This window comes from Panthera tigris, chromosome C1 (assembly GCF_018350195.1).
Source record: "Panthera tigris isolate Pti1 chromosome C1, P.tigris_Pti1_mat1.1, whole genome shotgun sequence".
NCBI lineage: Eukaryota > Metazoa > Chordata > Mammalia > Carnivora > Felidae > Panthera > Panthera tigris.
Window position 1 is genome coordinate 51,042,810 of NC_056667.1, and position 144,179 is coordinate 51,186,988.

At 36.2% G+C, this 144,179-nt stretch overlaps 1 protein-coding gene across 2 annotated transcripts; it reads left to right on the forward strand.

The window, feature by feature from the left end:
• Positions 1-10,430: 10,430 nt before the first annotated feature.
• On the forward strand, positions 10,431-106,289 carry ATG4C (autophagy related 4C cysteine peptidase). 2 transcript variants are annotated; one of them, XM_007089858.3, is made up of 12 exons: positions 10,432-10,592; positions 35,049-35,105; positions 35,653-35,791; positions 51,287-51,370; positions 62,980-63,213; positions 65,517-65,847; positions 67,783-67,853; positions 70,345-70,481; positions 76,125-76,203; positions 76,859-76,935; positions 85,025-85,144; positions 105,141-106,289. In XM_007089858.3, exons 3-12 carry the CDS (start codon positions 35,716-35,718, stop codon positions 105,306-105,308), a joined length of 1,377 nt encoding a protein of 458 aa, XP_007089920.1. In that variant the 5' UTR covers positions 10,432-10,592; positions 35,049-35,105; positions 35,653-35,715; the 3' UTR covers positions 105,309-106,289. The 2 variants fall into 2 exon arrangements, with proteins under 2 accessions (XP_042853372.1, XP_007089920.1); XM_042997438.1 differs by lacking the exon at positions 35,049-35,105 and having other exon boundaries at positions 10,431-10,592.
• The last annotated feature ends 37,890 nt before the right edge of the window (positions 106,290-144,179 follow it).

Sequence of the window (144,179 nt, forward strand, 5' to 3'; positions counted from 1 at the left end):
TGCTCTGTCTCTCTCTGTCTCAAAGATAAATAAACGTTAAAAAAAAAATTAAAAAAAAAAGACAATTAACTTGTTAAATACTTTCTCTCAGAAAGCATGAATGCAATAGATTTTTTTTTTTTTTGCAATAGATTCTTGAATAGCAAAGAACCATTTCACCATAAAGCTAGTCATTCATTTCCTTGCTTCAGTTCCTATTGCATTTTGTGGTTCCAAGGTACTTAAGAATTAGCATGATATTTGCAACAACTGTATAAGGTGACTATGTAGGTATTTTTATTTTTTATTAAAAAAATTTTTTTAACGTTATTTATTATTGAGGGGCAGAGACAGAGCATGAGAGGGGCAGACACAGAATCCGAAGCAGGCTCCAGGATCCAGCTGTCAGCACAGAGCCCAATGTGGGGCTCAAACTCACAAACCAAGAGATCATGACCTGACCCGAAGTCAGACGCTTAACTGACTGAGCCACCCAGGCATCCCTATGATGGTAGGTGTTTTTAAAATGCCCTCCAATGATCCCTGCTTCCTTGTGTGTATGCCCTTTTGTAATCGTCTCTCCTTGAGTGCGGGCTAGATGGAGTGGATTGTTTCTAACATGCAGAATACAACAACAGTGATGAGATGCTACCTGTATGACTTCCGCGGTGGCTCAGTCGGATAAGCGTCTGACTCTGGATTTCGGCTCAGGTCATGATCTCACGATTTTTGGGACTGAGCCCTGCATCAAGCCCTGCATCAGTCTCAGCACTGACAGTGGAGAGCTTGCTTGGCATTCTCTCTCTCTCTGTCCATCTCCCTTTGGTGCTCTCTCTCTCTCTCAAAATAAATAAATTAATTTAAAAAAAGATTCTCTCTCTCTCTCTGCCCCTCTCCCCTGCTCACACACACTCTTGATCTCAAATTAAAAAAAAAAGAAAAAGAAAAAAAAAAGACTATGACTTCTATTTTGCTAGCAAACTCTCTAGTGCTTCTTGGCTCACATGTTTTGAAGAAACAAGATGCTTTCTGGCAAAGAAATGAGAGTGACTATGACTAATAGCCAGTGAGGAACTAAGGCCCTTCGTCCAACAAAGAACTGAATCCTGTCAACAACCACTGAAATGAACTTGGAGGCACATTCTTCCCCAGTCATGCCTTCAGATGGGTCCATAGACCTTGGCCATCACCTTGATTACAACCTTGATGGACATCAGGAAGCAGAGAACCCAGCTAAATTATGCCCAGATTACTAATCCCCCCAAATTGTGAATTAATAACTGTTGTTCTTTAAAACCACCAAGAAATGGGTAATTTTTAATACAGAATACATAATTAACACAGTGGCTATTTAGCATTTTGTAATTTGAAACATTTTTTATTACTCTTAAGTGTGTGTGTATATGTATATATATCTATATATGTAGGTATAGACATAAAAATACATTTTAATTAGCATAAAATATGATTAGTGATGTTGAACATCTTTTCATGTGCTTATTGACTACCTGTACATATCCTTTGGAGAAGTGTCTATTCAATTTCCTTGCCTATCTTTTAACTGGGTTGTTGTCTTTTTATTCCTGATCTGTAAATTCTTTACATATTCTGGATACTAGACCTTTATCAGATATATGGCTTGCAAATATTTTTTCTATCCTGTGGACTGTCTTTTCACTTTCTTCAAAGGGTCCTTTGATGCATGAAAGGTTTTAATTTTGATGAAGTCCAATTTACTTATTTTTTTAATTAAAAAAATGTGTATTTATCTTTGAGAGAGACAGAGACAGAGCATGAGTGGGGAGGGACAGAGAGAGAGGGAGACACAGCATCTGAAGCAGGTTCTAGGCTCTGAGCACAGAGCCCGATGAGGGGCTCGAACTCACAGAGAGATCATGACCTGAGCTGAAGTCAGATACTTAACTGACTGAGCCACACAGGCACCCCTCAATTTCATACTTTTAAAGGCTGAATAATATTGCATTGTACCTATATTCATTTTGCTTATTCATTCACCTGTGTATGAACACTTGGGCTGCTTCCATCTTTTAGCTATTGTGAATAATACTGCTATGACCAGGGTGTACAGCATGAACTGTTTTTTGTTAGAGAGAAAACAAACTTTCCCCAGAAGCTCTCTAGCAAATTTTCCCTCACATCTCATTGCCTGGAATTGCGTCACATATTCATGCCTAAACCAAGAGAAATGGGCCACAATGTTTAATTAGGGTCTAAACTTTAGGCAAATCATAATTTATGTCTTGTAGGGTTTGAGGAGGGAGTAGAACTCCCCAGAAGCTCTGGGCTGTAAGGAGGATGGTGGATTCCATTATAAAAGAAGGATGTCGGGGCGCCTGGGTGGCTCAGTCGGTTAAGCGTCCGACTTCGGCTCAGGTCATGATCTCACGGTCCGTGAGTTCAAGCCCCGCATCGGGCTCTGTGCTGACTGCTCAGAGCCTGGAACCTGTTTCAGGTTCTGTGTCTCTCTCTTTCTCTGACCCTCCCCCGTTCATGCTCTGTCTCTCTGTGTCTCAAAAATAAATAAACGTTAAAAAAAAATTAAAAAAAAAAAAAAAGAAGGATGTCAGATGTACAGATGGCCAACAGGCACATGAAAAGATGCTCAACGTCGCTCCTCATCAGGGAAATACAAATCAAAACCACACTCAGATATCACCTCACGCCAGTCAGAGTGGCCAAAATGAACAAATCAGGAGACTATAGGTGCTGGAGAGGATGTGGAGAAACGGGAACCCTCTTGCACTGTTGGTGGGAATGCAAATTGGTGCAGCCGCTCTGGAAAACAGTGTGGAGTTTCCTCAAAAAATTAAAAATAGACCTACCCTATGACCCAGCAATAGCACTGCTAGAATTTACCCAAGGGATACAGGAGTACTGATGCATAGGGGCACTTGTACCCCAATGTTTATAGCAGCACTCTCAACAATAGCCAAATTATGGAAAGAGCCTAAATGTCCATCAACTGATGAATGGATAAAGAAGTTGTGGTTTATATACACAATGGAGTACTACTTGGCAATGAGAAAGAATGAAATCTGGCCTTTTGTAGCAACATGGATGGAACTGGAGAATGTTATTTTAAGTGAAATAAGTCTTACAGAGAAAGATAGATACCATATGTTTTCACTCATATGTGGATCCTGAGAAACTCAACAGAAGACCAGGGGGGAGGAAAAAAAGGGGAGGGGGAGTTATAGAGAGGGAAGGAGGCAAACCATAAGAGACTCTTAAATACTGAGAATAAACTGAGGGTTGATGGGGGGTGGTGGGGAGGGGAAAGTGGCTGACGGGCATTGAGGAGGGTACTTGTTAGGATGAGCACTGGGCGTTGTATGGAAACCAAATTGACAATGAATTTCATATTAAAAAAAAAATAAAAGAAGGATGTAAGCGTAAGCAAGTCAGTTACACTCTCCACTGCCAAGAGCAGTGAAAGTGACACACACAGGTTGAGGTGAATCTCAGATTTATATTGAATTTCTGTTTTGAAACTTTGAGGCTGGTGAACATACCTCATATTCCTGTCATCCTTGGTCATCATCTTCCTTTTTGTGTTCTCACCTGTGCTTCCTTTCCCCTAGCCCAATCCTCTACTTTTCTCCCTCTGAAATCTTTCCATTCCTTCTTTCATGCTCCAATTTGCTAAAACCTAGTTCTCCTCATAGAATTCTTATTTCACATCCTGGTTTTAATGAATGCTGACTTTTCTCTGAATTCGGTCTCCCTGAAACTTTCTTGAATTTATGTGGGTTGGTTTTTTTTTTTTTTTTTGGTCTTTTTGTTCTCACTTACTCATGCACACCAGGTCCAGAGATGAATTCAGCTTTCTTTTCATTCTGTAATCCTCTGCTCTTATGTAAAAATCCTATTCCCTGAAGAATTTTGAGACATTTGTATACACCATTCTCTACCCTACCTCACTTCTGGCTAGGAGCTTACATCTCTATCTGCCTAGCTCACAATCTTATCCATGCCCATGTTTTTTTTTTTTTTTCAATTGTTATTTAAAGTTAATTACTCCTAAAGCTCAAATCTTCCTCTTAAACTTCATATCTAACTATCTTCTGGACATAGCCATCTGACAACTCTTAAGCATTCCTTTTTTTTTTTAATTTTATTTATTTATTTATTTATTTATTTATTTATTTATTTATTTATATTTTGAGAGAGAGAGAGAGAGAGAGAGAGAGTGCAAGTGGGAGAAGGGCAGAGGAAGGAGAGAGAGAGAATCCCAAGCAGGCTCCACACTGTTAGCACACAGCTCGATGTGGGACTCAAACTCACTAACCGTGAGATCATGACCTGAGCTGAAATCTAGATCAGGACGCTCAACCAACTGAGCCACCCAGGTGCCCGTATTTTTAATTAATTTATTTATTTAAAAAAATTTTTTTAATTTATCTTTGAAGGAGAGAGAGAGAGACAGAGTATGAGCGGGGGAGGAGCAGAGAGAGAGGGAGACACAGAATTCGAAGCAGGCTCCAGGCTCTAAGCTGTCAGCACAGAGCCCGATGCGGGGCTCGAACTCACGGAGTGTGAGATCATGACCTGAGCTGAAGCTGAACGCTCAACCAACTGAACCGCTCAGGCGCCCCTATTTATTTTTTTATTTTTTAAGTAGGCTTCATGCCCAGTGTGGAGCCCAACACAGGCCTTAAACTTACTGCCCTGAGATCAAGACCTGAGCTGAGATCTCAGATGCTCAACTGACTGGGCCACCCAGGTGCCCCTTGAGATTTTATTTTTAAGTAATCTCTACACCCAATGCAGGGCTTGAACTCACAATCCTGAGATCGAGAGTAGTATGCTCTTCTGACTGAGCCAGCCAGGCGCCCTAAGCATTCGTAATTCAACATCTGGAAAATCAGAAAACCAGAAACTTAGAAATCTTTCTTGATTCCTTCTCCTCTTCACACCTCTTCTTGATTCTATTATCCTAATATCTCTGACCAATTCTTTTTGCTCTTTCCTTATCACTATTTACTTCAGACTTCCCATTTTTTAAACTGAATTATGAAAACAATCTCCTAACTGTTCTTTCCAGCCCAAATCATTCTCTGTAATACCACAACCAGCAGCCTAAAATGTCATTCCCTAAATGGCTACCTATATAACCAGGTTAAACTCCAAGATTCTTATCACAGTACACAAGACCCTTTTAAGGAAATAGCCCCCGTCTGTCTTTCCAGTCTTGTATTGGACCATTCCCTCCCTCTTGTGTTCCAACTATAATGAATTTATATTATTCCACATTGGTTGAGCCTCCCTTTTCTGCAGCTGGTTAATTTTTTTAAATTTATTTTTTAAAATTTACATCCAAGTTAGTTAGCATAGAGTGCAACAATGATTTCAGGAGTAGATTCCTTAATACCCCTTACCAATTTAGCCCATACCCCCTCCTACAACCCCTCCAGCAACCCTCAGTTTGTTGTCCATATTTATGAGTCTCTTATGTTTTGTACCCCTCCCTGTTTTTATATTATTTTTGTTTCCCTTCCCTTATGTTCATCTGTTTTGTCTCTTAAAGTCCTCATATGAGTGAAGTCATATGATATTTGTCTTTCTCTGACACTAATTTCACTTAGCATAATACCCTCCAGTTCCATCCACGTAGTTGCAAATGGCAAGATTTCATTCTTTTTGATTGCCGAGTAATACTCCATTGTGTATATATACCACATCTTCTTTATCCATTCATCCATCGATGGACATTTGGGCTCTTTCCATACTTTGGCTGTCATCGATAGTGTTGCTATAAACATTGGGTGCGTATGCCCCTTTGAAACAGCATACCTGTATCCCTTGGATAAATGCCTACTAGTGCAATTGCTGGGTTATAGGGTATTTCTATTTTTAATTTTTTGAGGAACCTGCATACAGTTTTCCAGAATGGCTGCACCAATTTGCATTCCCACCAGCAGTACAAAAGAGATCCTCTTTCTCTGCATCCTCACCAACATCTGTCGTTGCCTGAGTTGTTAATGTTAGCCATTCTGACAGGTGTGAGGTGGTATCTCACTGTGGTTTTGATTTGTATTTCCCTGATGATGAGTGATATTGAGCATTTTTTCACGTGTCGGTTGGCCATCTGGATGTCTTCTTTGGAGAAGTATCTATTCATGTCTTTTGCTCATTTCTTCACTGGATGTTTGTTTTTTGGGTGTTGAGATGTGTTGAGTAAGAAGTTGCTGCAGTGACGGTCAAAGAGGTTTTTGCTTGCTTTCTCCTCAAGGATTTTGATGGTTTCCTGCCTTACATTTAGGTCTTTCATCCATTTTGAGTTTATTTTGTGTATAGTGTAAGAAAGTGATCTAGGTTCATTTTTCTGCATGTCATTGTCCAGTTTTCTCAGCACCACTTGCTGAAGAGGCTGTCTTTATTCCATTGGATATTCTTTCCTGCTTTGTCAAAGATTAGTTGGCCATAGAGTTGTGGGTCCATTTCTGGGGTCTCTATTCCATTCCATTGATCTGAGTGTCTGTTTTTGTACTACTACCATACTGTCTTGATGATTACAGCTTTGTAATAAAGCTTGACGTCTGGGATTGCGATGCCTCCTGCTTTGGTTTTCTTTTTCAAGATCGCTTTGGCTGTTCGGGGCCTTTTCTGGTTCCATACAAATTTTAGGACAGTTTGTTCTAGCTCTGTGAAGACTGCTGGTGTTATTTTGATAGGGATTACATTGACTATGTAGCTTGCTTTGGGTAGTGTGGACATTTTAACAATATTTGTTGTTCTTATCCAGGAGCATGGAATCTTTTTCCATTTTTTTGTGTCTTCTTCAATTTCTTTCATAAGCTTTCTATAGGTTTCAGTGTATAGATTTTTCTAGTTAATTATTTTTATCATTTATCTCAGGAATTTCTCATCTAGGGTCCCTCAAATTGAGAGTAACTGACAATCCTTATTCTCTTAATACCTTGTTCATACCTCTATCATGTTTATCACACTGTATCATGGACCATAATTTTCTATCTGAATTCTCTTCATATTTCCAAAGTGCTGGGTATTTAGTATGTATAACCTGTGAATATAGATTCTGAGCTGCATTTTAAGATGAAGGTTTATTTTGCAGCACTTGCTGAATGTGGTTATGAAAGGAATAGGAAGATGGAATAATATTGCATTTAGGAGGGAAGCTGAGTTCACTGAAGTTGTTTCCAAAATTATGGGGATTCTGTGCATGTTTGCAGGTTGAGGTAAACGGGGCAGTGAAGAAAGAGAGGTTGAAGACGTAGGAGAAGTGACAGAAATAAGGTCATTTGGGAAGGAGAAAAGGTTTTAAGTTATCCTCAAAATAATTTTTTAGCTTTTAGAAGCACAAGTTATTTGTCTCATTAAGGGCTGAGTTCATTTTATCTAAAGATAATATCCTTGATCAGGGATTTATGTTACACATTTACTTATTAAACAGAACTTTCATCTTTACTTGGGTCCAGGAGGGAGATGGATAAAGAAGTACACTTGGTAGAAGTTAAGGATTAAAAGTTCACTAACAAAAATCTGGAGTTGTATCACAGTCAATGCTACTAGAATGGCTGGTATACTTTCAAAGGACAGTATATGCCTGGGATATGATGACATTTTATAAAGGTCTTGACACTTAAGATAAATGTTGTTATATATACCCATACACAGCAGTAAATGCTCTTTCATGATTTTTGAGTGTACCATTCTGATTAATCAAATATTATGGTTTTAATACTTATTATACAATCTGAATTACTAATGAAGAAAATGAAACACAGATGTTAAAAATAGCTTATATTAAAACTACACAGTATGAATAGAGAGGGAGTTTCAGGGCCTCAGATATCACAGTGAACTCCCACAACACTTATGGAGAGTAAGTTACTCTGAACAAAGTACTGTGTTAGAGCTAAGAGGGACACAGATGTTTAAGATGTGGCTCCTGCCTTTTAGAATGTGTATTAGCTCTTGCAGAGTTATGATTAACCGAATACATAAGTGATGTTTAGAAGACAACGTTACACATATTTTACTTCCCACTTTCCATTCTGATAAAGCTCTCTTATCTTATTTTCATTTCCCTTTTAAATCTTTCCTGTGCTTCAGAAATAGACATTAGTGGCTAAGCAGAGTGTTTTGTCCCTAGCAGCACTCACTGTGTATTTGTTGAACTCAGACGAATATCTTGTATGGTTTTGATTTTTGTGTGCTTGGCAATTGGCTGAATTGGAAACTCAAAGACACAGTTAAAAATGAGAAGGGAGGGGTACCTGGGTGGCTCAGTCAGTTAGGGGTCTGACTTCAGCTCAGGTCATGATATTACAGTTGAGCCCTGCATCAGGCTCTATGCTGACAGCTCAGAGCCTAGAGCCTGCTTCAGATTCTGTGTCCTGCTCACTCTCTGCCCCTTCCCTACTCCTGTTCTGTCTGTTTGTCTGTCTCTCTCAACAATGAATAAACATTAAAATTTTTTTTAAATGAGGACATTGCTGAGTACTGCAGCTCCAAGAATCTCTTTTAAAAACCTACAGTCTGTTACATAAATTATGCACTCTTTAAACTTTTTTCCACGTTCATTTACACAATTGATCATTGAAACTGCTTTAGGATATGTATATCAATTATTTAGCATATTTTAAAAGCTTCCTTAATAACATCTTTAATAAGTGGATGCAATTTTGTATTTACTGCAAACAGTTATGAATAACAGATAACCTAATTATAGTTTATCATTACCTCTAATCATTACAATGGAAATGTTTCTCTCATTGCATTCATATTGTTTTGGTGCATGAGTATGGAAAGCAGCAGATTGTTTTCTGTGATCATAGATTTTAAATATTTACTTGCTAGTGCTGCATAATTTAGCACACTGGAGTTGGGAAGCAGTTTGTATGGTAGTGGGTGCCATGTCCGTGTTACAGAATACAATTACCCTCTGTGACTTCTATGTGAGGTTATAAAAATGGTAAGTATTCTACTCCATTTTTCCAACCAATTAAAATCTGTTTTGCTGTAAATCCACAGAAAACCAATGTTAATGGTATATGTCAATTTTATTTTGTAAAATTACCACATTGTTTAAGGATTCAAGCATTGTTTCTCATGGCCTGTTAGTGCAAAATATAAAAAATAAAATACATTCATTCTTGGTAATCCAAATCTTTATGAAAGTAACAAAAAGGCATACAGACAGCTTGTTCAATGCATGCTATCTGCCCTAAGAAATCAAAACAAAGTTCTGTATTTTAAAATATGGAATCACAGACTAATGAGGCAAGATAAGTCAGTTTGTTAAATCTAATAAATGTTGCATTTATGATCTTGTGTAATTGGTTACTTGGTTGCCCTACCACATAACAGAAAATAAATAGTTCCAGTTATCTGTTTTTGTAAGAATAATGAAAATAATCCAAACCATTAACATGTTAAAAAAGTGAAAAACACTAAAAAAAGTTTATTTTTGAGAGAGCAAAAGGAGGGGAGGGCACAGAGAGAGGGGGACAGAAGATCCAAAGAGGGCTCTGCGCTGTCAGCAGAGATGTGGGGCTCGAACTCATGAACAGTGAGCTCAGGACCTGACCTCAAACGACTGAGCCACCCAACCACCCCAAAAGTGAAAAACATCTTAAAATTTAATTTTTAACTTTCAACCCTTCAATCTGAAAGGTTTCTTTTCCCTTGTAGGTACATAGTCCGGTAATACAGACTGTTAATTTTTTACTCCCAGGTCCTACTATAATTTCCTACGCAATTCAGAAGCATGCCTGGCAGACCTTGTTCCAACGCAGTCTTTCAGTACTGCAAAACGACCTAGGATTACACTTTGCAATACGTTAGTATTTCCCTCATACTCCTTATGAGTATGGATAAAAATTTCCATCTCATAAAAAGCCTTTATACCGTCCTGTGTTTCAATCCTTGAAAAATAAAAGGAATGTGGAAAATCAGCGCACACATTCCTTAATATTTTATAACTTTCTGTCTATCAGTCTCAACTACAGCTTGGCTTAGACAACCTTCACAACAGGATAGAAAGGAATATATGTATCTTTATCAAAGTGAGGCTTGGTAGGAAAGTCTACATTATTACAAGAAATTTAGTGACTCCTCTGAAAACACATCTGGGATCTCCGGGTGTCAGGTGAAAACTGAAAAAAGAGGGGCGCAGCGCATATTGGGTCTTGTAGTTCCGCGCTGAAGGAGGAGGCGTGGTGTGGCGTTGCATGCTGGGAGTTGAAGTCCAATTGTTCAGCGGGAACTCAAAGCAGACACAATGTGGCTTGTCTATTAGAGACATTGCTTACAGACACATACTTTCCCTTGGCTCTGCGCTTGCCGTATTGGTGACCTAGGGGTTGGGATGGCAAAGAGCGGGGGAAAAGGGATGGATGAAGTGAGTGGGTCATGGGCCTGTGGGCGGTTGATATTGCTACGGCCAATCAAAAGGATTTAATGCCCCGGAAGTGGCTGACATACTGGGTTCGAAAGGGAGGCCTTTCCTCTTACTACGGTGGCCGGGAAGCTCGGGATGCCTGTGGCTGCGGCGCTGAGGTCGGAGCGTCTGCGTGTGTGAGGGCTGCTTTTGGGGCGGCTGCTGCTAGAGCTGGAACACTTCCCGGGTTGGTGGCTCTTGCACATTTTTTACACCTTTCCAGTTCTGTTTCGGTGAGGGGCGACTTGAGCCTAGCGGAGTCAGGAGAAGGTTGGGACTTAGCGTCTCTGGTACCCAAATGACCGGGTTTTGGGGGGACCCACCTTCAGTGGAGATCCTGTGACCAACCGTTTACGCTCTCTGAGGGTTTTGGCACCTCCCTCATCTACTTTTTAGTGTAATTTGCCTTCTGACCTCTTGCCCTACCCGGGCTCCAAACCTAACTAACCATAAGCCTTCCTGTGGGCTGCTTGTTCCCCCCTCTCCTTGTGGCTTTTAGGTATTCCAGATACGACCTCTTGTCCACTAAGCTATCACATCCGTTTAACTTGTTTCCATTAAAAAAGAAAAGGCATGAAAAAAAAAATTAGATTCTCAAGATCTCAATCTTATCATTCCTAACACCTTATCTCCTTTTTGGCCTTTGTTACTGCTGCAGACCTTAACACTCGCCTGAATATCTTAATGCCTTTCCCTCCAGAAATTAACGTTCACTCTATTTGGTTCTTAGTCACCCTCAACTCTAACACCTTCATCTACGTCTAAGGGCTTCATAGGCTGGAGGTTCGAATACATTCTTATGATGACTGGTGAATGTGAGAGATTTCAGTGGTCATCTCAGCATGACTGCTTATTGAGTTTATATTTCTTAACATTTTTTGGCTTACATTTTCATTTTGTGTTATTTTCCAAGAGGTTTGATGCTACCTTACAGTTAAAGTAGAATACTTTGTCCTACAGCTTTTTGTATCTGAATTACTTAGGTGGGATTTTTTCCCCTCTATTCCTACTCAGAATATGTGTCCCTACTGGAATTTGCAATGATTTTGTGTCAGTTAATGGACACAACGGAGTGCTCGTTCCTTCTTGCTTGGTTGTGATTTGTAATTAGATTATGAGTCATTGAAAGTACCCAGAGGGATTGGAAAAGCTTTGAAAGGTAAAGTCTATGTATGTTCCAACTTACAAATTAATAAAGCCTGTTTGCTGAACAAGGAAGATTCTAATTCTAAGAGTTTCTAATTGGTCTAGTAATCTGATATTATATTCGATTATAAATTAATTCTCTGTAAAATTTGGGGAATTGTTTCAAGTTAATAAGTAGTCAGTATAAAGAATTGTATAGTTTAGTAAAAAAAAAAAGTTTAAAAACTATTTAACTGATATTCTTTCTGTAAAATAGAATGCAAATATGTTGAAAGTTTATTTGTTGTAATTGTTTATGGTGTATTTTTATATATTTTGATAAATCTGGTAAAACAGTACTGTATACGATTCATTAATGTTTTGTAGACAGAAATTTTTGTACTTCCTGGCTTTATGGGGACTGTGTAGCTCAAATAAGTCTGCAGCTTTTCTTCTATTCTGATTATTGCACTATGGAAATCCTAACAGTAAAACTTTTGTTCTTATTTAAGCATTTAAATACAATCTGTATATGTCAGTAAAATATAAATATTAATACTTGTACCCTGTCAAATGGGAATTATTCCTAATTAGAAATGGTTTCAGCCATGCTTACAATTTGGAGCTAAATATATAATATTTCATATGTAATTCACTCATAGAATTCTTGATTAGATAAATGTTAAGGGGCTAGACATTACTCAAACTTTATGTTTTTCTTGAGATTTTATTGATTTAGTAGGCATCCAGTGAATATGTCTTACTATTTAGCGATCATGACAAAATCATCAAAACATTTATTGAGAGCATCCTGTTGTTCTCAGCTCTGTAGTAGATGCTATTAAAGCATTACTGCACTTAATATAACAACTTCGTGAGCTGCTGAATAGTTACATTTAGCAGATTGAGAAACTGAACTCAAAGAGTTCAAGTCATTTAGTCCAGGTCATTTGACTCTTCCCACTCAACCACAGCTGCCAAGATGTATTCTCTACCCTGGAATATATAAGGAGCATTAATTCAGTAAGTATTTATTGAAGCAGCTGTTATGTACCACATACTCTTCTAGGTGCTGGAGATATAACAGTGAACAAAAGAGACAAAAGTAAGTTCTTGGGGAGCTTACACTATAGCAGAATGTATGGCATGTAAACCTTGCCTTCAAGAAGCTGCAAATATAGCCAATATGCATTAGATTTTATGTATTTTAGAATGTTAAAGTTGAAAAAAGAGATTAACTAGGAAAGATTTAATGAAGAAGATGGGATTTAATGTAGAACTAAAATAGTGTATATAGAATTGGTAGGTAGAAACTTGAAGAAAAGTGATTTTAGCTTGAGGCATAAAAATAACAAAATTCTGAATTGTAAGGGAGACAGGGGAGAGGGAGGGACAGATAACTGGACTGCTTTTCAGTAACTTGCACACACAAGTGCACAGTATTGGTTGAATTTGAAGCAAATGTTTAAATGAATGAAGCTATGACAAGAGTTCAGATATGAAGCAAAGAGGGATTAGATAGATCTACTGTTATTATAGTGGGACTGGAAGACAGGAATGCATTTGATAGCTGTTGATGAAAGAACCAGTAGGTTCTGTTAATTATTAAATATTGGGAGTAGGGTGGTGGCCAAAGGAGAAGGGAGGCTACATTACCAAGTTTGAACTGATTGGACCAGGTGTGTTGTAGATTTATTTACTTATTTCATCAAATCATGAGGTTTTAGAAAAAATTCCAAGATACACCTTTGTTTATGAATCACTATGAAAGAAGAAAATATTGCCAATTAAACAAAGATCGTCAACTATAAGTTGTATTCATTTTCAGAGTTAAAATGTGAAAATGTGTGATCTAGAAATGATGAAATAAAATACTCCTTATAATGGTTGGTGGACCTTATAACCATTTTCCCCCCTGTTTATAAATAAACTTGCAATCTTTGACATGCATTCAGTTATTTAGCATTTATTTATTAACTGGGCACTCTTCTTGGTCACAATGATGAAATGGTGAGCTTCATCACAGAACTACCCTCATAGAACTTACTGTGTAACAGGGGAGGCAGACATAAATCAAATGTTCAAAGATATTTAAAGTTCCAGCTATTGTAAGTGCTATAAGAGAGGACTTGATGTTATACAGAGGAAACACTGTTTACAAGAGGGACAGCAGTGTGGATGGGAAGAGGCCAGATTAGAGACGATTATATCTTGGGCCAGATGGTGGTGAAGATAGAAGTGATGGATTTAGAGATATTTAGGAGGTGGAACGAGGTGATGGATTGGACATGAGGAAAGAGGAAGAGGAAGGTGCTGCCACCACTAGGTTTTTGGCTTATGTAACTGGATGGATAGTGGTATAGTTCACTAAGCGAACACTGTAAGATGACCAGGTTTGGAGGGACATGGTTTATTTGTTAATATTTTTTATGGTGGCATTAGTTTTCAAGGTTAATTGCTTATTCTTTTTTTTTCTTTTATGTCATTGTTTTAATTAAGTATATTTGAGGAATGATGTACCTGAAATAAATTTTTTCAGTTTTTTTTTTTCTTGAGAGCAGGGATAAAGTTCTAGATGAAAGCATGTTGGTATTCGTTTTGAATTTATATGTAACATTCAGCCATATATATGAATAGGTAACTGAGTACAGTTATATATGATCTTTATTTTCACGTGGGATTTGGCAATACATTGGGCTTCTGGTTAAATTCTAGCTTTTTCATTCAGTTAGTGTATATGTAAATTTAAATGTGTATTTGGGAAGAAAGGCATGCTTTTGGTTTTTCCTTGAAATGGCTCCTTTGTGTAATTTTTCATAAATTTTGAATCAGTACAGTTTATTTTTAAAATTTTACATTTCATAGTAAAGCAGTGGAAGAGCAAAGAGCATGGGCTCTGGAGTCAGACTGCCTGGATTCAAGATGTGTTTTGCTATTTACTAGCAGTATGACCTTGTAGTAGTTATTTAGTCTTCCAAGCCTTTTTTCCTCTTAATCTGTAAGATGAGGATAATACTAGTATCTGTGTTACAGAGTTGTTAAAAGGATTAAATGATATGTAATATATGCATAGGTTAACAAAATTACTGGTACAGAGTTTGTGTTTATTTTTATTAGAGATATGTGGTCTGAAATTATCTGTGTATCTGTATTAACATTTTAATTTTAGAGATCCTTGTAACTAATAGATCCCAATTGGAGAAAGAATTTGGCTAGTCATATTTGGATTTGGAATAAATATTACTTAGCATAGTTCTGCTAATTTATAATTGTCCTAGATGACTTACCACATGTCATCTTTTAAGAATTTTCGTCAGAGATTATGTTTAGTCTACAGCTATCATAGGAAACTAATGGTGTCTTGGTTTGTAATTACTTATTATTTGTTAGAATTAGTACTTTTATTTTTAGCTAAACCTTTCTGAACTTCATACTTGATTTTAGCACTTATGGATAGGATGAATAAGTTAGACTTAATATAGCCTGATCAGCTGCATGAAAGTAAATTTAATTTCCACCCTACTTTTTCTTCCAACTTTTTTCTTTTGAAAGTTTCAAACCTACAAAAAAGCTGAAAGAATAGTACAGCAAATATCTGCACATCTTTTACTTAGATTCACTAGTTGTTAACATTATACCTCATTTGTTTTTTCTCTCTCTAAATACACACACATGCATGCTTTTTTTTTTCATGCTGAACCATTGGAAACTGAGGTTGGAGACATCATGACACTTCACTCCTAAATTCTTCGCCATACATCTCGTATGAATTAGGACATTTTCCTACATAGCTATAATGCTGTGGGCACACCCAAGTAACTTAACCCTGATTGATATTATTTAATGTATAGGCCATATTAAAAAATTTGAATTTATCCAAATGTTTATCAGTAACCTCCCTTATAGCTTAAAAAACATACTGAATCCAATCAGAGATTATGAATTTTCTTAGTTGTCATGTTTGTTTTATTCTTCCTCCTTCCTGTTTTTTTTTTTTTTTTGTCTTTTAAGACTGACATTTTTTTTAATTAAAAAAAATTTTTTTATTTTTGAGACAGAGTGACAGAGTATGAGTGGGGGAGGAACAGAGAGAGGGAGAATCCAAAGCTGGCTCCAGGCTCTGAGCTGTCATCGCACAGAGCCCAGCACAGGACTTGAACTCATGAGCTACGAGTTCATGACCTGAGCTGAAGTCAGATGCTTAACCGACTGAGCCACCCAGGCGCCCCTCAAGACTGATATTTTTGAAGACTCTAGGCTATTTTGTTTTGTAGATTTTTTTATTAAAATTTTTTTTCTTAATGTTTATTTATTTTTGAGAGAGAGATAGAGTGCTAGAGGGGGAGGGACAGAGACAGAGAGGGAGAGACAGAATCCGAAATAGGCTCCAGGCTCTGAGCTGTCAGCACAGATGCCAGCACAAAGCCCAATGAGGGGCTTAAACCCATGAACTGTGAGATCGTGATCTGTGCCAAAATGAAGAGTTGGATGCTCAACTGACTGAGCCACCCAAGTGTCCTCCCTCCCCCCCTTTTTTTTCTTTTTTTAAAGTAGGGTCCATGCCCAATGTGGAGCTTGAACTCATGACCCAGAGATCAAGAGTCGCATGCTCTACCGACTGAGCCAGTCAGGTGCCTCACTGTTATTCTTTTTTTGATGATTAAATTATCTCAAATCTGATTAGTCCCTTCAAGCCAGTTCCTATGGCCTTTGCATATGTCCATGTTGGTATTTGGGCATATTCTTAATTTTTTGTACAAAAGATGTTCCAGGCTCACCTTGTATATTCCTTGCTTAAGACCTGGAGTTAGCCATTTTGCAATGGAGTCCTGGTCCAATTTATTGGAAAACAGTACTCAGAAACCAAGATTTGGGCATTGAATATACTCACTGCTACTGGAGTATCACTGCTTTTAGGCTCTTTAAATAAATGGACACACATGCGCGCGCGCGCGCACACACACACACACACACACACACACACACACATTTTTTAAAAGAAATCATGAATTTATAGGATGCTTTCAATTCGGATTCAGAACCACAGAGTTTATCTTCACCTTCTGTCAGTTCATATTTGTATCTCCCTTTTCCTACAGGGAGAATTCCGATTCAAAACTGTATTAATATATTTACCCATCTATCCTATAAAACATTTAAGTTAGTTTTGGAATTACTATACTGATACTCTCCAACAACAGATTTACCACTTAAAGATTTCTTTGCCATTTTATGTCCTTAGACTATATTCCACTAAAGATGTATAGTCAAATTATATGTTCCAAGTCATTTGAATTTTTTTTCTGTGATTATGTTTTCAATTAAAAATATAAAGATCTTACTAAACTAATTTTTTGTAGACTCTGTAAGTTATCTAGTAAAATGACTAAAGTAGCCATAATAATTTAAAACTTCAGCAATAATATATAGTTATAGGGAACTCCAGAATAGTTATATCAGGTAGAAAATATGCAGTTTTTATCTTTGTAAGGCTGTAAACTTGTAGCTCTATTTTCAAATTGATACACTATTGTTTAAAATTAGGAATGATGAGAAAATGACATCAAACAATTCCATTTATAAGCCAAAACAATTGTGTTTGTGAACATTTTAAACAATGCTCTTCTTTTGAGTGATGATACAATTCAAGCATTAATCTTTAACAATAGACATAATTGTTGAGGGTACTTTAGCACATTCCTAAGGAATATGGCTAGTGTTATCCTCATTTATACCCAGAATAGTAAGATTTATGTTATTTGTGTGTCCTTGGTCTTTGTATTTGAAGAGTCCCAGTTGTGACTGTGTGTGATTTTTTTCATATGTGAATATTCTCATTGGAAAGGGGGAAAATATTTCTCTGAATAATTATAACATTTTATATTTCTACTGTGAGACATACCATGTTCTGTCTTGAGTTCTGGTTAGTTATAAACATCTTTCATATTAGAATGTAAGTTTAATGGGGTCAGGAACTGGGTTTCATGGCTCATTGTATCTCCCATAGTTCCTTATGAAAGTAACCAAATACTTGATGAATGAATTAATGTGATATTTTGTGTTTAAGTGAGGTATAATTATTAGTCTCAATAATATGGATGCACCTTTTTGTAGTAGAAGTAAACTAATGGAATGGGACTTGGAAAAGGTCTTATCCATATTTACATGTTAAACCTCAAAATCACTGTCTGAAATTGAATTTCCCATCTTCCCCTTTAGCCTTCTCCTATTGGGTTAACTGTTTCTGTTAATGGCATTATTATCCTCCTAGACATCAGACCTGAAATCTCAGAGTCACTTTAGTGTTTCCTGTATGTACGTATATAAACATTCATATATTTGTATGATGTTGGTAGTTCTACCATGTCACCTGTTGCTTATATCTCATTTCTTATCCCCTTACCAGTATTCTGACTGAGACCCTCATTAACACTCATATAGTAGTCTTCTGACTAATTGAAGAAATTGAGAATATTTAATGTGGAAAAGAGATGATGCAGCTGGGAGGTGGGTGGGAGGGTATGGGAGGTCTTTATATGATGGGTTATCAAATGTAAGACAGATTAGTTTCAGAAGGCCCAACCAGGATCAGTTGGTAGAAATTAAAAGGATACAGACTTTCGGTTCCATATGTCTTTCAGACAAGTGAAGTTGTTTAAAATGAGCTGGAATGGGGCGCCTGGGTGGCTCAGTGGGTTAAGTGTCCGCCTTCACCTCAGGTCATGATCTCATGGCTCATTAGTTCGAGCCCCATGTCGGGCTCTGTGCTGACAGTCCAGAGCCTGGAGCCTGCTTCAGATTCTGTCTCCCTCTGTCTCTGCCCCTCCCTGGCTCGTGCACACACACTCTCTCTCTCTCTCTCAAATATAAACAAACATTAAAAGAATTTATAAAATGAGCTGGAATAATATAGTTATATGGATACTCTAGAATAATTATGTTAGTAAAGAAAAATAGTTTAAAACACTATCAGGCTTGGGGCGCCTGGGTGGCTCAGTCGGTTAAGCGTCCGACTTCAGCTCAGGTCACGATCTCGCGGTCCGTGAGTTCGAGCCCCACGTTGGGCTCTGGGCTGATGGCTCAGAGCCTGGAGCCTGCTTCCGATTCTGTGTCTCCCTCTCTCTCTGCCCCTCCCCCGTTCATGCTCTGTCTCTCTCTGTCTCAAAAATAAAAGTAAAACGTTAAAACACTATCAGGCTTTTAAATTTATAGCTCAGTACTTAAAGCTCATTAAGTACTGAGCGCCCTGTTTTGGAGGTGTTCCCTAGAAGCTGGGTGAATGCACTTGGCTAGGATGTTGTAAAGGAGATCTCACTGCTATATAGGTGTTTGAATATGATTAATGATTAGTGAGTGAGTTTGAACCAGACAGCAGGTTAGATTCCGGTGGGTGGGAGTGTTTTGTTTTGTTTTTTTAATTTTTGAAATTCACACATTTTCTTTCATTGTACACTGTAGGTTAGGAGAGATTACTGATAGATTGGAGTGCATTATGTGGGAAAAAATGGTTAAGAACTGTTATTAATATTACTACTCTCTGGTTACTAGATACTTGGTAAATTCCCTTTGAATCCCGAGATTCTGAAATCCTTCCATACTTGTAGAGGTTAGGTTAATTTTGTCAATTAAATGATTTGACCCTGTATGTTGCTTCTTATATGCAGACTACATATTTAACCGCTTGCAAAGTTGTATTTTGAAGTATGGAGGCTCCAACCATTCATAGTTACCCCAGACTTACAGACCCCAGAGGTTATGTGATATTATTAAAATTTATTTATCAAATTATAGTAAATATTTTATGCTTCTTAGAGATAAGATCAAGATGAAGTAAGTATTATATGATCTTAGAGATAAGATCAAGAAGATCCAAGGAATACTTAAGGCAGGCCAAGTATCATTAATACTTCTTACTATAATTTTCAAGTAAATGAGGTCATTTAAACTCCTTATATCCTGTTTAGATTGTTATGATGACGACTTTACAGTCTGAACATGTACTGCACAAATGGAGGCTTTTGCCTGTAGGAACTTGATAGCAAGGCCACATTTGAGGGTAAATGAATGCTCAGTACTTAGTGTCTTCTTTGTAATTTCTACTAGATTTAAGAGAAGAATGCATAAGTAGTACCTTTTATTTGCGTTATCATTGTAAAGTAGCTGTGCATTCATGTAGTGTTTTTACCAGGAGGGTGTGATCCTGAGGAGTCGAAAGAATGTTTGTAAGATGTATCCTTAAGGCAAAACTATCTTATTAAAAATGGGTTGTTGTTGTTGTTGTTTTTTTTTTTTTTTACTATTTTTGAGAGAAAGGGAGAGAGCACGAGCCTGTGAGCAGGGAAAGGGCAGAGTGAGAGGGTGACAGAGGATCTAAAATGGGCTCTGTGCTGACAGCAGAGAGCTTAATGCAGAGCTCGAACTCATGACCTGAGCTGAAGTCAGATGCTCAGTTGACTGAGCCACCCAGGTGCCCCTTTTATCCTTCTTTAAAAAAATTTTTTTTTTTAACGTTTATTTATTTTTGAGACAGAGAGAGACAGAGCATGAACGGGGGAGGGTCAGAGAGAGAGGGAGACACAGAATCCGAAACAGGCTCCAGGCTCTGCACGGTCAGCACAGAGCCCGATGCGGGGCTCGAACTCACGGACAGCGAGATCATGACCTGAGCCGAAGTCGGCCGCCCAACCGACTGAGCCACCCAGGCGCCCCTCATCCTTCTTTTAAAAGCCAGTTTCTTAATATGTGAGTCCTGCCCTTATTATATATCTGTTCCTTTTCTCAGTCTTTTTTATCCTTATCTCTTACTATCATCTACTTTGCCTAACCCTTAGCTCTGAAAGGGGACAATCCAAATAAATATTACCAGTGTTCGCCCTTTCTTCATATTGGTGACTTTTTAAAAGAAATAAACATGCTAGGTTTACAAACAACATTGTTAGACTACCAAGTTCAGTGTAGGAAGATAGAAGATTGGCAAATATAGGAAAAGAGAGAATAGAAATGGATACAGTAATTGATGTTTCTGCAAAGAACTGAGATGGAGGGCAATAAGAGAGCAGAGATGACAGACCAACATATTGAGAGACATTCAAGGTCAGACAAGGGATTAATAATTTGTTACTAAAAGTGCAAGCAGGTAGAAAAGGTTACAGTAGATGAAAACTTAGAATGGACCTCACAGTTCATTTTATTTGATGGTATAGCTAAAAGCACATAAAAATTCTAAATCAATATCTATATTTCATTTTGCTGCAGAATACCGTTTGGGGAAGATGCCCAAGCATACGCAAATCCAGTAAATCTGCAGTGTTTTTGTCGGTTGTACTATGTGACTGAGATATATTCTGTAGAATCAGTTCCTGAAGTTCTGTCAGGAGCTTTTACTTGGCTTTAAATTCTCAGTGGATAAAATATTCTGTCTACTGCCATATGAGAGAGGCTGATTACCTTCATCTGCCCTTCAAGGGCATTGATTTGAGTACCCTTTACATTTATCAGTTTATAATTTATCGACTGTCTTAATGCATGGTTATGGTTAGAAAAGTGACTCTCTAAAAATGACATCTGGGTCTCAATCGATGATTTTCATATCAAGGGTTGTAGCTCTGCTTTCCAAAAGAACTCTGCTTAGTCTTCACTCTGCTTTTCACATAATTAACAGTAAAGTTTAGGAATAAACCTCATCTGATAGCTTTATGTTTACTAAGATAAAATAAAATAGAATTTTCTCTTCTTCACTGCTATTTTTTAATTAAAATGGATTTGTCAGAATGTAAGTAATGAACAGAAATATGGGAATGATGGATGGTAAGATTTATTGTAGTATGCATTAATAAAGTCTACTTGAAAAAAGTTACTTATTTCTCTAAACTTCAAGAAATACGTATAAATCCCTTCTTCAAAGTGGAAATTGGGAACAGTGTTATTTTGATGGTTTTCCAGACTGAGGCTCTGACAGCACTACATAAAATAAACAAGAATTTTGGCATATTGTTTTGATCACTGCAGCAGTGAAACCAGGTATTTTAGATAACAAAAGAGATTGAAATATAATAGGTAATGAGTAAATCATCACTTTATACCTGATAGAATGAATTTTAATTCATTTTTAATTTTTTTTAAAAATTAGGAAAGTTTTTGGAAAGGGAATTTGTGGGTGAGGATAGTTTAGAATTTTGCAATGAGACTGCTGTCAAAGTTCATTGTGGTTTTATTTATTTATTTTTTTGCTCAGTTTAGTTAAACTAAAAGTACTGTTTGTCTTGCCTTTCCTTGGCTTATCTCACACAGGTGTAAAAAAGACATTTTAATAGACTGAATGGACTCAGTTATTAATTTATTCCTTTTCCTCTTTCCAAATCTCACTATTATTTTAAAGAGAAACAAAAATTATGAATTAACTAGGGATTTCCTCTAATTCATTTTATTCAGCCAAAACTGCCATAGGGAATTATATTGAGGAAGTTAAGTTTTCTACATGACTAAATAGCTGAGTGTGATGTCTTTAAGAACAGGAAAAATAAAATTGTTTATCTTAAAAAGGAAAAAGCACTCTGTCAGCATTTTATCTTTCTTACAGTCTGCTTAGGAATTTTGTAATAGAATGTCTTTCTTCTCTGTAGACTTCTTAGTCAAGCAATTTCAGGCACATTTGTAATGTTCTGTATTCAATTTTTAATGGGAGCATTTTTTGAATATTTTGTTAATTTAAAATGGGTTCAATATAAACAGTTTGAATAATAAAGTACAAAAAATTAAGAAAATATGACATTTCATGTCTTAGAGAGTTCTACATTTAGTGTGGACTTCTAGACATTGTTTTTCCATATTTTGTGGTGTGTGCAATTCTATATACATATATAATACGCATATAGATGTGTAAATTGTATTTATACTATTCTCTCTTCCTTTACCTTACTCTATATAAATTTAGTAAACTTTTTTTTTTTTTTTAATTTTTTTTTTTAACGTTTTATTTATTTTTGAGACAGAGAGAGACAGAGCATGAACAGGGGAGGGTCAGCGAGAGGGAGACACAGAATCTGAAACAGGCTCCAGGCTCTGAGCTGTCAGCACAGAGCCCGACGCGGGGCTCGAACCCACGGACCGCGAGATCATGACCTGAGCCGAAGTCGGCCGCCCAACCGACTGAGCCACCCAGGCGCCCCTAAATTTAGTAAACTTTAACTTTTTAGGTTCATAGCAAAATTGAGCAGAGTTCTTACATTACCTCCTGTCCCACAAAACACAGAACCACAACCCCCCCACCCCCAACCAACATCCTGCACGAGAGTGGTACATTTATTACAGTCAAACCTACAGTCACATATCATTATCACTCCAGGTCCATAGTTTATATATTAGGGTTCACTTTTAGTGTACATTGTGTGGGTTTGGATAAATGTATAATAACATGTATCTACAACTGTAGTATTCTAGAGAATAGTTTCTAAAAATCTAAAAACAGTTGCCTAAAAATCCTCTGTGTTCTGCCTATTCATCTTTACGCCTACAGCCCCAATCCCTCACAAACACATATATTTTTACTGCTTCTGTAGTTTTTAAAACATTTTTAAAAAATAATTATTTTGAGAGTGTGTAAGAGAGAGGGCATGAGAGTGAGGGAAGGGCAGAGAGAGAGAGACAGAGAGAGAGAGAGAGAGAGAGAGAGAGAGAGAGAGAGAATCCCAAGCAGGCTCCACACTCAGCATGGAGCCCAGTGTGGTGGGACTCCATCTCATGATCTGGGAGATCAAGACCTGAGCCAATATCAAGAGTTAGATGCTAAACCAACTGAGCCACCCAGGTGCCCCTACTGTTTCTGTAGTTCTGCTTTTTCCGGAATGTACAGTTTGACATACAGTGGCCTCTTAAGATTGGCTTCTTTCACTTAGTAATATACATTTAGTTTTCTTTCATATCTTTTTATGGCTTGATAGCTCATTTAGGTGCCTGGGTAACATTCTTTTGTCTGAATGTATTATAGTTTATCTGTTCACATACTGAAGGACATCTTGGTTGCTTCCAAGTTCCAATAAAACTGCTATAAACATCTGTGTGCAGGTTTTTGTGTGGATTGTTTTCATTTCATTTTGGGTAAATACCAAAGAGCACCATTGCTAAATCATATGCTAAGAGTATGTTTAGTTTTGTAAGAAGCTGCCAAACTGTCTTCCAAAGTAGCTGTAACATTTTGCATACCCATCAGCAATGAATGAGAGTACATATTGCTTGACATCCTTGCCAGCATTTGGTGTTATCAGTGTTTTGGATTTTGGCCATTTTAATAGGTATGTAGTGGTATCTCATTGTTTTAATTTGATTTCCTGGATAGCGTATGTGGAGAATATATTCATATGCTTATTTTCCATCTTTGGTGAGGTGAATCTGTTTAGGTCTTTGGACCATTTTAAAATTAGGTTGTTCATTTTCTTATTGAGTTTTAAACATCTTTGTATATTTTAAATAGCACACCTTTATCAGATGTGTGTTTTCCAAATATTTTCTCCCAGTCTGTGGCTTGTCTTTTCATTCTCTTGACATTGTCTTTCATAGAGAAGTTTTAAATAAAAAAAATTAATATTTATTTTTGAGAGAGAGACAGAGAGAGACAGAGAGAGACAGAGAGAGAGAGGGAGACACAGAATCCAAAGCAGGCTCCAAGCTCTGAGCTGTCAGGACACAGCCTGATGTGGGGCTTGAACTCACAAACCACAAGGTCATGACCTGAGTGGAAGTCAGATGCTTAACTGACTGACCCACCCAGGTGCCCTGAGAAGTTTTTAATTTTAATGAAGTCCAGTTTACCAGTTATTTTTTTTAAGGGTTTGTGCCTTTGGTGCTATGTCTAAAAAGTCATTGCCATACTGAAGGTCATTTAGGTATTCTTCCATGTCATCTTCTAGGATTTTTATAGTTTTGTGTTTCACATTTAGGTCTACAGTCCATTTTGAGTTAATTTTTGTAGAAGGTGTATGGTCTTGTCCAGCTCCTTTTTTTTTTTTTTTTTTTTTTTTGCATGTGTATGTCCAGTTGTTCCAGCACCATTTATTGAAAAGACTGTCTTTGCTCCATTGTATTGCCTTTACTCCTTTGTCAAAGACCAGTTGACTGTATTTATGTTGGTCTATTTGTGGGCTCTCTATTCTGTTCCATTGATCTATTTGTCTATTCTTTTGCCAGTACCAATAATGTCTTTGTCCGATTTTGGTATTAGGGTAATGCTGACCTCATAGAATGAATTAGGAAGTATTTTCTCTGCTTCTACTGGGAGAGAGTGTAGAGAATTGGTACAAATATTTGGTAGAATTCAACAGTGAAACCATCTGAGCCTGATTTTTTTTTTTTTGGAAGGTTATTAATTGTTGATTCATATTTTTCTAATGGATATAGACCTATGTAAATTGTCTACTTGTGTGAATTTTGGCAAACTGTCTTTAAAGGAATTGCTTCATTTCATCTAGGTTATCATATTTGTGAGCATAGAACTGTTCATAATATTCCTTTATTGTCCTTTTAATGGCCATGGGATCTGTGGTGATGTCCCCTGTTTCATTTCTGATGTTAGTAATTTGTGTGTTTTCTCTCTCTCTCTCTCTCTCTCTCTCTCTCTCTCTCTGTTTTTTTTTCTTAGTTAGCCTGGCTGTAGGCTTGTAGATTTTATTGATCTTTTCAAAGAATCAGCTTTGGTTTTGTTGCTTTTCTCTACTGATTTCTTTCTTTCTGCCTTAATTTTTATTTCTTTTTTTTTCTGCTTACTTTAGACTTAATATGCTCTTCTTTTTCTGATTTCCTAAGGTGGAGGCTTAGGTTATTGATTTTAGATCTTTCTTCTTTTCTAATATAGGCATTCCCAATGCTATTAATTTCCTGTAAATTTTAAGGGAATTTTGCGGCATATCACAAATTTTAAGTTGTATTCTCATTTTCATTTAGTTAAAAACATTTCTTAATTTCTCTTGATGTTTCTTATTTGGCCTTGTGTTATTTAGAAGTGTTTTGTTTAATCTCCAAGTATTTGGAGATTTTGCAGCCAACTTTCTGTTACTGATTTCTAGTTTAACTCCATTGTGGTGAGAACAAATGTATGGTTTCTATTCTTTTAAATTTGTTAAGAGGTGTTTTATGGCCCAGAATCTGGTCATTCTTGGTGAATATTCCATGTGAACTTAAGAATAATGTGTAATCTATTTTTGTTGGGTGAAGTAGTCTGTCAATTATGTCCAGTTGATTAATGGTCTATTTACTTACTTGTTTTTAAAATGTTTATATATTTTTGAGAGAGAGAGAGAGAAAGAGAGCAAGCGGAGGTGAGGCAGAGAGAGGGGGGAACAGAGGATCCAAAGTGGGCTCCATGCTGACAGCATAGAGCCCGATGTGGGGCTCAAACTTGTGAACCTCTCAAACTTGTGAGATCATGACCTGAGCCAAAGTCTGAGGCTTAACTGACTGAGCCACTCAGGTGCCACTCATGGTGCTATTTAATTCAACACTGTCTTTACTGATTTTCTGCCTGCTGGACCTGTATTTCTGTTAGAGGGATGTTAAAGTCTGTAACCATAATAGAGGATTCATCTGTTTCTTCTTACAATTTTATCAGTTTTGCCTCACATATTTTGATGCTCCCTGAATATCTTTTTATCATAATAAATATAGATCTATATCATAATATGCATATACCATAATTTAGTCATCAGCAGATATTTGTGTCTATTAGCACACCAGTGTGCTAGCTATAAGGATATAGTAGTGAAAAAGACACATTCTCTGCCCTCATGGACTTTATTATTTGAGAAAGAATTATGTAAAATGCTTGTTTCTTCAGACTCACCAATTTAATCTCTTATGATGATGAAAAAAATACGAAATTCCTTTAATGTGCATTACTTAGATTTAGTAAGTTTGAAAATATTTTTCTGTGTTTATTGGCCTTTTTCTTTGGAATGCCTGGATTTTGGGGGGGGTGTGTTTTTTCCCCTTATTGATTTATAGGAGCTCTTTGTATATTAGAAACATACATAGAACATTTTTCTATGTAATAGGTATTGAAGTTTTTCCTAATTGATGAATTGTAATTTAACCTAGTTAAAGTTCTTTTTCTTCTTCCTATATTGAAATTTTCATTTTTATGTGATTACAGTTTCCTTTCTGATTCCTAGTTTTGTATACCAGGCTTAGAAAGTCTGTTTCTTCAAGATTGTTTAAAAAATTTTAATTAACACTTCTCTGGCGTATGAGCACATGTGCCAAGTGTGTGCATTTGTGTTCAATTCTTTAACTTGTCTAGAATTCATAATCTGTGAGGTAGCTTTATTAAACCAGCTAGCTTATTACTCTAGCACTGTTTAGCAAATTAGCCATTTTTTTCAATGATGTGAAATATTTCCTATGTTAGGTACTAAATTCTTATATATGCTTGGATTTATTTCTTTTCTCCCTATTATGTTTTATTCAGTGTCATCCTTTGCTAATAATAATAAATTCAAGTTTTACTAAACTTTAATTACTCTAGTTTTTTTAAATGTTTGTTTATTTTTGAGAGAGAGAGAGAGAGATCGTGCACAAGCGGGGGAGGGACAGAGAAAGAGAGGGAGACACAGACTCCGAAGCAGGCTCCAAGCTCTGAGCTGTCAACACAGAGCCTGATGTGGGACTCGAACACACAAACTGTGAGATTATGCTTGAGCTGAAGTCAGATGCTTAACTGAATGAGCCACCCAGGTGCCCAAATTACTTTAGTTTTGTAATGTGTTTTAATAGTCAGTAAGGCAAATCCTCTCCTTATTTGGAATTTTTGGTTATTCCCTTTTTTAAAAATTTTAAAATCTTTTTATTTAGAAGTAACTTTAAACTTAGAGAAAATATGCAAGAATAATAATAGTACATAAAACACAACTAAAATCCTTTACCCAGATTAATCTTTTATATATATATACACACACATACATATATATACATACATACATACATATGAAATTATTTTTCAGAACCATTTGAGAATAAGTTGTATTCATTGTGACCATTTATGTCTAAATATTTTATTGTAGACTTCATAACAATATTACTGTCATCTAGTTAGATCTGTCAATCTAATACCTTTTATAATTTTATTCCTTTTCTCAGAAGCAGGTATTACATTTAGCTTTTGTGTTTCTTTCATCTCCTTTGATGTGGAAAGATTCCAAGCCTTTCTTTGTCTCACACGACACTGACATTTTTGAAGAATATAATTCTCCCTCCCCTTTTGAAATACATGGTTCCTCATCTGGGGTTAGAGTGATGTTTCCCCATGCTAGATTCAGATTTTGCATTCTAGGCTGTACTTCTGTATTTGGTGTACTCTTCTCAGGACTCCCCTCTGAAGGCAAAGAAAAGCCATCTGTTCCACGTTGGCAAAGCAATTGTTTAATAGACATTTTTACTGAAGTATAATATACATACAGAAAAGTGCACAGGGGTGCCTGGGTGGTTTAGTCGGTTAAGCATCCAACTCTTGATTTTGGCTCAGGTCATGATCTCATGGTTGTGAGTTTGAGCCCATGTCAGGCTCTGTGCTGTCAGTGTGGAGCTTGCTTGGGATTCTCTCTCTGCCTCTCTGCCCTTCCCTTGCTCACGCTCTCCCTCTCTTTCTCTCTCTCTCTCAAAGTAAATAAACTTTTAAGAAAGTTAGAAAAATACACAAATAATAAATAATAATAAATGGATAGCTCTGTTATCACAAAGTGATCATACCTGTAATTTCACCATAAAGATTTTAATAGAGCATTAGCACCCCAAAGCTTACCCTTGTGTCTCCTCTTGGTCACTCCTTCCTCTTTCCCCTTTTCTGAAGGTAATCTCGAATCTGACTTCTAATATCATAGATTAGTTATGCCTATTTTTGAACTTTTAGAAAGGGATTCATATATGTGTGTGTGTGTGTGTGTGTGTGTGTGTGTGTGTGTGTGTGTTGTTTGGCTTCTTTAGCTCAGTATTATGTTTGCAAGATTTATTCACATTGTTGATATAGTTGTAGCTCATTCTTTCTCAATGCTATATAACATTCCATGTAAAAAATGTACCTTTGGGGCGTGGCTCAGTTGGTTAAGTGTCAGTTTAGGTCATGATCTCATGGTTCATAAGTTCAAGCCCTGCATTGGGGCTCTTTGCTGTCAGCACAGAGCCTGCTTTGGATCCTATGTCTCCCTCTCTCTCTGTCCCTCCCCTGCTCATGCGACTCTGTCTTCTGAGAGTATTTTTGAGAGTATTTTTTACATACTGAAAAAAATATATACCACAATACATCCATTTCACAGTTGATGGACGTTTGAGTTGTAGTTTGGAGCTATTAAGAATAGTACTGCTATTAACTAACTAGAATTTAAATAGAAATTTGAAAAAAAAAGAATACTGTTATGAACAGGTTTACACATACGCTTTATTGAATACATGTATGCATTTCTGTTTGGTATATTCCTAGAAGTGCAGTTTCTGGGTCAGAGGCTATGAGTATGTTCAGCTTTAATAGATATTGCCAAACATTTTTGCAAAGTGGTTTCATTAATTTTTAACCACACCAGTAGTGTATGAGTTCCTTATACATCTCTCTTAACACTTGTAGTTTACTGACTTTTTAAGATTTAGCCAATCTGGTGTGTTTGTAACACAATCTCATTCTGTTTTCAATACATGTTTTCCTTTTTAAAGACCTTTCTTAGGCATATTGACCATTTGGTCATCCACTTATAAAATCATAAGTGTCATCCATTTATAAATAGAAAGTTCCTGTTCAAGTCTTTTGTGTATTATTCTACTCATTTTGTTATTGACTTACAGGAGGTCTTTGAATATTCCATTTTTACTAATTGAAATATTGACATATATAGTTTCAGGTTGTACAACATTGATTTAATACTTTGGAAAATAATCACCACCATAAGGCTAGTTGTCTGTCACCATACAAAGTTACAAATTTGTTTTTCTTATGATGAGAACTTTTAAGATTTACTCTTAGCAACTTTCAAGTATACAATACCAAATTATTGACTATAGCCACGAATGCTGTTCATTATATCCCCATTGGATATTTATTTTGTAACTGGAAGTTTGTAACTCTTAATCCCCCTCACTCATTTTGCTTACACCCACACCTCCTACTCTTTGGCAACTACTGTTTTCTCTATGAGTTTTGTTTTGTTTGTTTGTTTAGATTCCACATGTAAGTGCAATCATACTGATTGCGTCTTTCTCTAACTTATTTCACTTTGCAAAATACCCACAAGGTCCATCAATGTTGTTGCAAATGGCAAGATTTTCCTTTTTTATGGTTGAATAGTATTCCAGTGTGTGTGTGTGTGTGTGTGTGTGTGTGTGTGTGTGTGTGTGACTTCTTTATCCATTCATCCATTGATGGACACTTACGTTGCTTTTGTATCTTGGCTATTCTAAATAATTCTGCAGCGAGCATACAGGTGTATATATCTTCAGTTAGTATTTTAGTTTTCCTTGGATACTCAGAAATGGAATTGTTGAATCATATGGTATTTCTTTTTTTTAATGTTTTGGTGAACCCGTATACTGTTTTCCAAAGTGGCTGAACCAGTTTACATTCCCACCAGCAATGCACAAGGGTCCCTTTTCTCCATGTACTCACCAACACTTGCTATTTCTTGTCTTTTTGATAATAGCCATTTTGACAGGAATGAGGTGATATCTCATTGTGGTTTTGATTTGCATTTTTTTGATGATGAGTGATGTTCATGTGCTTGTTAGCCATCTGTGTGTCTTCTTTGGAAAAATGTCCATTCCGATCCTTTACACGTTTTTAATCCAATTGTTTGATATTTTGTTATTAAGTTGTATGAGTTTTTAATATATTTTTGATATATACCCTTTATTGGATATATGATTTGCAAATATTTTCTCCCATTCAGTAGGTTGTCTTTTTTTTTTTTTTTTTAACGTTTATTTATTTTTGAGACAGAGAGAGACAGAGCATGAACGGGGGAGGGTCACAGAGAGAGGGAGACACAGAATCCGAAACAGGCTCCAGGCTCTGAGCTGTCAGCACAGAGCCCGACGCGGGGCTCGAACCCATGGACCGTGAGATCATGACCTGAGCCGAAGTCGGACGCTTAACTGACCGAGCCACCCAGGAGCCCCTAGGTTGTCTTTTTAAAAACAATTTTTTTAATGTCTATTTATTTTTAAGACAGACAGGGACAGAGTATCATCGGGGAAGGGCAGAGAGAGAGGGAGACACAGAACCCGAACCAGGCTCCAGGCTCTGAGTTGTCAGCACAGAGCACAACGTGGGGCTTAAACCTGCAAACCATGAGATATCATGACCTGAGCCAAAGTCGGATGCTTAACTGACTGAGCCACCCAGGCGCCCCCATTCAGTAGGTTGTCTTAACATTTTGGTTGATGGTTTCCTTCACTGTACAAAAGCTTTATAGTTTGATGTAGTCCCAGTTGTTTGTTTTTGTTTTTGTTTTCTTTGCCTTTGGAGTCAGATCTGGTTATTCCCTTTTTATAGCATTTTGATTTATACTACTTTCCAATATGGTTCAAGGGATCATCTTCCAAAATCTTCTCTGCTCTAAAGTTAGTATTCTTAGAAACATCCATTTAATTTTTTTTATGGATATAAAGTGGGTTTCTGTCTTTATAGAAGATTGGAATTCAATTTTAGTTACATGAAAGTAACTACCATTGACTCTTGAACAACACAGGTTTGAAAGGCATAGGTCCACTTATACATGTATTTTTCTTTTTTTTTTTGGTAAATACAGTACAGTATTATAAATTTATTTTCTCTTTGATTTTTTATTAGCATTTTTTTCTAGCTTTATGTAAGAATATAGTATATAGTACATGTGACATACAAAGTGTGTATTAATTCAACTGTTTATGTTATTGGTAAGGCTTTTGGTTGACAGTAGGCTATTAGTAGTTACATTTTGGGGGAGTAAAAAATTATACATGGATTTCTACTAAACAGGGGTCAGCACCCAGCCCCTGCATTGTATATTGTTCAAGGGTCATCTGTATACCAAATTATTAAACCAGCAACAGCTTAACGAGTTTGACCTTATAATAATAACTTAATTATTCTCATCTACCCTCTGTATGGTGACAATAAAAGTATTCTTATAGGATAAGTCAAGGATATGTTCCAAAAATGTTTCAAATGTTTCACATTTGGGGGTACAGTTATTCTGAGTGAATAATCTATAGTAGCAGGAATTTTGAGGAAAAATAATAAAAGAACAACTTCACAATTTATTCTGCTCTAAGTTCCTTTAGGTTTGAAAATTTCTCATTAATTTCTGAATCTGTCACAGCATCTTACCTTGGCTATTTATTTATTACTAATTTATTTAGGAGTGATTATCTAAGATACAGACTTACCTCATACAAAATGTCTCACTTTGTCTTCATGTTCCCCCCACCCACTTTAAGGCATTAATTTTACATTCTTGCCAAAGACTATCCAGGGTATCCCTGGTAACCAGTGTTGTGAACTATTTGAACCAAAGTCTTCCCCATGGTCTACTTTCTTTCTGACTTAGAAAGAAAATACATGTATGTACGTTATCTTATTTTAAACATTTGAATTTAGAAGATTCATGGTTGGTGGCTTTTTAACAATAAAAATTTTAAATTCTAAAAATTACATGTGTTCTTTGTATAAGATTTGAAAAGGTGGACAATAGTGGCATAAAAATAACCACATAGAGGAGTGCTTGGGTGGCTCAGTTGGTTAAGTGTCTCTTTTATTTTTGTTTTTTGTTTTTTTTTGAGAGAGAGGGAGGGAGAGAGTGCAAGGGAGTGAGAGGCAGAGAGAGAAAGAATCCCACAAGGGACAGAGAGAGAGAGACGGGGGGAGGGAGAGAGAGATAGGGGCACCTGGGTGGCTCAGTCAGTTAAGCGTCCAGCTTTGGCTCAGGTCATGATCTCACAGCTAATGAGTTTGAGCTCTGCATCGGGCTCTGTGCTGACAGCTCAGAGACTGGAGCCTGCTTCAGATTCTGTGTCTCCCTCTCTCTCTGCCCCACTCCCACTCACGCTGTGTCTCTTTCTCCTTCAAAAATAAACAAACATTAAAAAAATTAAAAAAAAGAGGGAGAGTGAGAAGCAGGGCTCATCTGAATAGGGACTGTTTTTACCCAAAGCAGGGCTTGTGTTCACCTGAAGTGGGGCATGAGCTCACCCTAAGTGGGACTCGAACTCATGAACCTTGAGATCATGACTTGAGCCAAAGTCAGATGCTTAATGACTGAACCACCCAGGCACCCTAAGTGTCTGACCCTTCATTTTGGCTCAGGTCATGGTCTCACGGTTTGGAGCCTTCTCTCTCTGCCCCTCCTCCACTCTAAATAAATAAATAAATAACCATCCACACACAATTTTACATCCAGAGAAACTTGTCCATTTTTTTAATTAATTTATTTATTTTTAATTTTTTTTAACGTTTATTTATTTTTGAGACAGAGAGAGACAGAGCATGAACGGGGGAGGGTCAGAGAGAGGGAACACAGAATCTGAAACAGGCTCCAGGCTCTGAGCTGTCAGCACAGAGCCCGACGCGGGGCTCGAACTCACGGACCGCGAGATCGTGACCTGAGCCGGTTGGACGCTTAACCGACTGAGCCACCCAGGCGCCCCAAAACTTGTCAATTTTTGATGTGCTTCTTTCTAACTCTTCCCCTGTCCCTTCCCCAGCCAGTACCGTATGATGCATAAAGTTTTAGATTCTGCAGTGTTTCTCCATTTTCACAAACTTTCTGAAGACATTTTTAATGGATATGAATTCCATCATGTGGATGCACATTTTATAAACCTTTCTTCTTGCTTTTCCAAGTTTTGTTAAATTATGCAATTTTCTGAAGGAAAATTTTTCTTTCCTTTTCTATATTCTAGTTGTTAGTGAAAAAAATGTTCAATTGACAGAGGTTTACAGCTTGTAGAAGTGCTACTACTGGTATACCTATATTTATTAATTTATCAGTACACTGATTCATTTAATAAACATTTTGAGAACCAGTCACATGCCAGGCAGAGCTTATGGATACTCAGAAAGTTGACCATCTAGTGGAGGAGGTAAGAAGTAATAACAATTCAGTATGATGAGTCCTGTGATAGAGGAAGACATAGGATCCTGTAGGAGCTAAGAGCAGGGACCCGTCTAATTTGAGATACGGAAGTGGGGAGAAATCTTACAAGTCTTATAAGAGGAGGTGAAACTTAAGCTGGGTCTTAGGGACTCAAGATAATAAGGTAGTCAAAAAGTGAGAGTGAGCAGGAAGACATTCTAGGTGAAGGGAACAGCACATGAAAGGTGTGAAGTATCAGCATGTCCAATAGAAAGCTTTCATATTAATATTAAAAATGGCTTCAGTATATGGTACATGTGAAGGAATGGCAAGAGAGGAAGCTAAGAAAGAGGGCAGACATAATTTCTTGAAGGGCCTTAAATATCATTCTCAAGGCTGAGAGTGTAAACATAATCATGGCAAAGTCCTTGAGGAACGTGTTTGTAGCTCTACTTTTCATTGATACATCAGCAATGCTCAAATTAATAGCTCTCACTCTCTAAGCTCCTGATCTATATATCCAGCTGCCTAGTTGGTCTCTCTAGAATATAGTTAGAATGTAAGCTCCATGAGAGGAAATATTTCACTGCTTTAGTCCTAAGCTGTATCTGCATTGCCTTGAACAGTGCCTGGCAATAATTTATTGAATAATTAAATAAATGTTTGATAGAGAATCATGTATCTCTCAGAGGCATCTCAAACTACATATAAATCAAATTTGTGATCTTCCTCCTCTAACCAGATCCTTTCTAATGTTCCCTATTTCAATGATTATCACCATTTATTTAGTTTCACAAGCCAGGAACATGGGTATATCTGTTGGCATATCTGTTTTTCTTGCCTTCTATATTCATTTAATTGCCAAGACATTGAAGTTTTGACATATTTCCTTATATGTCTGTTTCCCTCTCTCTTCACTGTTCCAGCCCAGGCTATTATCATCTCTTTCCTAGTCCTGTACAATCCTAGGAAACTCTAATCCTGTACTCTTGTCCCTTTTCAGTCTATTCTTCATGCTGGTCTTAGAATCAAGCCCATAGAATCAGATTCTGATATTCCTGTTTGAAACCAGTTTTTCTTTGGATGAAGAACAACATTCTTAACATGGTCTACAAGGCCCTGTGTGCTCTAGCCCATGTCAAACCTTTGGCTACATCTCAAGTGCTTTTTCTGGAATATCCATGTCTAGTCACATTGGCTTTTAAAAATTTTCCAATGGACCATGCTTTCTCCTGACTCCACTGTATAATGAGTAGCTTTTAGTACATGTTATAAAATGGAACATCTACTGTTAGAGAAATAAATGTATCAATACTTTTGAGGAAATATTTATTACCCTAAAAGAGCACTGTTCTGTGCAGCATTGTTTTCTTGAAAAGTAAACCTGTGAATTTTTGTAAATAAGCACAAGCATGTTAAAGTATAATTTGTTCCTTTTTCAGATTATATCACACATCTCACCTTTCCCTCAAGTCAGTTATAAAGCAAGTACTTACAAGGTACATTTATTCTTATTTTAAAGTAAGAAAACATTTTCCGTTGTAAATTTAAGCTATTGTTTTAAATGCTGCAGTATTGAGATAGGAAGGAAATGTAGGAAATGCCTTAAAAAACAAAACAAAACAATTCGGTTTTATATGAAAGTAGTGACTTAATCAGAATGGTGACTTAAAGCCTCCATTCTGAAGATAGCTGTCATTTCTTATAAGATTTAAAACCACCTTCTCTATAATAAATAAAACAAGTTGAATAGTCTCACAAGCACCAAAGCTGAGTTGTTTTACTAAGCTAATTTATTGTTCTTAATTGTGAGCACCTGGAGGAAATTATTGTTTGGTTTTGTATAATAATTTTTATTGTATATTTGATATTAAATGTTTCTGTAATTAAAATATTTATAGAATATATTGTATTCTGTTATGGAAAACAAGAAACTGGTTTGCTCATTCGTAGTTCAAGTTGTAAATCAGTTAAATAACTTTAGCAGGTATTGCACCATATGATATATATTCATTACTGATATTTCTTTAATTTTTTTTCTTTTAGTCAAAAGATTAAACTTTACAGAAGAATGCAATCAAGTGATGGCTTTTTCTTTAGAATTTGAATATGGAGGCTACAGGAACAGATGAAGTTGACAAGCTAAAAACTAAATTTATATCTGCTTGGAACAACATGAAATATAGTAAGTGTCATGATTTAAAAATTGTATAAATCCAAAGAAATATTTGAAGATGTATATCATCTGCCTTATAAAGTCATTGAAAATTGGTTGAGGTTCTCTTGAATGAAATATTTCTGTAAGGAATGTAAATAAGAATATATTCTGAAGAAAGAGCCAAATATCATCATAAACATTGCCTAGAAACTTAGGCATGCTGTGTGGTCCTTTTTCCTTTAAACATTCAGAAGCAAAAAGAATTTATTTAGGTGATGATAATACCTCAGGTTTTCCGACTCAGTTTTAGGCAACTGTATGTATAAACTAGGAAGCAAGCAAAATAGACCTTTGAACACACCAAGCAGATATGTTCACACACCATTACCTATGAATTTCTCTCAGACCCTTATGTTTAACCTTGGGTTTGCGAACAAAGCCATTAAGGATCATATAGTGATTTTAAAGCCCACCTTGGACTAGAAACAATTTGGAGAAGAAGAAGCTTTCAAAAATGGGGAAATACTCAGCAGAACCAGCTTCAACCAGGAAGAAGTTCAGATGCATAAAATACGAATGATAACATTTAAAAACTCCCTTTATAATGCAGATTCAGGTAGGGGAGCCAAGATGGCAGAACAGCATGGAAGTTTTTTGTGTATCTCGCCTCCATGAAATACAACCAGATCAACACTAAACCATCCTGCACACCTAGAAAACTGATCTGAGGATTAACACAATAATCTGCACAACCTGAACCACAGAATTCAGCGGGTACACAGCGCGGAGAGGTGAACTGGGGGAGAGAGAAGCCGCGGAGGGCAGGGAGCCACTTTTGCTTGGGGAGAGAGGATGGAGCCGGTGGGGGGGGGGAGCGGAAAAGCACCACTCCCCAAAAGCAGCTGGAAAGTGAAAATTGGAAACAGCTGCAGGGACTAAACTAAAAAGGGAGAAATGAGAAAGGAGAAAGGGGAGGGTTTAAATTCCATTAAGACTGTAAACGGGGAGCGCAGAGTCTGAAACTCCACAGCTCAATACCTGGTGGTGCTCTGGTGGGAAGGGCGAATCCCCAGGAGCAGAGTGGGGTCCAGAAGGTTCTCAGGCCGAAGTGGTTCCATTGCTAGAAGGACATTTGGTGGCGGGTGTGAGGCCACCTGGTCCCAGCAGACCCCAGAGAACAGCCACATTTGCTGGTGCTGGAACAAGGTCGTTAAGGGTGAAGCCTGGTGCCAGATGTATTGTGATTTTCCATAATCTCTGAAATGCTGCTGCTACACTATCTCACGAACTTTTTCTGGGGCGGGCTGGCACCTGGCTGCAGTCTCTGGGCATCGGCAGCAGCACCATCCCGTGAACATTCCTGGGCGCAGCTGGCACCCGACCATTGCTCGGTGAGACCCTCCGCAGAGGGGTGGAACAGGTTAAAGCTGCAGTCCCTCAGAATTAAGGGGCCAGGGAAAACAGCCGCATCTGAGACAAAATTCGGGAGAGAGGTACTACCTGGGGCTTGGCCATGGACTGTATAAAAGCGGGGAGTGGACAAAAGCTGAAGACAAAGGAGGGGTGTGTGATTGTTGATACGGGAGAACAGTTCCCATACTAGAGACTGGGTTGCTGCATGACGCCATTTTCACTGCTCCCATGCATGCACATACGCACCTGCGAACGCCACAACAATCCACCCCAGTAGGCTAGCAATGCCATCTAGTAGAGAACAGAGCTGTTACACTAAGCCCCGCCCAACTGGGCCAACCTCGCTCTTCAAGAACACAAGTCTCACTGCCTGCTTAGTTTATGGAAATAAACTTCTAGGGGAAAATGAAGTAATTTCAGTCGTATTTCAGTCTGTTAGCAGGTCCAACTATTCAATTTTCTTTTTTTAAACAATTTTTTTCTTCTCTTTTTCACTTCTTTTTCTTGAATACAGAAAGAAAAAAAATCTTTTATTTTCAATTTTTATTAAAAATATTTTTCTTTAAAATTTTTCCTATATTTTTTACTTTTGTGTAAATTTTTTCAAATTCTATTTTACTTCCATCATTTTATTTTAGTCTACTTCAGTGTATTCACTTTTTCAAATTTTCAAACGATTTTTTTTTTCTCTTTTTGGTTTCTTTTCTTTTTCTTGAATACAGAAAGAGAAAAATTCATTTTTATTTTTAATTTTTATTACAAATGTTTTTCTTTAATTTTTCTACTATATTCTTTACTTATGTGTAAATTTTTTCAAATTCTATTTTACTTCCATCATTTCATTTTACTCTACTTCAGTGTACCCAGTTTTTACAATTTTCAAACAATTTCCTTTTTTTTCTCCCCCCCCTTTTTTCTCTAATCTATGAAGCCACTTTCAACACCCAGACCAAAACACACCTAGGATCTAGCATCATTTATTTGATTTTTTTGGTGTCTTTTTAATTTTAATATTTTTTAATTTTAATTTTTTAATTTTAATTTTTTCTACCTCATTAATTCCTTTTCTCCCTTCAAAATGATGAAACGAAGGAATTCACCCCAAAAGAAAGAGCAGGAAGAAACGACAGCCAGGGACTTAACCAACACAGATACAAGCGAGATGTCTGAACCAGAATTTAGAATCACAATAATAAGAATACTAGCTGGAGTCGAAAATAGATTAGAATCCCTTTCTGCAGAGATAAAAGAAGTAAAAACTAGTCAGGATTAAATAAAAAATGCTATAACTTAGCTGCAATCACGAATGGATGCCACGGCAGCAAGGATGGATGAGGCAGAACAGAGAATCAGTGATAGAGAGGACAAACTTACGGAGAATAATGAAGCAGAAAAAAAGAGAGAGATTAAGGCAAAAGAGCATGATTTAAGAATTAGAGAAATCAGTGACTCATTAAAAAGGAACAACATCAGAATCATAGGGGTCAGAAGAGGAAGAGAGAGAAATAGGGGTAGAAGGGTTATGTGAGCAAATCATAGCGGAAAACTTTCTTAACCTGGGGAAAGACACAGACATCAAAATCCAGGAAGTGCAGAAGACTCCCATTAGATTCAACAAAAACCGACCATCAACAAGGCATATCATAGCCAAATTCACAAAATACTCAGGCAAGGAGAGAATCATGAAAGTAGCAAGGGGAAAAAAAGTCCTTAACTTACAAGGGAAGACAGATCAGGTTTGCAGCAGACCTATCCACAGAAACTTGGCAGGCCAGAAAGGAGTGGCAGGATATATTCAATGTGCTGAATCAGAAAAATATGCAGCCAAGAATTCTTTATCCAGCAAGGCTGTCATTCAAAATAGAAGGAGAGATTAAAAAGTTTCCCAGACAAACAAAAATTAAAGGAGTTTGTGACCACTAAACCAGCCCTGCAAGAAATTTTAAGGGGGACTCTCTGAGGGGAGAAAAGATGAAAATATAAATAAATACCAAAAGCAACAAAGATTAGAAAGGACCAGAGAACACCACCAGAAACTCCAACTCTACAAGCAACATAATGGCAATAAATTCGTATCTTTCAGTACTCATTCTAAACCTCAATGGACTCAATGCTCCAATCAAAAGACATAGGGTAACAGAATGAATAAGAAAAGAAGACCCATCTATATGCTGTTTAAGAGACCCACTTTAGACCTAAAGACACCTTCAGATTGAAAGTAAGGGGATGGAGAACCATCTATCATGCTAATAGTCAACAAAAGAAAGCTGGAGTAGCCATACTTATATCAGACAGTCTAGGCTTTAAAATAAAGACTGTATCAAGAGATGCAGAAGGGCATTATATCATAATTAAGGGGTCTATCCACCAAGAAGACCTAACAATTGTAAATATTTATGTGCCAAATGTGGGAGCACCCAAATATATAAATCAATGAATCACAAACATAAAGAAACTCATTGATAGTAATACCACACCCTACTCACAGCAGTGGACAGATCATCTAATAAAAAAATCAAGGAAACAGTGGCTTTGAATGACACACTGGACCAGAAGGACTTAACAGATATATTCAGAACATTTCATCCTAAAGCAGCAGAATATACATTCTTCTCCAGTGCAAATGGAATGTTCTCCAGAATAGACCACATACTGGGACACAAATCAGCCCTCAGCAAGTATAAAAAAATCGAGATCATACACTGCATATTTTCAGAACACAACGCTATGAAACTTGAAAGAAAAAATTTGGAAAGGTAACAAATACTTGGAGACTGAAGAACATCCTACTAAAGAATGAATGGGCTAACCAAGAAGTTAAAGAGGAAGTTAAAAAGTATATGGAAGCCAATGAAAATGATAACACCACAACCCAAAAACTCTGGACCACATCTAAGGCAGTCATAAGAGGAAAGTATATAGCAATCCAGGCCTTCCTAAAGAGGGAAGAAAGATCTCAGATACACAACCTAACCGTAGGCCTTAAAGAGCTGGAAAAGAACAGCAAATAAAACCCCAAAGCAGCAGAAGACTAATGCTATTGAAACAAAAAAAAAAAAAAAAAAGAGTAGAACAGATCAATGAAACCAGAAGATGGTTCTTTGAAAGAATTAACAAAATTGATAAACCACTAGCCAGTTTGATCAAAAAGAAAAAGGAAAGGACCCAAATAAATAAAATCAAGAATGAAAGAGGAGAGATCACAACCAACACAGCAGAAATAAAAACAATAATAAAAAATATTATGAGCAATTATATGCCAATAAAATGGGCAATCTGGAAGAAATGGACACATTCCTAGGAACATATACACTACCAAAACTGAAACAGGAAGAAATAGACAATTTGAACAGACCCATAACCAGTAAGGAAGTTGAATTAGTAATCAAAAATCTGCCAAAAAACAAGAGTCCAGGGTCAGAGGGCTTTCCAGGGGAATTCTACCAAACATTTAAGAGTTAACACCTATTCTCTTGAAGTTGTTCCAAAAAATAGAAATGGAAGGAAAACTTCCAAACTCTTTCTATGAAGCCAGCATTACCTTGATTCCAAAACCAGACAGAGACCCCACTAAAAAGGAGAACTATACCAATTTCCCTGATGAACATAGATGCAAAAATCCTCAACAAGATATTAGCCAACTGGATCCAACAATACATTAAAACAATTATTCACCATGAGCAAGTGGGATTTATACCTGGGATGCAGGGCTGGCTCAATATCCACAATAAATTAATGTGATTCATCACATCAATAAAAGAAAGGACAAGAACCATATGATCCTCTCAATAGATGCAGAGAAGGCATTTGACAAAATACAGCATCCTTTCTTGATAAAACCCCTCAAGAAAGTAGGGATAGAAGGATCATACCTCGAGATCATAAAAGCCATATATGAACGACCCAACGCTAATATCATCCTCAATGGGGAAAAACTGAGAGCTTTCCCCCTGAGGTCAGAAACAAGACAGGGATGTTCACTCTTGCCACTGTCACTCAACATAGTATTGGAAGTCTTAGCCTCTGCAATCAGACAACACAAAGAAATAAAAGGCATCCAAATCGACCGGGAGGAGGTCAAACTTTCACTCTTCACAGATGACATGATACTCTATATGGAAAACCCTAAAGATTCCACCAAAAAACTGCTAGAATTGATTCATGATTTCAGCAAAGTTGCAGGATATAAAATCAATGCACAGAAATCAGTTGCATTCCTATACACAAACAATGAAGCGACAGAAAGAGAAATCAAGGAATTGATCCCATTTACAATTGCACAAAAACCCATAAAGTACCTAGGAATAAATCTAACCAAAGAGGTGAAAAATCTATACACTGAAAACTATAGAAAGCTTATGAAAGAAATTGAAGAAGACACAAAAAAAATGGAAAAAGATTCCATGCTCCTGGATAGGAAGAACAAATATTGTTGAAATGTCGATACTACCCAAAGCAGTCTACGTATTCAATGCAATCCCTATCAAAATAACACCAGCAGTCTTCACAGAGCTAGAACAAACTGTCCTAAAATTTGTATGGAACCAGAAAAGACCCCGAATAGCCAAAGCGATCTTGAAAAAGAAAACCAAAGCAGGAAGCATCACAATCCTGGACTTCAAGCTATACTACAAAGCTGTAATCATCAAGACAGTATGGTACTGGCAGAAGAACAGACACTTAGATCAATGGAACAGAATAGAGAACCCAGAAATGGACCTACAAACGTATGGCTAACTAATCTTTGACAAAGCAGGAAAGAATATCCAATGGAATAAAGACAGTCTCCTCAGCAAGTGGTGCTGGGAAAACTGGACAGCAACATACAGAAGAATGAACCTGGACCACTTTCTTACACCATACATAAACTCAAAATGGATGAAAGACCTAAACGTAAGACAGGAAGCCATCAAAATCTTCGAGGAGAAAGCAGGCAAAACCTTTTTGATCTTGGCCTCAGCAACTTCTTACTCAACACGTCTCCGGAGGCTAGGGAAACAAAAGCAAAAATGAACTACTGGGACTTCATCAAAATAAACAGCTTCTGCACAGTGAAGGAAACAATCAGCAAAACTAAAAGGCAACCAACAGAATGGGAGAAGATATTTGCAAATGACATATCAGATAAAGGATTAATATCCAAAATCTATAAAGAACTTATCAAACTCAACACCCAAAAAACAAATAATCCAGTGAAGAAATGGGCAAAACACATGAATAGACACTTCTCCAAAGAAGACATCCAGATGGCCAACCGACACGTGAAAAAATGCTCAACATCACTCCTCATCAGGGAAATACAAATCCAAATCACAATGAGATACCACCTTACACCTGTCAGAATGGCTAACGTTGCAACAACAGATGTTGGCAAGGATGCGGAGAAAGAGGATCTCTTTTGCATTGTTGGTGGGAATGCAAGCTGGTGCACCCATTCTGAAAAACAATATGGAGGTTCCTCAAAAAGCTAAAAATAGAACTACCCTATGACCCAGCAATTGTACTGCTAGGTATTTATCCAAGGGATATAGGTGTGCTATTTCTTTTTTTTTTTTTAATTTTTTTTCAACGTTTTTTATTTATTTTTGGGACAGAGAGAGACAGAGCATGAACGGGGGAGGGGCAGAGAGAGAGGGAGACACAGAATCGGAAACAGGCTCCAGGCTCCGAGCCATCAGTCCAGAGCCTGACGCGGGGCTCGAACTCACGGACTGCGAGATCGTGACCTGGCTGAAGTCGGACGCTCAACCGACTGCGCCACCCAGGCGCCCCTAGGTGTGCTATTTCAAAGGGACACATGCACCCCAATGTTTATAGCAGCACTATCAACAATAGCCAAAGTATGGAAAGAGCCCAGATGTCCATCGATGGATGAATGGATAAAGAAGATATGGTATTTATATACAATGGAGTATTACTCGGCAATCAAAAAGAATGAAATCTTGCTATTTGCAACTATGTGGATGGAACTGGAAGGTATTATGCTAAGTGAAATTAGTCAGTCAGAGAAAGACAAATAGCATATGACTTCACTCATATGAGGACTTTAAGAGACAAAACAGATGAACATGAGGGAAGGGAAAAAAAATAATATAAAAACAGGGAGGAGTACAAAACATAAGAGACTCATAAATATGGAGAACAAACTGAGGGTTACTGGAGGGGTTGTGGGGGGGGAGGGGAATGGGCTAAATAGGTAAGGGACACTAAGGAATCTACTCCTGAAATCATTGTTGCACTATATGCTAACTAACTTGGATGTAAATTTAAAAAAAGAAAATTAAAAAAACCACAAAAATAAAATTAAAAAAATAATGCAAATTCAGGTAAAACACAATGGACAGTTGGCTCCTGCTCACTGGAAAGCATGGCCAGCTAAAGGCCATGTTAGACAGTTACAACTTGATAATAAGACATTGCATTTTGAAAACTATGAGCACTGATTTTTTAAAAATTGAGATATACTAAAAAAATCATCCTTTTATGATTCAGTGGTTTTTAGTATATTTATAAGATTGTACATCATCACTAGCTAATCCCAGAACACCTTTATCACCCCAAAATGCAACCCAGTACCCATTAGCATCTACTCCCTGTTCCTCCCCACCTCTTCTCTAGCCCCTGGCAATCACCAGTCTATTTACTGTCTCTATGGATTTGACTGTTCTGGACATTTCATATAAATGGCATTATGCAACTTGTGGCCTTTTCTGTCTGACTCCTTTCGCTTAGCATAATGTTTTCAAAATTCATCCATATTGTAGCATGTATGTATCAGTACTTCATTCCTTTATATGACTGAATAATATTTAATTGTATGGCCATACTACATTTTCTTTACCCATTTATTATTTGATGGACATTTGGGTTGTTTTTGAATTTTTGGCTAATATGAATATTGCTGCTATGAACATTGTGTAAAAGTTTTTGTGTGAACATATGTATTCAGTTCTCTTGGATATATACCTAAGAGTAGAATTGCTGGATAATACATTAACTCTAATTTTAACTTTTTGAAAAAGTACCAAGCTGTTTTCTAAGGTGGCTGTACCATTTTACATTCCTATCAGCAATGTTTGAGGGTTTGAATTTCTCCACATCGTCAACAGCACTTTTAATTGTCCATCTTTTTTTATTGGAGCCATTCCAGTGGGTACGAAGTATCTCAGTGAGTTTGATTTGCATTTCCTTGATGAATAATGATATTAAGCAACCTTCCATATACTTAGTATTTGCATATATTCTTTGGAGAAATATCTATTTAAATCCTTTTGTGTATTTTTTAATTGGGTTATTTGTCTTTTTATTTTTGAGTTGTATGAGTTCTTTATATGTTCTAGATAGAAATCCCTTAGCAAATATATGATTTACAAATACTTTCTCCCATTTTGATGTTGTCTTTTTACTTTCTTGATAGTGTCCACTACAGCACAAAACCTTCAAATTTTGATGAAATCCAGTTTATTTATTTTTTCTTTGGTTGTTTGTGCTTTTGATATCAAATTAGAGAAACTGTTGTGTAAATCAGAATCATGAAGATTTATACCTGTGTTTTCGTAAGAGTTTTATTTTTTTTAATTAAAAAAAACCCTTTTTTTAGGGAAAGAGAAAGCGAGCATGAGTTGGGGAGAGGGGCAGAGGGAGAGAGAGAGAATCTTAAGCTCCACAGTAAGTGTGGAGCCTGATGAGGGATCCTGGGATCATTACCTGAGCCACAATCAAGAGTCAGACGCTTACCTGACTGAGCCACCCAGGAACCCCGAGAATTTTATTAATTTAGCTCTTATATTTAGGTCTTTGATCCATTTTGAGTTAATTTTTGCATGTGATGTGACGTAGAAGTCCAACTTCATGAAGTTTTGGTATTTGCAACTATTTATTTTTTGAAAAGACTATTCTTTCTCCATTGAATGGTCTTGATTCCCTTGTGTAAATCAGTTGACCACAGGGGTGCCTGCGTGGCTCAGTCGGTTAAGCGGCCGACTTCGGCTCAGGTCATGATCTCGCGGTCTGTGAGTTTGAGCCCCGCGTTGGGCTCTGTGCTGACAGCTCAGAGCCTGGATCCTGTTTCAGATTCTGTGTCTCCTTCTCTCTGCCCCTCCCCCGTTCATGCTCTATCTCTCTCTGTCTCAAAAATAAGTAAATGTTAAAAAAAAAATCAGTTGACCACAGATGTAAAGGTTTATTTATGGACTTCCAGTTCAGTTCCATGTATGTACACATCCATCCGTGTGCCAGTGCAACACTCTCTTAATTACTTTAGCTTTTTGTAAAATTACAAAATTGGAAAGTGTGATTCCTTCAACTCTGTTCTTTCCAAGATTATTTTGGCTATTTTGGATGAATTTTTGATCATCTTAACAATTTCTGCATGAAATCCAGTTGGGATTTTGATAGAGATTTTAGTGAATCTGTAGATCACTTGTACAGTATTGCCATATTAAATCTTCTAATTCATGGACATGGGATATGTTTCCTTAGACATGGGATATGTTCCTTTATATTTAGGTTTGTAATTTTTTGTTTCAATCATGTTTTATCGTTTTCTACTTGTAAAGCTTGTTAAAGTTTTTCCTAAGTATTTAGGAAAGTATTTACTTCCTTTTTTGTTAAAGTTATTCCTAAGTATTTTATTCTTTTTGATGCTATTTTAAAGTGAATTGTTTTCTTTCTTTATTTGTTGCCAGTATATAGAAATACAGTTGCTTTTTGTAATTTTATCTTGTGTCTTGTAAGCTTGATGTTCTACTTTATTAGCTCTAATAGTTTTTTTTTTGGATTCCTTTGGATTTTCTGTATGTAAAGATCATGTCATCTGCAAATAGAGGCTTATGTTCTTTTTAAGCCATTTAATTTGGTGAATAGGTTATGTGATGAAGATTTCATTTGTAAGTTGAAAATTGTCATACAGGCACTAGATAACCCATTTTTATTTTACTATTTTTTAAATACAAATCACTTTTATTTTTAAATGTTTATTTATTTATTTTTGAGAGAGACAGAGAGAGAGAGAGTGTGTGAGCAGGGGAGTGGCAGAGGAAGGAGGCAGAGAATCCGAAGCAAGCTCTGAGTGCTGTCAGTGTAGAGCCTGATGTGGGGCTTGACTTCAAGAATCATGAGCTCATGACCTGAGCCAGTCTTAAGCTTAAGACCTAGGTGCTCCTAGAATAACCCAGTTTATCAGTATCCTAGGAATTGTTAAACTATTATTTACATGTGTTGTTTTCCTTATCTCGATACTTAAGTGGCTACCATAAAATTATGGTAATTTCTAATCTCTGAAGAACAGATGGTTTAAGGTGACTAAGTGTTCTAGATAGCTTCAAGTTATGGACTAGTATTTTTGTTTGGTTTTATTGGTTGAAAATCTCTCTAAAATGTTTTCTGTATTTTCCTTGCTTAGAGTTTGTGTAGTATGGGTGGTGCAGGAAGGACTAAGATTGATTGAGCATTTACTAGCATTTAAAAAAAGTTTTTTTTAAATGTTTATTTATTTTTGAGAGAGACAAACCATGAGTGGGGGAGGGGCAGAAAGAGGGAGACAGAATCTGAAGCAGGCTCCAGGCTCAACTGTCAGCACAGAGCCCAACACGGGGCTCGAACCCATGAACTGCAAGATCATGACCTGAGCTGAAGTCAGAGGTTTAACAGATTGAGCCACCCAGGTCCCTAGCATTTTGTAGATGATTTATGTACCTTATATAAATCTCATATCTTTCTGAGATGGATATCTTCCTGAGATTTTTTTTTTAATTAGAAAACTGAGATTAACATATTTGTGGTCACATATCTAGGTAATAAGTCATGAAACTGGTGGTATTCAAATCCAGCCTCCCTGTTCCTCAGTCTTGCTCTTCTCTGAATATAGTAAACATAATTTAGGATTATTTTTTTCAATGTCAATATTATGAAATGATGAAGATGGAACTAGAAATGGCATAGCACTTAAGATTTAAAAGACTCTGTACCTTACTTTCTTGGAAAACTGCTTAATTTTGCTTTCTTCTCCCCTCTCTCCTTTTATTTACCTGACTTCATGAGGTGTGTAAACTTGACTTCCTTTTTAAAAATGGTTAAAAGTAAACCATCCTTCTGGGTGTTTCAGATCCTCCCGAAAATAATTATCATCTGTTATTTCTACATTTTTTGGCTTGTTTGGATCTTTTAAAGCTTTGTGGTTTTCAGGTAGCTGACTTAATGGACTACAGGTTTTTTGTAACATTCTGTTTATGATTGCTATTCTCCAAAGATCGTCCTTAGTAAGGATGTTTAATCATATCTTGTGTTGTCTCTTTTTTCATTGAATCTGGGCTGGCCTGTGCCCATATTAACCAATAGAATGAGAGGAAATGAGGCTGTGTCAATTCTAGGACTGGCCATTAAGAGGCAACTTCTGCTTGCTCTGATTTGGAGCTCTGAACTGTTATGTCACCACTTTAGGTACTCTGCTGGAGAAAATCACATGGAGAGACCACATGATGAAGAAAGGCCCTGAGATGATCTAAGAGAGAAAGCATCAGCCAATTCAGTGTCTCAGTTGAGCCTCTCCATCTGATTTCCACTACGTTAGACTTAGCAGGAGAACTGCTCAGTTGAGCCCAGTCAATCCACAGAACTGTGTGATATAAGAAAAAAGTTGTTTCATAAGATAAAAACAGAGAGGGAGGCAAACCATAAGAGACTCTTAAATATACAGAACAAACTGAAGGTTGCTGGAGGGGAGGTGGGTGGAGGGTTGGGCTAAATGGGTGATGGGCATTAAGGAGGGCACTTGTTATGATGAGCACTGGGTGTTGTATTTAAGTGATGAATCATGGGAATCTACCCCCGAAACCAAGAGCACACTGTATACACTGTATGTTAGCTAACTTGACAATAAATTATATTAAAAGAAAAAAAAATTTCCTTCAGCACAAAAAGTTTCTTCAAGCTTCCTTCTGGTCAATGCTCACCCCTCACAGACAGTCACTGCCCCGTTTCAATTTATTTAATGGCTTGCTTGCCAAATTTACTTACTTTTCTTAACTTACTTACTTTTATTTAGTTTTCATTTGAATCATAATGACATTTGTCTCTGTCCCACCTCCCTCTGCTATAAACTGAGACTTAAAGGTAAACAGTAGGGGAGATTAAGATACAAAATAAGAATATATTCTTCAGTATGAAGAATTCTGGTGAATATATATTTTTCAATATGTATAAGAAGAACTTATTAATATAATTTTATTCATGGCTCCTTCCTATACTCCAGGCTCTGTTATCCCATGTCTCTATGGATTTTATATCCTTCATTTTTTGTCTGTGTGTGCCATGGTATCCTGGTGCAGCATCAACAAGCTAGGGTAGAGGTAGTTGTGTTTCTTACAATACTTTTATAAAGATAAAATGAAAACTGGTCAACTAAAACAAAATAATTAAAAGAAAAAAAGAATATTCTATAGACTAGTCATTTGGCATACTGGCCTAATTCAGCTTTGACATGCCTGTGGAAAAAGAGAGGAAAATGGCTGGGCCTTATGAGAAGTCCTGAGCCTTCTTATGTACCTAGCATCATGGAGTATTAAAATAAGTCAGTCTATTATGAGGGTTAGGTCCTGCCAGGATTTGCACAGGAAGTGTAAGAGTGAGAGAGTATGCACCATATGAGTGATGGTTGAGCTTTAAAGCACTGTATATCTGTGCTCAAGTAAAATGTGGATCCTTGCAATGCCCCAGGCTCTTAAGAATCAGACTCACAACTTCTCTTTTCTTGAGGAAGGATTGGTGAATGGTAAGACGGGGTAGGCAGAGGCTAGAGCATAGGGAGAAAGAGAAGTTCCTCCTTGAAGATTGTTTCCTTTTATTTGAAGTTGTTTTTGTGAAGTTCTTAGAATTTGCTTTAGAAATACTGCCTTTAGAGGGGGAGGGAGTTATTACTATTTGGGGGTTAGAATCATTTTCGTACAGTACTAACAATTCTAAGAGATAATGTTTGTTTGTAAGGTGCCTAGCCTAGTTCCTGGTATAGAATAGGATCAGTAAATACCATTTTCCCACTGGAGTTCAGAGAAGAGCATCAGAGCCAGGTGGGAAAAAGAAAAACTGGCTTAGAAGTGCACACAGGAGGGTGTGGAGCCTGCTTAAGATTCTCTTCCCTTCCTCCCTCTGCTCCTCCCTGGCTCACACTCACTCGCTCTGCAGACACACACACACACACACACACACACACACACACACACACACACGAGCTGTAAGAAGTAGATAGGCTCATATTGGGGAGGATATTTTTGTCATGGGATAGTATGAGCCAAACAGCAAAGCCCACTTTGAGTATAGGTGAAAAGTAGTGGAAAAGATGACTGTAAACGTAATTTGTATCATATTTTGGAATGTCTGTAGTATCACTGAGAAGTTCATAATAAATCTGTTAAGTAGTGAGTCACTGAGGATGGTTTTTGAGCAGAAGAGTTACCTATTCAAAGCTGAGCCACAGAGAGATTAATTTGGCAGTGACATGTGGCATATGCTAGAATGAGGAAAAACTGATGACACAGAAACCGTTTTGGAGAGTACTGCAGCAATCCAAGTAAAGGAAAACCCGATTCATATATTTATTTGCCATTCTTCCTTTTCTCTAGCAAATTCAAATACTTGCATCATCTTTATTATGAATACATATTTCTATTTCTTTTTTGTATTCATTTGTATTAAAGTACTTTGGGGAGCACTTTTGTAAAAAGTCACTTATTTTACATTTTCTAAAAACTTTTCAATATAAATGGCAGATAGTCTACTTAAGAGTAGACCTAAGTCTGTTGGCTCCCAATTTCAGATTCTTTCTGTTTATATGCTCTTGCATGTTAGGAGCTGCTTTTAAGTCTATCCTTAGCAGTCAGGAATTTCATATACTTAGGAATACTCAGGAATATAATGGGCAAGTGTTTTTCTCAGGAAATTAAGAACTATTAATGGCATCATAAAAAACCAAGAGGATAGATGCTACAGTTTCGCAGGAATAAAACTTAAAGAATTTGCAACTGTAGTTGGGAATTGGGGATTTGGAGGTGGAAATGGAAATGAGGATCTCTGAAAGCTCTATTCACTATTTTCAGACATCCTCAGGTGGCTGAAATGATGGGGTTATACATTTACCTAGGAAACTTCAGGGATTCACATTTATCACAAGCAGTAGTGGACTGTGTTACCTTTTCCCTAAATTACCTCATTGGAATACTCAATTACTTTAAATATTTTAATTATCTAAAATGGAAGGAAAGACAAGAAATTGGTAACATTTGTTGCATGTGGGAGAAAGAAGTTAATGTCAGAGAAACTGGAGTAGAATTTGCACTGTTATTTTTAAAAGTAACTTTTGTTTTTTTAAAAATGTTTATTTATTTTTGGGAGAGAGAGTGCATGTGCGCACAAGTGAGGAGAGGCAGAGAGAGAGAGGGGGAAAGAGGATCCCAAGTAGGCTCTGCACTGACAGCAGTGAGCCCTAAGCAGCCTCGAACTCATGAACTGCAAGATCATGACCTGAGCTGAAGTCAGATGCTCAACTGACTAAGCCACCTAAGGCACTCCTATACTGTTATTTTATTTGTAATTTTTAATTTTTACTTGAGAGAAAAGAGAGAGTGCGCACAGGGGAGAGGGGCAGAGGGAGAAAGAGAGAGAGTCCCAGGCAGGCTCCACACTCAGTGTGGAGCCTGATGTGGGGCTTGATCCCACAGCCCTGAGATCACGACCTGAGCCAAAGTGAAGAGTTGGACACTCAACCAACTAAGCCACTGAGGTGTCTCCAGAATTTGTACCTTTTAAGTTTTATACCATAAGATCATTGTGGGGAAAAAAAGAACATTGTGACCTGTTTGAAAATAAATTAAAATTAAGTTCTTTTCTTTCTCATGTTCTTTACATGATGGAGTGTGTTTAAAATACTTAACTGTATTTGAAGGTAGCATAAATGACCTGTATTTTCAGTTCTTTGTCCATATATTTTGCTATTCTTGCAAAAAACTGCATGTTCATAGTTTAGAATTGATGATTTGAAATAAAATAAAATAAAATGCTACACTTTTAGCCTGAAATCCTTTAATTGCAAAACTGTTTTTCTCTTTTCTTGTTTAGGTTGGGTGTTGAAAACAAAGACATATTTTAGTAGAAATTCCCCTGTATTGTTGCTTGGAAAATGTTACCATTTTAAATATGAAGGTAAGTGCTAAATTTGTAACCCATTTAAAAATCTTTGTATTCCTTTATTGTGTAACAGTTTTCATTGTTTTATTTCCAGATCAGTCTACTTTTGGCATATTTTTTTTGTTTTTTGCTTCTTTTTTATTGTAAAATAATAACAGAATTTACCTTCTTAATAATTTTTTTATATTTATTTATTTATTTATTTTGAGAGAGAGAGATGAAGAGTTCTGGAGATATATGGTGGTAATTTTATTAGCACAACATTGTGAAATTGTGAATGTATTTAAAACCACTGAACTGTATGTACACTTAAAAATTATTAAGTGTGCATGTATGTGTGCAAGAGCGAGAAAAGGCAGAGAGAGAGGGAGGGAGAATCCCAAGCAGGATCTGTGCTGTCATCATGGAGCCCGATGTCAACATAGAGCTTGATCCCATGAACTGTGAGATTATGACCTGAGCCGAAATCAAGAGTTGGATGCTTAACCAACTGAGCCACCCAGGTGCCCCATACCATCTTAATAATTTTTTTAAAAAACTTTAATGTTTACTTATTTTTGAGAGAGAGAGAACGAGAGAGAACGAGTAGGGGAGGGGCAGAGAGGGAGGGAGACACAGAATCCAAAGCAGATTCTGGGCTCTGAGCTGTCAGCACAGAGCCCGATGCAGGGCTCGAACCCACGAACCATGAGATCATGACTACAGCTGAAGTCGGATGCCTAACAGACTAAGACACCCCAGTGCCCCAACTTTTTTTCTTAATGTTTTATTTATTTTTGACAGAGAGTGAGTAAGGAAGGGGCAGAGAGAGAAGAGAGACAGAGGATCCCAAGGAGGTTCCACACTGTCAGCACAGAATCTCATGGGGAGCTTGAACTCATGAATTGCGAGATCATGATCTGAGCTGAAATCAAGAGTCAGACCCTTAACCAATTGACCATTCTACTTTTTATGCCTCTGTTTTGGCATATTTCTTTTAAGAACGTGTATTTTGTGTAACACATAATGTATTGCCATATGGTTTGGGTTTCTAGTAAACTCTTTGAGGATGAGAATCATGACACCTTTTGTTATATCCCTCACAGTTTTGGACTTATGAGTGTTAGTTAAATATTACTTGAATTGATATCATAATATTCTTTATCAAGTTTTCTGATGATAACTTTAAAGTATATGCTAATATGAATGGACATTTTTCCAAAGAAGACATTTAGATGGCTAACAAACACATGAAAAGATGTTCAGTATCACTCATCATCAGGGAAATACAAATCAAAACCACAATAAGATACCACCTCACACCTGTCAGAATGGTTAAAATGAACTCAGAAAACCACAGATGTTGGCAAGGAGGCAGAGAAAGGGGAACACTTTTGCACTGCTGGTGGGAATGCAAACTGGTACAGCCACTCTGGAAAACAGTATGGAGGTTTCTCCAAAAATTAAAAATAGAACTACCCTACAACCCAGCAATTGTACTACTAGGTATTTATCCAAAGGATACAAAAATGCTGATTCGAAGGGGCACATGCACCCTAATGTTTATAGCAGCACTATCAACAATAGCCAAAGTATAGAAATGGCCCAAATGTCCATCAACTGATGAATGAATAAAGAAGATGGTATATATACACTGTGGAATACTATCTGGCAATCAAAAATAATGAAATTTTGCCATTTGTAACAACATGGATGGAACTAGAGTATATTAATGCTAAACGAAATAAGGCAGTCAGAGAAAGACAAATGCTGTATGAATTCACTCATATGTGGAATTTAAGAAACAAAACAGATGAACATAGGGGAAGGGAAGGAAAAACAAGATAAAAACAGAGAGGGAGGCAAACCATAAGAGACTCTTAAATACAGAGAACAAACTTAGGGTTGCTGGAGGGGAAGTGGGTAAGAGAATGGGCAAACGGGTGCTGGGCATTAAGGAGGGCACTTGTTGGGATGAGCACTGGTTGTTATATGTAAGTGATGAATCACTGGGTTCTACTCCTGAAACCAATACTATACTATATGCTAACTAACTTGAATTTAAATAAATAAGTTAAATGAAAAAGATTGAGAAAAAGAAGTGTATGCAAATAATTTAAAGTGTCACCTTGGTTAACCTGAAAATGGTAGATTTTCCAATTCTTTTTTTTTTTAAGTTTATTTATTTTGAGAGAGAGTGAGCATGATTGGGGGAGGGGCAGAGAGAGAGAAGAGAGAGAGAATCCCAAGCAGGCTCCCCTCTGTCAGTGCAGAGCCAGATATGAGGCTCCATCCCATGAACTGTGAGATCATGACCCGAGCTGAAATCAAGAGATGGAGGCTTAACCGTTGCCCCAGGCGCCCCAGATTTTTGAATTCTTTAAAAAAAAATTTTTTTTTTTTAACATTTATTCACTTTTGATGGAGACACAGAGTGTGAGCAGGGGAGGGGCAGAAAGAGAGGGAGACACAGAATCTGTAGCAGGCTCTCGGCTCTGAGCTGTCAGCACAGAGCCCAATGCAGGGCTCAGACCCATCAACTATGAGATCATGACCTGAACTGAAGTCAGATCCTTAATCAACTGAGCCACCCAGGTGCTTCCAGACTTTCCAATTCTTAAGGATGTTCTAATTTCTGAAATTATTGACTTATTTTGATGTTTTTGAGTTTCTACATATGCCCGTCCTTTTAATAATTATGTATTTTCTTTTAACAATTTATGTCACTTAATGAATGCCTTGTGTTAGGCATCATGCTAAGCTCTTTGTGAAGTGCCTTTAATTCTCACAGCAAGCCTACAAGTTTGATTCAAGTATCTTATGAGTATGAAACAGGAGCTTAGAGAAGTTAAATAATTTGTCCAATGTCACACAGGTATTAAATGGCACAGCTGTAATTTAAACCAAGACTGTGTCTCACTTTACTCCTGGCTTTTTTTCTACTATACGTCTGTCCTTGGTTTTGTGTGTAGGAGTATGTGTGTGCATGTGTGTATGTGTGTGTGTGTGTAAGAGAGAGAAGGAAAGAACGTGTGTGAGAATATGTCATTATCAAGGCTTTTATTTTTGGTTGACTTATTTTGGCATCTCATTTATCAGCAATTTTCTAAAGCCTTGTAAATGTCTTATAATGGTAACAGCTAACATTTATTGAGTATTTATAATGTGCCAGGTAGTATTTTAAGTAGTTCACATGCTTAACTCATTGAGTCCTCACAGCACTCTTTAAAAAAAAAATATTTTTTTAATGTTTATTTATTTTTGAGAGAGAGACAGAGTGTGAGCAGGTAACAGGTAGATAGAGAGGGAGACACAGAATCCGAAGCAGACTCCAGGCTCCGAGCTGTCAGCACAGAGCCCGACATAGGGCTCGAGCTCATGAACTGCAAGAACATGACTTGAGTCGAAGTCAGACACTTAAACTGACTGAGCCACCCAGGCGCCCAAGTCCTCACAGCATTCTTGAAGGATGAGTAGGAAGGTGATAGATAAAGAAGGCATGCGTTTTAGATAAATAGAATGGCATGAAATATTAGAGAGTATATTTAACAAATAGCGAGATATCCAGTGCAGGTATGGTGGGAGAGAATTCTGGAAAGGATCAAATTATGGAGGAGCTTCTTGAATGCTGTGCTAAAGAGTTATGTCATTAAAAAAATTTTTTTTTAATGTTTATTTATTTTTGAGACCGTGCGAGAGACAGAGTGCAGGCAGTGGAGGGGCAGACAGAGGGAGACAATGAATCTGAAGCAGGCTCCAGGCTCTGAGCTGTCAGCCCAGAGACCAACGTGGGGCTCGAACTCACGAATCGTGAGATCATGACCTGAGCCGAAGTCAGACGCTTAACCGACTAAGCCACTCAGGCGCCCTTATGTCATTTGTTTATAGGCATGGGAGAGTATGGGCCTTGGAGTCAGATATTAAGTGCTTTTGAATTTTGGCTCTTTTTACTAATTAGTTGTTACTTTAGGCAAATTATTTAATCTTCCTAAGTATTAATGATAATTTTCATAAGGGCTTAGTGATGTGCCTGGTACACATAAGCATCCTAAATGGTATTATTATTCATGATATAAGAAATTGGAGAAAAAGTTATTAGAATTTTCAAAAATTTAATTTAGCTTTTCAAAGTAATCCTCTGCATTCAATTAGAATAAGAAATTAGAATTTCTTTTTAAAGATAGCATTGTATATTTTTTGGAAGAAGTACTTTGAACAGATCCTTGTAGTGGGTTCTTGAGCATCCTCAACTCTAGAGACAAATAGTAAATGATAATAGGAGATATGAATGAGAGAAATAGAAGACTACAGTTGACCCTTGAACAATGGGTTTGAACTTTACAGGTCCACTTGTAGGTAGATTTTTGCAATAAATATAGTACAGTCCTATAATTGTATTTTCCTTGTGACTTTCTTAATATTATTTTCTTTTCTCTAGCTTACTGTAAAAATACAGTATATAATACCTATACAAAATATATGTTCATTGACTGTTTATGTTATCACATAAGGCTTCTGGTCAACAGTAAGCTATTAGTTTAAGTGTTTGGGAACTCAAAAGTTCTATATGTGGATTTTTGACTACAGGGTTGGGGTTGGAACCCCTAATGCCCTGTTGTTCAAAGGTCAACTATAATTTGCTTTGTGTTTAGGAATGGTGATACAGGGAAGGAGAAGGGTGTGGAGATCTAGAGGGAAAAAGGAGACGAGCTAGGAAGGAGGCTGCATGTCCACTGAAACACTGCCTTGTTGACATCACCTCATCTTAAGTAAAGTCAGTTAAGTGCATGAGATGCTTGATCTAAGAGGAGTTCTTTTGGAAAAGGAATGAATTTGACATCTGGAATGAAGAAGACAACTCATATTGCAGTAGCTGGTAGCAGGGAGGACCATTAAAACTTAAGCTATGGAGAATTAACAGAAATCTTGGGGGCTGGTTCTGGACTCCAACAGGTCACAGAATTTTGGCTTCAGCAAGTTTTTTAGGTTTTCAGAGAGACAGAAAGTGGGGTGCCCAGCCGACTTAACTACAATGATTGTTATTATCTTAGATTTCTGAGCAACAAAATGCCAAATTTCATTTAATTATTTTCAGTGATCACATATTGAGAATGTACTGTTTAGGACATCATCTTGCCCAGAAGAAGCACATGGTAGTCATAATAAATACATTCTTTGTTAGAATAACTGATAGAATGACTGGGAGTCAGTTAACAGGCAAGATATAATGACTCTGATAGAGGGTAGTGGAAATGGAAAGGAGGGGATGGATGTGAGATATTATAAAATAGAATCAATAGTATCTAACTATTGGTTTTGGTAACATGAGAGAGGAGATAAAGAAGACTTAAAAACTACTATCTTGGGGGCACGTGGGTGGCTCAGTTCATTAAGTAGCTGACTCTTTTTTTGTTTTTTAAATTATTATTTTTTTACATTTTATTTATTCTTGATAGAGACAGAGCACAAGTGGGGGAGGGGCAGAGAGAGACAGAGACACAGAATCGGAAGCAGGCTCCAGGCTCCGAGCTGTCAGCACAGAGCCTGACACGGGGCTTGAACTCACAAACTATGAGACCATGACCTGAGCTGAAGTCAGATGCTTAACCAACTGAGCCACCCAGGCGCTCATAAGTTGCTGACTCTTGTTTTCTGCTCAGGTCATGATCTCACAGTTCCTGAGTTCGAGCCCCAGATTGGGCTCTGTACTGACAGTGTGAAGACTGCTTGGGAGTCTCTCTCTCCCTCTCTGTCTCTTTCTCTCTCTCACAAAATAAATAAACTTAAAAAAAACCCCGAAAAACACTCCACTATCATCTTGGATGATAGGTAGTGTCAGTAAACAAATGGTATACTAAAGGAATCATGGGTTTGGGCATATATGTAGTGTTTGAAGTAGACTGCTTAGAAATGAACAATCTGAAGTAGGCTGTTGAGAATTGATTTGTAGTTATTTTCAAAGAGGTGGCATTTGAGGCCAATGGATAAGGTCACATTGATTGAAAGTGTAGGTGGAGAATATCCATTTTTAAGGATATCCTGATGAAGAAGAATTAGTGAATGAAATTAAGAAGATATAGACAATATAGAGGACAAAACCCCACAATGGTGTATTATCAGAGACCAAAGGAAAGAGATTTTCAAGAAGAAAGAGTTGGACAAAGTGCCTAATGCTCAAAAAAGAGGTTAAGTAGGAAATAGCCTCAGTAGAGGATCTAGGATTTGTTAATGAGAAATTGCTGATGACTTACTTATATCAAGTTGGTGTTACTATGTGTGCTGTTGGTTTTTATGCTATGTCTACTGTTTTTAGGGATCTGTGTTGCTCCAGATCTTGCCAGGGTTATACCTAAATGTTGTGGAAATAAGATCCCAGAATTTGGAATTTTTTGAATCATAACTTTTATTAAATGCACAAAGAAATGAGGAGTTACATAGAAGCATATTACTTTTTTTTTTTTCTTATTAACTAGACCCCATGCCCCATGTGGGGCTTGAACTTACGACCCTGAGATAAAAGTTGCATGCTCTACTGACTGACCAGCTAGGCGCCCCTACAGAGATATATTACTTAATTCTAGAAATTTGAACACTTTTTAGATGTCATTCTATTATTGATTGATATTGAAAGTATTTTTTCTGACCACAATAGAAGTGGATTAAAAATCACTAAATAATATAGTAATATGATGGGGCACCTGGGTGGCTCAATAAGTTAAGCGTCTGACTTCAGCTCAGGTCATGATCTCGCAGTTCATGAGTTCGAGACCTGCATCAGGCTCTGTGCTGTCAGCTCGGAGCCTGGAGCCTGCTTCAGATTCTGCGTCTCCCTCCCTCTCTGCCCCTCCCCCGCTTGTGCTCTGTCTGTCTCTCAAAAATAAATAAAAATTTCAAGAAATTAAAAAAAAATAATATAGTAATATGCTATATACACTATAATGACAAAAAACTAGAAACAAACCAAATGTCTATCAATAATAATTTGTGGTAATTCATACAGTGGAATATTATACAGCAATAAAAATAAACCAGAACTACCTATAACAACATGGACAAATCTTAAAAACACAATTTTGAAAGCCATAAGCAAGTAATAGAAGCAAAATAGTTTGATTCCATTTTCAAAAGGGTCAGAAACAGGAAATATAAAATCATCAGGGACACTGAGATAATGGGGTTTTGTTTTTGGCATAAAAGGGCTAACATTGGGAAGAAGCAAACAGATTAAAAATTACTCAAATACCATGAGTTCGCTCATATGTGGAAATTAAGAAAACGAAACAAATGAACAAAGGAAAAAAGAGACCAAAAAAACCAGAATTAAATACAGATAACAAACTGATGGTTCCCAGAAGGGAGGTGGGTGGGGAGGGGGGAGTTGGGTGAAATAGGTGAAGGAGATTAAGAATACACTTACTGTGATGAACACTGAGTAATGTGTACAGTTGTTGCGTCATTATATTATATACCTGAGACTCATAGAACATCATATATTAATTATATTTGAATTAAACGTTAAGTAAATAAATAAAAAAATTACTCATAATGTATTTTTCTTGTTGAGTACAATTTTGTTATCCTCCATAAAAAGGTATACACAGGGGCTGGGTGGCTCAGTTGGTTGAGTGTCTGACTTCGACTCAGGTCATGATCTCGTGGTTTGAGAGTTCAAGTCCTACATCAGGCTGGCTGTAGTCAGCGCAGAGCCTGCTTCAGATCCTCTGTCCCTCTCTCTCTGCTCTTCCTCCTTTCCCCTGCTTGCACTCTCTCTCTCTCCCAAAAAACAAAAACAAAAACAAAAATGGTGTATACACAGGGTTTTTATCTTCTCTGTAAATGCACAACTCATAATTTCAAAAAAAAGATTTAATATAAAATTATTAAAACAATAAAAATTCACTATTTGTAATAAATAATACAGACCTAAGCATTCAACTTTGGCTCAGGACATGATCTCATGGTTTGTGAGTTCGAGCCCTGCATCTGGCTCTCTACTGTCAACATGGAGCCCGCTTTGGATCCTCTGTTCCCCTCTCTCTTTCTCCATCCTCTGCTCTCTTTCTGTTTCAAAAATAAACAAACATTAAAAAAAAGAAAGAAAGAATACAAAGAAGAAAAATTTTTCTTCCATTGGATTCTGTCATATCTGTCATATATCCTATCTTTGTACTGAAACAGACACATGCTACTTTAAGGAGTAATAGGTGAAGATAAGGCCAACATGCTGAGATTTAGCAGAGTGGGACGATGAATAGAACAGGAGTCCTAGATGTCACAGAGGCACTGAATTAACCAACCTAGAGCCATCCCTACATAGGACTTCTGTTTGTGTATGGTAATACATCCCCTTATTGTTTAAGCTATTTTGAAATGCATCATTAGCAACCTTTCTAATTTGGTCTACTTCTGTAGTTTTGTAGCAGCCTATATTTCTGCTTCACCACAAATATCATAATGGGATTAACAACTTTTATACTTTTTTTAATGTTTCTCATCTGCTGGACTGTAAGCTCCTTGAGAGTAAGGACTGTGCCTCTCATACTTTCAGTGTTAACTCCAGTGCCTGGTGCATAATAAGGCTCTCAATAAATATTTGTGGAGTAAATTAATAATCTTGTTCATCAAATCCCCTATTAATGAATACTTAAGTTGTTTCCAACTTTTTATTTCAGTAAAGCTACATTAAACATCCTTATACATGTGTTCACACAGAGAACTTCTCTATGATAAATATTTAAATTTACAACCTCTTCATGAGAAATTTGAGAGTACTTAGAAAAATTGAAAATATATACATTTTAGGACCCAGCAATTTGACTTTTAAATATTTACTTACTTTATCCCATATCTGATAATTACAAGAACTGTAGTCTTTGAGGATTCAATTTCACAATTTTTTTTACTTATGATTCTCATATTAGCTTGTTTAATTGTGATAGTCAGCCTTGACTGAACCCTCAATGTTACTAGCAGTTTTCTTCTATTTCTTTTATCAGCTTTCGTTTCATTTTTTTGTTGTGGTTCTTTGAGACTTTGTTCATAAAGCTCTGATCTCATGTGTCTCCAGAGCATCATAGAAAACAAAAGCAAAGCAAAACAAAACAAAACCTTCTTCCTTTGGCTCCATTTATCTTACATTCACCTGACAAATGTTTATTGCACATCTGCTATGGACTGAACTCTGTACTAGGTGCTGAAGATTCAGGGGTGCATAAGATAAAATATTCCTTCTCTTGTAATATACCTGAAATTTGGAAAAGGGTAAGATATAGATAAATATTATAGATATAATTAATTAAGAAAATTAAGAAAAGAGGGGCGCTGGGGTGGGTCAGTCAGTTGAGCAGCTGACTCTAGATTTCAGCTCAGATCTGCAGGATTGAGCCCCAAGTTGGGCACTGCACTGACAGTGTAGAGCCTGCTGGGATTCTCTCTCTCCCTCTCTCACTGCCCCTCCCCTGCTTGTGCATGTGCTCTCTCTCTCTCAAAATAGACAAACATTAAAAAAAGACTGTGAAAAGTCAGAAAGTGGAATAGCAGAGGTAGTATTATTATAGTGGAAAGTCAACAGGACGATAAAGTTCAGTTAGTACTAGCAATTTTCCAATTTTTTGAGTAAATTTTAAATTTAGAGTAAATTTAGAGTAATTTTAGAGACTAGGTTTTTAAAAATATTTATTTTGAGAGAGAGAGAGAAAGTGAACACATGTGGGAGAAGGGCAGAAAAAGAGGGAGAGAGAATCCTAAGCAGTCTCTGCGCTGACTGCGCAGAGGCTGATGTGGTTTGATCTTATGAACCATGAGATCATGACCTGAGTAGAAATCAACAGTCAGATGCTTAACCCACTGAGCCACCCACGTGGCCCAAGACTAGATCTTAAAAGAATAAAGAATTAATTACTTCATCAAGGTAGGAGATTAGGAATTATGTTTGGCAAGCCTCAGGATGATGTGTGAGTTATGTACTATTGTGTCAAATTTCAAACAAATTTGAATGTCTCTAAAGTAGAACTTTTGGGGGCACCTAGGTGGTTCAGTTGGTTCAGCATCTAACTATTGATTTCAGACTCATGGTTTGTGGGTTTGAGCCCCTAGTCGGGCTCTGTGGGGGGCAGCGCCAGAGACTGCTTGGGATTTTCACTCTCTCCTTCTCTCTCTGCCCCTCCCCTGCTCCCGCGCTCTCTGTCTCCTTTTCTAAATAAATTAAAAAAACGTAAAAAATTTTTTTCTTTAAAGTAGAAAGTTTGGACATATTTGTAGTGCCATGTTCAATTTCCATGCATCTTTATTTGTAATTAACTTCAAACTCAAATATTGAGAGAAATTCATTGATATTGGGGGCTTCTCATTCTTTTTATTGTCACTGAAACTGTATGCCACAACTTAGCACCATTAATCTGAATATTATGAAGGTTAGGTGATTGTAATTTTTTCAGAATGAGTTTGAAGAGGGATAGGTGAGCAAGGATAAAGAAAAAAGCATGATAAAATTGCTTTAATATCCTGCAGAAGGGCATTGGAAATTGAACTCCTTGGAATTGAGAGTTTAGGCAGATTTATCTATCCACCTGTCCACCCACCCAAACCAAGCAACATTTATTAGGATTTACTTGTGTTACGCAGTGTGCTACATGTTGAGGTTGTAAACATGACTAAATATACTCTCTAGGAGTAATCAAGGAATGTCAGTTCATTTTGAGAGAGTAATCAAGGAATGTCAGTTCATTTTGAGCACTAGTGTTTTGTAGATTATTGGGCAAACAGTAACTGTAGTTTTCACATAGAAATTCTGTTGTTTTTTTTTTAAAGCTTATTTATTTATTTTGAGAGAGAGACAGAGAGAGTGCGCGCATGAGCAGGATAGGGACAGAAAGAGGAGGAAGAGAGAGAGAATCCCAATGCGGGGCTTGATCTCACAAACCGAGATCACGACCTGAGCTGAAATCAAGAGTCAGACGCTTAACCAACTGAGCCACCTAGGCGCCCCTCACATAGAAATTGTATTACAGACAATCAATTTGAAAAGGCCTTTTAAAATGACATATGTGGGTGGCAGCAGTTTTTAAAAAATTGTATTTCAACATGAAAGGATAACTGTATATTTAGGAATTTTATATTCTTACTCTTTAGCTTCTTAGTTTTGATTTTATAATTTGAGTATAAATATTCATGGCAATAAATACAGTGTGCACATTTTATTTGATTTTAAGAATCAGCTTATGTGATTATATTCATTTTACATATTGACAAATCATGATATTTTATTTGCAAATCTCATTTTAGAGAGCACTAATATCTACATCCTGAGCCAAATGAGGCAAAAAGAAAAGGTATTTTAATATTATCCCCTCATAAAAGAGTTGATTATATTCAGAATATAGGATATTATTATTAACAACAATATTACTGATGATACTTTATATTAGCTAGTTCTAGAGTGTACAAGACATTTCAGCATCCATTCTCATTTGATTTTCATAATAGCCTGATTAGGCAGAATAACATTTATCTTCATTTAAATTGAAAAAAAAGTATTAGAAAAATTATAATATACTTCCTATCTTATGGACAGTAAGGGAACATAATATCATTATTGATTTTTCTTTGCATATATTTAGACTATATTTTATGTTTTTATTTTGTAGATGAAAATAAACTGTTACCTGCAAGATCAGGATGTACAATAGAAGATCATGTAATTGCGGGAAATGTAGAAGAATTTCGTAAAGATTTCATTTCAAGAATATGGCTGACCTACAGGGAAGAATTTCCTCAAATAGAAGGCTCAGCTTTGACAACAGACTGTGGTTGGGGCTGTACATTAAGAACTGGCCAGATGCTATTGGCTCAAGGACTCATACTACACTTTCTTGGTAGAGGTAAATCAAATCTCTGTTTTTGGGGGGATTTTTGTTTGTCTTCTTAAATTTGAACTCCAGCTTGCAAACTGCATAAAATTTACTTTGGTTAATTTCTTGACTCCCTTGTTTCTTCTAAAAGTAACTAATCTAGCATATTCCATCTCTACTGAACTAAGCTAGGTATGACTTATACGTAAGTATAAGTTTTTAGTAGTCTTTGGAGTTTGTTGTTATTACTTAGTTCTTTTTGATTGAACTCTCTGGATTATCTCCAGTTCAGTAAATCTTGGGCAGGTCAATACAGTGACTTTGAGCAGATAGTTGATATTTTTATATTATTTAAATCTTATATTTAAACTGGTTTATTTTCTCTCTATATATCAATAATGCTTTAAAATATTTTTATCTTTAGAAATATGATGATAATCAGTTAAACTGATTAGGCATATTCTTAATAAGGTCATCCTGCTTATATTATAGTCTCAAAAATGTCACTGATACTTAATTTACATATATCTATTTTTTAAAATGTGCCACCTTTCTTACCATTTCTACTAGTCCATTTTTTATAATTTGTACATTTGTAGGAAGATTTTAGTTTATGATTTTAGGCTATCATACATGGTTATTGCTAAGTGTTATCATATTTTAAAAGTGTTAGACAATTTCCCTGTAATGCATGGCAAATATTTAATAACCTTTCTGTAGGGATGATTGATGAGATTATTTAGAGAGAATGTTTATTCAAGAGTGGTATGGATAATACAAGGAAAAAGAATTTTTATAAACTTCTCTGGGATGATTTATTTGTAGTCGTATGCAATCAAGGGCAAGAATGGGGATATTTTTCACAGTCCTGACTATTTCTCTGAATCTGTGCCTCATTTTGTTAAAATTACATGTTTTCTTGGAATTGTCTTGTCATTAAAAAACAGTGAAGTAGTGAATGTAGTTGATTTTGGGGGGATCTTTGATCTTTAATGACTTCCATTTGTTAACTTTTCATTTACTAGAGAATTGATATTATGCCCTAAACAATGACTGAGTTATTCTTTTTTTTTTTTAAACATTTATTTATTTATGAGACACAGAGAGAGACAGAGCATGAGCAGGGGAGGGGCAGAGAGAAAGGGAGACACAGAATCCGAAGCAGGCTCTGGGCTCCAAGCTTTCAGCACAGAGCCTGATGCAGGGCTCGAACTCACAAACTGTGAGATTATGACCTGAGCCAAAGTCGGATGCTTAATTAACTGAGCCACCCAGGTGCCCCATGACTGAGTTATTCTGAAAGGACTATATGAGAAAAGAAAGAAAGAAAGAAAGAAATCTAAAACTTCCATGGTTAGACTTCTATTTTAACATATGATCAAAGAAAAGTCCCCTTTCTGAAGTTATTCTCTCATGAACGTTAGTATGTTTATTGTGCCTTTGGGTAGTCAAAATTGGATATCTGATAAGCAGTACTGGTAAGGAGTACAAGAGTCCTCATTCCATTTCAGCACTGTCAAAGAAAAGAAAAGAAAGAAAAGTATTTTTCCAGAGTTGTTTATTTGTACCTGAGTTTACTATTTTTTTCTGTTTCATTTTGGTAATTTTTCCTGATCATATGTAATATATTCCCATTTTAGAAATTTTGGAAACAACAGGAAACTCCAGAGAATAATATTACCACTCAAAAGTAAACATTATCAATATTTTGACATACTTTCTGGGCTCATATCTTCCTTCCTTCCTTTCCTTCCACTTCCTTCCTTCCTCCCTTCCTTCCTTCCTTGAGAGAGAGAGAGACAGAGCATGGGAAGAGGAGAGCCAGGGAGAAAGGGAGACACAGAATCCAAAGCAGGCTTCAGGCTCTGAGCTGTCAGCACAGAGCCTGACGCAGGGCTCGAACTCATGAACCATGAGATCATGACCTGAGCCGAAGTTAGATGCTTAACCAACTGAGCCACCCAGGCGCCCCTCATATCTTTGGTTTTTTAAGCAGCTTTTTGGGATATAATCTACATAAATTCACTCATTTAAAATGAACAATTCAGTGGTTTTTAGTATGTTTACAGGGTTCTGCAACCATTACCATAACCTAATTTTAGGATATTTTCATCATCCTGAAAAGAAACCTCACACCCTTTGGTAGTCACTCCCAATACCCTGCTTGCCATGTGCAACGACTAATCTATTTTTTGTCTTTATAGCTTACCTACTTCTGAGTTTACTAGTGTAGTTTAGTAACCTATATGACTTTAAATGCGACATACTTCTTTTAGTAGAATTGTTAAAATCTGTTTAAAAGATCTGAACACCTTGCTTTGGAATTACTATAGCTTGGACCTGGCCTGATGCTTTGAACATTGAAAATTCAGACTCTGAATCATGGACTTCCAACACTGTAAAAAAATTTACTGCATCATTTGAAGCATCACTTTCAGGGGAAAGAGAACTCAAAACCCCAGCAGTTTCTCAGAAGGAAACAATCAGGAGGTACTCTGATGATCATGAAATGCGAAATGAAATTTATCACAGGAAAATCATCTCTTGGTTTGGTGATTCCCCTTTGGCTCTCTTTGGTTTACACCAACTAATAGAATATGGAAAAAAGTCTGGGAAAAAAGCCGGAGACTGGTATGGACCAGCTGTGGTTGCTCACATTTTAAGGTAAAATTGCATTAAAATCTTTCATCTTATGACAGAGGTCCTTAGGCTCAGAGATACTGATTTTTGCAGTGTATGTATATATATATATATATATATATATATATATATATATATATATATATATATATATATATAATTGGACCTTTTAAATTCTTACTGTAGGAGAATGTTCATAAGGGAGCTTTCATTTGCTAATAGGGAAAAAACAAGACATTGGAACTCTAGTTATATTTATCTATGATAAATTTTTTTCTTTATATCTTTTTTCTTATATCATAGGTATAGATACCCAGGGTCTCTTTCTAACCAGGTTTTCATTAGACTGCCTTATTGGAATGTTCTAAAAACTAACAACTCTTTCAACCTTGGAACATGCATAACATTATAGTTTTTTTTTTTTTTTTAATAGTGTAACCTGGGGGCTGTAATGTACTGATAGTGTAATGAAATGTCAAGAGCTAAAATTGATGTTTTCAGCATTTCTTTGCACACATCAAATTCTTGTGAATTGTAAATGTATGGGACTATTAATATTATAATTATACCATAGTAAAAGTAAAGGGTCTGTGACATTCAGAGTAGTTAGAAAAAAGTAGAAAGTCAAATTTCACTATACCTCAGCTCAGCTTTTTAGTGCCATTTATTTGGATACTGCTTAAATTTTTAAAAGAAAACTGCCTTATTTGTTGTGTGTCCCTTTATTGTTGTAAATGCAATCATTAATATGTTATCCAAATATAGTGTGTTTATGCAAATATAGTAAATTTAATCTATTTATAATCATATATAAATTTGAAATTATTATAAAGTTTCTTGCATATTAACAGGCTTTCATATTTTATAGGCCAGATGCTTACAATTGGAAATGTATTTGCCTAAAGTTATTAAATGTATTGTTAATAATAATATCAAGTCCCGCTTAGTGTGACATTTATAAAAGCATAATCATAAAAGCTTAGTTTCTACTCTTCAAGATAATATGTTCTATACCCCAGGGATTAAACACTTTTTCTGTAAAAGGCCTGATGGTAAATATTTTAGGCTTTGCAGACTATATATAAGGGCTCTGTTGCCCATTTTTCTTTTCTTTTCTTTTTTTTTTTTTGTTTTACAACCCTTCACAATTGTAAAAACCATTCTTAGCTTGCAGGTTGTATGAAAACAGGCCACAGGTTGTATATGGTCTGAGGGCCATAGTTTGCCAATCTCTCTTCTAAATTAACACAAACATACATAATAAGGCATGTGAAATTAAAAAATTATAAAGATACAGTTAAATAAAAATTTTTATGTTTCTTCAATGTATGTAATTTCCTTTTAAAGATATTATTGTGACTTTTTTCATATATGCACCATTGAGAACATTATACTTCGAAATATTTTTCAATCTGCAGTTTTACTTACAGAATTCTAAGGCTCAAAATTAGGAAATTCATTTGTTCAAGTTATATTAAGTTTTTGAATGAAGGGGGAAAAAAGTCATGCTATTAAAGAAAGGAAAAAACTTTCCGAAGTATAACACAGGACAGCCATACAGTAATTCACTGCTAGTCAGTAATGTAAGTTAATATGATGTAAACCTTGAAGCATATTGTAATACTCTGGTTAGAAAATGTTTAATACAGCCAGGTGAGTGGTTGAGAGACATCCTTTTTGGGGGGCAGGGTTTACAGCTTTACACCCAAGAATTTTTTTTTACAGCTTTGGTAACTTCTATTTTAATGTCCTTTGAGTAATTTAGTGTAACACTCTACTTTGAAAAGACTGACCTGATTTTTGATACCATTCAGATGATAGTTTTGAAAGCAGACACTAAATGATAAATATAGGAAACTAAGAAAAAAAAATGATGGCTTTCTTTCCCCTTATATTAATTTTTTAGTGATTAACTGAAAATATTAGGCTTTTAAAGGATGATACTTGTTGTTTTCTTAGAAAAGCAGTTGAAGAAGCAAGACATCCTGATTTACAAGGAATAACTATTTATGTTGCACAAGATTGTACAGGTGAGGGATGTATATAATTCTAATTTTTATCTGTTTATTTGATTATACTTTTTAATTTAGACATAATTGGTATATAATATATTAGCTTCAGGTGTACAATATAATGATTCAAATTTGGATATATTGTGGAATGGTCACTACAGCAAGTCTAATTAACAACTGACACCATACATAGTTACAAAATTCTTTTTCTTGTGATAAAAATTTTTAAGACCTACTCTCAGCAACTTTCAAATATAACATGGTATTACTAACTTTAGTCTCCATTATATTCTCATGACTTCCTTATTTTGTAGCTAGAAGTTTGTACCTTTTGACCCCCCTTTACCCATGTCACCCTCCCCTCACTCCCTATCTCAGGAAACCAGCAATCTGTTCTCTGAAGGAAAAACTCATTTCCTTGGAGTGTATATTAGTTCAGAAGAGTCTGAGGTAAGGATGGTCATGTGTGTGCTGCCCCAGAAAAATTAGAGAATTTAAAGGTTTATAATTAGAAGCCATTACTGAGTATTTGGGAAGAGTAAGATGAAAGAATTAAAACATGGAAAGAACTATTGTTGCACTTTTGTACCTTTGGTTTAGACTGACTATGGAGATAGAGAAGCTACTGACAGAATTTGATAACTCATAACCTAAATTTGGAATTTAAAGGGAAGAACTGGGGCACAAGTGGCAGAATTTGTTAATCAGCTAACTGTGCAAGAGCAGAAGAGTTTGATTTTCTTCAACCAGGGAGTTTGAAAAAGCTTTTTTGTTGTTGAACAAAACAAAATAAAGTTTTGTCTATATTTGGTTCTACAAAATCTTCCCATGTTCTCTTGAACTATCCTATTTAGGCTGTCATGCCCATCACTCTACCCAAGCTGCTCTCATCAATAATTTAATCTTGCTAAATCCAGTGGTCACTTCTCAGTCCTCACATCACACAGTCTGCCAGCAGCATATGATACAGTTGACCACTTTTTCCTCCTAGTAATGTTTTGTTTCCTGAGTTTCTAGAATGCTACTCTTCAAGTTTCCGTCTACATATCCACTCCTTCAGTCTCCTTTGCTGGTTTTCCTTATCTCCCTGATCTCTGAAATTGTTGTGCTCAGCCTTTAGACCTCATCTCTTTTGTACACAGATTTGAATTCACCAGGTCTCATGGCTTTATAGGACCATCTATATGCTGTCAACTCCCAAGTTTATAGGACCTCTCACTAAATCCAGGCGTTTATATCCATAACTGCCTATTTATCCTCTCTGTTTGCATGTCTAATAGATAGCTGAAACTTAGCATGTCTAACACTGACTTACCGATTATCCTCCTATTTTTTCCCTTCTTATAGTTGTCTATGTCTTTGTAAATGGCACCTCTCTTACTCTTTTTACTTATACCAAAACCATTCAAATCACCTGACTCCTTTTTTTCCCTTTCCCATCTTGCATTTAACATATTAAGGAGTTCTTTGATTTACTGATCACTTTTAATCAGCTCCATATGACCATCCCATGACCATTCTCTATCTTCACAGTGACTACATTTGTTTGAGCCACCATCATTTCTTGCTAGATTTCTGCAATTGCTTTTTCTTTTTTTAATGTTTGTTTATTTTTGAGAGAGAGAGATTGAGGCAGAGAGAGGGAGACACAGAATCCAAAGCAGACTCCAGGCTCTGAGCTGTCAGAGCTGAGCCCAACATGGGGCTTGAGCTCACAGACCACAAGATAATGACGTGAGCCTAAGTTGGACACTCAACCAACTGAGCCACCCAGGCACCCCTCTGCAGTTGCTTTCTAACTGTTTTTTGTGCTTCAGCCCTTACCTCTACAGTCTGTTATCAACACAGGAACCACACTGGTAAAGTGTAAGTCAGATTAGGACACTCCGTTTCTAAAAAACTCTTCAGTGGCTTCCCATCTCACTCAAAGTAAAAACTGCAATTTTTACAATACCCCTTACTAACTTCCCTCCAGAGACACAGGCCTCTTGGTCCCAGAGCATGCTGGCTATGCTTCTGCCTTAAGGCATTTGCATTGGCTGATATCTATACCTGGAATGCTCTTCCCCCAGGTATTGGCATATCTTGGTTTCTTACTTTGTCTTGATCTAAATGTTATATTTTTCATAAGGCCCTCCTTAACCACCTTATTTTAAATACTCCCCCCACTTCCTGTTCATTTTTCTCCCTTTGTTTTTCTTCAGAGCACCCATCACCATCTGACATATCTTATATTTTACTTTACTGTTTCCTCATATTAGAGTATATGCTCTATGAGGGCAGGGATTTTTCTCTTTTGCCCATTGGTAAAGCCCTAGTGCCATAGTAGCTACTTGATAAGTATCTGCTAAATGTATAAATAGGGTAGACATTTTTTAACTCATTGAGACCTTGATGGTGACATCAGAGATTAGATGACTGGCCAATGAGGGGGGGGGAGGGACTAGAGTAAAAATGTTTCTGAAAATCATTTTTATAAAATGTAATACATATTCATTATTTTTCTCAGTTTATAGTTCTGATGTAATTGATAAACAGTGCACTTCCATGGCCTCTGATAATACAGATGACAAAGCTGTTATTATTCTAATCCCTGTTAGACTTGGTGGAGAAAGAACCAACACCGACTACTTAGATTTTGTAAAGGTATGAATAAGAACTAAAATATTTTAAGGCAATGCTAGCTAATCTGAAAAATACAGAAGGTTTGTCATCTTTTTTCTATTAAATGGGTAGTGATGATTTTATAGTTGTAGATTGTAAAGCTTGACATTAGAGATTTTAAATTTCAGTATTGCAGGATCAGATGTGATTTGAAGAGTATCATGTTCTATGACCAAGTGAAAAGCCTTTTAATCTTTTTGTAGCTAATCAAGGAGACACAGATGCACCAATAATTATAATATGTGATATGTCTACAGTTCCCATTATCCCTCTATGTGATTGTTAAAAGGATGTACCTTTGTTTGTTTATAAAACCCACATTAAATTGTTTCAAGATAACAACTGAAACAAAGTGAGTTTTCTATTACTGCTGTATTATCTCTTAATTTGTTTCCTGTGGCACCATAAGGTGAATAAGTGGGATGACTATTTATATAGACAGAAGTGATAAAGATCACATGGGGGAAGGTTCCATCTTTGGCTTCTTTATATTAACCAGTTAAAAATCAGTTCTATTTGAGAACACAACTCTTTTCTCCAAATGAACCTATTGTTATCTAATGTTGTTTTGTTGTGGGCATCAACACATTCAGTTGTCACAAAACTTTAACTTAAAACTTTTTTTTTTTTAGTATACTTGACACACAATGGTACATTAGTTTCAGGTGTACCAACATAGTGATTCAACTTCTCTATATGTTCTGCTATGCTCACCACAAGTGTAGCTTGCTTCTGCAACCATACAATGCTGTCATTGACTATTCCCTGTGCTGTGCCTTTTGTGACTGTGACTTATTCATTCCATAACTGGAAGCCTGTATCTCCCATTCCCCTTCACCCATTTGACCATCTCCCCTACCTCCTTTCTCTCTGTATTTATAGGTCTGATTCTGCTTTTTGCACAAAACTTTACCTTTTTAAAACAATTTATTTTAATATTTTATTTATTTTTGAGAGAGAGAGAGTGCAAGTGGGGGAGGGGCAGAGAGAGAGGGAGACACAGAATCCAAGAAGCAGGCTCCAGGCTCCAAGCTGTCAGCACAGAGCCTGATGCGGGGCTGGAACTCATGAATGGTGAGGTCATGACCTGAGCTGAAGTAGGATGCTTAACCGACTGAGCCACCCAGGTGCCCCAAAACTTTACCTTTTGAAATACTTACTTTTGGTTAAAATTATAGTATTTTATATTATTTTCATAGTTTTAATAAAGTTTCTCATCTTTTCAAGGTCAGAGATGGAATTCCTCTTTGAATGGAGTGTTATGGTATATAGTAATCTTGAAATCTAAGTTTCAGTAATGGTTTGTTCCCCACGTAAAGCCTTAGGGTCCATGTGTGTATGAGTGGAACATGTGTCTTCACTTTAGACTGTGCTACTTCTAAAAATCTAGAACAGTTGTTGTCAATATATGGGATATGGAAGTTTTCTAGCTGGTATATTGGCTTTTCCTAATAGTTATTAAAATTTTGCAGGCATACATGTTACCAATAGTACTAATACTATATCGAAAATATATGAATCTGTTAGATAGAATCAGGGTTTTAATTTCTAACATGTGGGCTCTTTAGTAGAGTTAATGTTAGAATGTGGGAAGGTATGAACCATTTCATCTAGCAAATCTATTAAGGGTTTTGGGACTTTTGGCATGTTGCCATGTCTCAGTAGGTTGTAACCAAGTCTGAACTGGATGGATTCCCTCTGCCTTTTCCACTGCCATGAAAAGATTAGAAACTGAGGCAATCTTGGAACTGACTCCTTTGGTCAAACCCCTATTTCTGTTGGAATGGGCTGCAGATGGCTTCAAGGCATATTTCATCTGGCTGCGAGCTTTGCTACTTGGTGCTATTAATATTTTTTATCATTCAATCATATTGAATGATTCAATGGAGTTTGTAGTGAAAAAAACCATGGTTAACTGTTAAAGTGATCCTCAGAACCCAGCATATAGGAGTTGCTCAACAACTAACTGGTTAACTCTCATATTTCTATAACACTTTTAATACAGATACATCTCATTTTGCCTTCAAAACAGCTAGGAACTATTTGTCTTTTTAAAACCGAGAAGACTGAAGTTAAATGATAAGTTTAAGTTCAGACAGTAAACTGTTAACAGACCAGAACTTTTGTTATTTTTATATTTTCCCTAAAATACGGATTTTTAAAAATGTAATATTTCTTTGAGCTTCTACCAATTGAATTTATACATAGTCCACTAAAATAAGAAAGCATTGACTATTGAGACATTTTAATTTTTCAATTATCAGCAAAAAGTGGCCAAGATGGCTGAGTGAAGTAGGCTGGATGTTAGGTGTTATGTTTGCTTAAGGGTTGGTTGGGTCAAAAGCCAACATGACAACTTGTCAAGAGGCATTCACTTGGAAGTGAAAAAATACAGTGTCTGACAGTCCTAAAAGAAGAAGAATCTTCTTCTTCTTCCTCTTCTGCTCTTTTTTCTCTTTCTCTACCTACTCCACCCCCATTCCACGCCTCCCACTCCATCTCCCCCTCTCCCTCCACTGCCTCCTCTTTTGTCAGCAGTTGTATTTTTTTTTCCTGCCGAACCATTGTATATGATACTCTCTAAAATTCACCCCTTAGTTCTATTTTCCAAATTTATTAATCAAGGTAATTCCAATCTTTCAGAGATGGTACCATCCCCTGCTACATTCTGTGAGGAGAAAGAAATTTGGTGTGGTGCTTCATCAGCTCTTAGCTCGGGAAGTTTGTTTATTTATATATATATATATATATATATATATATATATATATATATATATATATATATATATATATATATATTTTTTTTTTTTTTTTAGAGGACCTGGAATGGGAAAATCTAATATGTTCTCCTTCTCCAGCAAGACAAATTAGGACTTTTCTTTTTGACTGATTACTTCAGTCTTATTTATTGCTTCATGGGTACAGCTCAATAAATTCTCACCACCAGATAGCTGTGAAGAAGCTTTTTTAGGGACTGAAAAGTGTTGCAGATTTCCAAAGATACAGTCTCTTCTTTGTAATGGCATTCTAGTTCCTAATCTGCCTCTAAGTGTTTATTGCTAAATCTGCTCTAGTCTGTTGAAAAGGAAATATAGATGTCAGGAACCAGAGTCTTTATTCCATTACTTAGGATCACTGCTGAGGAGAGTTACGGATGATTCTTGCTATATACTTTTTTCTTTCTTTTCTCGGCTATGAGGGACTTAGAACTTTCACTTCCTCATGGCTCTCTGTGTCAGAAACATTGTGTGTCAGCTGATCAGATTGCCTCAAGTTGAAGTAAGGCACTCTCTAAGGATTTTTATTTGAGGGGAAAGCAATAGAATAATAGACTATTCATGGAATAATAATAAAAACAGAATAACACTTTATTGTTTATTTTCTTTATAATTTCATCTTATATATTTGTTAACTCTAAATTAATTTTAACCTATAATATGCCTTCTCTGTTTCATTTAACTTTCTTAGTTGCAGTTCTCTTTTCCAATTTTCACATGACTGAAAATATACAAAGTTGTTTTCTCTAAGAGGGTTATTTATAACAGTGAGGACCTAGGAACAACTTAAATGTTCAGAATGGAGATTTTAAGGCACATTTGGCTATCTTCATAAAATAGAGTATTTTACAACCATTAAATATTATACTGAGATCTATATTTATTGATAGGAGAAGAGGTTTATGATGTAATGACTGACCAAACTTATAACAGCATGTGTAGTGTGATGCCACATATATAGAACTGTATTCATAAATCTCTATGTGAATATACACAGATTGAGTTCAAGAAGGTGTTCCCCAAATATTAATAATGATAAGCTCTGAGTGTCAGGGTTTGGGGAAATTTTTACCTTTTAATATATATTCTGTGTGTTTTTATTTTTTTACAACAACCACATTTTTTTAATGTTTATTTATTTTGACACAGAACACAACTGGGGGAGGGGTGGAGAGAGACAGAGAAACACAGAATCTGAAGCAGGTTCCAGGGTCTGAGCTGTCAGCACAGAGCCCGACACCAGGCTCAAACTCACCAGCCATAAGATCATGACCTGAGCCAAAGTCGGATGCTTAACCGACTAAGCCACCCAGGTGTTCCACAACAATCACATATTTTTAAGAAAATAATTAAGTTAAAAATACTTTATGGTTTGATTACTTGTTAAAGGGAAAAAACCATTGGTTCATATATATATTTTTTTATTAAAAAAATTTTTTTAATGTTTATTTATTTTTGAGAGAGAGACAGAGAGTGAGCAGGAGAGGGGCAGAGAGAGAGGGAGACACAGAATCCGAAGCAGGCTCCAGACTCCAAGCTGTCAGCCCTGACGCAGGGCTCAAACCCACGAGTGGTGAGATCATGACCCAAGTGGAAGCCAGACATTCAACTAACTGAGCTACCCAGATACCCCAGTTCATATACTTTTTATTTTTATATCTTCTAGATATAAAAACATCCTGTCATTTAAGAGAAGGAAAGCATAATTATTATTTAATACTTTGGGGTTTTATAATATGCATCATCATTATTAGTCACTTATAAGTTTAGAATACATGATATAGATATAGATGTAGATATAGATATAGATACAGATATATAGATATAGATATACACACATACACACATAATATAGGCTAAAATATTGACAAGACCTTATTAACTGATTCCACTGGCCATGTTTTTTAAAAGGTGTAGAATTATTTGGCCCAGGGGCACCTCAGGTGGCTCAGTTGGTTGAGCATCTGACTCGATTTTAGCTCAGGTCATGATCTCAGTGTTGTGGGACTGAGCCCTGCATTGGGCTCCATGTTAAGTGTGGAGCCTGCTTGAGATTCTCCTTCTCTCTCTCTCTCTCTCTCTCTCTCTTTCTCTGTCTCTCTTTCTCTCTCTCTCTCCTCCTTTCCTCTGCTTTCTCTCTCTTAAAAAAAAAAAAAAGGATTATTTTGCCCAGCTTAAATAGAGTTTTACACTTAGAATAGATGCTGAGGGGCATACTAAATAATTGATTGCGGTATCCCTGATAGTTTATGATTGGTAAATAAAATTGGCTTTAATAACAATTATTTTTTGCCTTAGATTATATTGTTTTCATTTTATCTTATTCTAATAAATTTATGAAATAGCATAAAAATGGGTCAAATGAATGCTGTTGATTAGAAAATGGTTTTTAGTTTGGGATTCTAAGACTTGAAGATCAGTGAAAATAGTAATAAGGTCTAAGAAGTATTTCTAGTATTTTAAAAACTTGATGAAAATACTATATTGATCATGATAAGGCTGCAACAGCTAACTGAAAGGGCAAGTGTTTTGGTTTTGGTAGGAACTGTATTGCCTTTATATGGTGACCTTATTTATTTCTGTATCTGGTACATAGTAGTTGTTAATGTTGTTGAGTGACACACTGATCAGAACACTTGATTTACTGTTGAGTGATTTAAAGAAAATGGAAAATAGTGTTTGTAGATAGAAGGATTTTAGAATATGGGGCATAGGTAATAAAAATAATACTGGTGGTGAAAAATTTGGGAACTATGATACGTACTAATACTGCTAATACAAATTTGATTGTTTTGAATAATTATCATTTGCCTTATGACTTTAAATCTGTATTAATTCCTTTTGACAGGGTATTTTAAGTCTTGAATATTGCGTGGGTATTATTGGTGGCAAACCTAAACAGTCATACTACTTTGCTGGATTTCAAGGTTAGTGATTTAATAAAACATTTTTATTATTGTTTTCTTTTAAAAATCAGAAGTTAATTTAGGATCATTGGAAACAGGATGATTAACAGACCAAAATGAGTACCTTATAAATTCATCAGTCCTACCATAGCCACTCATTTGTCATTTGGTCCACAACATAATTGGATTCTGTAAAATGTATGTTTAATTTCTGTTATTGCATAAACAGGCATAATTTATTGGTTTCACTAAACTTGAAAAGACATTGCTGCTACATTCTGACAGTTGCTATTTACATATTTACTTTTTACCAGTTTTAGTGGTGCTACTTGATGATAAAATGACAAGCAATATGTTCTTCCTGTCAGGATAAAGTAGTGCAATACATTTTTCATATGCAAACTGTAGAATATAATTGTGTGTTTGTGAAAGTAATTTTATCACCAAAAATTAAATGACAGTCTCATCACTTTATAAAAATTCTGCTTATACAAGCATATTTGATTATGCAAAAGTTAATCTGTCCTGTGCAAACCTATGTTTCAGTCAATGAATATCAGTCTGGCAAGCTGTTACTCCCAGGTTTTTTTCAGCTATTCTACATAGAAATTGGATTGTAAGCAGTGTAATAATAAGGTGTTTTTTGAATTACTTGTCTTCTGTTTTGTCCTTGTAGATGACAGTTTGATTTACATGGATCCTCATTACTGCCAATCTTTTGTAGATGTCAGCATAAAGGATTTCCCTCTTGAGGTACTATGGATAAAGAGCTGGTACTATTTTCTTACCATATGAAGCAAACTCAAATTATTTAGAGATGTGTTAGACAGCTATGCTTTTCTGGTATTACAATTCCAAGTTAGTAATATTATACTGATTTATAAAACCATAATCCATACACTGGTCAAAGGTTAAATAATTTGCTGCTGAATTTTAATTTATGACATACTTTCTTCTTCATTTATCTTTGTCTCTGACTTGTTAGGTACCTTGGTCCTACCAAAATAAATGATCAAGCCTCCAAGTAATTTTGTAGATAAACAGCTGAATATTACTCAAGAATTTAAAATGTTAGGCATGTTTTAAAAAAAGAAAAAGCAGGGGGAGAAAAAGATGATGGAGTTGGTTTAGAATAACAAAGTGACTTGTGACTATCTGCTAACTTATTTTATGTATAATTGTTAAGTCTTAGCCCTAGTTAAGTTTCTCCAGAGCTTAGTTGGGTTTCTACTAATTGTTTCAGCTCTCATTTCTTAACATATTCTTTTCCTTTATGTTGGTCATTTGTGATCCAGTGTTTTATTTTTTAATTTTATTATTTTATTTTATTAAAAAATTTCTTTCTTTATTTACTTTGAGAGAGCAGAGAGAGTGTGAGTGAGGGAGAGGCAGAGAGAGAGAGAAAGAGAGAGAGAGAGAGAGAGAGAGAGAGAGAGAGAGAGAGAGAGAGAGAATGAATCCCAAGCAGGCTCTGTGCTAACAGCACAGAGCCTAATGCGGGGCAGGAACTCACAAAACTGTGAAATCATGACCTGATCCAAAATCAAGAGTTGCATGCTTAACTGACTGAGCCACCCAGGCACTGCTAAAATTATTATTTTTATTATAATTTTTTTTTAACATTTATTTTTGAGACTGAGAGAGACAGAGCATGAATGGGGGAGGGGCAGAGAGCGAGGGAGACAGAATCGGAAGCAGGCTCCAGGTTCTGAGCCATCAGCCCAGAGCCCGACGCGGGGCACGAACCCACGGACCGCGAGATCGTGACCTGAGCTGAAGTCGGACGCTCAACCGACTGAGCCACCCGGGCGCCCCTAAAATTATTATTTTTAAAAATATTTATTTATTTAGTAATCTCTATGTGCAATGTGGGGTTCAAATTCACAACCCTGAGATCAAGAGTTGCATGCTCTACTGACTGAACCATCCAGGTGTTCCTATTATCTAGTATTTCAATTTAGAAAATTTTGAGAGTGCATAGGTGAGACATGTAATTATTTCATGGTTTTGGTTCTTGTTTTCCCAGTTGATGCTTTTATAGACTTCAAGTAATTTTAATCACTTAAGTGGCATGGATCACTAATTCTCAAAGGCTTGGCAAGTTAGAAATGTGGTTTAATATTTTGTTTTAGTAAGAGCTTGTTAGCTAATAATATCTAATAATATTTAAGGGATAGATTATAAAAATAAACTGTAAGATTAGAATCTGGTTCTGAAAGATACATTATAAAACATGCTAGCATCTTTTGTAAACTATTACTTGAACTAAAGTACAAGCAACTTGAGGCCAGAGATAAGATTTGCTTTCTGTTTTCTTCCTTCATAGTGTCTTGCATGTAAACCTTAATAAATATTTATAGATGACTTATTGATACTGTGGGCAACACAATAGAATTGTGCTATGTGAACCATGTTGTAATTCTCTTTCAGCTGCATTGTGGTCTTGTAGCACTGATTCCTATGTCTAAGTTACACAGTGTATCTGTGACTTGTGACTATCTGTGTATCTGTACCATATTAACTACTTAAAAAAGTAGACATTTGAAATTCAGATGGAAAATTATTCATAGTTTTCTAGTATTATCTAAAATAGGCAAATTAAAAGCTTATTAGTATTGACTATCTTGACCAGTAGAGACTATTCATCTGATATTTTGAGAGATTCCACAAAGAAGCCAGGTGAATGACTATCCTGGTTATGTCTACACCAGCAAGATTAGAAAGGCTGCAGCTCACTTTGGGAGGCAGGTGCAACACACTTCATGAGTAAGTCAATAAAGCTTGAAGTGGGGTGTTAGTAGTGGGAATGGAAGAGAGGGAATGATTTTGAGAGACTTTGCAAAGTAAAACTTGGTGAAATCAAGTAACTTCTGAAATGCACAGAAGCATTTATTTCTTATACATTGGGACACTGAGAAAGTGGGTTTAGATTTATATATATATATATTTTTTTTTTTTTAAGGAAAAAACATATAATTTATTTGACTTTAAGGTACCATTGATTATAAGATGCAACATTAATAGTGTTTTTGAAGAAAACTGTATTAAACAAGTATTGATTGTGAAGTAATAGAATTTTCAGAAATGTTGTATCGATGAAAATAGACTCAACAAAAATAACACCATGTTATTTCTACTAGGTATTATTACACATATGTATTTCCTGCTAGTTCTGATATTGTTAAGTAATCATATATTCAATATCCATATATGTTGGATTAGGGTAACCCTGAAAAATCTCAAGCAAACTTTATTTATTTATTTATTTATTTATTTATTTAATAAATATATGAAATTTACTGTCAAATTGGTTTCCATACAACACCCAGTGCTCATCCCAAAAGGTGCCCTCCTCAATACCCATCACCCACCCTACCCTCCCTCCCACCCCCCTAGATTTATATTTTTCAGATGCTAGAAGAGTATCTCAACCTGTCTGGATAATTCCTCTGGACAGTTTTTCATTTTTCTCAGTTCATGCATTTGTCTTAGGCTATTTATTGAATAGTATCATTTATTTTTCTATGAGAGTATAATATAAAAACTACAGCAAGTTGTCTATCTTTGTACAGAAATAAAATTTTACTTTTTGCTTTTTATCATATTTAAGCTTAAAATGCTCCCAAGTGGAGATATTATTAATCATCCTTGCCTTGGTATGTAGGTTGTTGTATGTATTTATGCTATTGACATTTTGCAGTTGATTGATGTAATTATATGAGCATTCTAAAACCACCACCCTTATACCTCAATTATTAAAATTATCTCTTATTATTAAAAATTTTTTTAATGTTTATTTATTTTTGAGAGAGAGAGAAAGACAGAGCACAAGCAGGGGAGGGGCAGAGAAAGAGGGAGACACAGAATCAGAAGCCATCTCTGGGCTGTGAGCTGTCAGCACAGAGCCTGATGTGGGGCTTGAACCCATGAATTGTGAGATCATGACATGAGCCGAAGTTGGACGCTTAACCGACTGAGCCACCCAGGCGCCCCTATTAAAATTATTTTTAAAAGCATGTTTATTTGATCAGTACTTGATTTTGTAGATGGAGAAATTAAAATCTTAGCTCTTTTATCCAACACCATTTAAAGAATCACTGGTAGTCTTGATATTTTGTGTGAGTGCCTTGAATCCAATAGGATTATGAAAATTTAAGAAAATAGTATATCTGAGTATTTGACATTGAAGAAGAGATTTAGACCATATCTTTTGTTGTTCTTATGGTATTGAATTCCTATATATGTAGAGTTGAACTTTAAAAATTTTGAAGCCAAATCAGACCAAGTATTTTTCTCTTTTAAACTACTACTTACTGAGTTCTTTATATGTGCAAGGCACTGTCCTAAGTACTATAGTCTTCTGTTGAATTTTTTTCTTTCCTGTGGTTCCAGATGCTTTGCTTATGTATATATTTGTATGAATTTTCTATTCTTTTTTTTAAGTTTACTTATTTATTTTGAGAGAGAGACAGAGACAAAGAGACAGAAAGTGTGCATAAGCATGCTCATGCAGAGAGAGAGAAAGAGAGAAAGAGAGAGAAAGAGAGAGAGAGAGGGAGGGAGGGAGGGAGGGAGAGAGAGAGAGAGAGAGAGAGAGAGAGAGAGAGAGAGAGAGAGAGAGAGAGAATGCCAAGTAGGCTCCATGCTGTCAGCACAGAGTGATACAGGGCTTGATCTCACGAACTGCGAGATCATGACCTGAGCTAAAATCAAGAGTCGGACACTTTAATGACTGAGCCAGGCAGGAGCCCCCAATTTTCCATTCTTGTGACACCTTCTTATAAAATATATTCTTATGTATTATTTAATTTTTATATTAACTTTGAAAAAGAGAATTCCCCTCATCTTTATCTTCACTGAGTTTTTAACATTGTGAAGTGAAGTCATGTATGTATATACGTCTATAATTTTCATTTAGAGAATGGGGTTTAAAGGAGCAGCATGAATTACCTTAAGGAAAAAAGTTGTGTAAAAACAAGTTGAAATTAGAAGGGAATGAGAAGAACTCAAATGGGCTTTTGCAGTTAGGGTATGTTGAATTGTGGGTTCCCAGTGGTTCAGGCAGAGTATCAATTGTTGGGATGAGAGGACTAGAAGATACATATTTTCATTATTATATATATAAATATAAATATATACATATAAATATATATATATATGTATTTATGTGTGTATGTATTTAATAAGATTTCTTAAACCAGAGACTGTTGTGTCATGTTATTTATGATACACTTTCAGAATGACTGGTGCTAACTCTTACAAATAACAAATTCTATTCTATTATTAAGGCAATATTTGGTTACTAAATATTAATATTCTGTTAATAAGGCCTTATAAATAGATGTATTAGTCTATTGTGATTCCTGGGCCCCCAGTTTCAAGTTTCAGATTTTAGGAGTTCCATGCAGTAGTGGTTATTTTAATCTATCCTAGTAAATTCAGAGAATAGTGGCATTAAAGCTATGAGAATGATGTGATGTGATTAGACAGATGGATGAGTGAATTCATCAGTGAAAGATGTACCCTTTATGAATTACACATGTGAACTGCATATAGTAGGAGGTGCTTTGTAGTAAGGGTATTCTCTAACTCAGGAAGCTCCATCTAAATCACCAGAATACCATAGCTACACCTAAAAGTATTTGTTTCAGTATCGTTTGTATGTTTAGGTAAGAGAGTCCACTATTCCAAAAACTAAGCTTAGAACAGTGCCTGGCATTTAGTAGATGCCTAATAACTATTTGTTGAGGCAGTGAATAAATAATGTATTAAAAAATGAAATAAATAGGAATTGACTCACCATGACTAGTTTTTTCAGAAACACATTTCATTGTCACAGAAGTATGTATAGCAAATACTCCCTAAAATGTGTTTGTGAAGTAAAAGGTGCTACTATTACCAATCATCAGAATTTTAAAAATTAAAAAAGAAATCGTAAGTACAGAGCTGAAAGAATCATCACAAAGTGAATACAGCTGTGTAACGAATGCCCCTTGGGAAAATATTTTAAAGTCTAACTTGTTCTGTGACAAACAATTCTGAATTATAAGTTAATGTTAGTTTGACTTCAGAACCTTCTAAGGTGAACCAAAAAACATAATTTTAAGTTTTAATGGTACAAAATGCCTCTTTGTGATACGAGTCCTAGTACTCATATAGTGACACCCAACAGCAATTTCATTTTTCAGTGATCAGAGACTTATATCTGTGTTTTTGTGAATAATTTAAAAAGTTCTTTGTAGATATCAAAACAACCATGAATAACAATATAGTGTTTGTCATTACTGTCTATGATGACTGAGGCAATACAGTGAAATCGCACTAAGCCTATTAGGTTTAGTCTTATTGGTTCTTACATGAAAATAGTAACATAGTGTATGTAATGTAGGACATCCTTGTAGTTGAGTTTAAAAATCCTTTGTTGGACCACGTACAAACTTTTGGCCCTTCTTACTTATCCTCAGGTAGTAAAAACTAAATACACATTCTTTATTATTGGCTTTGGAAAGAGTTGGGTAAGTGACTATTTTTAGATACCTTGTAGGTAGAATATCTTTTTGTGAATATGACATAGAGCTATCTGTGCCTTACACACAGACTCCTTATACTCCTGTAGTTAACTTACTGTTAACTAACACATTTATGTAGCTCTTCTGTGCCTCTCTAGATCTGTTTTCAATAAAACAGATAATTAAGCAGGTGAAACCGTTTTGGAAAATGTCCAACTAAGACAATACTTGTTTTGACTGGTACTCTGGAGGTTCCAAAGGTTGGATCTCACTGTATAAAGTAAGTATTAGGGGCGCCTGGGTGGCTCAGTAGGTTGAATGTCTGACTTCAGCTCAGGTCACAATCTCATGGTTCATGAGTTCAGGCCCTGCATTAGGCTCACTGCTGTCAGCTCAGAGCTGACAGCATTTTGGACAGCATAGAGGATATTTGCATATCCTCTAGTGATAATATGGGACTCTAATTGGATCACTAGGATATATGGGGAGAGGAAAGAGTGATTTTGACTGATTCACCATAAACAAATTTGGAAGCCTATGTTTTTCTATATTTTAATAAACAGTTTAAGTTAAAATCCCATAGTTTTAGGCATTAAATGTAGGGACATTTTCAGTTTATGAGTTCAAATTCAGCCTTGATCATTTCTTAATTGAGCTGGTTCTTTAATCAAAAAATATAAAATACATAACAAAGAATTTCTCACACCCATCTCCCATCTGCCCAGTTTTTCTCTCTCCTCTAAACTTGGTATATCCTTTTTTTTTTTAAGTTTATTTATTTATTTTGAGACAGAGACAGTATGAGCAGGGGAGGGGTAGAGAGACAGGGAGAGAGAGAATCCCAAGCAGGCTCTATGCTGGCAGAGCAGAGCCTGACACAGGGCTTGAACTCATGAACTGTGAGATCATGACCTGATGATCTCATCAGTACCACAAACCTGAACTGAAACCAAAAGCTGGATGCTTAACCGACTGAGCCACCCAGGCACCCCAATTTTGGTTACCCTTACAGAGTTTATTTATACAAATGTAAACAAATGTGACTATATATATATATATATATATATATATATATATATATATATATTTTTACTTATGGTCCTTTTTTTATACATACAAAAAGACTTTGGTGGTAGCATCAATGATTTTTAAGGACAAGACCTCTGAGCATTCAAGCAGTTTAAAAAAAAATCTTTTAAGCAAAGCACCAGAATGTGGTAACGAAAAAAAAAAAAGATTGGAATGATTAGCTTTTTTTTTTTTTTTTTTTAGAGAGTGCATGCAAGTGGGGCAGAGGAAGAGGGAGAGAGGGAGAGAGGGAGAGAGGGAGAGGGAGAGAGAGAGAGAGAGAGAGAGAGAGAAAGAGAAAGAGAAAGAGAAAGAGAAAGAGAAAGAGAAAGAGTCTTAAGTAGGCTCCATGCCCAGCACAGAGCCTGATACGGCTCAATCTCATGACGCTAAGATCATGATCTGAGCTGAAATCAAGAGTTGAATGCTTTACCAACTGAGCCACCCAGGTGCCCCTGGAATTATTATCTTTATATTCTACCCTTTTCTTTTGTATTTTCTGAAGATCCCAGACTCTACTAGTTAGCCATATCTCACTAGCAAGAGTAGAGAGGCTAGAGCAGCCTCCCTAGCCAATTTATATCTGTGGCACTGTGACTACATGAGAAAAGTGAACTGAAGTGACAGGAAGACTGGTAAGGAGGATAGCAAGGACCATCATAGAACAGTTTACAACTGTGTCCCATACAGGAATAAACAAGAACTTAAACAAGTAGAAGAATGAGTTGGAAGAATATGTAAGTGTGTATGAATTGTGTCAGATGCTAAAATTCTCACGTTGACCTATTTTCATATCATTATGGAACACTTACATGAATCTGTGTAATTTGTTTACAATGTCTTGATATCCTTATTAAAAGGTTTTCTAACATTAAAAAATCTCAAAAAACAGGCTTAATTGAACTTTCATAGAAATAACTAACTGAATTCTAAACCCTGTGCTAGCTTATGTATGTCTTTTTCAGTGGCACATTTTTCTTCCCTTCTGCAAGTGTTCGAAATGCATGCCATTTTTGACACACTTCTTTTCTTCTGTGGAATGGCACTAATATCATATACGGTGGAGATTTGGTGAACTGAATGTAAATAAAGCTTTGGGGGGTGGAAAGTACCATTTTCATAGGATAGACTAAAACACTGTTCCAAAGCATATTTATAATTTTGAGAAAAGTTAAATGGCAAATTTTAATTTAAGTAATATCTTGTATATACTGAAGTCCATCCAATAAAACTAAATTAATCTTAAAGTACTTTTAAAATTACAGACATTCCACTGCCCTTCTCCCAAAAAGATGTCATTTCGAAAAATGGATCCTAGCTGTACAATAGGATTTTACTGTCGAAATGTTCAGGACTTCAAACGAGCTTCTGAAGAAATCACTAAGGTACTTTTATTTAAAATATTATATTTGTAAATGACCTAATTCTTATTAGAGATAGCCTATCAGAGGACAGAAATCTGTAAATTATTCTTTTGTAAAATTTCCCCTTGAATGTTAATATTATCAGGAATATTGTGAACCAGAAAGTAAAACTACTTGGGGACTCCTAGCCTTTGAGACTAATAAAACCAATTGCCTGAAAGTATCAATTGCCCCACTAGGTGGCACTGTTGAAATAAAAATCCCTTCCCAAACTGTAGCCATGTGCAAGCAATTAGGTTATATTTTATTTGAAGAGGATTTTAAAAGGGCAATACCTTAGGGGGTAGAAAAAAATTAATGAAGTATTTGATCAAGCCAAATTGTGCATTATTTCTTGTTAGTCCAAGTGCTTCTTTGATTTTTTTTAAAGAGAAATGGTATTTTTGGATTTCTCAGAACTGCTTTATTAAATGAGCTGTGTTGTTACCTTCCAATAAGCTTGTCTAATCTGATCTATTCTACTTATAGGGTCTTTGAAATAGGTTTATTTAACTCCTTCTCATTACCTTTAAACTTTAGCTTTTTTTTTTTTTTTTTTTTTTTTTTTTGTCCTTGAGTACTGCTAAAACATAGAACCTTAAGGTCTGTCTATATTTAGTACTTTAGAAAATAAAAAAGATTACTTACTTAGGAAGCAAGCATAACTGGATGGCTGTCTTTATTAGTATCAGTAGTTATAGGCTATAATTTTATGGTAAACAAAACCAATATTAGAATCATTTTTGGAAATTTTTAACTTGAGCTCAGGTATAGTAATACCTCATTATTGCTTTAACTTCCAGTTAGTTTTATTCTGGAAAATGGACACAGTGGGCTGAAATTTGATCTTTACAATGTAAAAACATAATGAAAAAGTTAAATAAGAAGTTTCATATAAGCGAAGAGTAGTTTACTTGACCTGCCATGTAAAAGAGGAAAATTAACAGGTACATGACAGAAAAGTGAATGAGAAGAGAAAATGAGACACAGGGGAAGTTTACTTCTCATTTCTCAGAATTGTTGTCTTTTCATTCTCCTTTTTTAACCCAGAAGGCCAAGTGAATGTAACAAAATGTGTATTCTCCATTTTCCCCCTCTTTCATTACTTAAAGTTAGTATATACACTTGTATATTTTTGTTTGACAGTTCTGTCTTTATAAAGTACCATGTAAAATATGTGCTAAAATACACCAATCCAGGTGATATTGTAATAGAGATTGAGGTTGACCATCATTTCCCATTAGAAAGTTGTGTTTTTGTTTCCACTAGTTTGTTTTCTATCCAGGTGAAAATAAGTATGTTTAGAACAGTAAAAGTCTACTCCTGCAATAGAAACAAACCGAATTATTATTACCAAAGTGAAAAAAACAAGATTCACAAATGAGTTACATGTTGATATTCTCTGATTAAAACTGATACTTTTTGTGGTTTATATACACATACATACCTATTTATATCTATATTATGGTTTTTACATGGGAAAATACTTAGAAATTATTGCTCATGATGCATCAGAGTAATTATGCAATATTAAAGCAAAGGGAAGCAATATTGAAATATCATGTGGAAGTACTGAGAATTTTGGTAGAGTCCATTAACTTTCTTTTAATAACAAGGTTGTTTCTTAAGTTAATAGTTTTTTTTAGTAGTGTCAAAAACTCTTGGTCGATTAATAACCTGATCATTTACTTTTGCTTGGAAGGTTGCAAGTTAAGTAGTTTTCCTTCTCTTCTTAAAAACTGAACTTGGTGTTTTTTTTGTTACACTGTTATTTTTTTCTCTTTAAAAATTAAAACAATTTAAATTATTTGATTCAATACCGGATATAATGTCAGTTGTCTCATTTTGAAAATGAAGCTAGGTAGCCTAGATTCTCATGTTTAATTTGTAATGCGGTATGAATATTCTAATGCCTTATACTACATAATTTTTAAAATGTTAATAAAAATTGTGAAATTAATTCACTGTTTAGCAGGGCTCAGCCCAGCAAGTATCTGTAACTACCATGTTGAAAGGATAAAATGACCAAGCCATAATCCCTGCTTTTGAACAGGTCTAAGGCTTCTGCCCTCGAATAGCATTTATAGGCCAGGAGAGAGAGAATAAGACAGGTAGACATACATTACATTGAATATGATAAGCACACATACAGAACTAGAAATAAATTGATAGCGGAAGGAAGGATGTTGAAATGAGAGCAATGTCACATCCCAGTCACAGTTCTTTACTGTGATGGTGATATTTAATTTGGGCCTTAAAGTGTAGGCTTAATTTCTAATGGCTTATTAAGTAGAAGGAAGGGTGCTTCAAGCAGAGGAAATAACAGGAGGAAAGGTATTGGACAAGGAAAATGTAGAGCTCTTCTAGAGAATGGCAAATAGTCCAATTTGTTAGGTGCCAAGGGTACACGTGGGGTAGGATTTCTGTCTTCTGACTGCCTAAATTAGGATCCTATATGGCTTGGGAGTCTCCAGTTCTAGCAAGCCTTCCAAGTAGTCTTGTACACCAAATTTGAGAGCCACTGGTGTTAAGACAGTACAACCCAAAGTGTATACTTGATGTTTTTAGGTAGCACCAGGGTAAATTATCTTAATATTTATATGTTTATTTATAATCATATTAGAAAAATATAACTGGCATTTTAAACATGGTTTCCTATTAATTAGTGATTTGTAAAAGGCTACTTAAGTTAAAAACTATGAAAAGAAAAATAATCACTAATTATAACAGAGATGGCATACGTAACAAAAATAATGAAGGAGGCATATATATGTGCAAGCCTTGAGAAACACTGCTACAGGAAATAGCAAAGGATGAGGCTAGAAAAAGAGGTTGGAATAATATCATGGAGAGTCCTGAATGCCAGGCTGAGGTTTGTACTTTAGCAGTATGTTGATTTTATTGGTTTTTTAAATTTCAAGCATACAGAAATACAGAGAATAACTTAATAAATACCCATGTGCTACCATTGAGCTTAAGGGGAAAAAACCCATATATGATTGCATTGTATTAACTTTACCCAATCTTATTCCCTTCCTTCCTTCCCAGTGGTAATTACTATCCTAAATTAATATATAATACTCATACTTTATATATCCATAAACAACATATTTTGCTTTGTATGTTATTAAACTTATCATTAATGGTATGTTTATATAAAAATGTATAGATCCTGCAACTTGCTTTTTCATTTAATAGTGACTTAGAGATTATATCTATATGTCTTGGTGTTGCTTATTCCTAATTGCTGAGTAGTAGTTTTATTTAAACTGTCTTTTGTTGATGGTCATCTAGCTTGTTTCAATTTTTAATTACAAATAATGTTTATAAGAATATTCTTGTCCATATCTCTTCATGCATGTGTACTACTTTAACTGGAATTATGTTAAGATACTCTAGATATGCTGGAGTGGAATTGCTGCGTCACAGGGTATGCATATTTTTAGATTTGTTAGATATTGTCAAATGCTCTCCAAAGTTATCATACCAACAGTATATGAAAATTTCCAATGCTCCATATTACCACTTGATATTGTAAAACTTTTACATTTTTAACCAATCTCATGTATATACATAGTATCTCTTTGTAGCTTTAATTTGTATTTCTCTGATTAATAGTGAAGCTGAATGTCTTATCAAAGTTTATTGGTCCATTGGTTCCTCTTTTGTGAATTTCTTACTCATTTCCTTTCTCTAATTCTCTATAAAGCTATTTGATTTGAAGGAAATCAAATCAAATTTATAATTCTGGATACTATCACTTGTTGGCTCAATGTGTTATAGATAATATTCTCCTAGGCTACTGTTTTCACTTGTCAATGATATCTTTAATTTTAGTCAAATTAGTAAATCTTTTTCATTATGGGTTTTGAATTTTCTATCAAAGAAATGTGTAATAACCAAAGTCATAAACATATTTCTTATATTCTCCTACGTTTCTTCTTCTTTTTTTTAATGTTTATCTTGATAGAGAGAGAGCTAGCAGGCAAGGGGCAGAGAGAGAGGGAGAATTCCAAGCAGGCTCTGAGCTGTCAGCACAGAGCCTGACGTGAGGCTCAAACTCACAAACCATGAGATCATGATCTGAGACAAAACTAAGAGTTGGCCTCTTAACCAACTGAGCCACCCAGGAGCCCCACATTCTCCTACATTTCTTCCAAAAGTATTAGAAGTTTTATGTTTCACATTTAGAACTTGTATATGTCTTAAGTTATGTATCTGTTTTTTTTTTTTAAACATGGATAATTGGTTCCAGCATTCTTTATTAAAAGACTTGCTTTGTAGTGCCTTCTTCAAAGACTTGGATGAAGACAGAGCTGTAGGATGGGAGAGGAAGCAACTATTTTGAGAGAGTTTGTGAAAGTAGAATCTATAAGACCAAGCAGCCACTGGGACTTGAGGGCAAGTGAAAGAGAGAGTCCAAAAACAAGTCTGCTTTACAGACTTAATAGACACTTAAATAAGTGTCTAGGAGAAAAAATTAATTGCTGTTAATATGGTAATTCATCTAGTCAACAAGAGATTTGAGTGCTCTCACTTCTACCACTCCACCAAAACTCCTCTCAGGGTCGCTGATGCCCCCCACGTTGCTAAGTCCATGGGTCATATCTTAGTCTTCATCCCACCTATCCTAACATTTGTATCTGTCATAGCTGAACACCCATTGCACCTTTATACACCCTCTTTATTTGGCTTCTACAACCACTATCTTGGCTTTTCTCATTCTTCACTAGTTTTTCCTTCTCAGTGCTCCTTTGTCTGCTCTTCTTCCCAGTCTCTTCATGTTGGAGCATTGCAGGACTTAGTCTTTAGTTCTCATGTCTTTATCTTAGTGATCTCATCTAGTCATATAGCTTTATCAATTATAAGTCAGTTAAGACCAAGATCATATCTTTAGTTCCCACCTCTTTCCATTCATAAATTGTGTATGTCCAGCTGCCATTCAGCATCCCTTGTGTTGTCTTATGCACATATCCAAAATCAAATTCCTGATCTTTCTTTTCAAGCCTATTCTTTTTTTTTTTAATGTTTATTTATTTTTGAGAGAGAGAAAGCATGAGTGAAGGAGGGGCAGAGGGAGGGAGAGAGACAGAATTCCAAGCAGGTTCTGTGCTGTCAGCGCAGAGCCCGATGTGGGGCTCGATCTCATGAACCATGAGATCATGACTTGAGCTGAAATCAAGAGTCAGATGCTTAACTGATTGAGCCACCCAGGCACCCCCCTTTTCAAGCTGTTCTGCTCATAATTTTCCTCATCTCATTTAAGGGCAAATTTATCCTTCTATCTGCTGAGGCCAAAAGCCTTGGAGTTATCCTTACCTCCTTCCTATCTCTCCTATCCTAGAACCAATTATATGTTTAATATATATCTAGAATCGGACCACTTTTCATACCTCTACTGCTACTATAATGGTCAATGGCCTAATTTGTTTCTAAGCCCCCTTCCCCCGAACCTGTTCTCAACTCAGCAGCCTTGCTGATGTTTTTAAAACTTAAAGCATACTACTCTTCTCCTCAGAAACCCGCACTGACTTTCCATTTCACTTACAAGTAAAACAGTTCTTACCATATCCTCCAAGGCCTCAGATGATGTGTCTCTCCATGCTCCACCCTCTTACCCTAACCCCTCATGTCTTACTCTGCCCTCTTTCATTCTGCTTTAGCCATGTTGGCTTCCTTGCAGATGTCTAACCTAATAGGCAGGCTCCTATCTTAGTGCCTTTGCAATGGACTGTAATGCTTTTTCCCTCATATCTGCAGGACTGATTCCCTTGCTTCCTTTAAGTCTTGGCTCAGATGTCTCCTTAATGAGGCTTAATCTGACCACCTTATTTAAACAGTTTTCCCTACCATTCCCTCTTACCTTGTCATTTTATTTTTTTCAAGGTACCTACTACTTTCTAATACACTATATAATTTACCTGTTATATTATTACTTATTATATAGATGTATTATATATTTACCTATTATATTTATTATTATCTGTCTTCCCCAGTGGAATATAAACCTCACAAGGGCAGGAATGTTTTGCCTGTTTAGGTCACTGATGTATCCCAAACCTTCTAGAACAGTGCCTGGCCCATAGTAAGTATTCACTGAGTTTGCTGAATGACCATCTAGAATTGGGTTTGCAATGGTGAACAAGAAAGTTGTAACTCCTGGTTTCATGAACTGATAGTCAAAGTGGACAAAATAGACATTAAATCTACAAATAAATGCATAACAAAAATTTTAAATTCTGTTAAAAATATAGTTTATAGGCAAGAAAAATAGGAAACACAATTTAATTTGGGGAGTGAAAAAACATTTTATATGATACACTCATTGTATTTTCCTTAAGGTTCAGATAAAAGTTTTATTTGGTCTATGAAATCTGCCCTATTTGAATCTACCACACAATTAGTAAAAATCAGCAAGAGAATAGTAAGGGTCTTCCTACTATAATGAACTTAATTGTTAGAGTTTCATGACTTGCTTTAAGAATGCTTCAAAACCTTGAATTGGGAGATGAAATGAGCTATAGAGTTTGGCATGATAGAGACAGCAGAATTTCAGATAGAGTTAGGAGTATCTTTTATTTCATTGAAATGGTCAATCATGGAATCTCTGTGGATAAGGAGGCAAATGGACGAGAAGAATTGAGAGGTGGAAAATTTTAAAGTCAGGTGAATTTGATGAAGATACACTGGGAATGCATCTACAACAATCCCTCTTGGGGCACCTGGGTGGCTCAGTCAGTTAAGCATCTGATTTTAGCTCAGGTCATGACCTTATGGCTCGTGAGCGTAAGCCCTGTGTTGGGCTGTGTGCTGACAGCTCAGAGTCTGGATCCTACTTCAGATTCTGTGTCTCTGTCTCTTTCTGTCCCTCACTGGCTCGTGCTCTGTCTCTCACTCTCTCTCAAAACTAAATAAACATTAAAATTTTTTTAAATGTAAAAAAAATAAAAATAAAAAAAATACAAACCAACCATCCCTCTTTCATCTTCCACTTCTTTAGACTTCAGCATCTCTATGGCATAGTTCTATTTAATCCTGTCTCCGATGATCCCCTCCCTCCCTGTCTATAAGTAGTTAATCATGTTGTTAAAATCTTTCATGTCCTTTTTGTTCCTACAGAGTATGTAAGATATGTGATAAAAGTTTCCAACTGTAATCGTGGGTCTGTCTCCTTTAAGTTCTGTTGCTTTTTGTTTTACATATTTTGAGGCTATGTTATTAGTTACATACAAATTTAATATTGTTAGGTCTTATTGAATTAACTCTTTCATAATTATATGACCCTCTATCTCTAGTAATATTTTTTCCTTAAAGTCTATTTTTTGCATTGTCATATATTTTAATCCTACATATATTTTAAACTCCACAAAGCATTTTGTTTTAATCAACATTACCCTTTCTGATGACCTTCATTCTTTCGTGTTATTTTGTTTCTTTCTGGGATCATTTTGCTTCTCTCTGAAGAATTTCCATTACTGTTTCTTCTAGTGTTGTTTGCTGGTGATAAATTCTCTCAGTTTTTGTTTGTTGATTATAACTTTATTATGTCTTCATTAAAAAACTGAAATAAAAGCAGTCGTACAGAAAAGTTGTAAATATGGTTCAAATAACTTTTTCCTGAGCCACTTGAGAATTAGTTGCCAACATGATGCCCCATAACCCTTGAAAAATTGAGTGTGCAATTCCTAAAGACAACTATCAAAATCAGGAAAGTAGCACTGTACATTATTACCATACAATTCTCAGAAACTATTCATGTTTTGCTAACTGTCCCAGTAATGCTCTGTATAGTAAAAGGCTCCAGTTCACAATAATGTGTTGCATTTATATATACTGAATTTTTAAAAATCTAGAATAGTTCCTCATCTTTCCTTGACTTTCACATGACCTTGATTGTTTTCAAAGATTATGGGCACTTTTGTTTTTGGCTTTATTTTTACAAGATACTTTTGATAATTTTATAGATTATCCCCTCAATTTGTGTTTGCCTGATGTTTCCTCAGGATTTTTCAGATTATGCATCTTTGTCAGGTGTATCACAGAAGTGATTCTGTGTGTTCTTACTGCATCCTAGTGGTTCGCACATTATTTCAATTTGTCTTTTTACTGATGATGTTAACTTTGATCAGTTGATTAATATCTGCCAGGTTCCAGTCTGGCTTCCACATACTCAGTAGACCAGGATGACTTCTCTGACCCTGGCATGGATGCCTGTTTTGTCCAGCTGCATCTAGTGGCTTTAGAAATGAATTGTTTGGGAGGGAAAGGAATGATGAAGAGGTTGCCTTCATTATTGAAAAATATTTTTGCTGCACAGAATTCTATTTTAGCAGTCTTTTGTTCAGTACCTTAAAGATATTTATTCCATTGTGTTCTGGCATTTCTTTCTTTCTTTTTTTTTTTTTTTTTTTTTAAGTTTTTAGTTATTTTGAGAGAGAGAGAGAGAGAGAGAGAGAGAGAGAGAGAGAACAGGGGAGTGGTAGAGAAAGAGAGAAAATCCCATGTAGGCTCCGCATTGTCAGCATGGAGCCTGATGCGGGGCTTAACTCACAAACCTGGACCTGAGCCAAAACCAGCTGAGCCACCCAGGCGCCCCCTGGCTTCTGTCACTTCTTGATATACATCCCTTAAGATTTTTACTTCTCAGGATTTTCTTTTTCTTGGTTGCTTTCAGCTGCTTTCTAAAAGTTGCTTTATCTATTTTTTTTTCCATTTCTTAATGATTGTTGTTGGTGGCATGGTTAATCTCATCATGGCCTTCTAAATAATTATATTTATAAAATACTTGTTTTAATTCTTTCCAAGTTGTAAAATATAACTGTAAATAAACAAATCCATTTTAAAAATCCTAACATAAAATTAGTTTTATTTCATTGGAGTTTTATCATGAGTACTCTGTATAGAAAGGAACATGGCATTACAGTTTTATCTTAAATCCATCCAAAGAAATTTTACACTAGCAAATTATAGAAGTAAAGTAAAATAAACCAAATGAAAAGAATTTGGTTACTCTATAAATGGCAGCTGCACTACTCTGGTTGTTCAGTCTAAAAACTTGGAATCATCCTGAATCCCTTGCTCTGTCTCACACCCCAGGCCCAATCCAGCAAAGTCTATCATCTTTCCAATATATTTAGAATTTGGTTATTTCTCACCATTACCATTATTACCCTGGTCCACGAGCATATCTTCCTTGGGATTACTGCAGTGTCTTCTTAACTGATCTCCCTTGCTTTGTCTATACAGTATCTTTTCCAAACAGCAGCCTGAGTGATTTTGTTAAAATGTAACTAACATTGAAAAAAATTAAAAAAAAAAAAGTAACTAATATTGTGTCACTTTTTTTACTCAAAATCCCTTGCTTTCTAACTCATTCAGAGCAAAAGCCCTCCACTCTTCCAGTGACCTGTTAGGCCTTCTGTAAGTGGAAACTCCCTCTACCTGCCTTACTTCTCTAATCTCTTCCTCCACCTCTCTCAAGTCCAGCCCCACTGGCCTCTTGAAAATGCTAGGTGTCCTGTTTCAAGGGTTCTGCTTGTTTTTCTGTGCCTGCAATTCTCTTCCTGCAGATATCCTCATGGTTCCCTCCTTCACTCCTTTCAGGTCTTTACTCACCTGTCACCTTCTTAGCCCTTTCCTGGCTACCCTTTCTTTATGTAATTGTTACTTCCCTCTTTCCTTGTTTTATTTTTCTCCTTAGCATGTTAATTTAAGTGCGCACACACACACACACACACACACACACTGATATACCATCTATAAACACTTTATGCATATTTAATTTATTTACCACTTTTCTACTTTACTGGACTGTAATCTCAGGAGTATTTGCTGGTTTTGTATATTATTGTTTCCCCAGTGCCTAGAAATTGCCTGTCATATATTGGAGGAATATATAAACAGTTGTTGAATGAAGGAATGAATTAAAGAGATTTTGTTGTAAGTTTGTTTTATAAATTAGCAAGGAGCTCAGTAATTGAATTATAGTAAGTCCAGTACATTTTCACATATTTCTTCTGTTGTATTCTCTTCTTTCTTAATGGATGTATTATCTCTGATCCCCAAGGAAATTAATTATAGTAATTTTGAAATTCTTCTGATTCTTTTGCTGTTTCTGTTTCCTTCTGGATCCTTTTTTGTTTTTGTTTCAGCTTTAATCTTACAGTTCTCCTTTGGATGCCTTCCCTTAAATAACTGCTATGTGTTTATACTTAAGAGTGAGGCACTAAAGAGGTGAGAAGTTCGGTGTGTTTGAGCATGGCTTGTTAGCTGATGATTTTCATAGTAGGGTGATCAGGTGATAAGCTTGCCTTTTCGTTGGGTGACCTCCAAGTGTTAGTAAGGGCTAATCTTTTCTCTAGAGTTGCTTCATTGTTTTCAGAGGGGAGTTCTGTCATCTCCCTGTGGAATGCATGTTGCTTGCTGGTGCTCCAGTACCGAGATGTGAAGGATACTGAAAACCCTATAGTTTAATATTCTAGAGTCTCACTTAATTCTTTAGCTTTTAGTCATCACTGTGCCTGGTGTACTAAAAAGGCCATATCTTTATTCAGTTTTTCCAAAGAATAAACCTTTACTTTGCTATGTGTAGGATGCCTAGTGTGGAGCAGAGAAGGGGGTTGTGAAGAGGGACCTGAGAATTGAGTCTATATATAGGCTTTCAGTGAGTTTCCTTGTTTTCAGTTTTGTGTCTCACCTTTATTTTTGTGCCTTTATACAATCTTCCTCTCCGAGTTCTGTGGGGTGAAATTGCTCACTTTGATAAATATCCTGCCATCACATCTCTATCCCCCCTGAAATTAGATACCTCCTCTGCTCTGCTGATGTAGATTATTGTTATCTTATCTCACATCCCCTATTCTTCCTCCTTTTACTTGTTCTCAGTCTAAAGATAATTATAAAGAAAATACTCTTATTTAATGATAACCTTACTACATGATAGTACTGATGCTTGAGACCAAAAAGTCTCAAATAAAAATATGAGTATTAGGAAGTTAATCGTTTGATTGTGGAATGGATGTCAACACAGGAAAAAATATTTACAAGTGGCTAGTTGTCCTCTAGCTACAGAACAAAATTTATATTACAGCCATTGAATCCTAGATATCTAAGAGATCTTAGAGGTTATTCAATCCAGAGCTAACATTTGTGGAGTCCTTACCATATGTTTGATACTTGATATACATTATCTCATTTAACCAACACAAAGCTTCTGAGGGAGGGTACTGTTATTCCCTGTATACATGAGGAATCTTATGTCAGTAACCTTCACAAAGGCCACAACTAATAAATGGTGGTGCTGAGATTCAAACCTCAGACAGTTCAACTTAAGAATACATGCTTATAAGCACTATTCTATACAGTTTCCTATTTATACATCAGTCCACAGGTTCCACACAGTTGACTTGCTAGTCCTCATTTCAGCTAATAGTGAGCTAATAATTTCTTTGGAAGTCTTTTTAATTTTTGGACAGACCTCTGTTGTTAAAAAAGCATTTCTTATATTGAGTTAGAATCATTCTCTATGTGACTTTTACTTTTTCATCTCACAAAGTAAGGGAGTAAGTTTGCTTCCTCTTCTAGAACACACACTCCCATTTTCTCCAATGGTACACAATTTCTCATACCCATTGCTATTTTGGTAAATGTCTTTTTGTAAACACCTTAGAGTGTCAGATTTATGTTGATGATTCTATTTCCTTTCCTTCTAGTTCTGTATTCGCCAAGTGAAATCTGCAGGATATTTTTCTTTCATAGGTCCTTTTTACTTCTGGGATTTAATAAGAACTCTGATTTCTTTGAAAATCTTCAGTGACTTATTATTTAATTGAGAAGACATGAAAGGGATATTAAGGATAAATGACTACAAAAATATATTTGGTAAATGCCAGAAAACTAATATTATGATAATAACGACAATAATAGCCAACATATTAGAGGCCAGGTAATCTTCTGAGTACTTTACATATGTTAACTGATTTAATCGTCTGATGACAACTTTGTGACATAGATGTTATCAATACTGACATTTTGTAGCAAAGAAAAATGAGTCCATCTAGTTAAGCAACTTGCCCAGTTCAGATAGTTTGAAAGTACTAGCCAGGTTCTGAGCAGAGACTAAGTTCCATAGTCCATGTTTGTAATCTTTGTGCTATATGAGACAATTCTGTAGTACTTTAGAGAAAGGTATAATCACTTCAGACTGAGGTTCTTGGCAGTGGAACTTGGGCTGGAACTTTGAGGACTGATTTTCTATGGTCAGAAAGGAAGCATGAAGGATGGCTGCATCATGAGCAAAAACAGTACAGTAGAATGTTATAGGATGTTTATGGTAGAATGTTATGAGGTAGAATGTTTAATGTGACTAACAAGGGCCTGGGTGATCTCGCTCTTGTATACCAATCTGTCTTCCTCTTTTCCCCTACCCTTGACCCATTCTAGCCTTCTTTCTATTCTTTCAATGTGCTGAGTGTACTGGCATCCTAGTCCTTTGTATGAGCTGATTTTTCTACCTGGAGTGCTCTTCTACTGGAACTCTTACATGTGACTTGTTATTGTCATTTGTCTTGGCATAACCTTTTCTGACCAATCTACAGAAGCCTTCAAATGCTTCCTTACCACATTACCCTGTTTTATTTTTATCATGGTTCTCCTCTTGAATGATAATATAAGCACCATTAGTTACCTGTTCAATATCCACCTTTTTTTTTTTTGCTAAGAGAAACCTGATTTTACTTGGGGTAACAGTGTACCTACTTAAACTTGGTCTCCCTTCTATTTAAGCACAGTTTGCCCAGTGAAATATAAGCGGGTGTGTGCTGGGAAGTTTCTGGGAAGGTTTCTGCTCTTCTGATGAAATGGTAGATATAGATGTGGTTCTGTCACTCCCCCTTATGTCTACCCGTCCCTGCCTTGAATGTGAATTCAACACCTGGGATTTCAGCAGTACTTTGTGATCACTAGGGAAAGGTCAAGAGAATTGTAGAAACTGTTTGACATCAATTAACCAAAGCCAGCAATCAGACTTTTATGTGATAAAAACAATTTCTATTACTTAAAGCCATTGTTGTTTTTTATTTTGTTTTTTGTCAGTTGGCAACAAAAACAATTCCTAATTAATATAAATGATGTTACCAATGATAGAAACCTAGAGAAGTCTAGAAGGGAGCTAATTTGGGGAGGCAGAAACGGTCATTTTATTTTGATATATCAGTTTGAGCTGACATTGCAGCATGCATCTACTTACTGTAGGAGGCGGTATAGTATAGTGGTTATAACAGAACCAGAACACTTAGGCTTAAATCTTGGCTCTATGAGTTTCTAGCTACATGAACTTGCACAAGTCACCTAATTCCTCAATATTTCAGTTCCTGCAACTGCAAAACACGGATAATAACAAAGCCTAACAGAGAAATGGTTGAAACTGAGAGTAGATAATATTTGTAAGAGAGAATATAGGATATATAGAGAAGATAAAGGATCAATAATTGATTAATATCTGCACTTTGGGATGCAGGAATAAGTAGAGTCAATGAAGAAGGAGATAGAGAAGAAATAGTTCAGAAAACAGAAGGAGAAACAGGAAAGTAAAATATTACAGAAATCTAGGGAAGTGAGTATTTTCAGAAAGAAATGCTTATCAGTGTTGATCGCTGTAAAAATATCAAGAGGACAGGAACTAATAAAAGTCTTTTATTTGAGGACTAGAAGAGTGTATTTTCAGTACAGTGAGGGGTAAAAGTTGGGTTACAGCAATTTAAGACTAAGCAGTGAGAAGACAGAGGAATGAATATCACATGCACATTTAACTTACTTCAGTTCAACTACATGAACTCTTGTAATACAACAGGAATGTATTTTTCCATGTGTACTCTTTATTACATGCTATAGACTGTAGCGTATTGTACATTAATACACATTACAGAATAGGGTTGTACATACAAAACCATGCATAACACCCTTTAAACAGTTTAAAGGCCTTTTGAAGATAATTTTGACTATATTGATTTTGACTATATTTGATTTTCACATCATGGGCTGACTTTAGAACCTAACCACTACATCAAATGTCGCTCCACTGTGAATACAGTGGTGAGTATAAACCACAGAGGTCTAGACTGCTCTGTACTGGGCAAAGTTGTACAGGTGTGGTGGTAGAGGCTAGAGGTAAAGGTTTTGGCCTGGGGAGAGGTTTTGGCTGGTTCTATTTCTGTTCTTCCTTATATCTACTAGCATTATGAAGGAAGAAATTGCTTAACTTCTGTCCTCTAGCTTTTTCCTTTGTAGATTTTGAGACCTGTCAAGGTAGCACATAGGAAAAATGTGATAAATCATTTGACCTCTTGAAAAATGATTTGCCTTTTAGATAATAAAGCCGCTTCAATGTATTTTTGACTATGTTATTAAAATACAACGAAGGACTTGCCTATTCTAAAATCATTGTTGAGCAAACCACTGAATTCCCTTTTGAAAAGCAACTATGAGATAGTAAACTCAGTTATCTTCATTAAAAAAAATTTTTTTTTCAATGTTTATTTTTGAGAGAAAGAGATGAGCGTGAGCAGGGGAGGGGCAGAGAGTGAGGGAGACACAGAATCAGAAGCAGGCTCCAGGCTCCGAGCTGTCAGCACAGAGCCTGACGTGGGGCTCAAACTCACGAACTATGAGATGATGACCTGATCCAAGGTCTGACGCTTAACTGACTGAGCCACCCAGGCTCACCTTAATTTTTTTTTTTTTAAATGGTTTTCTCCTACCCAAACAAGAACTACATGTTATAAAGTTTGGAAATGAGAAGTATAAAAAAAAATCACCATGAAGTCTTTCCTTTAGAGATACTATTCTGTTCTTTATCCATCTAGTCTTTTGAAAACATGTATTTAAGATTTTAACATAATTGAGATGAAATTTATATATAGCTTTATATCCTGCTTTTTCTCTTAATGTTATATAGTATTTCCCCAAGTTACTAAATAATTTTGTTATCTTTTATTTTGTATAGTGTATCAGTTGATAATACCTCATGTCATATAGATAACCTAGTTCAGAATTTTTTTTCATGTAAATTTTATGTTATCCATTATGAAGAGACTTTAAGGTTTTGACAATGTGTCCTTTCTTGGACTATAAAAGAAGAAAATAAAAGTTTTGACTTTTGATAAAAGTTTTTAGAATTAAATTTTCAGTTTTTAAAAAATTTAAACCCAAGGGGCGCCTGGGTGGCTCAGTCGGTTAGGTGTCCAACTTCGGCTCAGGTCATGATCTTACTTGCAGCTTGTGAGCTCGGGCCCCATGTTGGGCTCTGTGCTGACAGCTCGGAGCCTGGAGCCTGCTTCAGATTGTGTGTCCCTCTCTTGCTCTGCCTCTCCCCCACTCATGCTGTGTCTCTCTCAATAAACAAACATTAAAAAAAAATGTTTTTTAATTTAAATCCAAGTTAGTTAACATATAGTGTAATGATTTCAGGAGTAGAATTTAGTGAGTTACCACTTACATATAACATCCAGTGCTTATCCCAACAAGTGCCCTCCTTAATGCCCATCACCCATTTAGCCCATCCTGCCACCCACCTCTCCTCCAGTTTGTTCTCTGTATTTAAGGGTCTCTTATGGTTTGCCTCTCTTTCTGTTTTTATCTTATTTTTGTTTCCCTTCCCCTATGTTCATTTGTTTTGTTTCTTAAATTCCACATATGAGTGAAATCATATGATACTTGTCTTTCTCTGACTTATTTCGCTTAACATAATACACTCTAGTTCCATCCATGTTGTTGCAAATGGCAAGATTTTGCCACAAAAAGATTTCATTCTTTTTGATCATGGAGTAAAACTCCATTGTACATATATATATATATATATATATATATATATATATATATATATACCACATCTCCTTTATCCGTTTGTCAGTTGATGGACATTTGGGCTCTTTCCATAATTTGGCTGTTGATGCTAGTGCAGCTATAAATATTGGGGTGCATGTGCCCCTTTGAATCAGCATTTTTGTATCCTTTAGATAAATACCTCGTAGTGCAATTGCTGGGTCATAGGGTAGTTCTATTTTTAATTTTTTGAGGATCCTCCATGCTGATTTGGTGATTGTTTCCTTTGCTTTGCAGAAGCTTTTTATCTTAATGAGGTCCCAATAGTTCATTTTTGCTTTTGTTTCCCTTGCCTCTGGAGACATGTCAAGTAAGAAGTAGCTGCAGCTGAGGTCAAAGAGTTTGTTGCCTATTTTTTCCTCTAGGATTTTGATGGTTTCCTATCTTACATTGAAGTCTTTCATCCATTTTGAGTTTATTTTTGTGTATGGTGTAAGAAAGTGGTCCAGGTTGATTCTTCTGTATGTCGCTGTCCAGTTTTCCCAACACCATTTGCTGAAGAGACTGGCTTTTTTCCATTGGATATTCTTTCCTGCTTTGTCAAAATTAGTTGAATACGTTTGTGGATCCATTTCCGATCTTTATTCTGTTCCATTGATTCATGTATCTGTGTTTTTATGTTTTTGTTTTGTTTCTATTTTTGCCAGTACCATACTCCCTTGATGATGACAGCTTTGTAATATAGCTTGAAGTCTGGAATTGTGATGCCTCCAGTTTTGGTTTTCTTTTTCAACATTACTTTGGCTATTCAGGGTCTTTTCAGGTTTCATACAAATTTTAGAATTGTTTGTTACAGCTCTGTGAAGAATGCTCGTGTTGTTTTGATAGGGATTACCTTGAATATGTAGATTGCGTTTGGCAGTAGCAACATTTTAACAATATGTGTTCTTCCAATCCATGAGCACGGGATATTTTTCATTTGTTTGTGTCTTCTCCAATTTCTTTCATAAGCTTTCTATAGTTTTCAGTATATGGACCTTTTACCTCTTTGGTTAGGTTTAGTCCTAGGTATTTTATGGTTTTCAGTGCAACTGTAAATGGAATCAATTCCTTGATTTCGCTTTCTGCTGCTTCATTATTGGTGTATGGAAATGCAACCCATTTCTGTATGTTGATTTTACATCTTGTGACTTTGCTGAATTCATGTATCAGTTCTAGCAGTTTTTTGGTGGAGTCTTAGAATTAAATTTTCAAATCAAGTTATTCTTTTTAAAAAAACAAGTCTGAAAAAACATTCTTGATGTGGTATGTAGGAGCTAGGAAAAGTGTTTGAAAGGCATGTTTTTAAGTGACTGAGGCCTAATGTCCCAATAATTCCTTATTAGTTTATCTCTTTTTGTTGTTGTTGCTGTTGTTAAGTCGTCTTGAGAAAGTAATTTAAATCCTTTGGGGCTCAATTTTCCTATTTATAAAGTGAGAGTTCAGTAATTTCTAAAGTTTCCTTTGGCATTTCCATATTTATTTACCCAATATATATTTTTAAAATAGACTTTATTTTTTTATTTTTAAATTTTTTTAATGTTTATTTTTGAGAGAGAGAGAGAGAGAGAGACAGAGCGTGAGTTGGGGAGAAGCGGTGGCGGGGGGGGGGGAGGCGGGACATAGAATCTGAAGCAGGTTCCAGGCTGTGAAATCTTAGCACAGAGCCCCACATGGGGCTTGAACCCATGAACCGTGAGATCATGACCTGAGGCAAAGTCAAGATGCTTAACCGACTGAGCCACCCAGGCACCCCAATAGACTTTATTTTTTAGAGCAGTTTTAGTGTCATAGCAAAGCTGAGTGAAAAGTACAGAAGGTTTCCATACACTCCCTTCTCCCTATCAACCACCCCTCTCCCCAGACATTTGTTACAACTGATGAACCTATATTGGACACATCATTATTATCACCCAGAGTCTATAGTTTACATTAGGATTCATTCTTGGTATTGTACATTCTGTGGTTTTGGACAGAGGTATAATGCTGTGTAGCCCCCTTACAGTATCATACAGAATAGCTTTCCTTCCCTAAAAATTCCTTATGCTCCACCTATTCATCTCTTCCTTCCTATTAATCCCTGGCAACCACTAGCCTTTTCCAGAACATCATATTGTTGGAATCTTAAAGTTTGTAACCTTTTCAGATTGGTTTCTTTAACTTAGTGATAATGCACTTAAGGTTCCTCCATGTCTTTTATGGCTTTGATAGCTCACTTCTTTTATTTATTTATTTATTTATTTATTTATTTATTTATTTATTTATTGCTCACTTCTTTTTAGTGCTGAGTAATATTCCATTGTCGGGATATACCACAGTTTATTTATCCATTTACCTACTGAAGGACATTTTTGTTGCTTCTAACTTTTGGCAGCTGTGAATAAAGCTACTGTAAATATCGTTGTGCAAGTTTTTGTGTGGACAGAAGTTAAATTTTCATTTGAGTAAAACTTTAATATATTTTTCAGTTGATAATCTTTAAAAATATATTAAGTAAATTGAAAAAAGTTAGAAAAATTATAATTGTCAAAATCTGAATCAATAAATATGCACAAGGGGGCTTCACAGTGCAAGTGGGTTTACAAATAGTAGGCACATTTTATAATTAAAGAATAGAGGGCTCCTTTCTGACATTTTGCCCTGGGTCACAGATTTGAATCATGGTTGATGAGCAGCTAATAAACCCAAATGACTTCTTTATTGATCTTGAAAGAAAGGATGAAGAGATGATAATATTAGCTTTGTTGTGTTGATTTGAAAATGATACAATGATACCTGCCCACTAGATACTGGACTTTTTACAAGTGACATTAAATGAATATAAAATGAAGACAATTTTGGACTGTATTCCAGCCATTGGCTGGAGGTGAAAGAGGCCTGATTAAATGCCAGATTCCTCTGTCTCTTATTTTCATTTTCTGCATTTTTCCTTTTTTTTTTTGTAGAATGTAAGTAAAATAAATTTGAACGATGTATACTTTAGGAGTGTAAGAATTATAGGTTATGATTTTCATTATATCTAGTTTTTCTAAGTACTTGTTTTTAAATGGTTCATTTCCATTCAATTAAAAATGTATTTCATATTAACTGTCTCATTGGAATATGTTTTAAGTAACATTGTATGCTAGGGCTATATATTTATTTTAGCCACATTTCAAGAGAATCTATAAATGCAATATATAAGAATTTGATGATCCTGCAGTTGAATATTGACATTTGGGAGAATTTAGTTTTTACCCCTGAAATTGTCCTTTAGAAACATATTATAATTAATTGATCATGATTAATGATGTGTAAGTACTGTTGATATTTTTTCAGCATTCTCTAATTCACATAAACTTTTCAGAATCCTTATAGATCCTGGTTATCTATAGAAAAGTTTATTTCTGTCAAAAAATGTCATCCAAAAATTTTTATTCATTTTTAATGAAAATTGTTTTAATTTTTTAATTAAATTTGTTTCACAGAAAGATTTAAAGTGGTTTAGAATGGGTGTTGGATTGTTAACGAGTCCCACATTGACAGAGGTTATAAAGGTTGTTGGTATCCCCACAATTCCAAGTATTACTTCCTTCACTTCTGAATTATATAGTTTTAGAAGGTAATATGTAAGGTATGGATTATTGCTATTTATGAGAACACTGTATTTCCTGTTTACTAAATTACTGCAGAAATATTTTTTCAAATATGTGACTCTGAAAAGACTAAACTTAATTTTTAAAAATAACTTTTTATTATAGCTTTTGGTCAGTTTAACAATTCTCTGAGGTAAGGGGACTGGGTATCTTTTGCCCCATTTTGTAGATGATTGGTAGAGTAATTTTGTCCAAGTTCACATCAAGGTAAGTTGTAGAACTGAGATTAGAATGGACCTTGTGACTAAGTTTAATGGTGTTTCTTCTGTGTAAAGGTACCAATCTTTCACAGTATTTTACTATAGTCAGGGATACCATTTTGTTTCATTTTCTGTAAGCCAGAACAGTGAAACAATGGTACTAGATAAGTGTAAATGAGAGAAGCTAACAAGAGAGACTCAGGGCTAGAACATTAGATTTCGTCACGTGGTCCTACTGTACACTCTTGCATCCAATAAGGGATTTTTCTGTACTTTCTGTTACAGATGCTGAAAATTTCTTCTAAGGAGAAATATCCCTTATTTACTTTTGTAAATGGTCATTCCAGAGACTATGATTTTACATCTACTACAACCAATGAAGAAGACCTTTTCTCAGAGGATGAAAAGAAAAGATTAAAAAGATTTAGCACAGAAGAGTTTGTCTTGCTCTAAAGATTAGTGCATTTGTGCTTGGTGGGAAGAATTCCTTTGAAGGGGAACAATGAAGAGAAACAAGTTTACTTGAAACTGGCTTATTTTCACAAATATCTTAATTTTATATGTTCTTTTAAAAAAGAACATTTGGAAATACACAAGTTTTAAAGATATTTTTCTGAAGGAGAAATGATTTAATGAATCTTGATTTCTAATAACTATCAAGTAATTCTGGCTGTATTCCTGTTTCCCTAAGATCTGCTAACGATAACTCTAACTTAACTGCGAGCCTTCCAGTCTTCAAATTCTTCCACCTGAGGCCACTAGTCTCCTGAAGATTTTGTGATATAGGCCCCCAAATTGGGATCACCAAATAGGTTCAAAAGCTTCAGTTTATACTAACCACCAGAAGACCAGAGAATGAATCTTCAGTGCTGCCTAGCTTCCTGATATTAATGCAACCAAAGGAAACTTATGGATGTATCTTGATATATTAAATAGCAATTGTTAGCTATGATATGCATATAATTATATCAGTAGAATTGTAAGTTAATGTAATACTTAGCAATATGATTTTATAATGGCTCCTCATTTTGCTTGCTATTGAGACTTCTCTGAGGAATATAAAGTATTGGTATTCCCTAGAAATTTAAAGGTTATGTTATTAATAATAACTTCATCCAATCAAATCAGATAAAGGCAATTTTATACGATTAGTGTTTGTTTCCTATTCCAAAACTGAAATTTTATGGGAATTCTACTTACTATGGAGTTTTTAAATCTAAAAATAAGTACTAAAAAAGATATCAGTAGATGCTCCTCTATGTGGTTTTGCTATTTGTATAAATCAGTGTAGTGGTGTTTAGAAGCTGAGGCTATCTGTAAGGTAAATCTGCCTTAAATGTATTTTATGTTACTGAAAGGCAAATTTGTGATATAAAAATATGAGTTATTATTCAGCCAGAATTATATACTATAATAAAGATGTGAGAACATGAACCTTTGTTTTGGTTTTAATAGGATTGTTTTAATTCTTTAATTTGAAAAAAATCATTGTCTGATATGAAGTCTATTTACTTATAATGAAAGCAAATAATATTGTTTCTCTGAAAGAAAAATATTAACTTATTTTATGGAGTTTTCATGCTTCAGTGTGGAAAGGTGACTTATAAAGACATAAGATTGTGTATCATTTAAAGTCATTGATCTCTTCTATCAGAAAGCCTATTTGTTAGGTGTAGAGTTGCATGCAAAACTGAAACACAGGGTGGGCAGATTGCTTTAGTATGCCTGACGAGAGAAATCAGGTTTGGCATTTCCCAGTGAGGACAGTTTACTGAATTGATATAAATAGCCTGAAATCTAAAATTTTCCTTTACTCCAGATAAAATCTGGACAAATTAAGTCCAGTACTAATTTCCCTAGAATGTCAAAGCAGTACTAGGAATAAGAAGCCAGTAACATGCCTGATTTTATGTACTGCAGTTGTCTTGTCTAAATTATTGCAGCTTGTTTTTTATACACACATGCAGTAATCACAGGATTTTACAACAAACACATCAAATGAGAGTGCCCATACCTTCAAATGAATCAGAACCGATTATAAGTATTCTCTTACAAGAACTATATAAAAGTTTTGACTTAAGTATAGCATTCTGTTATTTTCTCAGCATATTCAGGGATCATTTTTAAGTAGGATTTTGGGATGAGATAAAATTACACCTGGCCAAAGTTGAGATGAGAGGAGGCAGAAACTTCCTTTACATTGAATTATACTGAAGATACTCATAATCTGTACAGACAAAACAACCCAATCTTACAACACAGTCATCCCCATGACTGAGAATAAATGTATAGAAATCAGAAATGATTAGCATAATATGCACATATAAAGTATTCAACAATGTGTATGAATGAATGCATGCATTCTGAAAATTGGAATAGGCTGATTGACCTATCTTGCCTGTTAATTCAACATCAGTTGAGGACCAGCCAAACGTTGTACTAATCTTTTATTGGAAAGGCAGCAACAAAACTACATCATTAGATTTAGAATAGAGGTACTGTATATTCTGGTTAGACTTTGTTTTCAACACAGATTTCATTTCAAGTTCAGACAGCCAGTAAACTCAGTCAATAAAGCTTATGAATGATCTCTTTCCGTGGAATAAAGGAAAGTAAAAAAAGATAAGATACTAAGATCGGTGTACTGTTAAAATTATGATAGTTGGATCTTCCATTTGGACATCAATATTAAGATGCTAATTTTACCATTAACATTTCAAAAATGAATTTTTAAAATTCTTAATGTGACTTTTTTGATGGTGAAGGTTTCTTTTCTCTCTTCCTCGTAAGATTTGACACATTGAATCCTCTTTTGTCAATGTATTAACCACCAGCAGGCAATGTTGAGAGTCATTTGCTGAATGAGTGAATGAAAAGATCTTTTACGGTACAAGTCTATCCAAAAGGATTTCCCTGAGGTATCCATTTTTCTGTTTTTATATTAAATTAACCCCATTAAGTCTGTATTAGTGAGATGACAACTGTATAGGATTAAAAATTTAGGTCACTTTGTGTTCTGTTAACCTTAGACATTGTCCAAGGGCAAGCATATCCAAAAGTATATATGTTAATTCCATCTAGTTTTTGGAAGAATTAAAGAAATAAAACAGCAAAAATAACTTATCTGCATAATCTATACAGTGTTAGGTCAGAAATCTTAATTTTTTTAGAAATCAAATCATTACTTTCTATTATTCCATGCTGGAAAGCACTCTATTTCTGGTCAACTCACATACTATTCTAGCTTTGTTTTTTATTAAAAAAATTTCTTTTAATGTGTATTTACTTTTGAGAGAGACAAACAGAGCATGAGTGGGGGAGGAGCAGAGAGAGAGGGAGACAGAATCTGAAGCAGGCTCCAGGCTCTGAGCTGTCAGCACAGTGCCCTATCTGGGGCTTGAATTCACAAACCATGAGATCATGACCTGAGGTGAAGTCGGACGCTTAACTGACTGAGCCACTCAGGTGCCCCAATACTATTCTAGCTTTATTTCCCCCTTTTCTTTGCTAATTATCTTGGAACTAGGAATTTTTTTATTTTCATGCTTTATCACAGATCACCTTCAACTCTTTTTTTAAACTATATATATATTCATACATAGGCCAAAAACTTAAGAATTTTCCAGAAACAAGAAAACAAGAGGAAGAATAGATAATGAGAAAACACTTTGAAAATACTAAATAATTATATGAATTTCTATTGAAATAGAGGAAGAAATTAGAATTTAATAGAGAAATACGAGCAAGATGTCCAGAATATACTGATAGAGGCAATTTCTCTGAAAGGATTAGGGATTACTATTTTCTATAAAAAGAGCAAATTTCTTAACAAAAAAATTTAGGAGAATAAATATCATGTAATATTTATAATAGCCTCAATATTGTCAGTCACTACAATTCAACAGTACTATATTCATTTGAGCATTTAGAACAAATATTTTGAGATAATTAAACAGGTGAAACACGAGACCAGGAAAAACTGGAACCACCACATCTTATTCTAAAATATAAGTTTTACATCATTTTATAGTTTGAATATTAACTGAGTTTAGAAATCTTAAGCATTTTTGTGTGGTTTTCATGGTTACATAACGACCTTCTCCTTGCCTATAAACTTTGAAAGATATTATATTTTGAGTATTGCAGACACATTTTTAAATTAGCATTTGCCTCTCTTTCTTTTTTATAGTCTTTATCAACATTATTGGTGGCAAGCAGTGGCCCAAAACATTCAGCTACAGTTATAAAATTTCACTTATTCTCTCACAATAACAAAAATATATTAAAAGTGGAGAATACATGTTTGTTATTAAGTAGGAAAATTACTGTGCTACTCTCTAACCAACTCCTCCAGAAACTTAGAAACTCAGTCTTATTTATTTATTTATTTATTTATTTATTTATTTATTTATTATTTATACTGAAGTATAGTTGACATACAATATTATACTGGTTTCAAGTACAGAACAGTGATTCAACATTTATATACATTATGAAATGATCATGATAAAAGTATAGTTACCATCTGTCACCATAGAAAGTTATTGCAGTATTATTGATTATATGCCCTACGTTGTACTTTACATTCCCATGACTCATTTTATAATTGGAAGTTGTATCTTTTAATGCCCTTAATCCCCTGCACACCTGTTTGTTCTCTGTATTTATGAGTCTGTTTCTGTTTTGTCTCGTTTTTGTTTTTTAGATTCCACATATAAGTGAAATCATAACGTTATTTGTCTTTCTTTGATATATACACACACATATATGTATCACATCTTCATTCATTCATCTATTGATGGACACTTCTGTATTTTGGCTATTGTAAATAATGTTGCATTGAATATAGGAGTGCATACATCTTTTTGGATTAGTGTTTTTGTTTTCTTAGGATATTACCCAGAAGTGGAATTGCTAGGTTGTACAGTATTTCTATTTTTAATTTTTTGAGGAAACTCCATACTGGTTTCCATAGTGGTTGCACCAATTTATATACCCACCAACAGTGCAGGAGGGTTCCCTTTTCTCTATGTCTTCTCCAACACTTGTTATTTCTTGTCTTTTTGATACTAGCCATTCTGACAGGTATAGAGGTGATAATCTCATTGTGTCTTTTATTTGCTTTGTCCTGATGATTAGTGATGCTGAGCACCTTTTCATATGCCTGTCAGCCATCTGTATGTCTTGGAAAAATGTCTATTTAGGTCCTTTGCCTGTTTTTGTTTTTGTTTTTTTGTTTGTTTACAGAGAGAAAGAGAGAGAGCATGAACACACACGCACGGGAGGGGCAGAGACAGAGGGACAAGAGAATCCCAAGCAGGCTCTGCACTGTCACCATAGAGCCCAATGCAGGGCTTGAACTCAGAAGCTGTGAGATCATGACCTGTGCTGAAATCAAAAGTCAGACACTTAACTGACTGGGCCACCCAGATGCCCCAATTGCCCATTAAAAAAATTTTTTTTTTAGTGTTTATTTTTGAAGGAGACAGCATGAGCAAGGGAGAGGCAGAGAGACAGGGAGACACAGAATCCAAAGCAGGCTCCAGGCTCTGAGCTATCAGCACAGAGCCCGATGCAGGGCTCGAACTTACAAACTGTGAGATCATGACCTGAGTCAAAGTCGGATGCCCAACCAACTGAGCCACTCAGGTGCCCCCCCAACTGCCTATTTTTTAATTGGATTGTATTTTTGGTGAATTATATGAATTCTTCATATATTTTGGATATTAATCCCTTATCAGATATATTGTTTGCAAATATTTTCTTCCTCCATTCAATAGGTTCCCATTTTGTTTTATTTGATAGTTTCATTCACAGTGCAAAAGCTTTTTAATTTGATGTAGTCCCAGTTATTTATTTTTGCTTTTGTTCCTGTTGCCTGAGGAGACAGATCCAAAAAAAAAATATTGCTAAGAGTTTACCAAAAAAAAAAAAAAAAAAAAAAAAAAGTTTACTGCCTATGTTTTCTTTTAGGAGTTTTATGGCTTCAGGTCTTACATTTAGGTCTTTAATCCATTTTGAATTTATTTTTGTGTATCATGTAAGAAACTGATCCAGTTTCATTCTTTTGAATGTAGCTGTCCAGTTTTTCCAGCACCATTTATTGAAGAAACTGTCTTTTTCCATGGAATAATCTTGCCTCCTTTGTCATAGATAATTGACCATATAAGTGTGAGTTTGTTTCTGGGCTTTCTGTTATGTTTCACTGTTCTATGTGTCTATTTTTGTTGTTGTTGTTCCAGTACTATACAATTTTGATTACTACAGCTTTGTAGTATAGTTTGAAATCTGAGACTGTGATACTTCCTGCTTTGTTTTTTCTCAAGATTGCTCTATTGGGGATATTTTGCAGTTCCATACAGATTTTAGGATTATTTGTTCTAGTTCATTGAAAAATGCTGATAGAGGTTGCATTGAATCTGTAGTTTTAACAATGTTAATTCTCCCAATCCATGAGTATGATATGTATTTCCATTTATGTATGTCATCTTGTTTCTTTCATCAATGTCTTAAATTTTTCAGAGTACAGGTCTTTCACCTTCTTGGTCAGATATATTCCTAGGTATTTTATTCTTTTTGATGCAATTGTAAATAGGATTGTTTTTTAAATTTCTCTTTATGATAGTTGTTAGCATATAGAAACAATAAATTTCTGTATCCTGCAACTTTGCTGAATTCTATTATTAGTTTTAATAGTTTCTTTGGTGAAGTCTTTAGGGTTTTTTCTATATACAGTATCATTTCATCTGCGAATAGTGGCAGTTTTACTTCTTCCTTACCACTTGGATGCCTTTTATTTCTTTTTCCTGTATGATTGCTGTGTCTGGGACTCTCAGTACTATGTTGAATAAAAGTGGCAAAAGTGTGCATTCTTGTCTTATTCCTGATCTTAAAGGAAAAGTTTTCAACTTTTTACCACTGAGTATGTTAGCTGTGGATTTGTCACATGTAGCCTTTATTTATGTTGAGGTATGTTCCCTCATGACCCACTTTGTTGAGAGTTTTTATCATAAATGGATGTTGGACTTTGTCAAATGCCTTTTCTGCATCTACTGAGATGATCATATGATTTTGTTAATGTGGTGCATCACATTGATTGATTTGCCAGTATTAAACCATCCTTGCATTCCTGGACTAAATCTCACTTAACCATGGTATACGATCCTTTTAATGTATTGTCAAATTTGGTTTGATATTTGACATTTGATATTGTTGAGGATTTTTGCATCTATATTCATGAGGGATGTTGGACTATAGAGTGTGAGTGTGTGCGTGTGTGTGCGTTGTGTGTGTGTGTGTGTGTGTGTCTTTGGTTTTGGTATCAGGGTAATGCTGCTCTTGTAGAATGAATTTGGAAGTGTTCCCTCCTCTTCAATCTTTTTTTGAATAGTTTGAGATGGACAGATATTAACTCTTCTTTAAATGGTTAGAATTCACCTGTGAAGCCATCTGGTCCTGGACTTTAGTTTGTTGTGAGTTTGCTGATTACTAATTCAATTTCATTACCAGTAATTGGTCTGTTCAGATTTTCTTTCTTCCTAATTCAGTGTTGGAAGATTGTATATTTCTAGGAATTTATCCATTTCTTGTATGTAGTCTAATTTGTTGGCATATAGTTGTTTGTAGTAATTCCTTATAATCCTTTGTATTTCTGTGGTGTCATTTGTAACTTCTCTTTCATTTCTGATTTTGAGTTCTCTTTTTTCTCTTGGTGAATCTGGCTAAGGTTTATCAATTATATTTATCTTTTCAAAACCAGCTCTTAGTTGCACTGATTTTTTTCTTTCTTTTTCCTTCTCCTCTTTTTTTTTTTTCCTTTGTCTCTATTTCATTTATTTCCACTCTGATCTTTATTATTACCTTCCCTATGCCAACTATGGGCTTTGCTTTTTCTTCTTTTTCTTGTTCCTTTAGTTGTAAGGTTAGATTATTTATGAGATTTTTCCTGATTCATGAGGTAGGCTTATATTGCTATAAACTTCCCTCTTAGAAATGCTTTTGCTGTGACCCATAGGTTTTGGAACACTGTGTTTCCATTTTCATTTGTCTCCAGATATTTTTTATTTCCTCTTTGCTTTCTTCATTGATTCATCGGTTGTTTCATAACATGTTTAGCTTCCATCTGTTTGTATTTTTCCTAGTTTTTTTCTTGCAATTGATTTCTAGTTTCATACTGTTGTGGTTGGAAAAGATGCTTGATATGATTTCAATCTTAAATTTATTGAGACTTGTTTTCTGGCTTAACATGATCTATTCTGGAGAATGTTCTATGGACACTTGAAAAGGATGTGTATTCTGCTGGTTTTGGATGGAATGTTCTGTATTTATCTGGTAAGTCCATCTTGTCTAATGTGTCATTTAGAGTCACTGTTTCCTTACTGATTTTCTGTCTGTATCCATGCCGTCAAGGGGGTCTTAAAGTCACCTACTAATAATGTATTACTTTGTGTCTCCTTTTATGCCTGTTAATAGTCACTTTACATATTTATATGCTTCTAAGTTTGGTGCATACTTAGGTATTTACAATTGTTATATCCTCTTGTTAGACTGATCCCTTTATCATTATGTAACGTCCTTCTTTGTCTCGTTACAATCTTGTTACAACAATCTTTGTTTTAAGGTCTGTTTTGTCTGAAATAAATAGTGCTACCTTGGCTTTTAAATTTTTTTTTCGTTTGCATTTGCACAAAATATTCTTTTGCATCTTTTTACTTTCAATCTGTATGTGTCTTTAGGTCTGAAGTGAGTCTTTTGTAGGTAGCATATAAATAGGTCTTGTTTTTTTTAATCCATTTAGTCACCCTATGTCTTTTGATTGGAGCATTCTGTCCATTTACACTTAAAGTAATTACTGATAGGTATGTACGTATTGCTATTTTATTCATTGTTTTCTGGTTGTTTTGTAGTTCTTCTCTGTTCCTTTTTTATTGTTCTCTTCCCTTATGATTTGATGATTTTCTTTAGCGTTATGCCTGGATTCCTTTCTCTTTATTACTGCATATTTATTATACGTTTTGGTTTATGGTTACCATGAGATTCATATATAACATCCTATGGATACAGCAGTCTACTTTATAATTTTTTTTTTAACATTTATTCATTTTTGAAAGGCAGAGAGAGCACGAATGGGGGAGGGGCAGAGAGAGAGGGAGACACAGAAACAAAAGCAGGCTCCAGGCTCCAAGCTGTCAGCACAGAGCCTGATGCGGGGCTTGAACTCACGGACCGTGAGATCATGACCTGAGCCGAAGATGGCCGCTTAACTGACTGAGCCACCCAGGCACCCCCAGCAGTCTACTTTAAGTTGATGGTCATATAAGTTCAAACACATTCTATTTTTTTTATATAAAATCTCAGAATAGTTTTTAATGTGTATTGAGAACTACTGAATTTAAAACTGCAGGATAAACAAATATATCATTTTTTTTTCAAGTTTTTATTTAAATTCTAGTTAGTTAACATACAGTGTAAAATTAGTTTCGGGTATAGCATTTAGTGATTCATCACTTATATACAACACCTAGTGCTCATCCCAAGTGCCCTCCTTAATACCCATCACCCATTCCCCTGCCCACCTCCCTTCCAGCAATCTTCAGTTTGTTCTCTATAGTTAAGAGTCTGTTTTATGATTTGCTTCTCTCCACCCACCCCATGTTCTTCTGTTTTGTTTCTTTAATTCTATATATGAGTGAAATCATTATGGTACTTGTGTTTCTCTGATTGGCTTATTTTGCTTAGCATGATACTCCCTAGCTCTATCTACATCATTGCAAATGTAAGATTTCATTCTTTTTTTATGGCTGAGTAATATTCCAGTGTGTGTGTGTGTGTGTGTGTGTGTGTGTGTATGTATATATATATATATATATATATATATGCATATATATATATATATGCATATATATATATATATATATATATATATATATATATATATATACATACATACATCTTTATCCATTCATTAGTCGATGGACATTTGGGCTGTTTCTATAATTTGGCTATTGTTGACAGTGCTGCTATAAACACTGGGGTGCATGTGTGCCTTCAAATTAGTATTTTTGTATCCTTTGGGTAAATATCTAATAGTACGATTGCTGGATTGCAGGGTAGTTCTATTTTTAACTTTTTGAGGGACTTCCATACTGTTGAACACATTCTAAAAGCAATACATTTTCACTTTCCCTTCTACATTTTCTGTATATGTCATATTTTACATCTTTTTATGGTGTGCGTGCCTTAACTAATTATTGTAGATATAACTGATTGACTACTTTTGTTCTTAAAAATGTCTAATTTGGCTTTTTCTATGATCCATAAATTGGGCAGCATCCCATCTAGCAAGTAGAAAGGAGCTACTATTATATTCTAATCATCATACTGACTTTACAAGTGGTTGATCCACTGCATTTACTATATGTTAGATTTTACCATTGAGATTTTCTTCTTTCATAATTTTCTTCTAGTTATGGCCTTTTCCACATTTCTTATAAATCTGGTTTAGACTGATGAACTCCTTTACCTTTTTTTTGCTTGGGAAACTATGTTTCCTTCAATTCTGAATAATAATTATATTTCTTGGTTGTAGGTTTTTTCCTTTCAATACTTTGAATACATCATGCCACTCTCTTCTGGCTAGCAGAGTTTCTGCTGAAAAGTCAGCTGATTGTCTTACGGGTGTTCCCTTGTACATAACTAGTTGCTTTTCTGTTGTTGCTCTTAAGTGTCTTTGATCTTATTTATTTGGTTATTTATTTTGAGAGGGAGAGAGCACACGGACAGGGAAGAGGAAGGTTCTGTCCAGAGAGTATAGAATACTATAAAAATATTTAAAACATTGTAAAATGATTTTTAATCATATAAGCTTGACATGATCTTAGATGATATAGTTATAGCATTTCATATGTATTCTTTATTTTTATTCTTTTATTGTCAAACATACACTTAATTGATTCTAGTGAGCATTTCATTGAGGCTAATCATTATTTCTGTCTGTATATTAATTATACCAAATTTATGAGACCTTTTAAAAAATTTTTTAATGTTTATTTATTTTTGAGAGAGAGAGAGAGAGAGAGCAAGTGGGGGAGGAGCAGAGAGAGAGGGAAACACAGAATCTGAAGCAGGTTCCAGGCTCTGAGCTGTCAGCATGGAGCCTGACATGGGGCTTGAACCCACAAACCATGAGATCATGACTTAAGCCAAAAGTTGGATGCTCAACTGACTGAGCCACCCAGGTGCCCCTGTGGGGGAGAGAGAATCTTAAGCAGGCTCCATGCTCAGCGCAGAGCCTGATGCAGGGTTTAATCTCACGACTGCAAGATCATGACTTGAGCAGAAATCAACAGCTGGGTATTCAATCAACTGAGCCACCTAGGTGCCCCTCAGATTCTTTAATTTTTGACATTTTAATTATTATGTGTCTTGGTGTGGATCTCTTTGGGTTACTAATTGTCATAGTATTGAGCAAACAGAAGAAAAGATTGTTTGGGGGATATACTATGTGTGCGCAAGCATATACTATGACTGTGTATATAATTTATTTATGACTTTCAGGCGGGTTTATGTATTAGCCTGAAATCTTTTACCAGCTGCTTCCTAACTTCCACCTGAAATGCTCCTCCAGAAACAGAGCTACTTAGCAGGCAGAAAGGCTCAATGATTTTAAAATCACAGTTGGTGGGGGGTGCCTGGCGAGCTTAGTCAGTTGAGTGTCCTACTTCAGCTCAGGTCATGATCTTGCAGTTCATGGGTTCAAGCCCCGTGTCAGGCTCTGTGCTGACAGCTCCATGCCTTTGGATTCCATGCCTTGCTTTGGATTCCATGCCTCCCTCTCTCTGTCCCTCCCCAACTCATGCTCTCTCAAATAAACGTTAAAATTTTTTTTAATAAATAAAATCAGAAAAAAAATTTTTGATAAAAAAAATCTAAAAAAAAAAGATTCTTTTTGCTTTTCAGCTTGGATAATTTCCACTATCCTGTCTTCCAGATCACTGATTGTTATACATCTTCTAATCTGCTATTGACTCCCTCTAGTGTATTTTTTGTTATTGTATTTTTCAGTTCTGAGTTTTTAAAAAAAATATATCTCCTTTTTCTTGAAGTTCTCATTGTGTTCATCCATTCTTCTGCCAAGTTGGAGGAGCATCTTTATGACCATTACTTTGAACTCTTTATCAGGTAGTTTGCTTATCTCCTTTCTGTCTAGTTCTTTTTCTGAGGCTTTTCTTGTTCTTTTATTTGGAACATATTCCCTCATTTTTCCTGTCTTTCTATTTGTTCTATGTATTAGGTAGGTCAGCTACAATTCCTGGTCTTGAAGGAGTGGCCTTACATAGAAGGCATTCTGTGGGGCCTAGAAGTGCAGTCCCCTCTGGTCAGCAGAACCAGGCACTCTGAAGGTGTCCCCTGTGTAGACTGCATGTGCCATCTTATGGCTACCTAAAACTGCCATGGGTGCACTTGTGGGAGGGGTTAGACCCAATGTGGCTTCCTGCAAGACCTGGCCACTACTCTTGTGGGCTTGCTGGTGGGCAGGGCTGTCCCCACCCTTTGGGACAGGAGCTACTTAGGAGGGGTGCTAGCCAGGACAGGATGGGTGGGGGTGGGTCTGCAGGGGAATGCCTGGTTGGGGTGAGTGGTGCTAGCAAGGTGGATGGAGAGTGTCAAAACTAGTGCCCACCATTGTTGGCTTACACAGGAGGGCAAGGAAAATGGCAACCACCAGTGCTTTTATTCCCAGAGAAAAGTTCCTATGGATCCTTGCCCCTCTAGCACTTGCCCTAAAATTAGTCAATAAATTGTCATGTATAGCCCAGGCACTTTTCAAACTGCTGCCTCTGTGCTGGGTCTTGGAGTGAGTGAGTTTGTGCATGGACCCTTTAAGAGCAGAGTCTTGGTTTCCTATAGCCTTCTAGCTCTCTTGGAGTTAAGCTCCACTGATACTCAAAGATCCTGGAGTTAAACTCTGCTGATTTTCAAAGCCAGATGTGATGGAGGCTTATCTCTCTGGTGCAGGTCCCCAGAGCAGGCAGATGTGGGGCTTGAACCCCTTGCTAATCAGGGAGGACCTCTGCACCTGTGATAGCCTTCCCATTTGTGGGTTGCCATACTGGGGTTGTGGGTTCTGATCAGACTGCATCTCTGCCCCTCCTGCCCTTCTTGATGTGGTCTTTTTAAAAATATCTTTAGTTCTGGAAGAGCTGTTCTTTTAGTCTTATGGTTCTCAGAGAGAGTTGTTCTATATGTATTTACAGACGTGGTGTGTCGGGTGAGGAGGTGAGCTGAGGATCCTATTCCACCATCTTCAGTGATTCTTCTACTAGCTCTTCCCTTATTTTTTTAGGGAGACAGGGAGAGTGTGAGTGGGGGTGAGGGGCAGAGGGAGAGAGAAAAAATCTTAAGCAGGCTCCATGCTCAGTGTGGAGCCCAATGTGGGGCTAGAACCCACGATCCTGGGACCATGGCCTGAGCTGAAATCAAGAGTCAGATGCTCAACTGACTTAGCCACACAGGTGCCCAGCTCTTCCTTTATTTTAAGTCAACAGTCCATATGCTGGATGTCATTCAAGAGTAAAACATAGGGGCGCCTGGGTGGCTCAGTCAGTTGAGCGTCCGACTTCGGCTCAGGTCATGATCTCACGGTCTGTGAGTTCGAGCCCCACGTCGGGCTCTGTGCTGATGGCTCAGAGCCTGGAGCCTGCTTCGGATTCTGTGTCTCCCTCTCTCTCTCCCCCTCCCCTGCTCATGCTTTGTCTCTCTCTGTCTCAAAAATAAATAAAAACATTAAAAAAAAATTAAAAAAAAAAAAAGAGTAAAACATAAAATTCTATGGAGAATCATCTTCCATTTAAGTTACTGAAAATTAAACTAATAATTATAAATGTTTTGTATTTATATTTTATACTAATATAAATTAATAAGAAGTGGGAATTCATGGGTTTAAAAAGAAGTTATTTTATAAGCAGGAAAGGTAAACAAAATTAGAAATGTGATAGGTAAATACAGCACAGTAAAGTGACACAGATAAAAAAATACAAATTAGAAAGACTTATAGGCTGGGGTGATTTAAAATTTGATGTAGGCATTGGAAGAAAGTAAATACTAACCAATACCAGGAAGTGGATATGGGTGGCCATGTCATGCAACTTCAAGGGATACTGTCTTTGGTGTATGTTGTATGAATGGCACTACCTGGAGCCATACAATGTGGCATCCCTGTAGTTAATATTTACATACTACTTGCTATTTACTCAGCACTATTGTGATCAACTTACTTGTATTAAATGATAGTTAATGAACCTAAGATGGGGAATTAGATCTGGGATTAAGGTAACAATTAGAGTCCCAGGACTTGGATAATCACATAATGGAGCAAGGTGACAAGAGTTTATGCTCAGGACTCCAGTTAGTAATCAGAGGGTTTTAACTGAGAGATGCACATATATATTTAAATTATTTCCAAAATACTTTAAGTAGATATCACAGGAAAAAGAAATCTACTTCACACTTCTGTTCTCAACATACTACTTTCTAGGGCACCTGGCTGGCTCAGTCAGTAGAGCATGCAACACTTGATCTTAGGGTTCTGGCTTTGAGCCTCATGTTGGGTATAGAGATTACTTAAAAACAGAATCTTAAAATATATATATATTACTTTCAATTGTCTCCATTCCCTTATATTTTGTTTTCATGTTTACATTAAGCATGTTTTTTTCTAGGTTTGATTATTTTGAGAGCGAGAGTGCATGCATGCAGGTGAGTGGTGGAGGGGCAGAGAGAGATGTCTTATGACTGGTTCCTAAAACTGACCCACTGTGCTTGACCAATTTTGTGGCTACCATTCCAAGCCTGTACTTAGAGGGGCTCTTAGATATATATATATATCTATAGATATATATATATCTATCTATATATATATCTATAGATATATATATATATGTTCCTATAAACACTTAAAATAGTTGAATCTGAAGGAACTGAACCACAGATGTTTCCAAACAATGTTTTGAGGAAGGTTTTTTCCAGAGAGTACAGAATACTATAAAAATATTAAAAATGTTGTAAAATGATTTTTAATCATATAATCTTGACATGATCTTAGATGATCTAGTTATAGCATTTCACAGATGTTATTTTTATTCTTCTATAGTCAAATATACAGTTGATTGACTTAGAGTCAAGTGAGCATTTCATTGAGGCTAATCATTATTTCTGTCTGTATACTAATTATATCAAATTTATGAGACATACATTTCTCACCATGAGTCTCAGCACTTTCATTTTTCTATTTTCAGGTCATGTTTACAAAATAAGGGGAAATGAAATGTAAAATCCAATACTGAATAAGCTGCTATACAAAAATTGTAACATTAGCTGGCAGGCAGCATCAGCTCAGAGCCCAAAGTGCTTCTTTGTCTGATGTTCAAAAGTCCAAATTTTCTAACATTGAAGGTGATTTAGGGGAACCAGATTACATATGTAAATCTAATGTCTTTTTGATTATTATCCTAGGGGGTGTGAAGTGGTATCTCATGGATTTTTTTTTTTAAGTAACAGCTTTATTAAGATGTAATTCACTCATTTAAAGTGTACAGTTCAGTGGTTTTTAATATATTCACTGAGTTGTAAATGATTATCACTATCAAAGTCCAGAATATTTTCATTACTTTAAAAAGAAACCCTGCACCTATTAACTAATCTACTTTCTGTTTGTATGGATTTGACTATTCCAGACAGTTCATATAAGTGGGCTCGTACAGACGTGGCCTTTGTGTCAGACTCCTTTCACTTAAGCATACTACTTTCAAGACTTGTGGCATGCATCAGCACTTCATTCTTTTTTGTGGCTGAATAATATTCCATTTGATGGATATACCACATTTTGTTTATTCATTAGTTGATGGAGATTGGTTGTTTCTGCTTTTGGGTTATTATTAATGATCCTGTGAACATCTATATACACAATTTTGTGTAGACACTTGTTCTCATTTCATATAATTTCTCCTGGGTATATGTCTAGGGGTTTACTTGTATGTGGTACCTCTGTGTTTAGCTATTTAAGGAACTGCCAAATTGTTTTCCAATGTGATGTACCATTTTACAATCCCACCAGCATTGTATGAAGTTTCTAATTTTTCTACTTCCTCAACAACCCTTGTTACTGCCTTTTTCATTTTAGCTATCTAGTGTTTATAAATTGGTACCTTATTGTGGTTTTTATTTGCATTTTCCTAGTGACTAATGATGTTGAGTATCTTTTCATGTGCTTGTTGGCCGTTTGTATATTTTCTGCGGACAAGTGTGTATTCAAATTCTTCCTTCGTTTTAAATTGGTTATTTGTCTTTATACTACTGAATTGTGAGAGTTCTTTGCATATTCTGGATACAAGTCCTTTATTAGATATATGACTTACAAACACTTCCTCCCATTATGTGGGTTTTCTCTTCACTTTGTTGATGGTGTCATTTGAAACACAAATGGTTTTAATTTTGATGGAGTCCAATTTATCTATTCTCTATTTCCTTGGTTGTGTCTGCTTTTTGTGTCATATTTAAGAAACCGTTGCTTAATCCAAAGTCACAAAGGCTTACACCTATACTCCTTCTAAGAGTTTGACAGTTTTAGCTCTTACATTTGATTTTCTTTGTTTTTTACTCATTTTCAGTTGATTTTTGTGTAAGTGTCCATATTCCTTCTTTCACATATGGATATCCAGTTGTCCCAGGCACTATTTGTTGTAGACTATTCCTTCCCCACTGAATGGTCTTGGTATTCTTATTGAAAATCAACTGACCATAAATATGAGTGTATTTCTGGACTCCCAGTTCTATGCCATTTATCTATATGTCTATCCTTATGCCACTGCCACACTATCTTGATCACTATAGCTTTGTAGTAAAATTTGAAACTGGAAAGTATAAGTCTTCCAATTTTCTTCTTTTCAAGATAATCTTGGAAGTTCTGAATTCCTTGTATTTTCATATGAATTTTAGGATCAGCTTGTTAATTTCTGCAAAATTTGTGTTCATTTTGTCAGTTTCTGTTTTTACAACATAAAGAGTTATGTTGTACTTTTACATTGTGTAAAATTGGCTCCAAATACCAAAGACATGTTTAGAAAGGAATAAAACATGTAAAACACAGGTCCTATAGTTATGGTCATATCATAAAATTACAGTAGATTATGTTATATCCAAGCAGCAGCCACAATGAGTACTTTAAAAGTAAGACTACCCATTATTCACTTGAAACTACTAGTTTGGAAAAAAATTATGAATCTTTGTATTTAGGAAAAAACATATTCAATTTCCCTGTGAAGCTCTAGTGTTACACGGTGGAGATGACATTAATAAACTGGTTGAACTGTAGAGTCCAACTGGCTCTGCTCAAATTGTGACTTTAGCACTTACTAGCTACATGGCCTTGAGCATGTCACTTAATCTCATCTATAAAATATGGATAAGAGTAATCATAACATTGGGCTACTGGGAGGATTAAGTGAGGAAACATGCAAAAACACTTAGAAAAAATGCCTGGCCCATAGTAAATACTCAGTAAGTATTAGTCTTTAAAAACTGTTGTCAAGATTTCCTTCATGTCTGCCTTAAGATTTGAAAAGGCTTTAAGAGTATTTTGTGTGTGTGTGTGTGTGTGTACTGGCACTGGAGACCAAAATTTAGAGAGAAACAAAAAAAGAAAAGAAAAGAAACCCCCACTCCCAAACCTCTTAATTCCATTCCAATATTGAATGTCTGTAGGCTCTACAGAATACACTGAAATAAAGTGACGCTTCTGTCAGGGAGTTTAGGGATTTACTTAAAAGTGGGGAAAATACACAAAATCTCACACTTGGTAGGGGAAGAGAAGACTTAGAATAGAAGTTCTACAAAATAAAATTATATTTGGTTTCAAAAGAGACCTTGCATCTGGTTATGGGGGTTAAGAAAGTCTTCATGGAGGAAGTGGCATTTGAGATGAATCCTGAAAGTCTGGTATGATTTATATACCAGTAGGGTTAAGGTAAGTATTTGGGCCAATAATGAAACTGCACAAAGATTCAGACAGAGGTCCATGGACATATTTTCCAAATGAAAGCAGGGTCAAGGTGGAGGGCCATCCCTAGAGGGTACATTTGAAATACATGTGGCTGATTTTGGTCGTTCTGCCTACAGAGCACTACTCTTAGTGAGTAAGGGGATGATGATAAATATCCTGTGATGATGTGGACAGAAAAATGAATGATAAGAATGAAATGTTTATCAAGGGCCTATTACTGAGGGCCTGAAACCTATACTTATGTAGGTGGATGCCTAGGAGAGAGACATGGGGGAAGGATACTATGAAGGAAGAAACAAAGGGTACAGAAGTCAGAGGAAGTGGGATTTAGTTCTAACACTAAAATGTGAAGATTTAAAATTGGAAGATGATTTCTCAAGCCCTCCCCTTAGAATCTGTTTTACCGAGATATAATTCTATAGAGTCTGTGGATGAAGTCAGTGTATTTCGATGGGGCTGAAGAACAATAGTTCATTTAATGTAAAGGTTCTTAACTTGATGAACCCAGAAATAGAATTCAAGGGTCTATGAACTTGGACATAAAAAAATTACATCTTTATTTTCGTTAACATCTAACTGAAACACAGTATTTCCTTCCACTAAGAATGTAGGCAACAAAGTGCGGTAGGATCAGCAGTACCCAGGACTTTGTCACTAACAGAAATCATAAATATTTTCAAATCATAATTAATGCAGTTATTTGGAAATATTTACACTGCTTTGAAATGATGGCAGGACTAGCTGCTGCTAGGACTTATTACTGGATTGATAAAGAAAAAATATATTACTATATGTCACAAACTTAAAAATATTTTAACAACCATGTTCCTTTGCAGCCATATATATTTCATTTATATAAAAATATTTTGAGAATGAGTCCATTGACTTCAACAGACCACCGGAGGATTAAGAGTGAGAAAGTGGGAGACGTGGAACGATAGAAGATCATGAGAATGATGGTCAAGGCAAGGAGTTCAGGCTGAAGTCATGAGTTGGAACATTCTGAGTGTTTGAGTAGGAGAAGGTGTGAATGATAACAGAACCAGCACCTGGAAGTGGGAATGCAAAACTATCCCTCTGACAGGTTTAAATGGAAGGAGGAGTCTTTGCTTGGCAAGTTTAGAAATTCCTTAGTGTTGTCAGGAAAAATAAATGTTTGAGTCAATGTGAAGAAACAGAGGACTGATGATTAGGATAACGATACCAATGGCAACAATGGCCATTTTGGGGGCACTTATTAAGTATTAAAATTTTTTTTAATGTTTCTTTATTTCTGAGAGAGAGAGCGAGCGAACGAGCATGAGCAGGGAAGGAGCAGAGAGAGGGAGACATAGAATCCAAAGCAGGCTCCAGGCTCTGAGCTGTCAGCACAGAGCCCAATGCGGGGCTCAAACTCATGAACTGCGTGATTATGACCCCAGCCAAAGTCGGACGCCTAACTGACTGAGACACCCAGGTGCCCCTATTAAGTATTTTATAAAATACTATATTTAGTTCAATCTTCACAATAATTCTGGGAAATTAGGTATTTATATTGTTTCCATTTTATAGATGGAAGTAACTGAGGGTCAGATATGGTAACGTAATTTGCAGATCTGGGATTTAAACCTCTCCAGATTCCAAAGCCTGTTCTAGTTTTCCCTGTATCATACTGAGTTAGAGGTTCCAAAGGATGGAGAAGAAGGCGCAAGCAAAAATAGCACAGGGTGGAGGAGGGCTGAACTGCCTGGGGATGAAAGCAGGGCAGTTGTGGGAGGGAAGTCTTTGACCTAATATGGCCAGAATTTTGGAAAACTGGAATCAAAGACACAGGCAGTTCAGTTAGTAGACTTGACAGGCTGAGGAGATGAGATAGCACTTGACAGATTTGCTTATATTTTACTGGCATTAAGAACCAGGTTCCTGTTGTTTCAGAAACTGCGAGATAGATGGGAAGTTTATGTAAGATGTTCCCTTTCTCTCTTGCCTTTGCATAGTACATCCTGCCCACCCTGAGGTGAAGAGTCTGATTTTAGTAGCCTTATGAGGCAACATTTTGAGCCTTCTCTTCTTTGCCTGGCCTTCAGACCCCAATTTTCCAGAGACCGCAATTGAGAAAGAACCTTTTGTTACTGTACAATAAGAGGAAAACTCCCAGTGGTATTAAGCAGACTGAGGACTTTGCAAAATATAGCAAGTTCATGTCTGCTAATATGTTAAGTTATTTGGCCTCCCTAGTTTAAGTAGTGATTTGTTGTTTTCATGCTAATACAAATTCTTGTATTAATAGGAGCATGGCCTGGGTTTCTTCATCCGCCTGGGAAAAAATTACTTGTTTGATGGTAAACAAAGAACAGAAGAATTGATTCACTGTCCTCATTTTTAAAAAAGATGGTATGAAGCAATAGTGGAATAATTTTAATTGTAACCCTCTAACACTTGCGATCAGTAAGATCATTTGTGTTCTGTTTTTAGGAAATGGAGTATTAAAGAGGACACAGTGCATTAGAAATGCAAAACATGACCGCATGTTCTCAGGATTTTGTCAGTGTTACATGAAAGAGCACTTGTACTGGGATGCTCAGCTCTGAGGGTATTCTCTGTTCAGTGTGTATTTACAGAGATGTATGAATATTTGATTAATGAGTCATGGTCTCTGGAGAAATTTAATAACTGTGTTGCTGTACAAAGCCAGGCCCTTAACTGTTAACACAGCTGCCAATAGTGTCATTGACACTGCAACCCTTTCTGAATCTAATATATGCTGTGGAGTAAATTCCTTGGTCAAAAAGGGATCTGTGAGAGACATTATTCAGTTATCTGTTTTGAACTTTACTCAATTTGCAGGCTCTGATTTGTAAAGATTTTTCCAATGAAAACAAGCAGTGATATGGAAACTTAAAAATGACCTTTTTAAAATGATTACTTGTCCCAGAAATTAGCTGAAAAATCATTGATAAATAAAAAGCAGTTGATTATCCTCTTCAAGATGATCTGTTAGGAATTTAGCAATAATTTTTGTCTTGCGTATCACCTAAGAAATATCCATAGGAAGTAGAAATATGAGACGTATTCATGATTTAGATATAGATCTCACATCTATTTGAATGCTATAAACTAAATTCATTATTAAACATAACTTAATGCTTTTTCAGGAATTATTGAAGGCTAATTTATCCCTTCATCTATTTTTTGTTGTTGTTTTTAATGTCTATGGAGAAATCAATTCTAACTTTCAAAGTTAGGTAGGTATTTTAGTAATGTTACCTCATTTAACTGCTTGAATAACAGGGAGAAATGTCAAAAAAAGATAAATTTAGTGCAGGAGCTTTTGCTGGAAGCTGTAACTGCAGGTTAGAATTATCCATGCTATGCAGAATTTCCTGCAACACTTCTCCTTAGGGCCACAATGCATTACAGCAGACGTATAATGAAGCTGCTATAAAATCTCTGGTAATTAAGGGGGATTTGACAGTAATTGCAACAGTGAATCAACTTAATTATTACCTGCTTCAAAGAGAGCTAACCTGATGTTATAATCTAACCTTTTCTACTTTTAAAATGGGAGATTAAACAAGTATATGTAGCATTTAAGAATTAAATCTGTTGAGATAGAATTGTATTAATATACTTCTAATATACATTTTATGCACACATACACATCAACTTCTCAGAAGAACTAGCATGAGGCTCTCTGTGATCCATTACAGTTATTTGGTCTGCTCTGGAAATTGAACTAAACCCACATCTCTGATTCAAGTCAGCTTCTCCTCCTCAAGCCACAGACAGAGCTTGACTGTGGTTTACCTGACTTCTACGACATAAAGGATACTTTCTTAATATTAGCATGTAAAGAAAAGAAACACCAAAACGATTGTTTAGATACACTAGCTCTTAGAATCTTAAATCCCATCAAAAGCTACAACCCAGCTGATATGAAGGTGAAGATTTAGGATCATCTGAGAGCTCTTATGGAACTTGGAATATTCAACCCTGAGTACAAAGAACAAGATACCCAGGTTTCAGCCAGAGTTCTGTTTGTGGTAATGCTTCTTATAAACTGCCTCTTCCCATTTCCTATTGCTCCCTACCTTCCTTCTCACAAGAGTGAGAAGGTACCTTACCTTCTACCTCTATTACCAGGTACCTTAGAACATTTAATACCAGGTTCCATAATTAACTTCTGTAGTAATAGAAGTATTGGAGTGTAGTAGTTTTATTTTGGAATGTGAATCTTTTCGTATGGCTTTGTGTTTCCTTATGTAGAGACTCAATAAACTGGCTCATTTCACAGGGGATGATTGATTAGGCATGTATTTGGTACAGATTGGGGATGAGATAATCTCATCCTCTACCAATGCTTGCCACACTTAAAGTATACTCATATTAATGTGAACCAGAATTGATTCTCCATCTAGGGCAGCAGGACCCCTGAGCAGACTTTGATCACTGATCTTTATAAGGTTTGTAAGATTTGTTGCAAATTCAGCCTGAATTCCCTGAAGTAAGATTGAGACCACACATTATATACCTTGTTTTGTAATGTTGCTTCATACCATTAACCAAATTCTCTCTCAATATAGGAAGCAAATAAGTATGATCAATAATTGAATAATGATTAGGAAATTAAGCAATGTGAGTTCTACTTTCAATTTGGTCATCGACTGAGTTGGAGCAAATTGTCTAGAACCTCTTTCTGTTTTATTTTTCTATCAGACTGAATTACAACTATCCCACAGGGATCCCCTAAAAGCCAATTTACTTCTCTGTCTGTTAGAAAACTTTCACCGAAGCAGAAGCCGGCCAAAATAGTGGCCTTTGTAAAGTAGTTAGAACAAACAAATTCCAAAGGCACCTATTTTGTGATCAAGAATTCTCCCGTTTTGTGTGAATCACGGTTGTCTTTAGTTCATGCTCAGAGCTTTTAATTTACCAGGGATCAGTGATCTATATATGTAGGGTTTCTCCCTCTTATTTTTGTCTTTTAGATAGCTCAAATTAAAAGGCATGAAACTCAAACCATGTGACTACTATGTGATAAAAAATGTAGCAAGACCAATGGTAAAGAAGTTGGAGCTGTTGGCCAGAGTAATAATCTTTTACTTATACAACTTTTCTGTTCACTTGAGATAGAAAGATGAACAAAATAGGCAAGGTTTCTGCTTTCCTGAAGCTCACACTTAATTGTAACTTATATTTACTGGGCTCTTAACTATTCTAGGCATTTTGTATGCATTATCTCATTTTTATGTCATAAACAGAGATCTGTGCTTTATAGGGAAGAAACTTGAGATTCAGAGATTAATCAAATAGCCTAAGGCTATGCAGCTGGTAAATGATTCATTCAGGATTCCACCCCAGATCTATTTTATTCCATAAATGGTTGAAACCACTAAATTTTGGAATTGTCTGTGGAATTAATGAACCATATGGTTCCTTTCCTAGATATTATAAATGAAAACTTTACCATCCCAAATATTTACCATATTTCACTATAATAATGCAACAAGGTAGAGAGCCCTAAGTTTTATTTTTCCTTGTTTTTTAACTAGATTTATGCTAAAATCCTGTTTCTGACTACACCCAGAAATTAGCAAGTTTTCATTAAGACCCTCTGAAATATAACAGAATTTTCAGTGACATCATTTTCAATTTCAGAAACAAGAATCAGTGAGTTTTGAAGCTATTTTGCCCCATGCTAAAGCTATTATCCTCTCTCAATTCCTCTCAGATCTTTTCCACAAGCAAAACATGTACTAACTTCTTATGAACTTTATGAAGAATGGGTATCCATTTAGAGACTTGTATGGTAAAGACAAATTGTCATACTTCTTTGTTCTTATAGAATGATAAAGTAAAAAAATTAGGATTATGCTTTCTGAGAGAAAGTTAATTATACAATCACCTCAATTATTCAGGGGTAGAATATTAGATTAAGGATATATTCATTCCTGCCTTGGGCAACAGAGAAAGACTTTTTAGTTGACACAAGCATGATCACAATAAGAGATTGAGTGAGCTGGCATTACCTGAAAAATGACATACATCTTTGAAAGGTGGCAAAGTTTAAGGGAGCTTAAAGATTACCTGGTCCATTGTCTTCTTTTTACAGATGAGGAAACTGAGGTCCAAGAAGATAAAATTACTTGCCCAAGTTACACACCTATATATGGCAGGGTTATGAGTTTGTTCTTTTAGCTGAGAGGAAATTTATTTTAAAGAGCTGATGTTTGGCAACTTTAATATAAAAACTGTAGAATGTCTACTGATGTCTTTTAAAAAATCTACTCTTCTTTAAGTAAATTGAGTCATTCTGTTGACTTTCAAGACCTGAGTCCTGAAAAGGGATGGAGTTCTTGTTATAAAAGTTGCCTTTCCTTTGGTGTCCAATTTGAGTACTGGTATAGACATTTGATATTGAATGAAACTATAAAAAGAGAAAATAGAAAACTAATACCAGAGGAACCAGTCTGAGGTCCTTTTTCTTGGGTCACTTCTGTAAAAGGCATAGTGTTGACTGGCAACTGGCATAACTTCAAAAGGAGGGTAGGAAAGGAGAAGAAAAAGAAGGGAGATTTTTATTATAAAAACTGTTTCAGTTACCTATTGCCATGTGACATATCACCTGAAAACTTCACGGCTTAACCTAACAAGGATTTGTTGTTTCTGATGATTCTGTGGGTCAACTGAGCTCAGTGATGAGGTTCTTCTGCTCCACATGGTAAAAGCGGCAATTACTTGGGTAGCTGCTTTCCCCTGGGAGTTTGCCTAGGCCTGGAACACTCAGGATGGTCTCTTATCTTCCAAGACCACTCTCCAAGTAACCACTCAACATTTGGTAGTCTAACCTGAATGTTTTTTACAGCATGGCAACTGACTTCTAAGAATTCAAAAGCAGTAGCTTCTAGACGTTCTCAAGGGTTTGGCCTGGGATCTCACACAGCATCACTTGTAAGGCCAATCTAGGTTCAGGGGTAGAGGAAATAAACACCACTCACTGAAGGAAGAAATGGCCAAGAATTCTGTAGCCATTTTTAATTCACTACAATCTCAATTTTTCAGAATCCCAGTGTTTCTCACCCAATCTTTTATCTTAACTTACCACTTTAATGTCTACATCAAATATTCAACAAATGCCAGTATTTCCTTAGCCTGTGCAATAACCTGTATCTTTCCTCAGCTTCCCACAAAGACAGAACAATTCACAGAGCTACATGATTCAGGAAAATACTAGGATTATGACTTTGTGAACTGCTAGATTTCAAAGGTTACAAACAGATCCCTAATTATTCACATTAGAGCTGAGGTAGATTTTCCAGCCCCTTCTACTTTTCAGGGGTATAAAAACAAGGCCTCAAGTCCTAGGAAATTTATATTTTGGAATAAAAAGAAATATGAATGCATGAGAGTGAGCCAGAGAGAGAATTTTGGCTGGGCAGTTAGATGTGTAATTTGGTTCAGCAAGAAGACCCAATCCATTTTCCCTTTGGCTGCTTAATTCTAATTTCTCTAATAGAGTCTGAATTTAGAGAATCATCTTCTCTGACCAGGTACTCCTATGCCAGACCAACAGAAAGTGCCAAACTGCCTCAGCAGTGATGGCCAATTCGACATGGAGACATTGTAAAAATAGGAATGAGGGATCAGCTTTGATTTCCCTAAACTTTATTTTTTAAATACTTACAAAGGCACTACGCACAGGCACTCCAGTCCGTTTTTCTGCTGAAAATGCAGCGATTGCACAGCCAGCAGGGCCCTCCTACTGAAGCATTTAGACAATGGTGGGAATGGGCGTTATGGAGTGGATTACACTGTAAAGACAGCAATGTGATTTCGAATCCCCTTTTCCCTGAAGGCACCAGCAGAATCACCAAGAGGCAGCCTATTCCCCCTCAAATGAGATACAGCAGTTTATCATGTCAGACTACGCCACGGAAGGTTAAGGCTATAGGGCTTCTGGCTGTCAGGAGCAGGATTTCATCTTGGGGCCCCTCAGGCCATATGGAGGAAGCCTAAAAAGTTCATTCTGCTTTTTCCATTGTCCAGCATCTTGGCTCCTTTCCCCACACTAGTGTCCTCTTGACCAACCTTATAGCTCAAATTCAAATCATGTGTACAAAATAAGCATCATAAGATTTTCCTCTTATCCATAAAGAGGAGCTTCCCAATTGTATCCACATAAATTTAGAAAAAAAAAAAAAAAAAAGGAACGGATTTTTATTATATAAATTTTCATACCCTTTCACAAACTTAGAGAACTATCTTTTAACATTTGGAACAATTTTGTGAAAGGAATTTGAAATTGTTTCTGCCTAATAAAAGACATAATTGATGGAGGCAGAATCATGAGAGAAAAATATACATATGTAATTCTTTTGTGGAGCTACAATATTAAGATTCTGTTCACAGCTCCTATTAGAGTTCATCACTACCTATTTCAGATTTTGCACAGTAATTTGTTTCAGTGTAAAAATCTTTTGTGTCTATTTTCTGAATTGCTATGTTGTCTATAAATATTTAGTGATAATTCATGATTGGGTTGTATTTACCCCTGTAGTTATGTATTACAAATGAAACGACAGCATCTGCTGAAATTAAAAGTGGCCACATTTTCACTGGAGCTTAATTAAATGCCAAAATTTATCTACATTAACAACAAAGTAGTGAAATTTATTGATCAATTCACATGATATAAGTTGACAAATGGCTTAAGCAATTTCCATAATTTTCTACACGTGTTAAAATTTGTAATGAAAAAGAACACTATATTAACATTAAATGAGAAATGAAAGGGAGGTTTTGTACTGGGGCCAGTGCCCTGCAGCAGTGTACTTTGTTTTCCAGGCCCTGTCCAGGCTTGCTGTTTGAGCTGTGTACAGATGGGTCTCTGACAGTCCTACAGCTGTTCTCCTAATTGTCCATTAAGTGTTCTATTGATTCTCTGATTCAAAGTACATGTCTTTCAGCTCAAGCTATCGTGTGAAGTGGCAGACACATTCCTTGTAGAATGACAGAGCTGCTTGAAACCTAAAAATGTGGTCTGCCAGTTTCAATTGAGGATCCTGCTTTCAAAGGAGAAGGCTTGGTTAAAGGCGCTTTGTAATAGCTGGTTAGGTTTTATTTTCTAAACTTTTAGCATCAATCAATTAAAGCAGCAGCAGCATGAAGAGTTTTAATTCCTGGTTAAGCATGTACAGATTGCACCTGGCTGATTCAGGGCAGGGCAAGGGGATCAGTATTGCTAATAGAAGATCAGCCTTGTTTAGCTGTATGCAGATTTTTCCCCCTGTGCACCTGACATGCGCAAAGTCATTTTCATTTGACTTGCAAGTTCACTTTTAGCATTTTTTAAAAAATTGAGATCATCTGCAATTCCAGATTATGCCAGTCAGAAGCCTGTTTAAAACCATCTCTCTTTAATCTGGAAAGTGAAAGATAAGATGCATATCTGTTGCGAGGACCATAAATCTTCAGAGAAACAAATAACCATAGATAAAACTGTAAAAGTTATTTAGTTCTCCACTGGAAGAGGTTTATTAATCTAAAATTTCCAGTCCACTGTGTCATGATTTGGTTAGCACTCTGTATCTCATTTTGTGCAACTGTACCTCAAGCCAAGAGCTGATCACTTCAGAGTTTTATCAGTTGTGTAGTTCAGGTATAATCTAAGTGCAAGGAATAAAACAAAAGCTGCTATCAAAAAAAAAAAGGTCAAAAACTATGGTTTAGGTCACCCCAAATAGTATTTGCTTTCTTGTCTTAATGAGATGATACATCTTTTACTATTTAGGTTTAGCTATTGGTATTTTGTAATATTTTAATAGAAAACAAGTCCCATTACGTAGTAAACTTTCAACTATAAATGAAATGAACAAATAATGTTTGTTGCCTCCTGTGTATCAGCTTAGTTAGGAGCTATCCCAATGGCCCTAATCACAGTTGAGGTTCTCTAGTGTGGTTTTAGTTATTAAATAAGTATTGAAATTCATCTAGATTTTCAAAGGGAAAAAAATCAAGCATACACATGTAAATGTGTTTAATGTATTAAATGCATATATTGAAATGTGTACAAATGAAAAATATGGATTATATTGAGGAAAACACTTTAAGGGAAGGATGAATTAAAAACTGCTCTGTTTCCCACAATTAACTGTTCATTCTTTTTTTTTTTTTTTTTTTAATGTCTCCTTTGTATCTTCTCACAATAGCGCCTTTTGAAGAACACTCTTTTCCTCTCATTATTGTTGGGTAAAGGAGCATGGCCATTAAACTAGTGTTCCTTTTGTCAGAAGCAAGTGATTTGTATCCTTATGCTCTGTCTGAAGTATGCCTCTCTCTACTCTGACCCTCCCAGTCTATAAGCCTCCATGGTGTAGCGTCCTAAGTAGGAAGTGAGTGGCCTGCAGTAAGAGCTGTTGAAACAGGGAGACGGAATTGGAGTACTTTTAATTTTTTTTCTAGTGTAAGAGATTTGGAATTTGGAAGCTTTAGGAGCATAATCTATTTGTTTTTAAAAATCTTTGTTTTTAAATTACATAAAATACACGGGTGAATGCAACATATGGTATTACTACCATAATATGTGGTATTAGCTAATCTTAAGTTAGGGATTTATATTTTTTCAGAATATGGAAGCTTCAACCAAAATGTCCTCTTACCAAAGGATGATAAATCCTCCCTATCTGCTTTTTCTTGGGAAACAAGTGAAAAATCTATTTCTAACATAGTAGTATAGTATATATTGATACCTGCAAAACATTATGTGAATCTACTTAGACGCCAGCACTTTCAATTACACTGTTAGCCAGTTTTTTAAAAAGATTTTTAGAAGCTTTCAACTGTAGACTTTTGTCTTGTTGAATGAACTTCAGCTACACTAAATTTTAAGTAAATTTGTGATGACTGAGCAATATACATTGGCTGAGCTAGAATCCAATAACCCACAGGACAAATTAATTTTCAACAAAAAGGGCAGAAACCTCAAGTGCCATGAGTATATGGAGTCTCATTCTATCTCTCTGGAGCCATTTTTGCAAATCACTACAGCTATTCATAATCTAAATCAGTCTCCTTTAGCAGCAGAAAGATCTTTTTTCATGACAAAACAGAAGATGACATTCATTAGTGCCTAACTTGCATAAGCTACCTTAAATTTATTGGTGCTCTTCTACTTATCTGAGTAAGAATTCCTTTGTCTACAGCTATAGGAAAATTCCAGTTGTACTACTTAAAAATATAAATTGTCACTTTTATCAGAACTTTTGGCAGTTTACTTTATTTTAGAAGTAAAACTGGTGGTTAAGGTTTTAAGACTTCCAATGGGCGTTGTTTCAATCATATTTAATAGGTGCCTAGGATAGTAATAGGATTATGCATAAGCTTCTCTGCTGCAAAAAGAATCCACACTTCCATCCATGTACTGCTAGGGAGGTTTGTGGGGATACCAACCTCGGTGGTGGTAGATACAGCTAAACGCGTATTTCCTGCCAATTGTGGACAGACTGAAAACCACCCAGCCTGTTTGCTCTTTATATTGAAGGGCTATGTGTGATTTAAAAAGAGGCAAAATGCTTATAAGGCATCATTTTGATATGTCCCATAAGCTGTTCTAAGCCTTTCTGCCTAAAAAAAGAGTCCAGTGAGTGGGGAACTTAGTCTTATATTATGCTCAAAATCTTCTGACTAGAGTCCCTCATCTGTTGGTTGAATGTTCTTTTCAGTTTATAGGAACCAGCCATGGATCCATCTGAAAACACTAAGCTGTTGCTACGTCATTAGGGCTGTGTTTTTTGCTTTTTGTTTCCTCCTACCATCACTCATGCTGGTTAAAAAGAAATAAAGAAAAACTGAATATATATTATGCAGTGATGGTTTTTATTAGTTTGTTTTTGTTTTTGTTTCCCTGATAATCAGATGCTTGGCCTGGTGAGACCATTAGGAGAATTACCCAGCAAGAGCTATTTTGGCAGGGCAAAGTGGCACTGTGGTGCATGTATCTATGTAGAGCAGGAGGCGAATGTGGATGTGACCTTGACTGAACCTGACTTGGCTATGGGTTGATAGCCAGATCTTGAAAGAATCTTTCACTAAAGCTTCTTAATTCTGTGTCTACACTGCATCTCTAATGCCTGAATTCACATTTTTATCTGTTGCTAGTTAGCATTTATCATAGGTGACAACACTGAGGCAAGCCTTGGATATGGCCTGGAATGAAGGGAGCATGGAATAGTACCACAGTGGTGTGGCCCATGAATGGGAAGAAGTCTTGTACTCTGATTACAACAAAAATAAACAAATAGTGATTTCTGCTGTGGGAATTGTGAGGACATTTGGGATTTAAGGGAGACGAAAAAAGAGAGCTACAGATACTTTCTAATTATGTATTTGCAAGGTGATTTCAGAGTACTGATCAGCAATACTCTCAGATGTAACTGGGCTTGGCAAAGACTGTCAAGTGATCAAAACACTGTATCCAAGTTAGTGGGTCAACATGTAGAATGAAAGTTAAAAGTGACCACCCACAATAACATCAAACATAGAGTTTATTATACATTTCTCATAACCTCCAAAAATATAGATACAGTAAATCAATGTGGGTAGAACCGAGTTTGGTCACTAGATCTAAAAAACAGGGCAGATGCCAGGACATGATTACCTGAGGAGAAAATTTACTGGGTGAGTTCTTGGAAGTTTAAAACATTTTTTAAATATTTATTTATTTTTGGGAGACAGAGAGATAGAGTGCAACCAGGGGAGGGGCAGAGAGAGAGGGAGACACAGAATCTGAAGCAGGCTCCAGGCTCTGAGCTGTCAGCACAGAGCCCAACGCGGGGCTCGAATCCACGAAGTGCAGGATCATGACCTGGGCCGAAGGTGGACGCCCAACCAACTGAGCTACCCAGGCGCCCTTAGTTCTTGGAAGTTTAAGTCGCAATTGATACTTGGGAGATTTTTATCAACCAGTATCAGCTGCCCAAAGCCTTGTAGATTACTAACTAGGTAATGCTCCCTGAAAAGGCAGAGTTGATTTTTAAAATTATATAAAACACTCAGCTAAAATTTCTTTTCTCCAGATGTATTCAAAGATATCCCTGAATGGTGGGCTCTGAACCTTGCTAATGCTTTACTCAGGTTTGGCCTCCATCTGATTGGTTCCAGAATGTAGTCTATCCCATTTTTATAAAGAGTAGCTATTTACTCTCCAAAATATAGACATTAGTTTACAGATCTGAGCTGTTGAGGATGCTATCATCTTGTGAAGATGCAGGCACAGTAAATTATCCCTCTCTTCAGCACTAAAAACGAAAATAACATGTCCTCTGAACAGGAAAGAGGTACTACTAATACCCTGGCAACAGAACACATACTATAATTATTTTTTCAGGAGATGAACTGTCACACTGAGCCTGTATACAAGATATTTGTCCTAGGCAAAAAATTTAGCCTATGTCCACAAAACATAGTTGTTCTGGTAAAACTGACTGGTTCATGTCAAGGAATGCATTTTCACCCCTTGGTATCAATCACTGTGATCTAAGCAATTGAGCTAACTAGGCTAGTCATGGTTATTAATTAAGCACCCATAAATTCTCCATAAAGATGGGCTTTTAAAGCCAATCAATGCCTTTTTCCTGACTTGGAACAAAAAGGTCTATAGCAGATTAAGTCAAGGAGTAGGATCAGAAATAGCAGAAGTAACATTCCAGGGTGTTTTCTTTGCCATGTAGTCAACTTCCCATAAAATGTCTCTCTCCTATTTTCCCTATTTACCCAGGCAGGGTGTGCTCCAGAACCACGCTGCCTAGGTTCCAATGCCAACTCTGCCACTCTCTTGCTGTGCGACCTTGAGCAAGTTACTAAATGTTCCCGTGCCTCAGTTTCCATCTCTGAAGAATAATAGCAATCTCTATCATAGAGACTTGTTGAGAGTCCTAAATGAATCAATAGGGTTGGTGTCCACCTACTTCTCTTGTGTCCATGTTGTTAAATGCAATGATCATTTCTTAGTTTTCTTTTTATTTGGCCCATCGCACAATTCAGCACAGTTCATCACCTTCTCTTCCTTGACACTCTCTTCTTCTGGCTTGCAAGATTCTTTGCTGTCCTGGCTTTTCTCCCCCTTCACTGCTCCTCCTAAAGTTCTCCTCATCTCTCTAATCTGTAAATGCTGGAATGCCCTAAAGCTTGGTCCTTAGTCTTTTTCTCTTCTCTTCAGTGTTTATACTCCTTTATGATTTCCTCCAGGTTCACAACTTCATAAATATCTATATGGTGGCAACTCTGCAGTTTATAACTCCAGCTTGAATCTCCCCCCCTTAACTAACTGTTTTACATCTCTAGTTGGTTATCTAGTAGGCATCTCAAATTTAACACAAAGTTAAACTCCTGATCTCTCCTCCCTACACCCACCCCCAAAAGCTGCCTCTTCTTTCCACAGTTTTCTGTCTCAATAAATAGCAATTCTACTATTGAGTTACTCAGGCCAAAAACCTTCAAGTCATCCTTGACCCCTCTCTTGCTCTCCCTCTTGCCTTGCATCAATTCCATCAACAAATCCTGCCATCTTTACTTAAATATACGATCTTGAAATATATATGTTAAATATAATCTCTCAGTACCCAATCACTACCATCCTGTTCCAAGCCTCTGTCATTTCCCATTTGGATTATTGGAACAGTTCTGTACTTCAGTCCTTGACCTCCTATGGTCCACTCTCAACATACCGAACAGAATGATCTGTTAACAATCTGTCACAACCCTCAAATGGTGTCCCACACCACTCAGTGTAGAAACCAAAGTCCTCATAATGGTTCACAGGCCCTTTGTCTTCTGGTCCCTGGTTACCCTGCTGACCTCATCTCCACCTGTGCCCACCGCTCACTCTTCCTCAGCCACACTGGCCTCTTATTCCACAAATGTGCCAGGCAGGCTCTTGCCTTAGGTCTCTGTACTTGCTTTGCTCTCTGCTTGCTTCCTAGCCTTTTTCAAGTATTTGCTTACATATCACCTGCTCACTGATGTCTTCTCTGATAACCTCATTGAAAAGTGCTACCCCACCTTCCATACCCCTCACATCCAGCTCTTCCTACTTCCATTCTGTTTTACATTTCTCCATAGAATTTATCACCACCTGTCATTCTGTATGTTTTGTTTGTTTGCTGTGTCTTCCCCTACAGAATGTAAATTCCTAGAGAGCAGGGGTTTTTGCATGTTTGGTTTCCTGTTGGATTCCTAGCACCTAGAACAGTGCCCATAATATATTAGACCTCAATAAATATCTGCTGAATGAGTGAATGAAGTGCTTACAGTAGCTTTTAGCACATAATGACAACTCAGTAAATATAAACTATTATTTTATTCCAATTATAAAGTTGTCATTGTGCATACAGAATAAGTCTAAGCAAAGAGTCTCCCTATGCCTATTAATAACCATCTAAATCTATAAAGTAAAACTCCTTTATTATTTCACTTCAGCTTCAAAATATCCCTTTTGGATTACTGCAATGCTTAGCACCATACTTTGTACACCCTCAGTAAATGTTTGTTGAATAAAATGAATGGTTCCATTTCTGAATTGAGAATCTCTCCTTCAGAATGCCAAGACCAGAAACCCAACGTCTTTTGGGACCAGCTCCCTAATTAAACAGAACAATAGCAACAAAGGTGGGAGAAACTTACAGATTAAAATTTCCCCTTCTTCCATTCTAAGTCTTTGTTAGCCCTGGGTCTTTTTAATTTAATATTACTAGTCCATTTTAAAAGTTTAACTTTGTTTTTCACTCTAGAACTTGGTATTCATGTTGTACTATAATACAAAGTTCAGTATCATAGCAAATGATAGATACGTTCATGAAGATACCTTTCTCACGTCAGTTCAATGAATACAGAGATCTACTATGTACTAAACAGTGTGCTAAGTACTACAGATTTGTAGATGAATATTACTTGGTTCTGCCTTTCAGAAGCCCAAGAACAATGGAGAAGACAGACATGTAAATAATTGCATTTCAGTACAATGTAGTAAATGTTGTAACAGAACCATGTACAAAGGTAGAGACGTAGCAAATAGGAAGGAATGATTAACATCGGGAGATCGTGTGAGACGGGAAGAGGTTAAAAGAAGGCTTCATAAAAGTTATATGCATGCAAAGCTTTTATGTATGAAAAAGAATAAATGGGGAGTTACTTTGATAAGTAAGGTGGGAGCTGGAGAGGCAGAGACATTTCAGACGGAGGGAGCAGCATATGCAAAGGCACAGAGATGTGCAACAAATAGTGTATGCAGAAAACTACCATAGTGTGGCATTCCTGAAACACAAAGTGTGTGTGAGAGTAGGGGGTGGTAGTATGTGTGGGAAGTCACAGAACATGAGGCTGCATGGCTTTCCAAGCAACATTAAGAGCTGGTACTATCCCACATGGTCAGTGGGGAGCTATTCAAAACAGAAGCATGGCTCTAAAAACTATTCTGCCTGCTCTATAGATGGTGTACTGAAGAAGATAGAGTAGAGGTAAGGCATTTACTTAGAGGAGGCTATTGAAAAGGTCTGGGGATAAGATGATGATGGCCTGAATGAAGGCAGGGTTACTGGAGATGTGGAAGAAGAAAGGGCTTTTGAAATATTCTTAAGACTTAGACAAAACTAATTTGATTGATTACATTTAGGGGGCATGATGTAGGCAAATACCAATTTGCTTCATAAAAGTACATTTCCTGTTCCCAGATTCTAAATGAGTTGGAGCCTCATCATTTGCTGAGAAGGTATTCTGAGAACAGAAGCTATGGTAGGATTCCATACCCCACAGGCCTATGATAAAGTAAGGTCCCCTTGGGGTTTAACCTCCAGAATTGAATGGTTGATTTCTAAGGCAAAAATCTCCAACCTGGTCTCTAAGAGTTGGAGGGAGTCTCAGAGGTCACTTTGTCCAGGCTTCTACCTAATGCAGGAACCATTTCTGTATGGATGCTCCCAGACAGAAGATCATGCATCCCCTTCCAGTCTGGGGATTTTGTCACTCTCGAAAGCAGCCCTTTCTACCTTTGAACAGCTCTATTAGAAGGCTCTACTCTTCACTGAGCCAAAATTGGCCTTCTATACTTTGGTTCTGGTGATATCCCATAAGGCTACACAAGTGTGATTCTTTTTCAAAAAGATGTCTTACTCGGGAATTAAAGATAATTTTTGGATCCCCCAAGCTTCCTCAGTTCCAGCTGCCCCTTATGGGACTCAATGTCTGTACCCCTTACCATCTTGGTCATGCTTCTGTGGACAAGCATGAAGTATCAATACTCCTCTTAGGAGGCAACACCAAAAACCTAACATAATACTGCACATGTGGTTTGGCCACAAATGCCAGTGGTCTGGACATGTGTTTTCATCAGTGTAGCCTGACTGAGGTTCTTAGTTTTTTGTAGCAGTCAAATCATTGGCGCCTGCTGAGTTCTTGTCACCGAAGCCCCCCAAACTAAACCTTTCTTATCACATCTTACTCTGTCAATCCTGTCCAGTTCAGTTCATTTTTAAAATATATATGCAGGCGCTTTCAATAATAACCAAAGATGACGAATGGATAAAGAACATGTGGTTTATATATACAATGGAATACTACTTGGCAATGAGGAAGAAAGAAATCCTGCCATTTGCAACAACGTGGATGGAGCTGGAGGGTATTATGCTAAGTAAAATAAGTCAGTCAGAGAAAGACAGATGTATGTTTTCACTCATATGTGGAACTTGAGAAACTTAACAGAAGACCATGGGAGAAGGGAAAGGGAAAAACAGTTTCAAACAGAGGGGGAGGCAAACCATGAGAGACTTAAATACAGAGAACAAACTGAGGGCTGATGGGGGTGGGTGGGGGAGAGGGGAAAATGGATGATGGGCATTGAGGAGGGCACTTGTCGGGATGAACACTGGGTATTGTATGTAAGCAATGAATCACGGGAATCTACCCCCAAAACCAAGAGCACACTGTATACACTGTATGTTAGCCAACTTGACAATAAATTATATTTAAAAAAAAAAAAAAAATCTATGTGCAGGACTTCATATATATTCCTGTTAAATTTCACCTTCTTGGGTTCGTAGACCCAGAGTTTGTCTGTGATAAAAGTTAACTGATCCAAGACTCAAAATGATCATATTAACCATGCTTTCAGTTTTGTGTCATATGCAAATTTGATTTCTTTGAAGTTTACCTTTAATTGCATCCCCTCCTCAACTTTATCTGTTTATATTCCTTTCCTGTCTTGATCTCCTAATCATAGAGGAGCTCAGGAACTCTGACTGTTTTGCTGCAGCAGCTGACATGGCCCCACACTCTGCCGCCCCTTAGCCTCTGTTGTTACTGCTACTCTCCTGCTGTCACCCCTGGTGATGGCGGCTGACTCGGATGTCTTTGGGGTTTGTCACTCCTCTGTTCACTGCTCACTCCCACACTGTTGCTGATGTTATCATTCATTTTGCTTCTTGTCAACCTAGTACTTCTTGTGTTCTAACAGGCTCTGCACTCAGATGGGGAAGCCCTCCAGCCCCAAGCATTGCAGTTCTTTAATTACACACCACAGAGGGAGTCTTACCTTCTCTCTCTCTCTCTCTCTCTCTCTCTCTGTGCATGTGTGTGTGTGTGCGTGCGCACGCGCATATGTGTGAGTGTATGAATACCCCTTGTGGTGCAGACCCTGTTTCTCTCACTCTATCTTTAGGTTTTTACAGACTCTCTAACTCTTTACAGGATTCCTTCAAGGCTGGGACAAAAGACAATGTAAGTTGTAAGCAACAGTCATAAGAGTTTGCTGTATAGTCAGTATTCAGTGCCCAGAGTATAACACTCCAAATCTTCACTTCCCACCAGTGTCCCTGGCTTGAACTGGTGACCTTCCGCTAGCTACCCGAGGTGAGTTCTACCCCCCCCCCTCCACATTCTCTCCTTTTAGAGCACATGAGGAGTTGAAGAATATCCCCTGTCCTCTACCCTTGGCTAAGAGTCTTTGTCCTGGAAATGAAAATCAGTTTTAGCTCTACGTCCTGTTTTTGGAGTATTGCCTCTTCACTCAAACAGAATTTACATAGGTGATTGTAATGGGCCTGAATTCTGAGGCAGGTTCCCAGAATGCTCATGGTTCCCAATCTATAATACTCGCCACATCTCTTTTACTAAGGATGTGTGCCTCATCCAGCCTAAGAAACTCACATTTGGAGTTTTTTCTTTTCAGATCTGGTCTAGTCACCCTAGCAGTTATGACTTAACCTCTCAGCATAGCTTTCCCCCCCCATAAAATGAGAATAATACCTTTTATACCTTAATTTTTTTTTAGGGATCCAATGAACTACTGTATGTAAAATAATTTCACAGGTTCTAACAAACAGTGCAAGTATTATTTACTAGAATCATCCACTATCCAATTCATCTATAAGAGTCTAATTCAGGCTGCTGGAAAATATGTGACCCGTGAAAGGAATAAAGTTAGTCCCTTGGGGGCTACAAGACTGTCACAGGGTCAGAATCGCCCAATTTTAGAGTAGGATGAGGCCGAAGAGATCATTTGGTCCAACCCCCTCATTTTGCTAATGAAAAATCAGACCAGAGAGGAGTCACAGACTTGCCTTGAGATTTGCTTGGGTCAGAGGATCTGCAGAGAAGTAGCAATCCCAAAGCTGGAGAAGGCGAGGGGCTGGCCAGCAATCTGAGAATGGGTCCTGCCTCTCCCTAGGTCAGGGACCTTTCATCAAGCATGATTTTTTTTTTAAACCTTGTTCCTTACCTTTGAGAGCAAAGTTGGGCTTCCTCAGGCTCACAGGCTCCTCAAAGACTCACCTGTGTCTTTTTATCAAATGGGTTTCCCAAGCAAACACAACCATGTTGTTGTTTGTGGCTCAGTCACTCTGCTGTGCTGGGAACGAAGGCTCCACTCTTGATCAGCCAGGGACTCCAGGGCCAAGTCTGATATATAGTGCGGGGACTGCAGGGCATCTGAGTTGTAACAAGAACAAGATGAGCTTGTGGCCTCGGGCTTGTAACCTGCTCCTCAACCCACACTTCAAAGAAAGTTATTACACAAGAGTTAGACTAAATCAAACCAAACTGCAATGTTTGCGCACTGTGGCCCATTTTCAGATCTCGTTGTATCTCACCACAAGTCTCTCGGAAACCCAGTTGGGAGCAGAACAAAACGATCCAATGATAATTTAGTTGTAGGTCTTTAAAAATGAGCCCAACTGATTTATTTTGAAATTTCAGTTAAGCATGATGTCAAGAAAATCTCTCTGGCTATCTATCATCTTTTTTCCTCTTGCATAGTCCGAGTAGGCAGAATAAAATTAGAAAATGGCTATTCACATGCTTCCCAGTTTTTGTTATAAGCTGATATTGTTACTAGAATATCAGAATGTTAAGATGTTTCAGGGTAATTTTCTGCCCAAAGAACAGTCTTTATTATGCAATTTACTTTTTTGTTAGGAATGTTATACAGGTGCTATAGGAAGAGATATAGTAAATGATCTAAAGATATAATTTCACTTTGGTTAGACCTGCTACTCCCACCCACCTTTTCAAATCACAACAACCTGAAAGTATGAAAAACTATATTTTTTCTCTTGTAGCTTTGAACAGTGGATATGAGATCCATAAAGCTTTTGAATCAACAAAGAAATAAAACTTATTTGTATTTGTTGTTGTCTAGTGTTGAGTATGTGTTGTAGGATGGTAAAACTTCATATGGTAAATATGGTAACTCTCATTTAATTTAGTAATTGAACTATGAAAACCCATCCCTCTTGGCCATTCACCATGCATTTACTCTGTGGGACAGTGAGACTTTTAGAAAATCCTCTATCCAACCATGAGTCATTACAATGTCTCAGAACCATGGAGGGTTATGGCTGGGAGAGATCATCACATTGTATGAAGAATGAACTGAGACCACAAAGACAGGTGATCTACCCCAGTTCACACAGCCAGGTCCCCAGGGCCAAGGCTAGAATTCAGGTTGGTGCTCTTTCTGCTTATATTCCAGACGTGGCACCTCTCTTGTTAGATTGTGGGTAACAGAACAAAATCCAAAATCAAAGCATTTTGCGTGAGACAAATGTGAACTGTTTTATTGTAAACCCAAGGCCACTAAGTAAAAAAACTAAAAATAACAACAAAATAATCAAAGAAAGTAACCAGCCCTTATGGGTGGCATGAGAGGCTGCAAAGCCCAGGGAGAGCTATGATCTGAGGCTGAAGGTAAGAGGAGAGAAACACTCTTCTGGCTTCTGTGGACTGGACACACCCATGGTGCA

Excerpts from the sequence above, each read along its gene's own strand:
- ATG4C (XM_042997438.1), top strand. The coding sequence starts at position 35,716 with ATGGAGGCTACAGGAACAGATGAAGTTGACAAGCTAAAAACTAAATTT. Across the intron at positions 51,371-62,979 it reads TTACCATTTTAAATATGAAG|ATGAAAATAAACTGTTACCT; the intron begins GTAAGTGCTAAA and ends TTTATTTTGTAG. Across the intron at positions 70,482-76,124 it reads ACTACTTAGATTTTGTAAAG|GGTATTTTAAGTCTTGAATA; the intron begins GTATGAATAAGA and ends TCCTTTTGACAG.